We start from the raw sequence: 144,179 nt of genomic DNA on the forward strand, positions 1-144,179 counted from the left end.
GATCGGAGGGGGTGCGTTACAGGTTTGAGGAGTTAAGGTTACCGCCGGTGCTGTTTAAATGCAGACCAGGCCGAGGTCGGCACTGCTGGCGTCTGCGTCCTCGCCAGCGTCGTGCTGCGAAGCTGCCCGGGCGTAGGAGCCTCACCGCGCCGGGGGCCCCCGCCCCGGCTCCTCCCTGCCCGCCCCGGCTCCTCCCGCCCGCCCCGGCTCCTCCCTGCCCGCCCCGGCTCCTCCCTGCCCGCCCCGGCTCTCCAGGCCGGCGGGCGGCGCTGCGGGCCCGGCGGGGAGGCAGCGGGCGGCCATGGCGGAGCGGCGGAGCGGGGCGGCGGAGGGCCTGGCCCGCCTCTCCGAGTGGGCGGACGCGCACCTCAGCCTGCTGCGGGTAAGGGCGGGCGGGGCGGGCGGGGGGCCGGGGGCTGCGCGGCGCGGCGCGGCTGAGCCCCGCTCTCCTCTGCCCGCAGAGCCTGAGCACCGGGATGGCGGTGGCCGGGGTGCTGGTGCTGGCCCGCAGCGTCCGCATGGTGAGTGCGGGCGGGCGGGCCCGGGGGCCCCGCGGGCTCCCTGCGGGAGGGTGGGAGGTGGCGGGTGGGCAGTGCCCAGCGCTTTCACGCCTGGCTCCTCTCAAGCGGCGCCTCCCCGGCCCGAACCGAGGCGCCTTCCCCGCCGTTCTCCTCCTACCCGACGCCCTTGTTTTCCTCGGTTCTGCGGCTTCCCGCCGTCCTTTGCACGGATAACGTACGCCTCGTCTCTTCTGCTGTACGGGCCGAACTGTCGCGTACCGCTGGTCCAAATAAAGCTGAAATTGAGGTGGTTTCCTCGCGCCTTTTCTCTGGGCTTCCACCAACACAACTGCTTTTTGAATGTTTTTAAACGTGACCCTAAATCTTCCTTCGCTTCCCGAAATGATCGGTTCACGGCGCGCGCTACTGCTGCGCCACTGGCTCCAGCCAAAGCCGCGTCTTCGCAGGTGGGGAGCGACCCGTTCCCCCATGGTCTGCAGCTGTTTGAATATATAATATATATATAATATATATATTATATTATATATAATATTATTATATATGTAATGTATAATAATAGTTACTCTGCTGTTCCCTCTGCACAATTCCAAATGCAGTTTGCTCTGGGAGAACATCTGTATAAAGTTTTTACTGTAAAATCTTACCAGAAGGCCAACATTTGAACTACAAATGTTGCCAGAATTCCTTTTTTCTTTTTTTCTGTTGTTTGTTTGTTTGTTTGTTTGTTTGTTTGTTTGTTTTAAACCAAGGCTTTGTACACGCGTTAACCGGGCTGTTGGAGCTTCCAGTGCAAACGAGATCAGACTTGAACAACTTCTGTTTGCAAAAAACCTGCTGGCTTTCTGCCCGCAAGGTCCTGAATTTCTGTATTCCTAGCGGGAGACCTTACGGACCACAAATGGGAAGGCTTACTGAATAAATAACATACAGTAGAAAGATCTTTGAGTTTAGTCGTAGTGTTTTGGTTGTTTTATGTCCCCCGAGGGCTGGTGTGCCCCAGCAGTCGCACGTCAGCAGGTCAGTACTTTTCACAGCTGTATAGGTCAGTGTTCCACAAAAGATTTCTGACACAGAAGATTTCTGAGACCTCTAGGCGTTGCTGTCTTAAATTCTGGGTGTCTTTGCTGCTGCTAAGCTTAGTTTTCCTGTGTAATCATGTAACCGTCCCTTTGAATCCTCCCATTAATCGACGGCTCTGGTATCAAATTTAATCTTCTTGTCATCTTTTCAAAGGTGTACACCTGCTTTTGTCCCCCTCCTCTTTTACTCCCTTATCAAAGTCTGTGTTGTTTCTATCCTCCCTGCTCTGCTTTTGTTTCCAGCGTGCCTGTTCTTTGCCAGCGTCTTTAAACACGTCTGGGCTTCCTGTCACCCCTGTTTTAGGACGGTTCAGGCCGCTTCTAAAACACTCTTTTCATGGTGAATGAGATGAACTTCAATACGCGTTGCTCAAAACCTGTCTGTTTCTGTTCTTTCTCTAAACCTTGCTTTCACGCCCCCCCCTAATATTGCAAGTCCGGTAAAACAGGGAACATCACAACTGCCTGGAAGTGCTGGCACATAGCAGCTTCCGCAGCTGATTACTGTTAAAATATATATATGCTTGCCCATGCTGTCTAATAATAAAGCTGTAATTTGCCAAACTGTTTTAAGAAGATGTTGGATTTAATGTGATTGTAACTGCTCTACGTTTTTTTTAAAACTTTGTCTTGCTCCTCTTTCCGTCAATAGACAACAAAGTTTACAAGTGCTTTGGATATACCTGTGCAGTTTGTAGAAAAGAACGTGAAATTGCGGGGAAAATTACATCACGTAACTGAGAAAGGCCTGGAAGTTGAACACATTCCCATTAGCATTCCTTTCATTACAGCGATACAGAGAAAATGTAAGTAAAAAGATGTGAAGAACAAGGGTAGGAATGAAATGTTGTTGTTCTTAATGTGTCTACGCAGAGAGCAAGCTTGAGAAGAAGGGTTAAGGTACAATTCTGGCTCCGCCTTTTGGTCTTTCCATATTTTACAGGTGGGAGACTGGGGAATGAAAGACTGCAAGGAGGCCTGTAAAAGAGCTTGCCAATACAGTATTGGTATTAATTAGCATCATTATCGTGATATTTTTCTGGCAGCAAAAGCCAGCACGGAGGCCATTCATTTGCTTGCCTAGCTCATCTCCTTCTTGGCAAAAAAACTCTGCTGGGATTACGCTGTTATTTACAGGTGAAGATCTGACAGCGACATATACAAACTTACTCTTAGGGACAGTTTTCCTGTGACTTCGCAGAAGTTGTCCATCAAGTCTGAGGGTCACGCTCTTGCCTTGCGAATACCTGCAGGTGCTGATGCTCTGTTTGCAAATGCCTGCAGGCGCTAATGCTTCTTGCCTATTGTTTCTGCCCCTTCAGATAAAATAATAGTGACTGATCATGAAAGCAGTTCTTTCTATTTGTATGCAAAATAAAACAGGCTAGCTTAAACCACTTACGAAATCTTGAATTAATTTTTTTACTGAAGGAGAGGTGAGACTGAATTCTTATTTGTGAGTAAGTAGCTCTTTGGGGAACTAGAATGGGTTATTTTTCTTTTTTTTTAAGTCCATGGGAATAAATTCATTACCAGCAGCTGAGGGTCTATGCAAAGCATGAAATTTCCTTTGCTGCATTCAGTAACAAGGTTCTCTCTTTCTATAATCAGGGCAATCAAAAGGTCTTCTGCTGGTAAGACTTGCTGGAGTGGAGTTGGCTCCGAGCGGCATGGCCTGGTTACAGCAAGAGTTAAAACCCAAACAAATGATATGGTTCCAGCTTCTCGGAAGGGAGGACTTGGCACTCGAGTGCCTTGTTTTAGTAAATAAGGTAAATACCTTGGCAAAAATAGACTTTTTTATCTGCAGACTTGAGTTTGACTGTAGTTATGCAATTCAGTCATCTCAGTACGTTTAAGGAATGTTATTATTTATAATTTATCTATCTTGATACAAATTGTAAATATTGTATTTGTAAATCTGATTTCAAGACCAGTATTTTTGCAGCCTGATTCATGACACGAGTGTATTTCTCTGTCCGATAGTGCTAGGCTGTATCGTGTAGTTCTGATTACCCTGATGTTTAGTCCATCAGATGTTCTCTCGCAAATGTCTTGCATTAGTATTATGTTTTAACAGTCAGCTGGATTCCTCCTAACTTTTAACTCTTTCTGCCAGAGAGTAGGTTTAGCCAGAGGTCAAGCCTGTATCTCAGAGGGAGTTCACACACACAAAAAATAAATAAAACTGTTTTAAAGGTGAAGTGAATATTGTATTTGTTGTGCCTTTGTATAGGGTCAATTTCTCAGTGTGTGCTTAAATGAAGAGATCTTGAGGCAAGGGCTTGGCAGAACAGCCCGTATTGAAGGACTACATCATGATTCCCGCCTGTACTGGAAACTTCACAAAAGACTGCTTCGAGCAGAGTTAAAGGCCTTGAAGAAAAATAAAGGAATATGGAAAGAGGAAAGCTACTCTGAACGAATTAGAGATCGTATAAGCAACAATAAACTCGTACAGACATTGAAACAATTTGCGAGCTGGTTAAGAAGATCCGTTTAAAGGTAAAAAAGGGAGACTTGTTTGGAGGAATGCCAGTTACCTATGTTATGTGCTTTATGTAAAGAAGAAGTTTATGATAAAAAACAGTGCCATAATTTTGAGGGTCCCTGTCTTGAACAGAAAACCCATGAAGTTACCTAATGCCGTATTATAATCCATGTGGGATTGAACTTTAGTAGTGGTATGCAGGACACAAAATCTTCTGAAACCAAACTTTTCCACAATAATGTCGTAAATTAGTTGTCCGGTTTTCCACCTGCTAAATACCTACACAGCTGTGTTGACTAACTAGCAAAAGCAGTCAACAGTCCAGTTTTTAAAAGGTGCAGAGTGTTAGTTCACAATGTATGGCCTTAAATGCTTCTCTGTTACGTGTCATTACTGTGTAACCCACGTTGGTTAGAAAACTCCATTGCAGGCCTTTACAAAGCTTGTGGTGTGTTTTTACACACAAGCATTTTGTTTGAATTCCATTCTTATACTACTTTTGTGTATAACTTATGTTTTAAAAATCTTTCATCTTGAATATTGGGTTGCATTGTTACCGAGATAAAAGGTAATTTGTTATGGCTGATCTTAAAAAGCTGATAAGGTCATAAAACTAAAGTTTCTTGGGGGAAAAAAAAAAAATCACTTGGTATATCAAAGAATATAAATTAATATGACAGTAATCCAAATTTTTAGAAGACAACGTTCAATTGAAGAGGAAAAACTTATGCTGTTTTTTCTGGTGGCTCTATAAATATCTAAAATTAGATGAAAATAAAACTTTAACAGGAAATTTGAACAGGTGAACTATACTGTGCTAAGAACTTAAATTCTTGTTCTTGTTTTACTTTTGAAACGTGTTAAGTATATGAGAGTGTATTATTATTTATTTTGTAAATATTCTCAGAATAAAGATTGAATTTCTTACATTCATTGTTACTTGTTTTATATACCAAGCACTTGACCTTTCTTTAACCTCCTGCAGTCCCAATATTTATTTAAAGTGAAGTGTTCTACAGATTTTCTTTCTTTCTGTGTATTTCCTTGCCAATCAAATACTGGGGATAAGAGTATGGTACAAAAAAATCTTAATAGCTGAGCATTGCTTGTCTGACAATTGGTTGCTATGTCATCATTTTCTCTGCTGACTTCAGGGCAAAATTGTGAATTCTGAGATGCTGAAAAAAAGCAGCTTTTCCTCAAGTAAGAATAGATGTCAGTGCTGCTTTATTACTTTTTGTCCTGGATCCTCTCAGGGATGAGGCTGGTTTTTGCAAAGCACGGTGAGCAGCAAGACATGAAGTACCTGCAGCGCAGATCTGTGTTGGAAACCAATGTGGGGGAGAGGAGAAGCAGCTCTGCGGGCAGAGGCAGACCTTGACGGGAGCTGGAAACCAGGTATCTGTGCCTGTTTTAAAAAAAAAAAAAAAAAAAAAAGAGTGAGGCATGTGGTTTTATGCATTATACAGTGAAGGACTGGAACAATTACTGCTGTGGTACTTGGACATCAAAGTCGTACAGATGGTCAGGGATTCAGGATCGGTCGTCACATCCTCCAAAGCAAAACTCAGAGCTGACTTTTAACCCCAAACCACAAATTCAGTCTGAGCAATAATCCACTTCTCATGGGCGATTATAAGTGTTCCTGTTCCTACATCTGGTAAGTAAAAAGAGCGTTTCCAAACTGAGCGTAGTTGTGCAGTTATAATGGTTTGTTGGGTTTTTTTTCTGTAATAATTAAATGTAATTCTACCTGGATTTTGCACTTCTGTTTTGTAAATGAGTCATAGGAGGATTTATCACAAAAATCCACTGTAAAGCTGAGAGAAAAATCTCAGGAAACCACATGCTACATTTTTAGCAAGCAGAGGTGAGGTGTGAGTTAATATGAACCAAGTTTGTTCCCTTGCAGTCTCGCCTCTTAGCCCTTTTTACCCTTGATGGAGTTCAGAAAAGCCCTAGAGATTTTTCTAAATTACAGCAAATTGTTGTATCCTTTCCATTAGGTTGCGGCTTGTGAAGGATTTTTAAAAGGTGGCGATACAGCTGCTTTATCACTTACTTAGCCTCCTCTTAGTTTCAACCTCTTAGTTTCAACTAAATTTTTACGTTTCCTTCCCTGTATTTGTGGCCATGAGGTAGTCTAACAAATAATTTCAGAAGGAACTATGGAGAGGGATATCTAAAAATCTTTGAATTCGGGCCTCTGATCTTTTTTCATGTTTGTTGCACAGGACAAGAAGTTTTGGTGATGTGCTCTTACTACAGTTCTTGGTCAGAATACAAACCCAGGGAAGCAGCTTCGTGTATGGGATCAGTGCTGTAACAGACAACACTGGTCTGACATAGAGCAACCGAGCGGTGCGGGATTTGAGATTGCAGTGACAACTGATCTCATGAGAGTCAACTCCTCTAATTGTTTGTTAATGCTGTTTTCCTTATCGTCCAGGGCTTATCTGTTTTTAAAAAAACAACACACCCTCCCCCCTCAAAAAAGCACAACGCGGTTCAAAGCTGTGCTTTCCATCTGTGCAAGGCTTGAGAGGTTGCAGATCTTGTCTCTGTGGGAGGCCTGTCTATTGAAAAACCGGTAACAGGAGTAGAAACAAATAGCTCTGCAGAACCGAGTTGAAGAACTGACTGGGAGGTCAGGGGGGAGAAAAAGCACTTTTCTCCATTATATAAAAACACCCCACTCTGCCTCTGAGGAGCTCTATCCCATTCCTTCAACCACAGCAGCAACACATGCAAGAGTATTTCCAAGCAGAGGATGCAGTTCTTGTGTGATTAGGAATAAGGGCAAGAATTAAACTGTTTAGCTCTTGTGCCTTTGCCCCTGCAACTCTGAATACTCTGTGAGCAATACAACATCTTAAAGAGATCATAGGGAGTGAGAGGCCTCCAAATGGCCTGCTAAGAAAAATATCTTCAGCGTCGCACAGGCTTTTTATTGCTGGTGCGGCATGTAAGGCAAATGGTTGTCATAAACATTACCAGCCTTCCTCAGAGCCCACCCAAAAGCGGTGGGCAGGGTGCTGTTAGCATCCTTTCCTGACAGACTAACAAAGAAGCTCGGCCCTGCGGATGGAGCGAGGCCTCGCCGCCGCACAGCGATGGGCGTCGGGGGGGGCTTCCCCCTGCCAAGGTCCCTGGGACAGGAGGGAGAGCGGAGTCACCTTCCTCAGGTTACGTCTCTTGTTCATTGCAATATCCCCGCTCTTTTCCCAGTCTGTCAGAGCTGACAGCTGCTGGTTCCCTATAAAACGCTCCTCAGCCACCCACGGGACTATCAGATATAAAAAGTTATCATTTCAAAAGCAGAGTTTGAGACTTAACCTCCTCCAGCAGAGAGGCGCGTTCTCTCGCGCCAGGACTTTTGCTGGCCGTCGGTAAATTTGCTTTCCCATCGGGGAAATCAGAGCTGTGAAAGTACCGGTTATCGCTTCCCTGCCGTTAGGTTCCGTTAGCCAAGGCAGGTGAGCAGCCCTTCAAGTTCATCGTAGATTTTTAAAGGAAAAAAAAAAAGAAAGTCAAACCCGATGATTTCCCTCCCCCGGGGGATCGCGGCCTGCTCGGGGGAAGGTCCCTGAAGGCTCTCCCCGACTCCCGGGGGCGGCGGGTCCCGCCGAGGGGCTGTGAGAAGGGCGGTGCCGCCCCGCCCCGCGGCAGGTGCGGCGGTTGTGGCGGTTACCGCCGTTGCCGCCGTTCCGTGGCGCCCTGAGGCGGCGGGGCCGTCCCGTCCCGCGCGTCTCCATGGCACCCGCCGCCGGCGGGGCGAAGGTGAGCCCGAGGGGCCGCCCCGCTCCCTCAGTCCCCGCCGGACCGCTGCTCCCCGCCTCGGGTCGAGGAGCGCCGCGAGTCCCGCCGTGAGGAGACTCTAGCGGGACGGTTGGGGAAAGGGCCCCTCGCCCCGCGGCAGCCGTGAGGCGGGGCAGCGCTGAGGGCGGGGGCGGCCCGGGCAGCGCTGAGGGGCGGCGCGGCGCCCCGCCGGCTCGGAGCGGACACACAATGGAGCAGGTTGAATGGGAGCGGGCGCGGGGCCGCCGCAACACCGGGGCTGGATCGCCGGCCTCAGCCGCCGCCGCCGCTCCGCTGGCGGGCGGGAGCGCGCTCCGCTCCGGGCACGGCGCCGCTCCAGGTTTCCCCTGCGCTCGGCGCCGGAGGGCGGGCCGGGCCGGGCCGGGGCGGGGCGGGGCGGGGCGGGCGGCAGCGCCGTGCGTTTGAACGGGAGCGCAGGTTGCGGCGGTGGCGGGACGGGACCGAGCCGAACCCGGTGCTACCGCGGTGAGTGCGGCCGGGCCGGGCCCCGGGCGGGACGCTGCCCTGCCGGGGCGCTCCGGGCCCCCGGCCCCTGAGGCGCGGGCGGGTGGCGGCTGTGGTGCGGCCCCGGGGGGGGCTCCCTGCGGCGGGGCTGGGGGTGGAGGGCGGCGGGCGCGGACCTGTCCCCGGGCGGGCGCGGACTGCCCGCCCCTCTGGGAACCTCCGCTGCGCTTTCGTTTTGGGAGCTAATGCCGGCTTTTCCCGGTGTTTGCAGCCGAAAGTTAAGATGAGGGGTTACAAGGTGTAACTTCCCTCCCCCCTTCCCCCCCCCCCCCCCCCCCCGATAAGCTGTTGTTCTGGTCGGTGAGACACCGTGTGTCTGACGGGACGCTGTTATACTCTCTTTATAAAGAACCCGCGACCTTTCCTTCCCCTGGAGCTGCGGAGGCGCGCCCGGGCCGGGGCATCCTCGAGAGCACGGTGGGGTCCCCGAGGGAGGAGGCAGCGCCCGCAGTGCTGCGGGCACCAAGGGCTTCTCCTTGGTGCTCCGAGGTGTGCCTGGCGTCGGCCGGAGGCACAAGGGGCTGCTCCGGCGGTTACGCTGGCCGTTATTTGTTCTGTTGGTTAAATAATGAATCATGCCGGGTAAACTTCTAGTCGTCTTTTGGCCTCTTTGCCCCCTCTCTTGGAGGTAAAACCTACTTTTGCCATATGGCGTGGGAGGCTCTGCTTTAAGGTTGTATCAGAACAGTTGTAGCACCCGCCTTGGTGATCAGCTAAAACCAGAGAAAACTGCAGCCACTTGGTATGCCTTAGACTTAGGCCAGACCGTGTTAAATGAGGCTTAACGTAAAATCCTGACCCCACTGAGAGGAGTGGAGGACATCATCCGAACAGTGGTGCAGGGTGCAATGCTTATGGAGCACACTTGGTCCCGACCCTGTGCTGAAATAGGTGGGAGTTGAGAAGGGTCAAGCCTCTTGCTTGTCCTTCCTAAAAATACCTTGTTTGAGGGCTGGTAATCTACTCCATAAACCTTTTTTCAAAAAGAAGAGGAAGTACAATGAGCTGGGAATTATACTCCATGCACGTTTTGTTGTAGTTAAGCAACTATGTAATTCTGGGAAGTTCAACCCTAGCTGACCGAAAAGTGTTTTTAGAAGAAGTGTTATTAAGTTCCAGGGAGAAAGATATAAACCTTATCTGATGAACTAGTCATAGGCTCTTTGTTTAAAGTGTGCTTTAACTCCTGAGTTATAAAGCACAATGTTTGCCTGTTTTCAGTGGACTCTCCTGATTTACTTGTCCTTGGGTCTTCTGGCCCTTATGCTACAAAACTTGCAGGAAGCAAAAGAAAACTTCAGGTGTCTCTTGTTCTGAAATGTGAAAGAATACCTGGACATAACATTACTGAAAAGATAGGCAGGATTCAACCCTGCAACAAGACACCTAAGTTAAAGATAACGTCGTACATGGAAAGAAAATGTGGACTTTTGGGGAGGTGAGAGACAGCAGAGTGATGTACAGTGTTAAAAATCTTAACAGTTTCTTTAAATGTTCGTTCCCTGGAACAAGTTTGAGAGCACTGCTTTTATTTAATTTTATTTATTTATTTATTTATTTTTAACTTTGAAGGATGCTTTTTCTAGGTTTAAAAATGCCAGTAGGCTGTTACAGTAAAAAAATGTTAAGTTTTATCAGTTGAAGACGCATGATTTGTGAAAAATGATCTGACTGGTTTCAGATGCTTTCTGGTTTTGGTACCTATTGTCTATAAAAATGGGGATCAGCTGGTGGTTTTGGATCAAGTGGTGCACAACTCATTATTTCAACAATACTGGCTCAGCTTGGGAGGTTGCCTAGGGAATTGATTTAATGCTTCTGTCCTTTCACCCTTTGAGGCGGGTGTCCCATGATGACTTTGATCAAAATCACCGGTATTTGTAAAGGAGAATAAAATTTTCACTCCATAAAAGCAAAGGAGAGGCCACCCGCTATTAACAGATCCCAGTTTTGCATGAGTTGATCTGTAATTTAAAACACTGTCAAGAAATACCTGTGGCAGTAAAACAGTTTTATGAGCATCAAAACACAGAATGAAAATTAGTCCTCTGTTCAGTATTTAGCTCCCCCTTATTTCTAGGAAAAGCTTTAACACTGAAGCTGTGTATTTCTGTTGGCTCTACAAAGTAATCTTTCTATAAATAGAATGGTTTTCCTTTAATGAAATCTGAATAAGGATTTTCTTTTTTTTTTAAGGTGTCACCCAAGATCCAATTCAATTTAAATTGATAATCTAGATGGTAAAGCCAGGGCCACAGCTACACAGGGTGGTGTGCTGGTGTTTTGTTTTGTTCTTTTGTTTGCTTTGGGTTTTTTACCAAGTTTAAAGAAGTCTTAATGTTAAAAAAACATCACAAACACTCCAGATTTGGAAAGCAGAGGTCTGTTTCCAGGTCTGTTAGAGGCCTCCTGTATTATCTTCAATAGGACAGTTTTTTCTCCCTTTGTCTTCAGAGGAGGTAAGGCTGCTGTGCATAATTGCCTTATAGGGTCTTACAGAAACTTATTTTATTAGTGCTTCAAATTTACTCGAATGTGTCAAAATGAAGGTGCTTTAGAAAGACAGTTATTATGTTTTCCTCTTGGCATAGTGGGATGCAGAGCATGTTCTGAGCAATCATCGTGGCTGTTGTACTGGAAGGGTGTTAAAGCCACTAACCAGCAAAGCGTGGTTCCCCCAGGCAGTGGAGCAGGGCTGAGCAACGCGCCAGAGATTAATTGGTTTGAACCACTGGGTCTGGACTCTGCTAGGGATAAATCTGTCTTTGCTTCCAAGTCTGTAAGCAGAAGGTCCTTCCACTGTAATGCTGCTGAGGTTGGCCAACCTTAGCGCAGACTGATCTAATTGCTGGGGGGGGCATGTGTGTGTGTACTCTTCCCCCCCCCCCCCTTTCTTTTTCGTTTATTTTCGAAAACCGGAATGTTTTCTGTAACAAAGGTGATTTCCTTGTTCCAGTCTCCATGGCCACTGAGGGCATTATCATTACTTCAGAGATCTGAGCTTGCCCTCTGCTTTCCTGACTCACAAAGCCTTTTGATAGTCGTCTGGCGTTACAGAAGCGCTGTCTAGTTGTACTTGGGTAGCTGAGAGTGATGTGGAGCACGCATTTGAGAGATGGAAAGGGAGGCTGGGAGATCAAGAAGGTGAGGAAATATCTGCTACTGTGGATAGGCACTTATTAAGGCTTCCACAGGAGCAGTGGGAGTATAGAGGAGTGGAAGGGAGAGGTGGACAGAGCTGCTGACAGTAGTTTGGAAGCAGATGCCTGTTGCAGTGCTAGAAAAAGCCAGGGACATGATGCCGGGGATGCAACATGTGCCCCTCCGGAGGCTCAGGTCCACCAGTGAACAATGCAAAACTGCTTCAAGGGCATTTGGCCATGTGCATTAAAGCAGTGTATCATTCTCAGCACGAGATGTCCATGTGAGTCTCTTCAACTTGAAATAACTCAAGGTTGCTTGCAAGAAACTTCAAGCAGAGACAATCTGTTGTGTAAAGCAGTCCATGCTCCATTAAAGACTTGATTTATTGCAACTGACACAAAGTTCACGTACCCACGCATACCAAGCATGACCAAGCGTGTCACTGAGATGGAGTATGGGATGATATGTTGACTGTAACTGCATGGGCCTAAAATGGGCATTGCTGAGCCTCATATCAATGTATTCTTTGCTTGGTCTTAGTTCCAGCTGCAGGTGATTGACACATGGGTTGGCAGTGAACTTGGTAGTATCCCCACAAGAGAAAATGGAAGAATATTGGTGGCAATTACCAGCTGTGTCAACTGATGACATACACAAAGGGTCTTGTTTGTATGAAATGTTTGCTCTTTGGGGGACTACATGTCAATCAACAAGTAGCCAAATATCATACAAGATGCAGATCATCCATTCACATGGCTGGCTGTGTTGGCACAAGTCCTTTCCAGACATCTTATTTTTTTCTTCATATTTTATCACATTGTTTCAAATATTCTATGCTACAGCTGAGCAACATCCAAGATTTCATAGGTTATAGCAATATCTGTAAGTTCAGCAATAGCTGTTTCAACTATTGAAATGGTAGTGTTGTCCATTACAAGGCATAGGGTCTCGTATATTAACAGTGTGTCTGAAAATGACTTGTCCAAATTATTAAATATTTACTCCTAATGAGAGATGAATGCTCCCAGGCATGATCTGGTGTGCTGCGTACCGCCTGCTTTTTACAGGGTATGTTTCTGCTGATCTGTTGAGGAAGAAAAGGTCCTTCTTAAAGCCGTTAAATGACCTATGGGAGACTAACATTTATTTTAATTTCTAGAAACAGAATTATTATTTTCTAAAATAATGATAGGTAAGAACAACATAAGCTTACACTTCACATTCATTATCACAACTTCATGTCTTTAAAGCATCGTTTTGCTGTTGGGAAAAGGTCTTAAAGTCTGTGCCAGGTATTTTCAGAAGTTCTTAAAGATGTTATTAACAGCTGTTCCGTAAATTCTTGCTGTGTTGAATCTCTGTGAGAACATCTGCTCCCTTCACTTGCCGTATGTGTTTCACGCCCCAGGCAGAGATGCATGTGGTGAAGTGGAGCTAACCAGAGCTCCAGCTAAAGGCAGTGCTGGATACGTTCTTGGCAGACCATCAGTCTCTTTTTACTGACACTTTCAATAGTTCACCCTAGTCAACGTCAGCACCACTGGACTGAGTGGTGTGAATGGGAGTGTCTTTTCTTGGCCACATGCAGTAGTGTAATTCATTGGAGTCTGTGGAAATTTATCATCTCCAGCATGGGAGGTAAAGTTTGTTTTTTTTTTTTTTCCTTGTCCCAGTTTTTACCTGGAGAATTGAGACATGAGTTAGGAATCTCTGGGAGTTCATGAGCTGCCTCTGAGATTAATCAATTCCCCCGACTTTGGGACTGTTCATATTGGGGTGGATGGCTCTTGGGGCTGACGGTTTTGGGCTTGCTGTACATTCCTCTGCCTACTTTGAAGGAAGTGGTGGTGTTTATAGAAGAAATTGGAGAACATATAAAAGAATCTCAAGGAGTATAATAGAATCTGAAGATGTGTTGTTGATGATGCATAAAAAATAGCATTGCCAATGTGGTGAAGTGAGTTCTCTCTCTGTAGATTAAAATCTCCAGTGTAGACAGACTTTTGCATTCAGCACCTAGAGTTTGAAAACCTTTGTGCAGCAAAAGCAAAAAATGATTGGGATTAGTAACTTCGTGTACAGAGAGCTGGCAAAAGCAGCAGAAAGGTGTGCAGAGTACTGGAAAGCTGTGTGAGGAAAACGTTCATGTACACTTATTCATATTTATCAGTTCCGTGTCTGGTGGGATGACTGTTCTGCTGAACACAGGGTGTGCAAGGTAGGTGTCTTCTGAAGCGGTGCCTGCTGAGCGATAGAGGCAGCAGCATGCTGCCCTCCTGGAAATAATTCCTTAAATAGGAGAAAAACAAATTCCATTTAGGCTTCTTGAGGAATGGGGAGCAAATGCTAATTCCTTTTCAGGGTCTGTTGCCATGGGGAGTCAGTTCAAATCCTTTCTAATGCCGTCCTCAGCAGCAAGTTGTGCTGACACATGCTTTTCATGACTTCCCTGAAAGAGCAGAGAAATGACTTGAAACAAAAGCTCCATCAGAATTAACAGCCACAGGAAGGCTAAGGTTTGCTGTTTGTTAGATGTGGGTAGGACAGATAAGAAAGTTGTCCATTATATGGGCTAACACAGCTTGACTGGCCTCCTGCCCGCATTGGGTGGGCTACACGCGGGGAGGAATGGGTGTCGGGTAACTTGTCGACCAGACACCACATATGGTGCTGTGCAGTGAATTCTACCTGCTCCTCTCCTGGAAAATAAAAGGGTAGTTTATGGAGCAAATTGTGGGCGTCAGTCCTCTGGCGTAATCCAGATTAGATGCTATTGGGGTTAGGCTGGACCTCATAGATCACCAGTGCCATTAGGAGGGAGATGTGCAGCTGCTGCTGCCTGCTTTCTGTGCCTTCAGCGCTGGCCAAATGAAGCTGGGTATGGCTTCCTGAGTGTCCCTGGCAGAGCGCTGGTACTGGGACAAGGGACCAAACCAGTAGGGGACAATGAAGAGAGCTGTGGTCTGATGTGGCAGCAGCAATGTCAGTGACGATAATGCTATTTCTGGCTTGATGGTGTAGATTGTTAGTTGCTGTAAAATGAACAAATACTTAGAAGCAGCTTTCTCAAACACTTAAGCAAACTAACATCAGAGTCTGTCTTCATCTGGTGAACAATGTATGACTAAGATTAGTGTTTAATGCTCTAATGGAGGAATAGCCAAAATACCAGGTTTAAAAAAAAAAAAAAAAATCTGCATTTTCAGGAAACCTCATCTGTCTAAAGAGCATGTAAGTGAAACATCTGTATCCCAAATCCAAACTCTCTTTTCCCTTTGAATAGTCAAATCTGACTTCTAAGAGTTTCCAATTGCTCCCAGCAAAATCCACAGGAAATTTTTCTTTGCTACTGTGCTGGCTTATACACTCTGACACCTTTACTGCCCGCATTGTGCCAGCACAGCTGTTCTCATGGCACATTAGATTAGGGAACTGATCTGGTGGAAAAATATACCAAACAAAAATCTCTTATTTTATTCCTCCAGACCAATTCCTAGAGAAATAAGAAAAGGATCAGATATTGGATGTTTTTCTTTTCTATTACAAAGTATTATCAGTAATCTTTTTTTCATGCTGATGATATTTATGGATAAATACTTGCTGTTGAAAAGGGAGTGTGACTTCAGGAGTATTTTTCCAGCTTTTTATTGACACAAGAGGATACTTTAAATTCTGGAAAGTATCCATGCATTTATGAAATAGTTTACACCATAGGTAGGTGAAACTTTGTTTTTTAAGAGTGACAGCAATTTGTGGGAAAAAATGTCTTTTTGTATCAGCTGTATTGATCTTTCATTGATGCAGCTAACTTGCCTATTCTGCATGGCTCCTATACGTGTAACTTTAGCAACATTTATGCAAGTTATTTTGAGTGAATGTAGATATTTGATGCTGATTAGAGATTTGCACAGATGATGTTTGGAACCCTTAGAGCCTGGGTTTGTATGACAGTTAAATCTAAATCTGCATGAATTCAGACCAGCTTAAATGCTTAGCAATATTTGGGTGATTGTTAGTGGCTTAGTGAAATAAGAAGCCCAAGACTGCAGATGGTAGATGCCCCATGAAATATTGTCATATTAGGATTTTATAATCTCTTCAGATTCTATTTTCAGGTCTAACTATGGCTAAGCTTTTCATCTGATGGCTACTTTGTTTTGTGGATACTGTTTAAAAAAAAAAAATACATCCCATGTTGTGCAGCAGCTGGTCTCTGAAAGCTTGGAGGTTGTTCCACCAGAGGATTTGTTGATACTTTCTTTAGAAAGTAAAAACATGAACTGGAAACAGCAGCTATTTTTCTGATGTATAAAGCCTGGAAAGAAGTTCCTGTTGATGGCTGCTAACAAACTAACCTAGGAGAAATCCTGCAGCATATTTTAATATGCTCCAGGGAATGAAAGTTGGTGAGAGCATAAATTTTCTTGGTTCCATGTTGTGGTGTAAACAGAATTGCAAATGACTTCGCTCCCTCTCTTCAGTATCTGTTATTTCATAATATTAGTATAACAAAGGGCTGGGCGCTTGGACTATTGAGAGCATGTTCTAGGATAAGTGTCTCGTCTTCTCTGATTTCCACTGCAATGTGTTTGCCAAGCTGCCGAGTGCTGATGGCACCTTTAGAAATGATGTAGAGCTTGATCTGGAACATAACTTTATAGGAATAAGAGATTGTACAGAAAGACCAACGATCCTGTCTGGGCAGCCCTCATTCTCTTCCTGAGGTGTGCAAGTGAATCTTTTGCTTACTCTCAAACTTAAGGTAAATCAGTTAACCTACCTCTGTTCTAAAAATATATGTAGATCTGTTGTGAAGCAAAATTGCTTAGCTTTTGAATACTATCTCAGTATTCTCCAAGGAAAGTTCAAAGTAGTATTTGTACTGTGATTTGGTGTTTATTTTTTCTGTTTGCAATAACTGGAAGCTAACTGGATGCATGTGATGGCAGTCAGCGGAGATTCTGGGTGCCCCCACCACAATCACAGCTGCCAGATTAAAGGCCAGTGTTTCTCTCTGGATAGTATATTCCTGCTACTTAGTGCCAGCCAGATGGTCTTTCTGCCCTCCTGTACCGATGTCTCTAATGCTTGTAAGAGGGGTCTCTGGCCATATCTGGAGCTAATACAGTATTATTTCCAGTCACACACTTAGTGCGTCCTTTCCTTGACTCTGTATCGCTCTTCTAATTTCTAATCTATTTCTTTTTTTCCTTTATTATACTTTCCCTTTGTCACTTGTAGTGTTCAGTATCTCTGAACTATTTTTCACTGTAAAATTTATTGTTAACAGATATCTGAAATCGGTGCAAGCTTCCAAAACCTAGAGTCCTCTGAATATTCAGTGTTTTCTGGACTTTTCTGTTGAAGGCAGAATTGCCAGGCACATGCACTTTTTCTTTAACTTTGGTAGAACTTTTTAGAAAATATTTGTTTTTACCATACACCATTTCATGCTAAAGAAAGGAATACATTTTTTATAAATCATGCTTTCAAAATGTGTTCACTGGGTAGATACTGGAACAGCGAGCTCTGAAACTGGAGCTGTGGTTTTGTCAGAGGAAGTGCTGGTGAACTGCAGTATCTGTCCTGTTAGTAGGAACTATTCATACTATCTGATTGACTTAATAATGTTATCTGTTGAAGTGCTTCAGAAACAAGAAGGGGAGAGGGCAGTTGAGAACAGGTGAGATTAGCAATCTCTCCACCCTGTTACTGCTCACTTAACTACCAGTTAATCTGTCTGAGCGGTCTCAAACTCAGAGTTCCTGTCCAGTGCTAAATGGACATGTGCTTAATACCCTCTTCACATTCGGGACCTGCACAGTGTCCAGGTTAAATATTGCAGAGAAATATTTAGATTATGCTGCTATGTTCTAAAATAGTTTACCGCTCACCATAACAGCCAGGCTGAGCTGAGAATGTTTTTTGGCTCAAGTGCTGCTCACCCTCCAGCTGCTGGTATAATGCATTGTGATTCCCTGGAATGAGTGTCCTGCTTCTCTGCACAACCCCTAAAGCATGGGGGTTTTCAGGGCAAGAGGGGAAACCACAGAATACTGTGAGACCAGGGGGTGTCCGGTGTTACGTTCTCAGTGTTAAGCCTCTTGTAATAAGAAGCATCTATGACAACCTAGGCAGAGCATATGCATCCTCTGCGAAGTTCAGAAGTAACTTATACATTCACCTCTACAACTTTTATGATCAAATAATTTCATAAAGCATACATATAACAAAACTTTTCTTATGAGTTCACCCACTATCTTGAGAACAACAACAAAAAAATCATTTATCTCATCCATCTATATCTACACAGACATGTATATGCATGCATAAACACAGGCGTACATAAGTTTAACTTATTTTTTGTATCAAATTCCTTTAAGCAACATAATAACTCTTTTGTAAAGTACAGTTCAGTAGAACTAATAATAGCTCTCGCTCTTCTCTTTGGAAGGACATCTCTTACGGAACGCTACTCAAAGTACTAAAATAATACAGCTGGCACATGTTTAAGGGAAACTAATCAGCTAAAATAGAAGATACAGTTCCTTCAAGTTCCTGTGTTTCTGCAGACCACATAATGGACTCCCTTGCTCAACTTACATGTTAATACACTTTATCCATATATAAAGTAGATGGATTCTTTACATGCTGGAGAACTCTTTTTGCTCAGGTAGTGAAGCACTGATTGCTTTACCTCTTGGAATGAATGTGCTCAGGGCTGAACCTGCAGAAATTTTGCTTGTCATGAAAGAGTGATGCCCCTAAGTTGAGCAACCTGCAGAGCGGAAAAGTTAGGAGTGTTTTCAACTCTCTCTCTGAATTGGTTGTGTTACCAAATAACCACACAAACTAGTTTTGAACTCAGATTTATATCTGTTCAGGATTTCGGTAACTTTGTGCCAAAATAGTTTTGGTGGTGCAGTCCTTTCCTATTTAAACATAATGATATGCTTACTGGTACTTTTTACTGATACAGCTTATTCTACATGTATAAAATAAGTTACACAGGTATAGTCTGTCTAACATTCTGGTCTATGACATTAGCAGGATGTTCTTTTTCTACTATGATGTCATTGTTGTTGAAATGGCGCAAATTTGTGTACAGTTGCATTCCTAAGTGCACGTTTATTTGAAATGATGGTATTTGGCCCAAAGTGTGTGGTTGGTTCGTTTTTTATTTGCTTTTTGTGGTACAATACAGTAAGGCATGATCCTGGCTGGGCTCTCCCAGAGCTCTGTAACGGAGAAAGCAAATAACTTGAAGGGCCATCCAAGTAACTGCTGGTGTTTCTTAGGAAGGTTTTCTTACAGGATGTTTGTGTCAGCTGATGCAGCCACTTTGGGATTCTGCCTTCATCCCTGACGTGCCAGGGAGAACCTTTGTTCCAAGGGGCCACCGTGGTGGTGCAAGAGAACCCTTTGTGCAAGAACAAAGGAGTATTGTATCGGCATGAGCCATGAAGGGGAGGGGGCCGAAGGGTTTCTTTGAGACACTGCGTATGTATATATATCATAGCAACATTTTCCCCATAAATCTGCCCCTGTGACATGAGTTCTGTGTGGGAGCTGAGCAGGAGATAAGATCTCGTTTTATTTTGTGTAAATTCTTAGTGATGAATATTTGATATGGTTTTCTTAATTAAAACATGGTGCTACTTGTATTTTTTTATAGCCTAAAGCAAAAATCCTGGCAGTAGGCTGGACCGTGATGGTAGAATTATTCTTACACATTTAAAGTAACTAACAGCTTGTGCCTTACTAATTAATGCTAGAAGAGTGGCCCCAGTTATGGCAAGCTATAATGAAAGCTCATGGCTGGCAAGGGCAAAAGTCCAAGAAATGTAGAAGATGAAGTCTGGCAGAGGTAACGGGTATTACTGCTTAGTGTTCCAACTTTTAGTAAAATATGCCTTTAGTGTAAACAATACATGGGCCGTACCCAAAACACATACTGTAATGGAGACTGTGATAGTTTTAAGATAGAGCAAAACAGAAACAGGCATTTTTGGCTCACACCTGCAGTGGATCATTCAGGCCATCTCTCCTCCCCACAGAGGCAACAATGGAGAGGCAAATCCCACATCTGCAACTGAACGGCCTCCTCACAAACCTGCAACAGAGACATCGTAGATATCAGATTAGTATTTGCCTATCAGTCTCTCATACTTGCACTGATCAACAGTGCAAGTAAACATAAAAATCACTTTACACTTTTTCACCAAGCTCTTGGCTGCAGCCCCATGCTAGCTGCTTCTCCTGCAGAAGAAAACCTTGCCACCTTCCAGATGGGAGCAGCCCTGGCTGGTGTCCGTGAGAGCCCGTCTGATCCAACAGCTCGCTGGCAGGAGAGAGGGAAGCTGGCTTCCCTCTACCTTGCCTCCAGGTCACAGGATACTGCTACTCCTTCACAGTGCCAGTGTTGTTGAACCTTCTCTGAGCTCATTCGGCTTGCTAGCCCCTCAGGAACAGCCTGCTTTTTTTCCTGGGTTTGAGAGGTGAATCAGTTGAGAGGTACCTGGTGACTGACAGAAGTGGCAGGAATGATAGCGGGGGAGAGGAGGTATGCTCAGCCATTGCAGGGGACCACGATAGAGATGGGACAGGGGTTGTTTCCAGGTGGACCAGAAATGGCAGATATTTCTGGGCTTGTCATGATCAGCTGCTTCACCTTCACTACTGCAGGGGACAGCACTGATGCATGGGGAAGGGGGAAAGTTCTCCAGGTTCTTCTTTTCCCTTACAGCTGAGTACAGTTGTTGGGTCCCAGGAAACAATTGCAGCTAAGGTGGTCATTAACAATATTATGAGTCCTTTTGGCTATGATTTAAGGTTACTTATTTTCCTTTTTGTTTTGAAATCACTTGAGCAAAATAGATCTGCGTTCATCAGCAGAGCTGCAGTCTGGGCATTTACAGCATGCTGTGGTATTTCATCCTGGCGGGGTTTGTTACTAGACCCCCCCCCGGAAGCAGTTTTATGAGGAGGCTTGAACGGCGGTGTCCTTGCATCCTGCTGGTGGTTTGCTTGGATAAAGACAGTTGGTGGTGTTTGTGCCAAGTGTGGGCGAGAAAGCAGCTGGGTTGACCAGAGTGAAGGTGGGAGTGAGATAAAATGGGAGACCAAAGCAGGCTTGTAACAGGAAGGGGTATCTGGATTGCTGAAATGCCAGTCTTGAACTTGATAAAATAGCAAAAGGAGAAGGAGGATCCAGTGAAAGGATTTGGTGTCAGAATAGGAGATCAAGGAGTCCATGGGGTTTTTTGTTTTTTTTTCCGTGTTTTGGTTTTTTTTTTTGTTGGTTGGTTTGTGTGTGGTGTGTTTTTTGTTGTGGTTTTTTTGTTTTTTTTTTTTTTTTTTTTTTTCTTTTCCCCAGCAGCAAATATCAAAGAAATACGAAATGCTGGTTTGTTTGGCTATAATACCGTGCATGCTAAGTCCTGCTGGGTGGGATGGATTTTTGTAAGGTCCAACTTGCAAAACAAAAGGGCTGACATTCTTGGAATGGAAGTTCAATGAAATGACTCAAACAAATACAGCCTTGTTTTGAGTTATAACCACCAGCTTATTAATGAGTTAACTTCTACTGTTTAGGTCTCTGAAAATAATTGTTCCGATTGTTCCCATTGTCCGGGACTGCGGCAGTGGAACAGCGGAGTGGCCGTGATGGAAACGCTCCCGGGGCTGGAGGGGGGTTGTTTCTCGCCTCATTGTCAGCGATTGGCTTCAGCCACTTGTGTTCCCCTCACTTGGCTGGCCTTTGTTTTGCGCTGGCTTGCTGTGCGTTTCCATTTTAACTGGTTTATAAATATTATTGACTGGATCCAAGAAAAATTGGCGGTCGGGGGCTTGGCCTAGCAGAGCTCTGGGGCCTGTGTCCAAAAAGACTGCTCTCCACTCCCAGCACTTATTGGTGATAGCATCTGCGGCAAATTACCCGTGAATACTTTGATGGGCCTGTCTCTGACGCTGCTGGCGTTAGAGGCAAAACTCATCCTGTGACAGTGCTGGGAGCCTCAGCCCTGGCAGGCGAGCAGGGAAGGCAGGGGCCAGCATGGACCCGTGCAGGGAAGGGTTGCTGCCCTACTGCTGTGTTCTCCTGGGAAGTTCTCTGCAGTCTGCCTCCAAAAAGAGTGCAGTGGTTGAGAGATGAATCCCCATCTTCCTCCTGTGCAGCAATGTGGGCTCTTGCCTGCTGTTAGAGGTGCTTGGTTCAGGCAGCCATCAAGGCTCCCACGTGCTCTGGGGTGTCCTCAGCTGGTGGCATTTCCCAGGAAGGGTATTGCTCCCACTGGTTCTGTTTGGTCCCGTTGGTCATTAGCTGTGTAACGGGGGTGTAACGGAGGCAGGGGAAGCAGAAAAGATGGTGAAGCAGATTGGCAATTTATCCCATGCTTCAGCACAGGGTAGCATCGAGGCTCTGAGTTGAGAGCATCACTTCCCTGTGCAAAGCTGGGATCCCTTGGGGCTGGAGGACACAAATTTTGCATGGCTGATGCAACTGCACCTCCTCAAAGGTGCTGCTCAAACTGCCTGTCTCCAGGAGAGTTCATCTCGAGCTCCCACGGGTGAGTGTCTGCCAAGGGTAGGGGTGCTGAGGGGGCTCCGCATCCACATAATGCTACTCTGTGGTCTCAAAATCAGGAGGTAATTACCTTCGATTCACCTCTTTTTTTTTTTTTTTTTTTTTTTTGTAACCTTCACTGGGGAGAATTTATAGTTTTGTGGTGTTGTCTGATGCATCTGTAGTTTGTTAAATATGGGACAGCATCATTAAATGGATTCAATTGATCATTTCTCCATGGCCCCACAATAGCCTGCAGGGGCTGTGGGGGTTGACTGTAACAACAGGCGCCTGTTGCGGGTGCAGCGACTGCCGGGTAGGGTGGGCTCACTTCAGCAGCCTTAAACTTGGTAGTTGTAAGCATCGCTGACGGTCCGTCCCTAGCACGGTCCAAGTGATCCACCTGCACCCTTTGCCTGGATATCCTTGGAGACGGGCATGTTCGGAGAGCGAAGGACTGCATTTGTTGTAATGCTTTGTATGAAACTAATGAGCTATTTTGCATAAAAGGTACAAATAAATACTCCTATAGCGCTTGCAGTAGTTATGTATTTCTTGTAAATGAACTCATAATTATCCGTACTCTCTTTTGCTTTGTAGGGTCGCTGCCTTTGATGGTGAGCAGAAAGTCATCTTACAATGAGTTACTGGAGTCTGGATAAGAAAAGCTGTCTGCAGTACTGCAGGCACTTCTTGGTGGACAATGGTGTATTTCACGGTAAGTTACAGGTTATGGTCTATTTTTGGCTTCTTCTGTTTCCTACTGTCAGATGTCACTGACGTTTCCCAGCGGTGTCTGTGTGTGGCGATGGTAACGCTCCTCTCGGGGCCAATTAGCAGTCGGTCCTGCACAAGCCTCGCTTCGCCCGTGCCTTTACCGTCCGGTACGGCGGCTCAGAGCGGGTGCCGAGGCCGGGCTGGCTACGGCGTGCTGCCGCGGCGGCTCCTCGGGCGGGGTGCCCGGCGCTGCCGCCGCCCCGGTGGTGCGGTGGTGGCGGGGCGGGGGGGGGCCACGGAGACGGGCTGGCCGCCGGCGGCGCCGCGCGGGCCCGCCAGGGGGCGCTCCCGGACCGGTGCTGCCGGTGCTCGGCCCCTCCTCCGCCCACACCGGCCGCGGCTCCGGGCAGGCAGAGGGGGGAAACCTCCTCCCCGTGGTTTGGTTTGTGAATGCATGCCTTCCCTTCCCCTTCGGGCGAGGCCAGCCCCACGCAGGTGCTCCTGGCAGGGAAACAGCTCAAGCAGTCACTAAAGCATTAAAGCCTGGAGAAGGGAAGAGCAGCAGTTGGAGCATAGGCGGTGGGCAGAGTTGCTCTGGGTGTAGGTGGTGATTGTATTTTGGAGTGAAATGGATTAGTTGTGTTCCCATGGTCTGGCACTGCCTTACGCTTAAATATTTTTTACGGAGGCATTTCTAGAACTGCTCCAGTGAAACCTGCAGGTATGCATCCTTTGTGCTCCTAGCGAGGAGGAATTGAAAGTGTCAGGAAGAGCTCGATTTCCAAGTATTGGTCAGACATTTGTGCAAAATAGATGCCTAATAGTGATCCCTAATTAGTCCCCTATCAACCCCTCATCTTAGTCTCTTGCCATTACAGATTATGTGCTATGATTGTTCAGTTGTTGAAGTATCCTTCCAATAACAAAGTTGGGAAATACTCTGAAGACATTTTGATATAAAATACTTCCTTTTCAGACCTCTTTTTGTATGCTTAAAACTTGATATATCAACTTAACTAGAGAGCCTGTGCATTCCCTATGTAGGTTTCTCTCCCTTTGCTAAGTTGCTTTACCCTTGGGCACGGGGTAAGGAGCAGTGCTGAGCCCAGCCTGTGCTCCTGCAGTGGGTGAGGGACCACCAGGATTCAGGAGCTATCCCTGCTTGGAATAGACTCCTGCAGGTCTAGTCTAACAAGACAGCTGGACCCCTACCTGTTCTGCTGGGGGAGTGACTTCCTAATGCTGTTTCTGAGAGACACAAATTTTGTATTCCTTCTTCCCTTTGAGGTCAGTGATTAAAAACTGTCACTTCAGGGCAGATTTATGGCAGTATTAATAACAGCAGCATGGAATGCCTATAAATTAAAGACAGAAATACTATTCTTTTTCACAAGCAAAGGTAATTTTTTTTCCTTAAAGAACCTACATCTCTGTTTTCACTGTGTTTGTCAGGAAGCTGGGGAAGGCTGCAGCTCACAGAACGACAATGCAACCCACTGTAAACCAAACTGTATCTGCATTTCTGTCACTGTGGTTATGTCACCATTGATGAAGCTAATGGTTTAGTGGGAGAATTAATCGTTTGTCAATTTGTGCATCTTCTTAACGAAAGCCTATTCAGAGATAACACCATTTTCCTCTGTACTGCTTTTTTCTTGCCCATAGGCACTGCTAGTTCTATTTGGGACACCAGAAGAATGTTAATAACTTTTCTGTAAGTCAGTCTGACAATGGCATTGTCATATTAATTCATCTGTGTGCTACATTTGCGACAAGCGTTACAGGGAAGATGGTTCACAAATCTGTCATTGGTGAACCTGTCATCTCCAGGCAGAACTGTTCTGCTTCTCAGATGAAACTGAGGTTCATTCCTGGGATTTATCAGGCCACTGCTGCAGTCCCACTGATTTTGGTGGGATCATGTTCCTTCTGAGTTGTCTTTGACATTGTGGAAGGAGAGATTTGTCTCCCAGATGTCTTCACCCAGGTCCCCCTTCACTGAGTCTGAGCAGTCTTGCAGTGTTTTGGTAAATGCCCGTTAATCACAATTCTCTCCAGGCAACAGTCTGCTCTCTAGCATGAGTGTATAACCGGAGCAGCTACCTTTGGGATGTGTATTTGCAGTTTTGCTGTTCCAGATCAAGTGGAAGAAAAGTCTGATCCATACTCTGTGACTTGAGGTGGTGTTTTATTGTAGAACAGCACGTCTTTATCCTGCTAATGGCGCGAAGGCTGGATAATGATCCATTAGTGCGTAGTCCAGTAATCCATGAACAGTTATTGAGTGATGAGTCTGCAAAGTGATAATCGTCTAAAGTAGAAGACAAAATTAGCAGGAATCATAGACCAGAAAGATTCTATGGCTTAATTTATTTGACTTTCATTCATGACCAGACAGGATTAATTATTTTTCCCCTGACAGAATCCTTCAGGGCTTCCCATTTGTCTCTTCAACCTAAGCAAGACACTGCAGTGACAGCTACTTTCACTCTGAGTATATGGAGGGAGCTGAAGTCCCTGCTGGACAGTGAGAGAGGTGGCAGTTCCCAACAGCATGACGTAAGGAGATGTGTGCATGTCCCCAGGAATTAGCATGTTGCTCCTGATGCTTGAGAGAAGTTGCTTTCCTGTGGGACTGTGCTGATGTAGATAAAAGGGTTGATGGAGCTTTTTAAGGATTTGCTTTTTGTCAGTGAGCCTTCTGATCCTGTAGGTCCTGACAAAGGGCAGTGGGATGGGTGGGGGCGAGCGGGCTGGGTGCTCGCCCCTGTTCCTGATGGCAGCTTTGTGGTTAAGATTGACCCATCCTCCTTGCCTCCCTCAGACAGACCAAGAGCGACCAAGCAGTGAACTTTGGGCTTTGTGTGACTTAGCAAGTGCCAAGGTACTCAATTGGGACTTACCTGTGCCTGAGACCATGTTTTCTCCAGTAGACATAAATAAATTGTACTTGTTTAAAACTTTTTTTACACTACTGAGAAATTATGAAAGAAATTCTGATGTGAACTCTATGTGGGAAGGTACTATTAGCAGGGAAGGTACTGTGATCCAACCCCTTGTGATTTGCTGACATTTCAGTGTTTGGGTTGTATGTGTCCAGCTGTAGTGTCTATTAATTCTGATTTACACAGTGTTTTCATGATTTTTTTGTAGTTATTACTATTATAGTTTCATATTCTGACATTGAGAGCATGGCTCTTCAGGGAGCAAGCACACAGAGAGGTTGATTAGCTTATTTTTCTACATTTTTTGAATGCTAATATTCTGTAATTGTTAAACAGAAAGAAGCTGCGACGTGTTTAGCAAATAGCTGATTTTGTCTCAACAATTCTGAAAGTGGCTGTTCATACTTATTAGAGTCAGTTACTTATGCCAATTATCTTTTCTTCTTAAGTTCCCTCAGAAATACAAACCTTTTGTTTAAATTGTATTTCCATAATTGTAATTAATTCTCTCTCTTAGTTTCTAATTTTATCTTCTGGCCTCTCCACTTCTTTCCAGATGTGTGTCAATAGGGACTTGACCGCTATTGGTAGGATGTCACATTAATTCAGTTTTGCTCGTATTATCTAAACTGCACTCTTTTGTTCAGAGCAATGGGCTAACTCAGTTGTATCAGGCTTGTCTGGAAGGCCACATTACAGTGGCACGGTTATTATCTGTAATTGAACCTGTAATCTGGAATAACAGTTGCACCTCAGGTGCAAGCCAGCCAGATAAAAATATCCCACTGCATCAGTTGGTGTTCTTAAAAACCATAGGAACATCTTTCTCTGTAGAGACTTCAGGACTGGAAGTGTTTACAGAGACACACAATATGAACTTTGCTCAACTGTGTTCATCTCTGGTGTTTCCTTCGTACCCTTCTGGGACCTGCATTGCTTTAAGAACCTGAATAGATGGTATTCCGTTTGTTCACCTCCAGCTGAGGTGTTTAAATGCAAGACACTCTTGTGGACTGCGTAAATAAGAATGCTGAAGCTCTGTGTTTATTTGGAGTAGTTTAAAGATCGTGTTTTGTGTTCAACCAACCAACCAACCAAAACAACCCCCCAAAAAAACAGCCAAAGGGAAAAAAAAACCCAACTTAGAGCAGAAACATCCAAATGACACTGCAGCACTGCAGGTATCATGGTGCCTCTGTGTGAATGTCAAAGAACCTCACTTAGGAGACAACCAGTGAATGCTTCTGCTCCAATGTCGGAGACCATCAGCTGCAAAGGAGAAAGTGGTGGAGACAAAGCATAGGAGATATGTCAACAGGAGGACAGCACCTTGCTTGTGTGATGCGTTAGTTGAAGGCAGATGCAATTTTGAGTGATGTGGAGTAAGAGGGAGGTGCTAGTGCTGTGAGGCCCAGCCTAATGCAGTTCTGGTCAGCAGTATTCGAGCAAGGAGAGCTCGGGAACAGGCAGAGAAAAGGACTGCAGAAGTAGAGATGAGATGAATCTGGTTTGTTTAGCTTGGAAAATCAAAGATTGAGAGGGGGTATGACTGCTGACTCTAAATGCATTGCAAAGGGAAAGCTCAGGGAAGAAAAGGCTTATTTGAACTGATGGGGAAAGTTGGCACAAGAGCAAACTGAAAATTGTCCATGAATACATAAATAGATACAGGAAAAACTAACGTACTTTGAGGTGGAGATTGGTAAGTTTTGGAAAAATTGTTAAAGCATCCTATCTGTGCTCTTGCTGTGAAGTTGTAAATGTAATTAGTAGCAAGCAATATATTGACTAATGTGAATATAAGGCTGGAGAACTATTTAAGTGGTCTGAATTCAATTCCTGTGTACAGTGAAAAGCAAGTACAAACAGCAGTTCTTCCATTCCATTCTGGAAAATGCTGCTATACACAGATCACGCTGCTCTCTACCACATTATAATGATGCTTTGAGACACTTGCATGTTGTTAGGCAAGAAGAAGTATTGATAAACAACTGTGTGCCTTTCCATTCATGGGTTGTCTTTGAGTAATGACTGAACATTCATAGGTGTAATGCTGAAGTACTATATGCATCAAAATTGCCTAAGGATTTATCATAATTTTATAATTTTATTAGGAAAAGCTGCTAATAGCTGCATTTGCAGGATATTAAAATTCTTATCTGTTTATGTATGAAATTTTTGGTTACAGAAGTGGAGATTGCTGCTGTGTCTTGCGGTCTAGGCAGTCTTATCTGCCTAGAAGCAAAAATGTCAGTTTTCTTCATTAACAGCAAGATACAGCACAGTGTGTGCACACAGAGAATAACAAACTGAAGACAGATCTGGGTTTAAGCTATTTTAGCAGTTTCTGTAGAATAGAGCAGATAAGCAATTATAATGTTTGCAATAGCCTTGAGGACTTGATGGACCCACTTTCTTTTCCTTCCTGTTGCAAACTGCCAAAATACAAAGTACATCATGCCTCTAGGCTTGGAAAAAGATTTTTTTTAATTTTCTCAGGTTTTTCAAGCATATTTTGTTTGTTAGCTGGCAATAACAATGTAGGAATGGCTGTATTGTCAGACCAAACATCCATCTACTTTGCTAGCAGATGTTTGGGGCTAAAAGTATAAAGGGGAAAAATCCCCAGTGTGTATGTAATAACCCTTCCTGTGGCACATGCTCCCAGTGCCTGCTGGTCAGCAATGGAGGTACTTCCCCGGCCAGAAGATGCATCTAGATAATTGCATTTATTAACTTTACATCTGATAAGTTTTTTTTTTTCTTGAAGTTTTTTTAAAATGCCCTCACGCTTGTGACCATCTGTGGGAATTAACTCCAGAATTTATGTTGGTTGGTGTAAACCTTCTGCTTGAAGGGAAACGGTAATTTCATGCAACCTTGCCACATTCAGACTGTAATGGATGGAGCAGATTTGATTACTTCACCTTTGAAACCATTAACTAGATGTACTGAACCGAGGGCCAAGCCTGTAAAGTAGACAGGTACTTAAGTCGTGTTAGGCATTTTGGTAGCTTTGAAGGTCTGCCTTGTAACGTCTTACTGAGGAAATGGATGGAGAACATTGTGGCGATAACACTTTCTTTTGCCCCTGGGAAAGGAAAAGCGGCAAGAACGGGAACTCCATTCTAGACTTCAATATTGAGGTCCCGAGCCACTGCAGTGCAGCTTTGGTACAGTGCTACCGTGAATATCGGTACTTCCGCTTACTTCAAATGGCACTTTGAGATAGGCCACTCAAACATTTGTCTCGTGCTGACACTAAGCAAACAATATTTTTCAGTACTTATTTTGCCATCTGACAATGTGCCAATCTGACCTGTCTGTCCCAGCCACCAGTGAACTGGCAGGGGAAATTGCTGACTGCTGATCTGAATTCCTGCGTGTGCTCTTAGTCTCTTTTTTCAGGAATATCCAGCTCATCTTTCAAACGGTTCTTCCACATTGCCTGCTTGTATACATCCCAAGCTGAGGGGGGGAGAGAGATGTAGTCCAAGGCAATTGCTTATTTTGAGAGATCATCTCAAAGATTTCCCAAATGTAATGGATGCAATTGTGCACCGCCTTTATTAGGTGAACACCTACTGCTGTTACACAACTGGTTTTGGACAGCTTCACAAGAGATTGCTTATGGCAGGTGTTATTGCAGTGTTTTTCCATTCATTTCAGTCTGAGAAGCTGAGCTTTTGTGCAAGTTCTTGCAGGATTTTTTTTTTTTTGCTTCAGTGATCCTGAACTTTTGTGCCCAATGAATGGGAACATAAAATGCATTATGTTTTACTTTTTATACAGTAAAACGGTCTATTTTGGTTATTAGAGCACAAGAGTTTTGGGGGAATAATAGTAAATCTTTGTTGAATTGCATGTATATGTTAGGCTTGATGTTTGCTGATGGGCAATGCTTTATAATTAGCTCTGCTGAAGCTTCTTGCAAGCCCTGTGCTTGAGGCTAAGTGCTAAAGATGCCAGATGTAGACTGCAGAATTCAGGCTTATATCTTAATAGTTGGCTTCAATTTAAGTTTTATAATGATGTTTGGGAAAGCAGGACAAGTTAATAGTGCAGTAATTTATATATTTTGGTTTATATTCTGATTTACGTAGCAAAATATCCACAATTCATTCCTTGAGACAACCAGATGTAACTGAAAATGTATATGCAAGAAGGGCATTAAAGAACTTAGTTATTAAAGTTCACATAGGTTAAAAAAGTGCCTAAAATGCCTGAAGAAACTGTCTCTCGGTGCTTTGTTGAATGTGTAACTACCTTTAAGAACACTGTGTTGAGATGCATCCTTTGGTGAAAGGAGGAGTTTCATGTGTGGGATCTGTCTTGAGCCAGTGTATCAGGTGATGGAGTCCTAATGCCAAGTGTTTTTTCCCTTCCATCTTTGTATATTTGTCATCTTTCCAAAGAACCATATCTTCATTAATGACAAATGAGTAGAATTTATAAAAGCTTTAATCTAATAAAAATGGCAAGTTTTTCATGCAGCTAATATAAAGTTTTATTCATTGCTAGCTGACTTTCCACGAGGAGATTGTATTACAGTTTAGGTCTAAGATTAAATTTGGATGATGAATATGAAGATGATGTTATCTTCTTATTTCATTATCTATTTACTGTAAGAAGTTCCCTAATCAGCTTTTCTTGCTCTTTAGCAGAATTAGTCTTTGTACCAGTTTCCAGCTATTTTGACAGTGAAAAAGGAAAAACTGATGAGCCAGAAAATGAATATTCTTCTGATGCTGTAATTTCAAAACTATTAGTTAAATCATATGCTCATTTATTGGAAAATTAATATTTTGCAGTAGAACTTGCACTGTCATGTGTCTGTCCAGTAATCTAAGCCTTGTGAGGTACGGTTTTTAGTGCTCAAAAATTGGGCTTCCATTTTTGGCAAAGGCTGTTTTTAGTAATAAATTTTCTTTAATTGTGAATGGGGATGCGGCAGCTGCCTAGTGCCACGGGCAGTTTCAGGTGCTGCCAGGCTGTGGGGAGGGAGGGTGGTCTCCTGCGTCTCCGGGTGCGGGCAGCGCTGCACCACAGCCAGTTTTCCAGCAGATACCTTGGACCACGGCCACTCAGCCCTGCCAAGCACAGGGCTGTCGGCTCTCGAAGTGGGCCTCTGCGTGAGCTCGTGTGGGTACAGCCCTGCACGGCCTCTCCGCGTCCCGTCCAACCTATAGCAGCAAGCATGAGGCAGGATTTTTACCCTGGAATTACTGGTTCAGGTTTACGTGGCATACATGTATGTTCTGTGCTTTTCAAGGGAGTTTTTAGCTGATTTTGTAGCCCAACAGACTTGAGTTGCCTGAGGAGGAGAGGCCTGAGCATAGCGATTCCCACAGCTGTCCATCTGCCCTGTTGGTCATCCATTTTGCTATGGGAATATCTGCTGGTTATCCCGTGGGCTATTCCCTCGCATGGATGAGCTGGGAGTACCTTGGTGGCAGGTTTACTCTATCTTTTCTTCCAGGGAGCTGAAAATATTGGCATTGGTTTGGCAGCTATACCCCAAGACAAGCCAGCACCATTTTGTCCCTCTGGCATTGCTTCTAGCACAAAACAGGACACATTTCCCTCATCTCAGCCAGAAGCTGTGAGCTGAAGTACAGTGTATTTTAAATGAAAACATACCTAACTATGTACATAGAAGAGAAGAAGTACAGTTTGCAGATATTACAAGAAAGCTTTAAATCCCCTTTTTAAATGAAATGACAGGGATAGTGCTTTGACACTGTCTCCTTTGTACCTGGAGATACTTGCTGTCTTATCGCAAAATAATTCCAGTGGTTTAATGACAGAACTTGTTTTTGAACAGCAAATTAAGACGACTGGAAAATACTATTAACCTGGGGGAGATGGATTTTGAGTGAATGAACATCTTTTTAATAAATTGCAGTGCTTTTGTAGCTGAGATTGTCAAAAGCTATTGGTGAGGTGAAGCTTGGAGGATGGTTCATGTGTTTCTTGAAACCAGCTTAAAAAGCTGAAAAAACCCAGACTTTTAAGCATGCAAGGCATTGGCAAAGGTCTCCCAAGGAAGGGTTTATGGGGCAGAAAACCTAAGTAGGAAAAACAGGCATACAAGTGAGTCTGTTACCTTTCCTGCCAAACCTTATGTTGGGATTGTGCGATACGTATGAAACAGTAGGGGCTGTTGAAAATATGTGCTGTTGTCTTACGGTGATCATTGATGTTAATCAAATACAGGTAACAGAATACCAATTCTATGTTGGGAAAGCTTACTTGTCATCATCAGCTCTGAGACTTTGATAGAACTTTGTGTGCTGTGGCTCCGCAGAGCACTCCAAGCAGGAGCGCTGTGATCCCCCTGAGAACAGGGGATGTATGTGAAAGCGAAGCAAACTGCAAAGATGTGAGGGTTGCTCGGCCACCGCTTAAATAAGATGTAAGTGCAATGTCAGATGGTATAAAGTGAACTAGTTGCCTTTTGACTTTTCCCTTTGCAGACAGTCAAACTTTAATGTAGTACGTCTTCAAGGACACACCGCTTTCAGGCTTGACTCTGACAGGGCTAGGGATTGGATGCAAAACCTGGCTTGTCAGTGAAGAGTTGTTATGGTGATTTTTTTTTTTTTTTGGAAGTTGAGTAAACCTACAAGTACTTTCATACCGTTTGGCATATGTCTCCTGAATGACATAGAAGTCTTCATTTGTTTGCTGTCATGTTCTTGCTAACCCATATAGCATGCTCTAATTTCTAAAGCCATATAGCATTTAAGTACTTCTGTTTTTAAAATGAACTTTATTTTGAAGACAAAATAATACGGAATGTATTAATGATTGGGCACGGTTTCTTACAGAGAAGCTTTGGTGTTAAAGATGCTTGTGTACAGCTCCTCTCATAATTAATAGAATGATAGAAGTATGGAGTAATTTGCACTTAACACATTAACAAGTGCAATCTGATATATCAATAATTAAACTATAGAGTGGTGACAGTTTATTTTTTTGTTGCTGAATTTATTTTTTGTTGTTGAATAACACATCAATTCATTTGAATGTAAATGCATTGATAACTATCTAGAGGCTTCAGAGTGATGACTTTATCCGTTAATCTTGTGAACTGAGATGTGAACCAGTGGTGGGGTAATGATGTTGCTGTTCCATTTCCCTTGTTGTAACTGAGAATGAGTGACACTTCTCTTTGCAGAGCGTGACATCTGCCATGTCCTACCATCCTCAGCTGAAAGTTTGATTAGAAGCACAAACTTCGAGTGCAGCCAAGAATGATCCTACAGTGGGTTTGGGGGGGTTGTTTCATTTTATAGATTGCTAGATGTAGTCAACATATATCTTAGTGTTCTGCAATCTATCGTGACATGTGGTGACTGTGGGAAGTCTTACTATTGGTGTTAGCAACAGCTAAGAAATAATGATTTCTCAGTAAGTAAAATGTGTCAGCTCTACTTATATCTTGTCTCCCATCTCACTCAAGTTCTACAGGCATGTAGAACTATGGGACTTTTTTGTTGGGTTTTTTTCCTCCTTTCAGTTACACTGTCTATTGTGTAACTTTTTCCTAGCATGCACTAGACAAATTCTGTCCTCTTTTATTGCTGTCACAATCTTTGAGAATACAGCTAGGTATTCCTTTGGTGCACTGATGTAAATGTCACTGTGTAAAAGCCAGCTGAATAGTGAAACAATTAGAAAATGCAGTAAGTCGAAGATGTGAAGCGTTATATATGGAGCCTACTTTATTCTTGCCATGCATTCCAGCACTGTGTCCCCTTGGGCTCCATCATAAGTAAATGCAATTTATGCAAGTCTGAATATTTCTGCCCATTGTTCCACGCGGACTATAAACCTACTAATTTCAGTAGCATTGAGTTGGCTTAAACAAGCACAGTATTTAGCCAGTAGCATGGTAATTTTTTATAGCTACTGGGAGACTTAGTGCTCAGCATCTCATAGGAGACTACTTGTTCTTACGAAATCAAATGCTCAGTGATGCACAGACTAAACCATTTGCATGCTTTGTGCTCTAACTGGCCTGATTTTGCAGAACGGCTGTTTTGCTTCAAGTTAGTCACAGAGGCAGGAGGAGGGGGCACAAAACCTGGGGAAAAGGAGTGCAGTCCACAGAGGTTCTCTCTTTCTGCCTCGCAGAATCCTGTGGCTGCAAATGCTGGGAGTCACTTTGGAGTGAGGGTGGTTTTTCTCTTCTGCATTCAGCCTGTGTCACTCTCCCATTCTTTAACTGAAGTATGGTAATCCATTCCTGACCAGCCTTCCTAGGTACCAGCAGGATTTCCTTGTGCTTGCCTGTAGAGCTCTTCTTCCCAGGCGTTACGGACGCTTTATGCCTGGAGCATCTTAATCACTGTGCTATGCTTGCATGTCTCATACCAAAAGTAGTCGCTGCTCCTGCATTCCCACAGCAGCAGCAGCAGCACAGAGCAGATGCTTCCAGCTTCATTCTCCGGCTGTGCTTTTCGGTTTTGAAGAAAGTTGCCTAGTATTGTCTCTGGATTTGTGCTTTCCTGTCTTTGTGTTATGGATCACGAAGATTTCGTCGTTCCTCGTAAAGAGCAGTGCTGGCAATGTTCTCCTGTACTTCTAAGGATTGCTTTCCAAATGTTTTGGTTCTGGAAACATGAAGATTAAACTGAGGCTTTCCTACAGTGAGAATTTCCATTCTACTTGCCAATAATGCATGAGTTACAAATTTAATGGCAGACCTTGAAGTATATAAAAATTTAAGTCCAGAAAAAGGTAAGGATATTTGAGTTTGGAATTACTGTAGGAAGAGCTCATAATGTTTCTGGAAGTGCTTATAGAAAAATCAGGTAACTTTATCCTTGTGATTGGTAAGTTACATACAATATTTATGTGGACATTATTAGTATGAAAAATATATGTATGTATATATATATATTCCTGAATATTTAAGAGGAAAACTTGGTATTTTTGTATTGACTTGAAAGTACATTTCTCCATGAAAACATGTGGATTGTATGTGAGATACTGCTTCTAAGATATGGACAAACTGCACTTGTGTGTTATCTTAAATTATTACAAATGTATTTGCCTTTAAAAAAAAACATTCTTGACCTTTTCATCTATTGGTCATTTTGCTGTGGCATAGCCTTCTATGGAAAAGAGTTTCTGTTTGTTTTTTTTTTTTTATAGTAGCACTTATAAATAGTATAGTACATATGAAAATGATGTGTAAAATTCTGATCAAACAGCATTGGATGAGAAAGATGTGTCTTTTCAAGAATTGTAGGAGGATGATACAAAAAAGGAAGACATCTTGAATAACTTTCTTCAGTAACTTGTAGTTTATAATGTCTGATTTTGTTTGATTTAAGTCAGTGCTGGATGGAAAGTGGTAATTAGTTTAAGCCTCTAAGTGGGTAGAGAGTAAATGCTGTAGAGAGGAGAAATCATGGTAGATAAAGTTTATTTTTGTATTTTGCTCATCCTTAATGATGATGTGTTATGTGCTTTTAAAGAAAAAAACTTACAAAATACATTTAGCAAAGAGCTGGTTTGTCAAAATTGGGTAGTTCAGAAGATATTTTCTAACAAGATTATCTATAATTTAAGAACAAACTAATCTAAAATAAAGCCACCAAAAGTCATGGGTCGTACTTTGAAATATCATTTTGCCCACTATGAAGCATGTTCAGAAAATTTAAGGGCAGTGTTGGGGGTTGACATATACTGATTTTTTTTTTTCTTTGTATTTAGCATGGATGATTCTATTTGGTGAATATTTTTTTAACTAGGGAAGGTTACTGGAAATAGACACAGCTATTGTATAAGAAATTGAGACTATTTTAAGAAAAATTTGGAGTTTTTTGTATATCGTCTCAGTGAATGGCCTCCTATGTCGGAGTTGGTATACTACAGTTCCAAACGCTGTATTTTTATTTTGGAGGTTTCAGTTACACAAAACTCTATATTAAGCTTTGATGCATATAGTTAGGTAAAGGAGACCAGGTGTTACTCCATCTGCTTTCTGAGAAGCAGAAGGTAATGGATATGTGCCCATTTAATAATTTACACAAGATAGATTATTTGAAGGGGGTTTTTGGAACAGTCCTAGGAGAAAAGCATCAGGTTTAATTTTTGAAGCTCGTGTAAATGTGTGTGTATGTGTAGATAAACACATTTCATACCAAACTACTCAGTGGATGGTGAACTTCTGAGTTAATTTTGCAGTCCCTTTTCCTTAGCCAGATATAATAGCAGCTGCCAAATTTCTGTTAATCTTTTTCAGTTAGTAGCACTACCATGTCTCTGTCCGGTGGAGGCGGTTAAAGGATGCAGAAGCAACAAGTACAATGCGGTGTCCTTTGTGTTCAGGTTTGGCCGCTTTGGTGGCGTTGTAGCAGTGCGTGTGGGGGCACGGCTGGGCTCCCGAGGTGCTCCCCGCACGCAGGAGGGCTGACACAGCACTGCGCAAGCGTAGGCTCTGGATGTCGTGTTTTGTAGGCATGAATATATTCACGTGCTTGGATGGTGGAAGAAGGCTGAGTGCCTGATCTTCCCCTTATTCAGGCTGGTGATTACTTAGGCCTGCCAGCACCGATACTGATAACAGCAGGATCACACCCCTCGCACAATTTATGCACATAAGAGTGCTCGTATGATAGCGCCTGGATAAAGGGATAAGTGAACAGGCGGGTACCGTGTGTGCCGTCGCTGGCTGACCGTCTGTCTTGGCTCCGCAATGAGCGCTTGCAGGAAGCAGCAGCTCCGCGCCTGTCAGCGGTTTGGCTGTAAGTTTGTACGCGACTGCTAACCACTGTGAATGGGAAACGCGCTTGTGCTCAAAGAGGTGTTGGCAGTGGGACGTTAGCGGGCATGGCACGGGAGGAGCGTTACAGGCTTCCCTTGGTTATGGGTCTGGGTCTTAGGCTGATGGGTCATGGTACGTAGTAGTTACCTTATTGTTGCTGCCTTAGCAGAACACTGGGGTTGCAGTTGGTACAGCTAAGCAGAGAAACAGCAGTGAACTACATCGCATTTCATTCACAGGAGCTATCGCAGCAGCCATTAAGGTCATTATTAGTCCTTCTTTGGGACTCTTGTATCTTTACATCTATCCAAGCACCTGTAAAACAAGTATTGAGTATAGACGCTGGAATAGTAAGTAATGTGTATCAGGAATTAGCTCAGAACGGCATACTGTTCTGAGTGGATATTGAAGGCATCAACCTCCTCCTATGAAGAACTTGGTTTTCCACAGATTTAATTCCAATAATAGCTTTAATTTATCACAGCATTAGATGCACGCACAATAAATTAGTATATGTACATAGCAGCTTTGAAAGGTTTAAAGCCTCTGGGTTGTTTGGTATGTTCCGAGGATGTTACCCTGCGTGAAGTGAAACGCCTCACCTGCCAGCCTGAAAGGAGTGTCGCTGCGCTGGGGCACTGTGCAGTGCCGGGTCCCTTCCCTGGCACCGGTGAGGTTTCAGAAGATGCTGGAGCTGGATGCTGAATGCTGATGGCTCCGAGAGAGGTATCTAATCTGCTTCTGCAGAGCCAAGGGTGCGGTAGACCAACTAGTAACTAGGTTATATGCTTGTTAACTACTCTGTATTCTTTTGTTTTTGTGCTTATGAATTAAATATACTCTTGTTTCAATAAATATATAGAACACTGTCATCGTGTGAAACTGCAAAGGTTCTTAGAGTTTTCTGAAGAACAGTGCCTTTCTGATACAATGTGGCATAAACTTAAAACTGTTAAAGTAACTCTTTCACTGCTTTGATGAAGACTAAAGTGGCCAAATGCTATACTGGGATCAACATTAGTGGTGTCAGTGTTGTGGAATGCAGTAGCTTAGTGAACCAATGGTTGGTGAAGGGAGCTTGCTGCAAGAAAAGTTTACAGCTTTTTCCAGTACTGAACTTATCTGCAAGAAGAAATGTGTGTGCTTATTTTTCCTCTTTACCATACATTTTGAAGTAGTCACTTAAGAAGCTCATGTCTTAGAGGACAGCCTGTTAGTATGCAGGCAGCATTTTGTGCGGGTGTGTGTGCTTCTTAGATGACTGAAATTGAAGTTATGGGAAACCATAAGCTGGCTTTCTTTGTGGCATTACAGGAAACCCAGCAGTAGGTGAGGAAGTTTGTGCCTGTTCTCTGTCACATTACTGGTATCCTCAGCAGTACAACAGATAACTGATTTGGAGACATTTTCACATGTTACCAATAGAAACATTGATCAGCATGAGACTCAGATGCACAAAACATTATTATTTTCGGTAATAAAATTACTTTGGTGTTTGAGACTCAGTTCATTGTTTGTCCACAGATGACTCACTGTTGGTGACTTGCACCAAGGTAATTTGAGAATAGAATAGATAAACATGTTTCTTTAGCAAAGTGACTGTTTCTGAGGAGTGTGAATAAATTAGTTCATATCATCAGTTGCACTGTAGTCTTCATTACTTTTAAAGGTTAATTAACTCCACCTTCAGTTCTTCTCTGCTTTTTCCCTTCCTACTTACTAATCGAGCCCCAGATGTGGATTTATGTGGCAGCCTGAAGGGGAAGCAATGCTCCCTCCAGCCCAGCTGCTCTCACAGCCCAGTGTGATGAGTGTGCTCCAGGTCCTGGGGACTGGATCCCCCTTCCACCAACTTCATCCTGGAGTTACAGCTGCTCTTGTGCCCTGTGATTTATTCCCCTCACCAGGCTGTGATGCTGTACAGGTGCCAAGATTGCTGTGACATATTGCTGTTTGCTGATAAATTTGCAGACATCAGAATTCACTGTTTGTGCTGAAGCTGGGACGGTTTATCCTCTGCACATCTCCTGCGTGGGGACAGGAGCAAGCTTTATACAGGGTATTCTCGTGGGGTTTTTCTATTTTTTGTTTTGTTGGAGAAGTAAGGCAGGAGTAGGATATAAAAGAATGGCATATCTTTTTGGAGGGGTGAGGGGATCTGACCCAGCTCAATATATTGCGGTGGGAATTGTATTTCATTGAAGTCCTGGGTAGTACGTAAAGGATCGAGGAACAGGGATGACATTTAATGCCGTACAGCAGAGGCAGGGTTAGAACAACCATGCTTGGTTCTCGGGCGTATGATCCTTCTTTATGTAGTTACTGGTTTTTACAGGGCAGATGTGGGATTCTGGAAAAGAGCTTGTGGCTTACTGTTTTCCACTGTGGCCTCCGCATCCAGAGGCATAGCTCCTGGGTTGCATTTTGGGCTGTTCTTTATCGGTTGCTGTGAGGCCTCAGAGGAGGTGCTCCTGTTGGTGAGGAGTGTGCACAGGTGACTCAGCTGAGCTCTTTTGAGTGAGTTACTGCCATCCTTTCTGGTACCTGAGCAAAAGCTTGCCTAGCAAATGGGAGACGCTAGGGTTTCCTTTGGAGACATGGCCACAGATCCACAAAACGATGTCTCCTGTTCCTTGCGAATGGTTATGGCAGCGTGAGGCTGCTGCCCAAGAAGCCAAATGCCTCTCTGCCCTTTGCTTGTCGTGAAACTTGCTACTGAGGCTGTCACAACAACACGTACAGACCTGTCCACTCATCCTCCTTGTTGGCAGGTGTAGTGGAAACTATCTTCCTCTGTTTCTCCCTGTCTGCTGCTGCTTCCACTTGCTCTGTAGTGTCGTAATCAATTGCTATGCCCTCCCTGCTTGAGGGATCCTCATGCAGTAATGAGGGTTAGGATGTGCAAATGTGTTAGTTGTGTTTCCTTAATAAATCTATGTTTCTTGTTCACTCTAATGATGTGACAATGTGTTTTGGCAGTTGGCCATGCCTGTGGTTAAATGATTGTGCTTTTCAGTGTTGATAAAGAGATAATTCCATAGTCTTAATGGAAAACTTATAGTCCTCAGTCATGCTGGGTTGCAGTGGCACCAGAGCTCTCAAAACGAGCAGCTTTGCAATCTGTTTCTGAAGGAAGAAGAGGAGATCTCAGAGATGTTTATTGTATTTCAGGAACCAGTAGCAATCACGTTCCCCTGTAAGTTGTCACACAGCTGGTCTCTTGGCTCTGTGTTGGCAGGCAGTGGCCTGTCGAAGGTGGTGCTTTATGGATAAGACTTAGAGCTGGGGTCCCGAAGCCTTGTGACCGCTCAGGCCCTCAGGATGCCTCAGCAGGGTAAGTGTGCAGCAAGACTGCAGGGAAGCTGGACCTGCTGAATGATCTGTTCATCAGCTGCTTTCCAAAGTGCTGCTTGAATGAAACCTGGGCTAATTTCTTGAAGATAATAATTAGGAGTCTGAGCTAGCAGAAGGAAGGTATCCTTGAGCAGAGGTGGAAAACATGCATTATTCATTGTATCTGGGGGCTGCTCTCTCAGATTTCAGTTGCTGTACTGAAGTGTAGATCTCAAAAAGGGGATCATAGGCCCTGTAAATAAGGCAGTGTCCTAGCAAGTAATTTTCTGCATTGCACAGTACTCTGTAGAAGATAGTCTCACTGTAGGGACAAGATTTATGAATAAGGATGATTAAAACTCTTTTGGGATTATATTGTCATGCCAGGTCTTTGTTTTGATGATGCTTGTTCCTTTCTGATCCCTAAGTGCAAAAGAGGAGGGGGCCTCAGTCTGGGAAAGGACTCTGGGTGCTCCCATGGGAAGAATAATTAATTATTGTCAAGAATCCAATGTGGAGAAGGCATACAGCAAAAATTTTTCACTTGTAATATGAAAATAAGAGGAGTTAAATTGATCATCCTAAAAGCATTAAGCCAGCAATCTCAATATGGTAGGCTGAAACAGCAGTTACTATGAAATACCTATTACTCATAAATATAACTCCTGGGAATTACTGCTCCCAGGTTTTTTGGTTTTGTTTTGTTTTTGGTGGTGTGGGGTTTTTTTGTTTATTTGTTTTTGTTTTGTTTTGAAAAAAGATAACACCAGCCTGTTGCCAGACCTACAAAGAGTTAAAACTATGCTGATAGATTTTTTTTTCTCTGTGTGTGTGTGTGCGCACGCACACGCGCATGTGGTATATATTTTTTGTTCTTAAGCTTCACCCTTTTTTATTTGGTTATTATTTAGTGAATTTATAAGCATGAGTTGTTTTTCAGATTTAGTGATTTTTCATTGATTGTAGGCTATTCACAATTGTTTTGAGTAGTCACGGTTTGTGTTTTGCTGGTTACCCTACTTGTTTTGATTCTCTACCTTCTTGAGGGCTGAAATGAAATACCTGCACTGTTTTCAGCTGTCCTTGCAAGGACTAGCACCTGCCTTTGGTGTCTCTGCTGGTGTGTGTGACTTCCTCAAGGATTTCTTGAGATTTGCAGAAGTGTGAGAGATTGTCCATCTCATGTCCATGAACTTCACAGAGATTATGATTAAACCTGCTGAAGAAGCTTAATGTAAAATTCTGAGAGGGGTTGGAAGAGTTGCTGCAAAGCACATTAAAAACTGGCATAAAATATGAGATGTGGCTATTAAAAATAGTTGATTTACCCAACCTGCCTCTGTGGTCTCTGCTCTCCTGGGCTTTTTGGCTGTTACATAACAAAGCAGCAATCAACAATTTGATGACATTAGTGGTAAGCTGTGTGGTGTGCTGGATATTAGTGCCATTCTATGGGATTTAGATAAAATGTGCTCTCGGGGGGGATAGGGGTAGGGAGTAAATGGCTTTTTAATTGCATTAGCGTAAAGGCAAACTTACAGCACGCTCAGGATGTATAAATGGCTGCCAAGTAGGCTGATGAGAATAGTTCAGAAAAGTGAGAATGTTTTTTGTGATCACATCTAGAGTATCTTCACTACTTGGATTGTGATAGTTTAATTGCATACTATTGTCTAGTTCAGGGGCGTGTGTGCTTTTTTCTGTGCACATTTCTTCAGTGCCTGCTTCTGGGAATGTGCATCTACGTCACTGAAAAATGGACTCCAAGCTGGATCCAGATACATGATTCCAGTGATGGGAGCATGCTGTGACTCCTCTGTCACCCACCAACCATCTACTTTTTGTATAACAGCCTCACTCGGAGTTCGGTTTCTGGAATATTGGGGTTTTTAAATCTGAAAACTTGAAAGAATCACTACGATGGCATTTGGGAGTTTAAATAAAGTAAGATAAGCCATGCTTTCTGTAGTGAAGAGCAGTCACCCTAAGGTGAGGTGTAGGATCCTGTTCTGATTCTTGGGGTACTGCAGCACAGTGAATCACAGGAGATGTCTGCAGAAGTCCTGGCAATGCGTGTGGGTGGGAACAGCAAGTGGTGGTGGTAGTGGAGGGGTCTTTTGGTTTTTTCTTCTCTGAAGAGAGAAAAGAACAATATACCTGCAAAGTATACAGTAAAACCAAAAATACTGAATGTAGGGGAGAAGAGCTGATGTTGCAATTGAAAAAGTAACTTCTGCGTTTTATGGACTTCTTTTATCTCCTCCAGCTTAAAGTTGGCTTAATACAGCTTGCTGCATATAATTTAGAAACACAGTTTATATCCTCTTTCATAATTATACTTCTCATTGTTTGGGAATGCTCTTTATACCTTAGTTAACCTTTTGGTTTTTCAGATGGCTGTAACATTAAGTCCATAAAAGCAAGATATGAGACTAAATCTTTTTTCCTTTTGGTTGCACTTTGAAATATTAATTTCTTAACATATAGTAATGTAATGGGTAGAAATAAGAAAACTGTTTTTGTGGACAGCAGTAACAAATTTAAAAAAAATTGTTATTTTTTTTTTTTAAAGACAATCTGTCTCCCAACTTGAGTGGTGTAATCTTTATACTCAGTTGTAGGACACTCCTCCTAAAGCTATTAAATATATTCATGTCCTACTGTATTTTTAAGGGCCTACTGTATTAACTTACTAAGGGTTTGCTGTGAACACTTGAGCTGTTTGCATGTAGCAGTTGCATGCACTGCCCTTTGCCACAACAGGTTTTACTGGCTGTCCTGAAATTGAATTAATAACTCATTATTTAAAGACCTATGTACATTGTCTAATGGCTTTCTTGTACTATCTCATAGAAGCTGAAGGAAATGTGAGTGAGATTCTACTCAGGGTGAGCCGAGTGCCACTGTGGCAATAGGTTGCTGTGAGTAAACTTAGGACAAGTTTGGAAGTTATTTAGTTGAAACTTTGCATGTGCGTGCAACTTACTGCACAGGACCCACAGAGTAAAACCTATGGGGCCTTGAGCCTTTTTGTTATTGTTGTTGTTCAAATAGTTAACATCATCTCTTTTGAAGTAATGGCTCTTTGAAGGCAATGGTGGAAAAAATAATGTTTTTTTTAAAGTGAAATCCCACTGAAACTGGCTAAAAAAGTGAAATAAACCCCTGTTCACCTAAAACCTGTATTCCATCAAGGTTTTGCTGTAGGCTCTTGACAATAGAGAGTTTTGCCACTAATGGTTAGGTAATAATATTATCTTGAGTAACTAAAACGCAAAATATAGCAGCAAAAAAATCTCAAACCTTTTCCTGCTGTTGCTTGCTTTTAGGGTTACATGAAGTGTTGGGGAAGCTCATCGGGGCTGAGGGCATGGCAAGACCAAGTGTTCAGGAGTTGGGGTAATCCAGAAAACCTTGGTGCAGTGTTGGCTGTCACGTGCAGGCAACGGGGCAGCCGGTGCACACCGAGCATCCCAGCTGGCATCCTTCGGGTGCCAGTGCTGCTCCTGCACGGTGCCTGCCTGTTGGCTCCAGTTGTGAAGTGACCAGCATATTTACTTAATCTTGGATGAACAGGCTTTATGGGGAGGGGATGTTTGTTTCACTGCTGTGATGTGCCCTGTATATCAAAGCACACTTCTCTTCTATGGAAGGCGCTGCAAGGGATAATGTTTTAATTCCCTAAATATTTTCCTTCAAGTATCAACTAAAGGGTCCAACATGCATTAAAGGCTTTGTAATAAAGCACAACAGCAGGCAGGTGTGCATGTCATGACTATCGCTGTTGAGAATTAAACAAAATTAACTGCAAACTATTGAAAACCAGGACTTGTACAGGAAATGGATGTTAAACCTGTGAACAGAGCTGTAACTTTTTGTGAGGGATTCTCACAGGGTGCAGCGCTAAGCTATTCCCTTGTTATTAAAGACCCGATTGCACATGGGGATAGATTAGAGCAGAGTTGGACGGAAGGTAGCGTTGGCTGATTTGGAGCGGATTAGAGTGCTTTTTGAACGTAAGGCCGCGTATGGTTAGTGGTCAGAGTTCCAGCTTAGTGTTCTCAGGCAGCAGCTTGACTTATTAAGCAGTGAGGAGCAGTGTTGTCAGGTAGAATAAATAGCATCTGCCTAACGTGCAAGATTTCAGGTGACATCTGGACTTACCCGGGGCTCGGATGGCTCTCCTCCTGGCTTCAGAGGTCTACCATGTGCTGGGGAGTGTGGCCACTTCAGAAAAAGTCCAGCTGGCACAGATGGGTTTGTATTTGGTTTACCATTCGATAGAGAGGCAGTTCCTTTGGAAGAAGAGATATGTGTACTACTGAGAATGATTATCATTGCTTGAACTAAAAATTAAAAAATACTCTTTGAATTCAGGTCTGTTTTGCTTTAAATGGTTATTTTGGGAGGAAAAATAGGCTGGTATTTCAATATTATTAAAAGCCATTAAACTACAGGATCTCTGTTAGGATGATTTTAGACTGTCAAGGATAAATTTGCATAACTCTGGAAACAGAAGTGACTTTGTGGTTTTCAGATTTTGTTTCATTTGAAAGTAAAGCTTTAAATATACAATGCAAAAGCATAATACTTTATTTGAATTTCCAGTTTAATTAACTTTCTTTGTTCTTGTAACATGTAAACTACGTTGTATTCTAGTTTAACTTAGTCTTTTTCAGACTTTGGGCAAAAAACGCACAGCTAGTCCTTGTGGTAGAAAAATACCACATAATGGAAACTATGTCTTGCTTTCTCAAATTTTAATATATGTCTGCATTGAGGAGCTGCTTCATTTACTCAGCATTCGTGGTTTATCTAGAGGATTAAATTTCTCTGGAACTAGTTTTCCTATTCCTTAGTAAAAGCATTCTTGAATTGCTCTTCTGGAGCTTTATTCTGAACTGCCTCTGTTCAATAACTTTATTCAGATGCTAATGTGCAGTGTGTCTCTTGTGAATGTCTGGCTAGAGACTGAAATTAGCATATTAGGAATAGATTTGAAAAAAAAAAACTTTGTTTCTTTGTGTGCTTATATTTTATAAATAGCTAAAGGAGAGGATGGTGTATTTTGTAAATGGTTTGCAGAGTTGAAATCCAATAGGCCTATGAATGGTGTGGCATTTCTATTATTGTAGTCCATTCTTTAAAGTGGATTCTTTCTGTTATTAACACCTACACAGTAGGGATGATGCAATGAACTCTCTTACACATTTACTATTCTTCTTTAAATGTTTGCATTCTGATGGTATTTTCTTGGAACTGGAAAAGTGCAAGCAGAAAAGATCGTGCTTACTTGGGCACTAGACTACTGTAGGTGGCATTTGAGAAATGGAGGATGTTGAGATATTTGGCAGGAACTGAATTTCTCCCACTCTTCTCTATTTGTGAAAAAGGGGTTTTAAAATCTATTCCATATAACTTTGATTCTGAAGTCTATCTGAAAACGTGTATGCGAAATGCGTTTATAACAATTGCAAATGTGTTGTAGAAACATTTAGGCAATTGAAACAGTGAAGAAACTGGATCGCCTTTTATGACTTTTTCCCCCCCCCATGGTTTTGTTGGCTGTAATTATCTGAGTGTGGCCCCTTTTCTGCTTTTCTTACATTAAAAAAACGTAGTCCTCTTTCTTCTGCCTTTTGCTAGCAGTCCTCAACAACATCCTAGTGAAACCAGTTTGTTGGTTTTTTTTTTTTTTTTTTCCTATGGCAACTGATCTGATCATAATAGAAAGACTTATGTGAGAATTAGTTATTTTTGTAAGACTTTTGTTAATAACTGGTAGGCTTAGGTGCAAAGAAGCAGATTTTCTGTGTTGAGTAGCTTGTTGCTAAACCTTTTCCTGAGCTAAAACCCTGTTGCAATCGATCACGCTAATAGTGAAATAAAAACGTGCATGCAGTTTGTATGCCAGGCTAACGCAGCAGTTCAAACTTGCATATCCACACACACTGGTACAACCTTTTCTTATGGAGAGCCTTATTTTTGTGCTGGAGGACAATTCTTGTTTGTTTGTTAGTTATGAATCCAAGGCACACTTGATCTAAACTCAGTTCCAAAGTGAAAAGCTTAGTCTGCCAAGAGAAAGTGTGCGTGTATGTACGTAGTAAGTTTTAGAGACTTATTTTTGCTTCAGTTAATCTTTCTTCTTTAAGGTTCTGAGTTTTCCATCCCTCGTGGTGTAAAGGCTTGGCTTCCTCATACTTTGTGCATCTTCAGGTAGATGCAAGTTAAAACTGCCACAGTCAACGTGTGGATACTGTGTAACATCTTGATGGATTGATTTATGTCATTCTTCTGGCTCATCTTAAAGCACTTCCAAACCCGCCCATTCATTAAGTATGTGTGATGATTCAGAGAAGGCCACATATTTATGGACATAATAAAGGACAAATTTATTTCACTCATGCACAGCTGTGGTGCTTTCAGAAGAGTTCGGTTCAGTTCAGCTCAACCTGAGTCCTCTCATTCCTCCAAGAAAGACAACAACTCAGCAAAAACACTGCTACTGATGCAGTTATTTGATGTGGAGTTTGGCTTGCCAACAAAAAGGGTTTTGTGCGAGGGAGCCAGGGGAAGCTGGTCCAGCAACAACGGCTGTTTGCCCCATGTTTGACTGATGGTTAGGATGCTGCTCTGCCTGTGGCTGACCCAGAGGCGCTTTGTAAGGAGCAGCAGGCTTGTTCTTCACTGATGGCCTCAGGGTTGTGCGGGTCTCTGCTGGAAGGCATGCTCTGGCCACGCTTCTGCCGTGGAGGTGAGCTGAGCAGGGCCACCACAATGTGCTTTGGCATATGGGAGCACTGTGGGCTTTCAGCTGGTGCTGAGTCCACTGCTGCTTGTGCTGCTTGTGCCACTTGCTGTGGGAGCTGAGGAGCTGTTCAGGAGCTGAGAAAATAAATCCTAGCTCCCGGCCCAGAGGAGTAGTGTATTAGTCTTTGTTGTGGTATCAAGAAGAGTACTGAAGAGAGAAGTGGTAAAGAGAAGAAAGGGCGATAAGAAGAAATAAAGATAGACCCAGATAGTATTTGGGAGCCAGCCAGAGTGTAAACAAATCATCTGGGAGGTGAATTTGGAGTGATATGAAGTGAGGAAAGACTGTGAATGGATAAAAATAGGAGAAGGTAATTTAAGAGCATGGATATATACTGAGATCAAGAGGAAATGTCTTGATCCTAGTGTTTGGAAGACTGTAGGAGGGAAGATGTGAGATGAAATGGATGAGATGGGTGTGTTTTAGTCAAAACATAGAGAAACAAAGCCTTATCATCCTGGATGGGATGGGTGGGTAGAAGGAAGTCATCACAGTATGTGACTGAAATTTGGTAGCAGGATGGAGAGGGTGTAAATGTGTGTAGTAGGGAGAAGGGATTGTGTATTTATAATTCTGTTAACAGTTCTAACAGTGTCAAAAGCACAAGATATAAACTAAAGGATTACTGAGCCCAAAGGAATGTGGAGTTTGAATGATAGTCTCACCATTCAAAATTTGCAGAGTGCTGGTTTAAAATTACAGTACTGTGTATAATAATATAAAAAATATTTAAAGGAAGTAAGCATGGAACAACTGTAAAATATTTTCCTTCAATATATGGTAACGTTTTCTTTGCCTCCTTTGCCGTGAAGGTGTTTTGACAGATGATTTTCTTTTTTTTTTTTTTTCTGTGTGGAGAAGCTAGTTGCAAATCAGAAACAGTATGTCTCTTACACAGCAATGACTAGTTCCTGTCAATAAAGGTGCAAATAAAAAAATTTATATGCTTCGCAGATGTTGGAAAGGCAATAGGTCATAATAATAAAGTGGAATCAGATGGCCATTTAGTTGAATTTATTCTGTTCTGCTTTGCAGTTGAAAGATGCATGAGTGTTATGCAGTCTGGGACTCAGATGGTTAAGCTGAAGAGCGGAACCAAAGGGCTAGTTCGTCTCTTCTACCTGGATGAGCACAGGACCTGCATCCGATGGAGACCGTCCAGAAAAAGCGAAAAGGCAAAAAGTAAACGTCTAATATTTCTTTTAATTTCTTGGGCAGTTCAGTATTAGAATGTGAATCACAGAGAGAAAACTGAACAATATTTTTTCGATCAATTAAATAAATGCTTTTTGATGCTTATTTTAGATGTGATGTGATACTTACATGAAGGTTTTCAAGAGTGTGAACAGAGTTTAACCACCTACTGAAAGTTCAAGGTTATGAAAGGAAGGGGAGTGTAATTCAGTCAGACATCAACATTTTCCATGAGTTTATATGAATTATGAGCAAACTGAAGAGTGACTTGATAACAAACTATGCTGAACTCTTTTCAATGTATACATCACAAATTTAAATACAGAACCTAGAAAAGTTTAGATTGAGATTTCTTCATCTTAACTGTGAAAATTTTCTTTAGGCATTATTACATCTTGAAATTATTGTGTAGCATTATTTCTCATTGATACTGTTCCTGCCACACTGTTTTAAATTGGAAATTCAAATTAGTGGCTTATTGAATAAAATAAGGACTAGAAATTGACAGAACTGTCGCAGAGGCTTGAGATTAAAAACAAGCAGTTGGGAAGGCTACAGATAGTGACAGTTGATGTTTTTGGGCCTGTGTGCAGTGGCTAAGAGCTGCTGTGTTGAACAGCATAGCTGTTTGGAGCCGTGGCACTGGGAGCCACGTTACCTTAGCACAGCGATGGGTATCCCTGTCTTCCTGCTGTAGAAAGCGCAGCTGTGGTGGGTGCAGTCCCTTTGGAACTACAGTGTTTCACTGAGTAATGGAAGACTCTTGGCATCTGTCTCCTCATGCTCCCCCTTGAGTAGCCTACAGTCTGATGTAGCAGGGAGCACTCAAAGAGCTTTGCTGTAACCTGCCTGTACCTGCGCTGGCCTGCCATTGAGGCACCTGTACTGTGCAAATGGCATGGCCAGAGCAAGGATAAGCCTTGAAATCAAAAACCCCTTGTGGATGTGAAGGTGTAGTATTGAAAAATGTTTAATGACTTTTAGCCTGAATAATTCAGAATTGCTCGAAAGTGGAAAGAAATTGGGTAGATATCCAAGCATGTCTATTTTTGTTTTCCCTTTTTCCCCACAGTTGTCATCGATTCCATTTACAAAGTCACCGAAGGCCGGCAGTCTGAAATCTTCCACCGCCACGCAGAGGGGAACTTTGACCCAAGCTGTTGCTTTACTATTTACCATGGCAACCACATGGAGTCACTGGATCTGATTACATCCAACCCAGAGGAAGCTCGCACCTGGATCACAGGATTGAAATATTTGATGGCTGGAATAAGTGATGAGGACTCTCTCGCTAAGCGACAGAGAACACACGATCAGTATCCTTTTATGAGCCTGAGCTCCAGCTTCTGATTCAGTATTTCTGGCTTGTTTTTTGTGACTTCAGCCTAGGGTGTCCTTTCATCTCGTGTTAAGTGACTAAAAACCTTACCATTGATTGCAATGGAAAGTTGAGTTATGGGTTTGACATGGACACTTATCTGTGCAATAAAACATCAGCTGTGCTTTAGGGACTGGATTAACTCCATTGAAGTCAGGGAAGTCTTGCATTTTGTTAGTAAAATTCTTATTGAAGGGTTAAAACAGTCATTTCTAGTTATCTCAATAAATACTAACCCCAGCATGATTTCAGAATTTCTGTCATCTTCTGTGTGCCAAACTGTGCTTTTCTTCTGCTGCAAATTGCAAGGTCCATTAGAAGACACTGTTTTCAAGATATTACTAATTGAAAACTTGAATTTGTTAGCCTCTGCACAGGTGAAACCCTAATGTTTTTGTGAGTCTTTTAGTAAACTGACTAGTAACTCCTGGCCATCTCTGATATCTGGCCATCTCAGATATCTGTGTATACTTCTCAGCCTCCATTGATTGTCAGAAGAACAAATCTTTAAAGCTCCTTAAATGTTTGTTGTAGCCTAGTAACCAAAATGAACTTGTAAAGATCATGTCCATTGAATATTTTCTTGACGTGATTTCTTTCACAACAGTGCTGACTAGTATGTTAAATACAAAGAACACTCTTCCCTAAACAAAAAAAAAAACCCACACGAAACCAACAAACCCATCTTGATTAAAACTGTAACGTGTCTCTTCTGCCACACAGAAATCTACAGTGGTCACATGTAAATACTCCTTCTGGAGAATATACACACTTCAGGTATTTTTAATTTATATTTTCAGTGTTTAATTCTGATACAAGATAGGCCCAGATCCATTTGGGGGATATATTGCATGCTCTGTTGCACACATACTCAGCTTGCTATATTTATCCATGACTTTTCCGAGCTGCTCTGTGTTCTCTACTGTTGAAACATCACTTCAAGTCTTGTTTGTATTATCAAATGTGGCAGCTGGGAGACTGCAGACAAAATGACCCTGTACCAGTTCCAACTACTGTAAGAACTTAGCAAAAGCTGCAAAGGGGTATACGTACAAAGAGGGGGTAAAAGGTACTGGTTAGAAAGTGGAGAAGTTCAAGCAGAATGAAGGGAGAAGTGGAAGAAGGTATCAGAGTAAGCCCAGCAATATTTGAAAATTTAGAGTACCTCTTCAGAGGGAGAAGCTAGTAGCAGAAATGCAAGCACAACAGGGCTAGTATTGTGAACCTAGCTGTAAATAATTGTCATAAACCAGTACTGGTTTTAAGCATTTGAATGAAACTGTAGCAAGGGCAGGGGGACAAAACTTGTTCAGTGTCACCTCAAACCCATGTAAACCTGCAGAACATCCTCAAAAAGGTTATGTTAGAGGTTATGCTGTGTGAGGAATCACCTCTTGTTTTCTGAATTTGATAGCTGCTAGCTTTGTTTGATGACATTTTGTCCTTGTGAGGGGAGAAACAGCAAATGTATGAGTGCTATCCATCTTCTCTGTGCAACTTATGATTCTAAAGTTGTTCCTGCCCTGTGGAAGGTGTGGCACAAGGTGAGGGCAGAGATATCAGAGAGAAAGTAGTGGACAAAGAAGTTGTCCAGAGATGGAAGAGTTACAAATATACAGATGGAAGAACTGTGTGGCAGTCTTGGAGGAGAGAGCATGGAAAAACAAGAGTGGTTAATTTTTAATGAGGTTCTTGTGGAAACCACAGGCTGATAATAATGTACTTGGACTGATTTCACAGTGTCTTCCTTATTCTATCCTCTTGCACTAGATTAATGTCATCCCTGATACAGATGGCTATTGAGCTTGATTCCTTTGAGTCGAGTCATGAAACCGATAGCCCTCAGATATAACTCCATGGAGGTCAACAGTCTTAGTTGCACCAGGTAGGAGGTACAATAGCAAATTGTACCAGAAGGCATATAGTAGTAAAAATGCTTTGGTTTGACATAAGTGTGGGGAGGACCATGCAGATAGTACCAGATCTTTGCCATCAATGACTTTATTTCATGGTGTACCTCCATAGCTCTAATGCAGGCTGTGGGAAGTCTTAATTTAAGTGTTTAGCCCAGAGACGCTGACTTTAAAGAGACATGTTTGTGAAGGCTGGATTGAATAATGCTCAGATCTACTCCCTGGAAGATGTTAAGGTCCTCTGCTAAGGGGAATTATCCACCTGCCCAGAAGAGGTGGGTCAGGGTCTTGTTCTCTTGAGTTCGAGTCTTGTCCCTTACCTGCCTAGCCCCTCTGCCTCCCTCCTCTGTGAGGAAATCGCCCTCTTCTACCTTTCCTTGACATGTTTGCAGCTGGGTCAAACAGACCTTTGAGGAGGCTGACAAGAATGGAGATGGCCTGCTGAATATTGAAGAGATCCACCAGCTGATGCATAAACTAAATGTTAACCTGCCCCGCAGGAAGGTCCGGCAGATGTTTCAGGTTGGTGGCCTCTAACACACAGCCTTGTCGTGGTAAGATAGTGGTACTTACGGTCTATTTCTGGACAGATCCAGAATAGGATCGGCAAGTTGGGACTTAAACTCTGTCCTTTCCAAGACCTTTTCCAGGTCCTACCTTTTTGTAGACGAAGATGCATCAGAACATTGTTTTAACGACATGAACCACATAGAAGACAATTTATTAATATTACTTTTTCAGATGCATTATTGTTTTCATTTCTGTGAACTGAGTTGTTCTATGCTGGCATTGATGGACAATGAAGTTACTCTGTTTCTATTGAAATCCTTTTTCATTTCCTTTATGGAAAATTGTTTAATACAAGCTAGCTTTATGAAAGTAATTAGTTGGGGTTTTTAACAACTTCCTCTTACTTAGCCAGAATCAATTTTTTACTTCTGTTGTCTGAAAACAGCTACCATTTTCCACCCTAGTGTTTAGTGTAGGAAAGGAAAGATGAGCCAAGGACATAATGGAGAGCAAAATAAAATTTTCTTAATTCTTCAAAAACGGTACCAGCCAAAAGCTGGTTTGCTCTAAAACATGGGGAAGTTGAAGAATCTTCTATGGTCAAAAGTGCTTTGTTTGGCATAAAATCTGCGTTAGAGGTATATCTATAGAGTGTAAGTTAGTCCCCAAAGACTTGAGAAGTGTGGAAACTGGTGGGGTTGGGTTGTGGAGGTGAATTTGGGTTGTACTTGTTTCCACAAATTAGAAATGTCATTTAAGATATGTAATAGGTACAAAATGATTTAAAATCCCATTTGACACCACATATCTGGGAATTATTTTCTTCTCTGCTTACTTGCTGTGATCTGAGTTTATAGCTCAGATGACAGTAGGACTAACAAGGAGTAATGAAATGCAGCTCCCTGAGATCCTTGGGTTTTACTGATATTGTTGACTGCTGCAGGAGAGGCAGAGGCTTGTGAAGCCATGTACTGAGAGGAAGAAAATGTAGTTCCACTTGGCACTTTTAAAGTGTCTAGTAATGAAGTAGGGCACTCTAGCATCCGTCAGCCTTTGTATAATCAGGGGCAACTTTTGGTTAAAAATAAACTGGTTTACTTTTTTTTATTTTGTTGCAGTTGCTGCCAGCCTATACCCAAGTTAATATCCTAGACCTCACAGGCATGGTTAAAGTTATTAAGGTCGAATAGAAAAGGAGTGCTGAAGGTTTGTTTACTGTTAGTCATTCAGGGCTCAATCCTAAAGGCCTTGCCCCATGAGCAATGCTTTGTGCTAGCAGTCCTATGGACTTCCAGGACTTAATGCAGGATAAAGGGAATGGCAAAGTAACTCTGGGACAAATTCTTGGCCCTACATCTAGCTGCTCTGCACTGTTCTTGCACTTGATCTGCTCCAGTGGCGGTGTTTGTGTGACTTGGTGTTACGGTTTTGGACACAGCACAAACAGCCCCCAGCCTGGGGGAGCACCTGTGGCTCCACGGGCATGGCCAGGCTTATGAAGCAGTCCAGGTCCTGCATCTGGGAAGAGGTGCTACTTTAGTTGTGTGTACGTACTAGGAGTCACTGGTGTGAAGATCGGTTCCTGTTCTAAGAGATGCTTCAAAGTTAAGTGCAGATTTACATAAAGGGAAAGTAAAACTGGATCCTTGGAAAGCAAACAGGCCAGAGATGTGTTCGTTGCATCTGCTATTAGACAAGCTTCTCTTCAAGAGAAGTGAGGCTGAGCACCCACTGGAAGACCTTTCTTGAGAAGGAGGAAGTGATACTCTCCATCTAGAGAAGAACTTGTATTTGGTGTACCAGTGTAGAGACAAGCCAACAGGTTCAAAGCCAAGTTAGTGTTAAAAGGACCCTGCACACGTGGCGTTCTGACCTGAACAGAAGAAAGCACCATTTTTAACAGAACATGACTTGGGAATGGCAAGGGGGTTTATAACTACAGAGAAAAAACCACTATATACAGCTATGAATGAAGGACATTATTCCTGGGAACAAGAGCACATTTCTAAACATTTATTTCACTTTGTCTCCATTATCTGCTTACAGCCTCAAACTTAGCAAGAGTTGTAGCTTCCCTGAAGTTCGTTTTTCATGGAGACCTACATAATGTTTGACAGCAGTTCTCCAGAATATATTCTTTGTTTTGAAAATCCAAAGCAATCCTCTTAGGCAGATGTTCACAGTAAAAAGCTTGTATTAACATGCGTTAAGTACTGTTTTCTTCTCTTAACTACCTCTGAGGATAAAAAAAAAAAAAACTGCCATCAAGACTGGGGCCACTGGGCATATATTTTGGTGTGGAGTCTTACTGCTGCTGCAGCCTTGTCTCCACTACAGAGTGCTGACAGGGGGCTGAGAGTGTTGCAGTTTGAATTAACGTAAATTTAAGGCTGTGGTATTGTCCTGAATGTCTTAAAATGTCAGACTGTGGTTAGAGGAAGCCACAGGGTGAAATTGTTATGTTCCTTGCTATGTTTTAATCCAGGATAACTGCAAGGCATACAGGAGAGTAACAGAGATCAGAATAAAGCCCAGGATGAGCCTCTTTACATGGGAAACAAATTCAAAACTGGAAATGGAATTGAGACTTTCGTAGGGAACCTGTGGCTTTAGTGTAGTAACTATTTTCACCAAAAAGTCCAATAGATGGTATTATAATTTTGCAGTTATTTTAGCCTACTAGGATTTGAGTCTGAACAGAATCTTGCAGACCAGAATTTATTAAATTTATATTTGTGTACATAAATCCTGTTCTGCTTTGTTCCCTGAATTTATCCATGTTTAGCATGCTTACCTGAGTGTCTTTATCTCTTAGGAAGCAGACACAGATGAGAACCAAGGAACCCTAAATTTTGAAGAATTTTCTGTGTTTTACAAGATGATGTCCTTACGTCGTGATCTCTACTTATTGCTCTTAAGCTACAGTGACAAGAAGGATCACCTCACTGTTGAAGAACTTGCTCAGTTTCTAAAGGTGGAACAAAAGGTATGGGAATACTATGCACCCATATATATGTACATTTAAATACATTCAAGTATAGGGAAAGAATTTTATGGAAAAGTTCAGCTTGGGGCAGGGGGGAAAGAGCAGATCTAACAAAAAAGAAATCTAAATGCTTTATTGTTTTTTAAATGGTTCTAGAAAGAGTTTGAACTTTTTCAGACTGTGGTAGAGGAAAGGCAAGTGTAGGGCAATGTGGTTAATGTTTGTTAGTTTATAATGGCATTCAGGTAACATTCACACTACTTAGTTACAGCTGGTTATCTTCTGTCTTAGCATGGTTGCTTTCTCTTGCATAGCTTGTCTGGATTGTTTATTGGTGTTGGGGCAGGACGTTGATATTTCCAGGAGATGCTTTTCATGAGTAAAGATCTTGGCAGATATAGCCTAAATTAGGATGATACATGATATGTTTTAAAGCTGGAAACACATGACAAAATAAGAAGATCAAACTATGTAATACAAAGTGAGATATTGCACCAACCTAGCTTGAGGGTAAGGTGTCCTGGATTCTATTTTTTTTTTTTTTTCCCCCCTTCTGCCTTCTTTCCCAATTTTTCTTCAGGAAGGTCTGGTTTCCAGGCATCATTCCTCACAGATGTGTGGGACTTGCACAAAGAAAATTTCACATCTGAAGGCTGCACTTCTAGGCTCAGGAAACCACAAGAACAGCACACTGATAAGGAATTAAAAAAAAAAAAAAAAAAATTAAAAGAAGCATAAGTAACTTAAGAAGCAAAGTTGGGTCAAGATCGGAGATTTTCCCCTAATGTGCTTATGAACAAACTTGCTGAACAAAAAAATCTAGCCATTCCTAAATATGTGGCACCAGTGGAGATTTTCATGCCCATCTTGGAAGAGACTGAATTACTACAAAAATTATCTTTGGAACCCATGGAGAGAACTTGCACACTGGATAGTGAGGAGCACGGAAGGAACCTTGTGATCTCTAGGACTCTTGTTTGCTTCTGGCAATTGGTCCTGGGTTGTTTGCTCACCCCATGCATCCTTGCAGAATATTGTTCCAAAACAATCTCACGAAATGAAATGCTAACATCCAGACCTACTTGAGCTTCCTGGGTACAGATGCTGTGTTTTGCCTGCAATCATTGGATAATCTCCTGTGCCATTCTGGGATCCTGCCTGTGATGACTGCTTTTTCTGAGTTATACCTAGCATAAAACATCAACAGTCCGTGCTATTTTGTTGCCGAATTTCCCCCTGTTGGCCATTGGGGCAATTCCGTGGCACATACGACTCCCCAGTTCTTCCTTCCTTCCCCCTTGAAACATGGAGCACTATCATGTCACTGATCTCTCTGTGATAGCCTCAACACACAGATTCTTGCAAGCAATCTGGTCCTGGCAATTCTGCTAATTACAACTTTAAAGCACAAAATGTTTTTATCTTTTTCCCTTTATGCTAATGCCCTAAGTCTTTTGAGCTCACTGGTTTTTCCTTTGTTTCCTTTTTAATCGCTGCCTTCTACTTGAGTGCCTTTCAGTGGAGCACCCTTGAAGGCAGCAGCAAGGTTGACAATGATGAGAAAGCAAAGAAGTGCTCCAGGGAGGACATGTTCATGGAGATGCTGAAGTGCCCAGGAACAGCTGAAGAGCTGTGGTATGAGAGGGCACTCAGGGACTTGGAGCAGGAAGAAAAACATGTGAAAGAGGCAGAAGAGCTGTCTTTGTGGGTGCACAAGGACATTATGAAACTACTGATGCAGCGGAAAAAACAAGTTGACTGTCAAGTCTGGCACACTGCATCCTTTTCTCTGTCTACACAGTACTCAAAATGCTGAATGTGGACAGGGCTATCGGCTATAAATGCTCTGCTCGACATTATTCCAAAAACAATAAAAAGAGTAAAAGCATGATCTCCTGTAGATCAACCTCTCGGCAGTGTAGTTTAGAAGCACCTAGCACTTTCTTTGCCTCTTCCTACTAGTAACAGTGTTAGAGCAGGTTTACCCTTTAATGTTTTCAGAACACAGACGTGATAACAATGTCCTAGGGTAAGGCAGGATTGCCTTCAAAAGCAGAGAGTGGTTCAAATCATAATGCAGCTCTCGAGTGCCTTCAACCAAACAGCATTTCATTTTTGCTCTTGTCTGGCTGCTTGGAAATCTGTGGACAGTCTGTCCAACTCCATCTGCTACTCTTTTGGCAAGACTTTTAAATATTCTGCAGCCTGAGGACAGAACAAGAGAGGCTTGTGTTTTTTGTTAACTTGCTAAGCTGGGTTCTTTCTTCAGGAAAGCTCCCTGTTGCCTTCATCCCAGAGCTTGCGAATCAGATTACTTCCCCTTAGGTGCAGTTAAACTCAGTTCATTGCTATTGAAATTGCAATTATATGGCTTCAAATGTCAGAAGAGCAGAAATTAGGCTGGTTTCCTGGAATGACTCCTGGTCCTGCAGTCCTCTTAGCACAAGTGGCTGTGAGGGAGGAACATCCCTGGATGTCCAGTCACGTCTGCATGCCTGAGGGTTGTCCCTATGGGATTGCCCTCTCCTAATAAACCAGTATCGATGCCTGAGTTGGTCCTCCCCAGAAACTGGTCTCCTGCTAAATGACAGATTGCTTCCACAGCAAGATCTCCAGGCTCTTTTGACTGACAGAGCTTGTCTCATACTTGTCTTTGGGTAGTGGGGCATGGGTGAAATAGGCTCTACAAACATAGTCTTCCCTGTTAAGGAGCAGCTTTGTAGTTGCTGGCCACTCTGGACCTGCATCATAGAGTGAATGATTCCGCCCCTGTCTTGGGAGCCCCATAGCGATGCTGCCCTGTGTTCGGGGGTCACCCAGCCTGCAGCTGTTGTCTGATTGCTGTCTGTCCTTCTCTCCTCCTTTCTGCTGTATCCATATCACATCAAGTGCTTTTATTTCAGTCATAGCAGAGACCTCTGACACTTGTGCTGGTGGTTTTGCACAGTTACAAGGCTACTTTGCTGTTACAAACCTGAAATGTTTGGTTTTGGTTTTCTGAGGGTGAGGTTTCCTGTGTCCCTGCTTGCCACCTGCTGCCTTACCACGGATCAGTTACTTTGCAATACAGTTTTCATCTCTCCTGAGAAAAAGGACAGCCCGCTGAGATCTTGCCTCCAGCAGTGTTCTCTGCATGCTCCACAGAAGTGCTGCTGCATATTGTATGATGTGCCCTGTCATACTCCCAAGTGACAGGAACCAGATGGAAATGTTAATACCATGCCATTGTATTGGTACCAAACCAGTATCTTCTAAAACGGCTGCTGCTGTACGCAGCCCAAATGAAACTGCTTGCAAAAATTAATGCCCCCCCGTTCATTTCAATTGAACTAAAGAGAAAGTAATTTTGTAACAGTTACACCCTCAGAACATGCACATATAATTATGTAAAGCTTTTCCTTAATTATTCAATATGGGCTAGTGCATTTTGAGTTAAGCCTGCTTGAGAGAGTAAGTTTGCTCTTACTACTTGTCTACACTAGTTATGCAGTATCACAGAAATAGCTAGTGATGTGGTGAATAGTGAAAATATGACAAAAAGTGGTAAGAAGTGGGGATTAAGTACACTTTTAGAAAATGAATGTTTTGAAACAACTGTATCTGCTCTTTTGGAAGAAGTTTTAAAGGGATATAATGAGACGGTATATGCCAGGGCATGTCAGTATGTGTTAGGCTGTGATCTGAAACAGTGTGTACTGAAGGGTATCGGGAACCAGTATCCCAAAAGGAATAGGAAATGATAAGAATATCAGTGTTGGTACATGGACTTGGAAGAGAGGAGAGACTGTGGAGCTTGTTAGTATCAGACAAGGAGGACAATACCAGATCATCATGCCTGATCAATCCTTGCTACTTTCCACAAAAAGCCCTTATTGCGGCAACACAAACTCTCAACTGGAAAGCAAGCTGATGCCTTTCTCATGCTTACACAAAAGGATAATCAGTATAACTGCTTTATGTGGTGACTCGATATGTCATGACATATTACATCGATATCTTGCACTGAAACTGGAAGAATGTCTTTGCTTTGATTATTTATATTTTGATTTTTCTTATAGAATGATTAACTATGAACAACTAAAGCCTAGACTGTTAGAGCATCCTGTCTAGAAACACCTGTCATTAGCACTGCACTTCTCTTCTAACTTCTCCTTCCTTTTTTTTTTTTTTCTAACTTCTCGTCTACTTTACATTCCTTTCTCTTACTTCCTTTCCCATGAGAATGGGAAATGAGAACAATTCCCATTCTTAGTTTGTGGGCCTTTGACAGAAGAGGGCTCTCCCGTTACCTGGCACTGCAGTGTGCTGCAGCTTCAGATGGCATTAGATTTTTGGCAATAGGTTTGTCTGACCTGCTTCCAGTGAGATCGGTTGAAATGAAAAGTGATTCCCCTCTTCTTTCTCATACTTCTGCACTGAAGATTAGGGATAATGTTGCTTTTTTTTGTAGTTTTGTAGGATCTTATTTTAGGAAAATTTAACTGGTATTTCATTTACTTAAAAACCAAGGTCTGTTGGTTATTCAATAGCTGATACTCTTAAGGAACATATCTGCATTAAAATTGAAGCTTTTAATCAGGAATATAAAAAGCAGCCATGTATCCAAGAGATTTTGGAAGTTCCACTATTGACCATCTTCAGTAATCCATGTATCTAAATACTCAGTCATCAATAATGATCATTACTATTTGATATTATTCTTAGTGGAATACTTTAAAACTTAATGAAAACAAATTTAAATGAGTAGCATAAGTTGTCATCTCTCAAGCTACAGTTCAAAAGCACAAATCGGTGGACTTCACCCTAGCAGGTGCAGCTTTGGACTAGATTAGACATTTTCATTCCTAGAGCATACAATCACCCTGCCACTCAGCCATCAAGGAGCCATGTGGGATAATGAAAAAGTTAATTCTCGCCAGCTTGTGCTGAAGAAGGGCCTGCTATGAATAGTGTTTGCAATCAAACAGCAACATCTACTTGAGCTAGGATAATCAGTTATTTTCTCTACTGAATTGTTCTCATTCCTATTATCCTGTGTAATTCCTGCAGGCGTCTCATATTGTTGGCTTAGCTAGGAGATATAAATAAAATGTTTGGCGAAGGAAATGGGCTGAGCCATGCTCTCCCTGTGCAAGGGAGAGAAACAGAGGGAAGGATGACTGAGAAAAAGGCTGGAAAATATCTCCCAAGTTTTTCAGCTCGAGTCACCATATGAGTTGAACTGCTCACTTGCTTGCCTTCTGTTACTATACTTCTGTTGTTGACATGGCTAGTTTTTCCCCTCCTCTGGTAATTTTTCATACTTAGGCTGTAGCCTTTTAGGTGTTACAAGATACGGTCAGTCATGGCACCCACGTTTCTTAGGAGGACCTCAGCACTTGGCAGGATCAGGTCCTTAGAGAAGACCAGATCAAGAGAGTCAACCTACTTTCAGAAGATTTCATGAATGCCGATGCTGGGAATACTGAGCTACGGGAAATAAGGGAAAGTGCAAATTCATCAAAGGCTAAAGACAAAGCAGAGTAAATGGAATTGGTTTTGCCATCTGAAAGAGAATTCCATTAGTAAGAGAATAGTTCACAGAGGGACCATTTTTGCATTTAAACAATAAATACTGTGTAATCTGCAGGATGACTAACCTCACTCCTGCCTTTGCCTGAAGCAGTCATGTTAACAGAGATGACACGCTATTTAAGAGAGGGGACTGCATGTTCCTTTACTTCCAGACTGCTCCACATGTCAGGGTGTTTGAGCTGACTTTGGCAAAGGATGCAGAGAACAAACAGTAAACAGGATAATGGTACAAATAAGCTGCCAAAGGTTTTAGTGTCGTCATTGCCATCCTGTGATATTACTGGAGGAAATGAAATACACCCAATCTTAGTTTTCACTTTGTTTCTCTACAACTTAAGGGGAGCGGGGGTGAGAAAGGATGAGATGAGTGAATGGAAGCTACATCTTTCCTTTAATTTTAGAGGAGATACAAGTGCGTGGTGATACTCTCACCCCAGTAGTCAGTTAGGACTTCAACTGTGGGCTATTTGAAGCTGATGACAAAATTCTTACTTGTTTCAGAGCAACTGCTGTTTTTCATTTCAGAATCTAATTATTTATCTCAAAGCCTGTATATTATAGTGAACTCTCTTGGAAGTAATGAAATCACAGAAGTGGAAAATGCATGAAAATGAAATCAAACCCTGCCAAATCTTTTTGCATGTCTAAGTAGATTATATTAAAGAATATAACTTCATAGTTCTCATTTCAGCACTATTGCCCAGTGCAACTATTATTAACCATGCTTAACAGCTACTTTTCATCTTTAAACTAAAATGACACAGCTTTTAAGTGACCACTACCTCTCACTCCGTTTTTTTTTTTCTCCTCAAAGGTAAGAGCTGTGAGGCTTGTGCAGCACTTTGTGACAAAAATCAAATCAAAATCTTAAAGTCCATTTACAGTGGTGTTACTGACTGTCCTATTCATATTTGACTGAATTCAATGTTTGATCATAAGGTTTTTCAACTGGACCCAGAAGCCTAAAATAGATTTTGACATGCTGGTGACATGGTATTAATAAGTGTACCAACACTGTTGTTTTTGTGCAGATGAATAATGTGACGCCAGAATATTGTCTTGACATCATACAGAAGTTTGAAGTATCAGAAGAAAACAAGAAGCAAAATGTTCTTGGGATTGAAGGTGAAGTTTTTTATTTTGAAATTAATTTTGTCTTCATATACTGTAGTGGAATAGAAATGCTTTAACAGCATTTTGGTGTAGTTTATAATATTTGACTGCAATAGAAAGTTACGTAGAACATCAGCAGTCAGTAGCGTAGGTACATTTTTGTGAGACATGGGAGAGACGAGAGTAGGTGGGGTGAATTAGCAGCTAGTGTTATACAGCAATACGTTGTAGCCATCATACACTAATGTGCATGCCTTAGGCTTGCATGAATTTATTGCTAAGTGTGTATTTGTAAAACACAACCATAAAACATTCTATACTATATACTTTATACTAGAGCTTGTTCTAACTGAAGTAATAAAAGCAAAGTTTTCATTCTGCTCTGTCTCTGTAGGTCTGGAATTGCTCCTGTACAATCCATTGATTTATGCTTATGTGAAATAAAATATGGATAGTTGCATTTTCCTTCGGTTTTAATACCTTATTCACCTTGTTTGCTAAAGCAATTGTAAATGGTGTATTTATTCAGAATCAAATTTAGTGTCGAATCAAAATCTGAGTTGGAACAAAATAGATTAAATGCTGTAGTGTGTTAATTTGCCCAGAAGATAGCTTTCATGAAGCAGCATAATTTACATAGTGATTTTTGGGGTGGTGGGGGAAGAAGAAATCTTCCTTTGGATGGTACTTGAATCCTGAGTATGGTCTCCCAGATCTTAACCGAGCTTGCAGTCTGACCTAGAGCACTGCAGTTAAACTGAAATAATGAAAGCCAAATGAACAAGCTGTGACATTTAAAAAATATTTCTGAAAGTGTTTCTGTTCCTTTTAATCTTACTGCTGCTTCTTTTATGTTTGAGTTGCTTTCAGGATTGGTATTGTTTGCACTATCCTTTGGAAATATTTTACATTTCTCATTCTCAAAGGAGGTATTTTTAAAACTTTCTCTGATGCTGGTCTGATTTACAGGGTTATAAACCAAGTACCATCTTCTCACATAAACTTGCAGCATAGAGAAAACTGTAACCTAGAGTGAAATTGGCTGGATTAGTGAGTTGGCTAGCACGAGCCCCCCTGCTCTTTGTGCTGCAGTGCAGCCCTTTGGGTGGCTGCTACCTTGTCTGCATGGTATCTTCAGTGGGAGTAGCGCTTATTTATCACAGAAGAGTGGCACTGGGACAGAACCTGAGTGTCAGCAATAAACTTGAAAAAAGCATGTGCTTCCACATCAGAATGTCAGTTTGGCTCCTGTTTCTGTCCTGTGATCTGTATAAATTGTCAGATGTTTCTTTAACTTTGGTAGGAGTGTAAATTGTCAGATGTTTCTTTAACTTTGGTAGGAGTGTGTTCTTTTGTTTTGTTATTGATGCTGTTGCTACCTTCTGAAGATTGCTTCTCAACTCGGGACCCATGGGGCATCAACAGTAGCATGAAATCCTGGCAGATCTGCAGAATACTAAACCTATACTCTTGCAGGTGTCGCATCCTACATCTCTTCTGCTGCCCAGTATTTGAGGGATTTCCTATGCTTCCTCTTATTTACAAGACATCACAGTTGTGATGGAGCAGAACAGGATAGCTCTTACCTGTTACCATCACAAGGGTCCATTGAAGGGAAACATAGTGCGCACCTTAAATCTTTTGCATCTTGCTGAACGTGAGGCTGAGGTTCCCTCCCTTCCACCTAGCCAGCTATATTCCTCTAAGCGGGTCACTCGCCCTCCAAGGCACAATTCAGTATCCCAGGAAATGCGGACTGATGCTGCCTAAGTATTTTACCCAGGTTCTCTGTTACACTGATGCTTTAACAAGAACCAAGAGGGCGTACGGGATACCAGTTTAAGAAGGAGAAGAAGGAGGAAAAGGCAGTTTTTCTAACAGTAATGACTTGTGGTTTAGCTGCATACTGTCTGTTTGCAGTAGCATCTAGATGAAGAGATCATTTTTATCTCACTGAATAATTGTGAGGGAGGATACTTTCTTCCACCGATTCTGACAAAACCAATACACCTTCTTCTGTTCCGCTTATTAGTGGTGTGGTTTTGTCTGAACTGCAGAAGGCAGTTGGAACACACTTGTCTTAGTCTGTGCATTGATTTTGGTGTAGGGAGCTTTTTTGGGGTTTCAGAGAATTTTTACATGTGCATTTTTGTCATCTGCCCCTTTTGAGGGTCTGAATGAAACATTAGATCTGAAAATAGGTTGGGCAGTGGCTGTATTGATCTGTGGGGTTTTTCAGTCATCTCATATAGCTACTATTTGTTACTTCTATGCTTCTCTTAGAATCCTACTTTCTTTTTTTGCTATTGTTTGTTAATTTCTGAAGAGGCTGAGCTCAATGTCATATTTCGCAAATGCTTGTTGATTTTTTTTTTATTTTTGGAAGTCATAAATGTGTCTTTCTAGATTATATTTCCTTTTCTAGTTCAAAGCTGTTTGAAAATTGTCTGGAAACAAGGGTTGGATCTTGGGAATGTATTCTTCTCAAAGGTGCTAGAACTTCCATAGGCTTCAAAAAGAAATACCTGTGTGTGTGTGTGTCAGTGGTGGACTGAGTCTGTGCAGCCTCTTCAGTTTGCAGAGAACCAGGCAAGCCACAGACAGCAGTTAATATGCTGAAAACATACGGTACAGGAGGATTAATCCCTGCTGTGTGATTCAGTGGGTTTGGAGACATAAGTTAGCCCTGACAAGCATAAACAGAGGAAAATGTTAGAGTGCAAATCACTGGTAAGATATACTGCATCCATGGCAAAACTGTTTCTCTTTGTTCAAAGGTTTCACCAACTTCATGCGCAGTCCTGCTTGTGATGTATTTAATCCACTGCATTGCGAAGTACATCAGGATATGGATCAACCCCTTTGTAACTACTTTATTGCTTCATCTCACAATACATACCTGACAGGAGACCAACTGTTGTCCCAGTCCAGAGTGGAGATGTATGCACGGGTGCTGCAAGATGGTTGTCGATGTATTGAAGGTATATTTTTAGTGTAACTTGCTGGTTGTGAGAAGTATGATGGATATTTCTTTTAAGCGCAAAGTAGTGGCAAACTCAAAGCATTAATGCTTCACTGTCTGATTAACTTCAGTGGTAAACTCCTGTTTTCTAGCAGTCTAAACGGGAGTTTTTCTATTGGGAATGACCTTCTCAGATAAACTTCTTAGACACCGCTATTTTCTCCTGCCTGCTGCTGTGTTGTTATGCCATTCTCAGTCAGTGCAAGTCTTCCATTGTCCCATGTTTGTGAAGCAATTTTTGTTGCACAAGCCCCAGTAAAGCAATGGACAGGCATCTGTTTGGGGCCCTGCAGTTCCAGCAGAGCAGCCCCGGTTGTTTTGCTCTGTGGTTTCCCCGTGCTGGAGGTTACTGCTTCACGGGAGTGTTTCCTAATCCACATTGTTCAGAATGAGCTGAGCCAGCAAAGACCTTTTTCTTTCATAAGCTGAATGGGAAAGTGGGTGTTTGCATATGCAGTTCTTCCTGCAGATGTAAAGGGAAGATGAAAAGTGCCTGTAGGAGGAGGACAGGTGAGCTAATAGTGCCTTCTATCAGCACAGCTGCCTATCTATTTCCGTCACCATCTTAGAGCTGAGAAACTTGGTTTTGGTCTGCCACAATAGAGAGGTAGGATGCTGTTTCATTGGCTGGATGCTGGTGGAAGAAAACAAGATGCTGTTTGTCTGATAGCCTGCAGATCATGTTGGATTCTTGTTGAAGTTCCGCATGATTTAAATAATAACAAAACATTAGTATTTTTCTTTTCAAGACTCTGGGTGGAATAGTCTTTTGACAACTTTAAGCTCAATATTAATTTTTTATGACTAGTATTACAAAACTCATCTCTGGAAGAACAATTTGTTAATCTGACTTTAAAAGTTAATTAGAGAAAGTGAACCTGAGAAAATTGGGTGGTCTATTGCTATAATTTCCCTTTTGTAGGAAAGTTCACTGAAACGCACAGTAGTGTGTTATTTTGCTTGACCTCAAAACTATTGTAGACACTGTACAGCCTAGGTAATAGCTCTGCAGCTTTCTCTTTGCGAAGTTTTTAACTTCATGTAGAGGTAACAGTAGTGACAAGTTTGGTGTAAATCCAGGGTATAGTAATTCATTAGGAAAAGTATTACTGTCCTAGTCCATTCCACATGTGATGGATTTGATGCTACTCTTACTATAGTCAGTTATAAAACTGCAAGTGTAATTAGGAGTGGAAAAAAGACTAAATTGGTTTTGAATAGTTTGTCTTCAAAAGCAGAAGATGCTTTCCCAAGAAATAGCTGTAAACATTATTAGACCTATTACACCTTTGTAATTTTATATATGAGGAAAAAACCTCAGTTTAATCTAAGGGGGAAAAACAGGTCTGGGCTGCAGATTTCTCATTTGATATAAGAAAAGACTGTCTTGTCAGTCTTAAAAAAATTGGTAGGTCATAATAGATTGAATGAAACTTGTTGACACCTGCATGGTTGAGTAGTGTACATGAGTTCTGCTGGCAAGCAAGATCAGCAGAAATGTATAAGATCATGGGCATCTCTTAATGCATAGCTTTTTTTGTCTTAATAGTGGATTGCTGGGATGGTCCAGATGGAGAGCCAGTAGTGCACCATGGCTATACTCTTACTTCAAAAATACTCTTCCGTGATGTGGCAGAAACTATCAATAAATATGCCTTCATCAAAAATGAGTAAGTGTAGAGCCAGCTTTGAAGCTACACCTGTCTGTTTTGTGTAGTTAATCCCATGTCAAAAATCAACAATCAACATCAGGAAGTACATATATTCCTTTAAACACATTGAGAAATTATAAAGTTGATTCTGTTCCCCTGTTTATTGCCTGTGTCATATTTATTGTTCAATTGCGTGAGCTCTTTCCATCAATCAAGTTAGAAAGTTCAACCCAAGTTATAAAGACCTTTCATAAATTGTAAACTCAGTAATATTTTGAACAGTCTGAGACTGTTGAATAACTACAAATTATTTCGGTCCTTTGTTTGAAGAGAACTTCCCACTCATATCCATGGGGAAGTTCTCCTTAAAAATCAATACTGTAATATTCTCTACCTAAGGAAAATACTTTATTTCAGTAGGAAAATTGAAAAGCTGTCTTGTACATAGTATGAGGAAATACTGACATGTGGGGCAATGTTCAGATTCTATTTTGTTTGCCATGGTACTTTACAACAGTTTATTATAAAAATCATGGAGTTTAACCATATATATACAACAGTCTCAAATCATGAGTGGTTGTATAGAATTTTCAGTAGTTAGAGAGAATAAAGGGAAAATGCTTACTACTCTTTATTTAAAAAAAATTAAAAAGTGACTCAACAATGGGCGTGGAGGTGGGGGTGGGGGAAAGACCACAAAAAACCTGAGCCCAAAAGTTGGGTGTTATTGATTAGAAATAGGAGCTGGTGAATTCAAAACTAAAATACCTGGTTCTTCATTTGGTACGTAGTTGGGCTCTGGGATTCCTTGCCATAGGATTCTGGGGCTGCCAAGCGTTTAGAAAACAACTGGGCAAATTTGTTGAAGAAATAGGTTGTTATATACAGAAACAATCTCTTTAGCTCAAGAAACTTGAGCTGCAAATTCGTGGAGCCTGGGAGAGTATTCTGGAAAGTATTGCCAAATAGGTCACCTTCTCCAGAGCCTAGGCATCTTCAAAGATTTGATCTGACTCGCTGTAGCTGCACTTATTAAGACAAAGGCAAATCGTTTATGTAGCTGTCAGTCTTTGGAAGATGAACAGAGAGGTGTTAGCAATTCCTTTGAATCTGTTGATTTCAAAACGCTTTTCTCCAGGAGCTGCTTGCTGATCACTTACAGCTTATGAAGACTTTGTATATGGCTTGCAAAGGAATAGTGTAACTTCTGCTGAGCTACATAGAACAAAAAGGCTTTGTGTTGCTGATGAGCTTTGTTGCAAGTTTCTCCGTGCCTCATGCTCAGTGATCATCGGTTTCTGTCACCCTGTGCGCTAGTGGGCAGGCTTGGAGGGAGAGGGCAGAATCATCTGCAGGGACTATCTGAGAGATTCTGACAGAGCAGGGATTTGGGAGTTCATGTGTGAAGTCCTTCCTGCCAAAGTGAGTTTGTTTCCAGACTACTGACAATGCAAAAGCAAACTGCTTGAATCAGTTTATGTGGTAAGCTGTGCAGGTCTTCTCTCTTAAAACACAATTATGAAAATGTCTGGGGGTTTTGTTTCTAGGTTTCCAGTGATACTGTCTATTGAAAACCATTGCAGTATTCAACAGCAAAAGAAGATCGCTCAGTACTTGAAGGAGATACTTGGTGACAAACTCGACTTGTCATCTGTAATCACTGGAGATTCCAGACAGCTTCCTAGCCCTCAAAATTTGAAAGGGAAAATCCTAGTGAAGGTAACTTGCTATTGGTGGCGTGTTCAAAATGCAACAAAAGTCAGCATGTGATATTTATCATAGATTTTCTTTGGCTTTGGAGAACCAGTTCAGCAGTACCTTGTGCAATAGTACAGATGCACTAAGTGAGTTAAAATTCTGAGCTTTTCGGAGACATTGAAACAGACTTTACCTTTGAACTTGGTGAGTGTCCCAGAGTACTTCTGTAAGTGTTTCGACAGGGAGGTGGTATCAACAGCAGTGGAAAGAAAATTCTTTCTATTTCTCAAGCATCTTATCTGAGAGTCTTAAAGTCAGAGGTGCTTATTTTTAAATCTCAGCACTGAGTCTGGAGAGCAGAAAAATGCTATGGAATGCATTGTTATGAATAGAAGGAACTGTGACACAGTTACCTGAACCTGATATTTTCTCTTTTTTTGAAATTTGTCTAATTTTTTATTAGTGGATATTTTTCTGTATGGCTCATATCCCTATAGTATCTAAACATTATCCTACAGTCCCTCCTTGGACAAAGTATTTTGGAGTAATATAAAAGCATCTGAAAATTTCTTGCATTTCCCCCTCACCCTGCTACGAGCAGTAGTTCATTACATGAAACTATTTTCACAGTTCATCAGCTGTGTTTATGAAAGAAGAGCACTTCAGAAGGTATCTATAAGGAGCAGCAAGAAAGGAGGCCCTTGAGCACTGTAGTTAGTGTTGTATGCATGATTAATTGTTTGAGCCTCAGTTAAACGGATTTGCTCTGAAAGGAATTTCAAAGACCAAGATGGATATAATAAGAAAGAAATGCAAGGGAGACCTTTGACAGGATGATTAATAGAGTTGTGGCTTATTAGGTTGTCTAATTTACTTTGACACATGGGGGCAATTACTTCGCTGTGAGCTCTTGAGATACTGGTTTCTGTGCCCCCCCCCCCCCCCCCCCCCCCCCCCCAGCTGGCTATAAGGATTCACAGTTTTGGTTTGATGTTAGGTTGAACATATTTCAATGTATAGTACAGAGCTGACTCTGAATTAGAAAACCTTTGAGTGCTCAACTGTGATTTTGAATTTCACTGAATCAGTTTTCTTGTGTAACTGCTAGTTAATGAACTATGCAAGCATGTAGTGTTGGTATTTTAGGGAGTCAAGCAAAATAGTATATAATATCAGTCATGTGACAAACCCAGCAAACCTGGCTTGAAATACTATGTCGATGCACAAAACGCAAGAGGGGTTTGGTACCGCGCTGTTCTTACATGAACTTTTGAGCTGGTCTTCCTAGCACATTTGAGTTTGTAACTTTAGTTTGATTCTTCAGCGAACAGTGCTGAAACTCCATGAGTAGTTACAGAATGGTGTGGAGCTGAGCTAATATTTTCAGAATGAGGAGTACTATTTTAAGCATCACAGTATCTTTTCACAAAGCCCTGTTCCCCATCTCCTGTTCAATGTAAGCAGCCCTGTTGGAAAAGGTAAAATCATATTTGGAAATTGGCATCTTGTTAAGAAGTAAGCCAGTTTCTCATCTTTTTGCAATTACTTTGCTCTGTTTTATACATTTTCCTTTGAAACACAGTATTGATTCATTAGCCAAACAATTTCAAGTAATGGTGTAATTTTCATCTTACTAGTGTATATAAAGAGTAATTCTAATAATACTCATGGATTTAAGCCAGTATAAAGGTGCCAGCATGAAGTGAACTTGACCCACTCATTAGCAGGGCAGCATTATTAGTTTCAAAATGCAGTCTCTAAATCAATCCTCTTCATTTCTGCAGAAATCTGAGTGCAGTTCTTATCTACCTCTGTCACAGATGAAACAGGTAGACCGCTGACATTTCTACAATCAGTGAGGAAGACACAGAAGTAATAACACGAAAGTTTAATAGGTGATTTATTAAGTAGCAGATGGTAAAGCAAGAGGCAATGGCCATAAGTTACAGCTTGGGAGGTGCAGATTGGATGGCAGGAAAAGCTTTTTCAGCTGTGGGTAGTGCTGCATGGGAAGAGGCTGCCCAGGGGGCTGGGGGAGTCTCCACCCTTGAAAGCTGGCAAGACTCATCAAAGCAAAGCTCATCTAGAGCTGGTGGCAATCCTCCTTGAGTGGCAGATTGGACCAGAGACCTTCAGAGGTCCCACAGTCAACATTTCTAAGTTGCTGTGACTGAGCTTCACTATAAGCCATCACACGGGAGAATTCAAGATGAATGTTCTAAATAGGATAATTGATCCGTTGGAGCCTATTTTTTTTTTTACCAGAAGTAGCCAATAACTGTTGTTTGATGCTCGCCCCTCTAATTAGATGTTGGAAACCAGACATGGAATTAAAGTAGTTCCTTTATAATGTAGGTATATGACATTCACAGTACTGGATTAGCAACTAATTTTGGATTGCTGACTACACTCTTGCATGAGCATGCAATATTAAAAGAGGGCTTTGCTGCTTTCTTCATGTTGATGGCTGCTTGCAGTGACTTCGTGTCTGCATTTTCCATTCTGATGAATAGCCTAATACAAAAACTCAGCTTCTGATTTTTTGAGTTTTATTTTAAGTATATAACAGTCTGCTTACTAGGGGCAAGCCTGAAATATCTGGGAGTCAACTCAAAAAAAATCTTTTGGACACTTGCTGGCTTGCTCCAGAGATGGGAAATGCTATTTTTTTTAAGAGCTTGCAAAGATCTTTCTGTAACAAACTCTTCCAGAAATACTTAAATTATCACCTGTAATAATCTGGAGCCAGTTTGCTTGAGACTCTGAAAATGAATTCTAAACTCTGGTCACAATTTACATACGAAATAGTTGAAGAATGGGCTATTTTGGTCTTTGCACTAAATAACACTGACCATGTGTGAATTCATTGTGAATATTTTTCCTCATTTTAGGGTAAAAAGTTGCCATACAGTCTTGGAGCAGATGCTGAAGAAGGAGAAGTTTCAGATGAGGATAGTGCTGATGAAATTGAAGATGACTGCAAATTAAAGTCCTGCTATGTATGTGCATATACACAGTTCCCAGAACCGTTACATTTCTACATTTCTTACATGCATACTCTGTAATCCTACTTAACAGTTGTTAACAGATTAAACTTTTTAACTTTGATTTCTAAGTCAGGTCCTTAAAATACAGAAGTTATGTAATGCCACATTTAGATATGGAATGATATTGTTCAGAAATGCACACTTTATCATTTAGATCATATAAATAACAGATTTAAGTGCTTCTGGTACACTAGACTGAAAACGTTGATGCCAGCACTATAAGCATGCTAGGCTTTTTTCAGATACAAATGTGTAGTACTCAAAGCAATGGCATGATGGAATTGCTACACAATTTCTAGATGAAAATTATGAAAGGAGACATACAAATGAAAAGAATTTGAGGTGTGAAACATTATTTTCAATCCTTCTGGTTTTTATTTTTTTGACACTGAAGATTGCTTTCTGTTCCCTTTATTTCTTAACTCCTCGTTTATTTTTCTGCTGTTAATTTTATTAACACATTTTTTGCTAAAAACTGAAACTGGTGTGCAGTGCTAATACATGTTACTCAGCAGATGCTTTTTTCTAGTCAGGAGGCAGCCTTGGCTTACCAGTTCAAACTTTTGAACAAAATAAGTACTATCTAGGGAGATGCAGAAAGAATAGATTGAATTCAAATTCATGTTTAGCAAGTATAATGTTTATCTCCACTTTTGAATGTAGCCCAGTGAGTTGGCCTTGTTGCCACATGAAAACACCTCTCTGTAGTTCTCATTAACTGGTTCTGGTATACATATTGAGCTTTTATTTTGTCTGTATCATTTATGCCTGCTATTAGCAATTGAAGGTTTTTCAGAATAGCTTGGGAATTGCTTTACAGGTAACTGAAGTCCGCATCTGAACTGGTTCAGAGGCAGCATATGTTTATGCTGGTTCTTCCCCTACCCCGATGCTGCTAAAATGCTTGTGTCAGCAACATCTTTTTGGAGATTCAAGTACACCACACAGAAGGGCTGATTTGAATCCCCCCCGCCCTTAGATAAACAAACCCTCTTTACGCTACTAGACAAAATAATGATTAATTCATGTCTTAATTATTTAGAGGTTTGATTGCACTTCAATTTCTTTCAACCCCAGTGTTCCACAAGGCAGTCTCATACAGAAGTACAGCCTTGCAGTAAACGCTTAAAGTATAGGATAAAATCAGCTTGCTCAATGACTCAGAATGTTATGTTTCTGTTAGTATTTACTACAGAATTGGAAATATTTGGCATTAACAAATTTATGAGGAAGCTTGAAGGGTCCCAATCCCATAAATCTTTAGGAACAGGAACGATTGTTTTAAGTACAGTTACAAACTTCCACAGGTGTAAATTCAGTGGAAAAAGTGTATATTGAATGAACATAACTGTAATTATGGGTATAGTAAGATGAGATAAGATTGCTCAACCAGTTTTGAACCAACAAAATGCCTGATTCGTTGTTATGTGTTGTTCAATAGGAGCGGTCTGTGTAATCCACATATGCTTTACTAATATGGCTTGAGCGCTTCTGATGAGATAGTGCTTTCAACAGGAAGACCTAAGACAAAATTTGTCAGTCCTTAAAGCCAGTGCAAAACACAGTATGTCTTTGGGGCTAGAAAGGGAACATGCTAGGACGGAACAGTTGCTTTCCTCTCCTGTCTCAGGAGAGGTCTCACGCCCCATGGACAGAGGAATGCTAGGTGCATACGTGTTCTATAAGATCCACTTTTATTTTAAGCACCTTATGTAAGAGACCAGTGTGTGTCTGTATAGTCCATCTGACTGTTGTTAAGAGTAATTGCTTCCTCTGTCTTGCCATTTGGAGCAGGAATCTAATGATGCTTAGGTTGTCTGATATTTTGGAGGAAGTGTGTAAGTGCATTAGCTGAGAATTCGTGCCATCTCCTGAAGAGAAGGTCAGACTTGTGACTGTTTTGAAACAAAGAGCTAACATCAGGGCCAGGTTCTGGGGTGATCTACGTGGTGGACTGTGCTTTGGTGAGGCAGGGTAAATTCTTTGTCAGGCGGACTAAAGAGAAAAAAGAAAAATGGAAATGGCAGTAAAAGCCACCAATAGAAAAGGCAAAATCAGGCAGGATTATGCAATAAGCTTTTTCTTGCACAAAGGAAATGTTGGGAGTGTTGTGTGGCCTGGAGCGTGTGTAATGCTCCCTCAGGCTGTCCCAGAAGTGATGGATGTAATAATCTACTTTAACTGAATTTCTTAATGTCTTTCAGAGTAATGGTGCAACTGAGCACCAGGTGGAATCTTTTATAAGAACAAAACTGGAATCTCTGATAAAAGAATCTCAAATCAGGGACAAAGAAGATCCTGACAGCTTCACTGTGAGAGCACTGCTAAAGGCAACTCATGAGGGTTTAAATGTTAACCTGAAACAGGTATGCGGGTTTTTCCCCTTAGCATGCTCTGTTGAATATTAGGCAATGCAATGTGTATTGCACGTTTGTCCGATGAGAAAGCTGATTACTTAAGAACAACTTCTGAGAGTTTGTTTCATCCAAAATGAAAACTTGGAACTATTTCAGGAAAATATCTAATGAGAGAATTTGAATGGTCTAATGTGAAGAGTATGTTCTTTCAGTATGTTCTAATCTAGTTTATTCCTTGGAAGCAACTAATTCAGTAAGTACTAATATTGCAAGCATGTGTCAAGCAATTTAGTTTGTGTCTAGGTTATTGGTGAAAGATCCTTTTTCTATTGCCTTAGTCCTGTCAAGACTGGCTGTGATAACTGAAGGCATTGTCTGCCTGTAATGCTGATGGCTGTTCTGTACAGCACTAAAACACAGGATTGTGTTTTTACTGCCCTAAGCAAGGTTCTGTTCTTTCGTGCCCAGACTGTTTTATATCAAGAATGGTATGTTTCTTTTCCTTTTTGACATCAAACTATTTTTGTAAAACAGTAAAACATATTGGAATTTTGAGTACGTCAATGGACAGTTAGTACCTTGAATCCACGGTTACCATACTTACACCTCAGCTGGATGCAAACCCCAGTTATGTTAAATTACAGAGTGAATTGTCCTGTGGGGGATGTGCCTACTCTGTAACCGGTTTAGTCTTAAAGGTCAAGTACATGTAGCTCTGCTTTCTGCACATCTTCCCACTCTGTAGGTTTTATGTAGTTCTTATCAATCCCTTTCTCCAAGGCTGGACCTATGAGCATTTTCCCTGAAGCCAGGCTTGACTGCAGAAAACATACTCGGCTTGTGCTGATGCTTGAGACATCTGGTCAAAGCTGTGTTGCGGTGGGAAGAGGCTATAAGAATGCAGAGGACGGAGCCATCTGACCTTACAGAGAAGGGTTATTTTCAGACTGTGGCTTTGCAGTGTAAGAACAGAGTCAGCTTGCCTGTTCCCTTTGGCCTTCATGAGGTTGGAAAAGTGGGATTTCAGAGAACAAACTCCCCGTGTTAGTAAATATGATCAGATATGAGCCATTTCAATATTATTTTGAGTTAGAATAATTACATTCGGTATGTTCTCTGGTATCTGGAAAAATGTTTGACCCCTAGCTAGCATTTGAGGGGGCAGGGAGTTTTGTTTAAAGAACGCGTATTTCCACAAGGTGTTTGTGTTGGATATGAAGGCTGAGGTTACCCATTACATATCATTGACATGACCATAATACTGAAAATACTTCGGTAATGCAACTGTGTTATTTGAACATCTGTCAGTTAATAATATAAAGTGACAGAATTTTCTAATTGACTTATGTTATTAAGGGACATTTAGAGATCTCTTCCCTTGTTGCAACAGTCCTGTGTGAGGACCGATTGTATGTCACTGTTGTTTTCAAGGGTCTTAAAGTAATACAGAGCTGAACGATTAGTAATAAGTTAAAACAACTGGAAGATTAATTTTTATCAACTGTTGACCTAGATGGGAGAAAACTAAATGGTTAAACATTGTGATGTTTTGGTAGTTCTGTAGCTCGTCAGCTAGCCTTGTTTGGTGGTGTTGTAAAGCTGTTCTCTAGTAGTTACTGTGTAATTGATGTACCAGAAAGGGATCTGTTGGGAAATTTTTCTACTTTTTTGCTGATCGAATCTCATTTTCCTTTACTTTGTCACTGATTTGCCTTTAATTTTCCCAAAGAGTTGCTATTATTTATTTAAAAAAAAAAACCAACAACAAAAACCAAAACAAAACAAAAAAACAAACAAACCCCAGCATTCACAATGCAAGCTGATGTACTAATGTCCAGTCATTATCAAGTGGGGTTTTTTGTGGGGAGAGAGGAAGGCAATGTGTACCGTACTGTCAGTCAAGCCTGATACTAGTTTGGATTTGCTGTTGAAACTGTCAACTCTCACTCTTATCTGAGGGAGACAAGTACTTTATCTGCTAAGGTTTCCTTCTGCATTTTACAGACACTTTCAGCCTGAGCTAGGAACAAATCTTTGAACGTAGATACAGAGGTTATTGACTTTCTTGGACCTGAAGAAACTATCTAGTGCCCTTATTGTTGTGATAGCCAGAAGCGAATTCCAACTCAGCGCTGAACAGGGAATAACTTGAGTTCATAGGACTTGCTGAAACACTGGGGGAATATTCCTCAGCACCTTTAGGTCTTTGTTTTGCTCTTTCAAAGATGAAGGGATGTGTTTTTCTGACAGAAAAAGCTAGATGCTGCCAGGAATTATCAAACTGATGTCTAGGGGCATGGTTATAAATGTGAAACTCTGATTTCAGGCTGCCTATGAAAAGTCCAAATTTATCCGTTAGGGGAGATTCCCCCCCCCCTTTTCCTTTGTGGCTATTTTCAAGTACACTTTCAAATGTTGTTAGTTTTGTTGTTGCTTGCCTGTTTTTGCTAGACAGTTATTTTCTACATGGTTGGCTGTTGTCTTGAGTGTTAGTGTTAATATTTTTCCTTACTGTTAGAGGATTTCTGAGCTATCAAGTATATAAAGAAATTAGAAAAGTCCTGTAATGAGACTTTGGATTTCAATTTGTGTTCACAGATCAGTATATTGTGTTTAGACTTTAACTCACTTTCATTCTCTTGTGCAATCACTATACTCTTGTAATAGTGAATCAGGGTGACATACTTATAATTTGAAACTTATATAACTAACTTTATATTAGGTTGAAACTATGTCTTTAGAGACTGTAGCAGACTCCTTAAAGATACTTCTGAAGGTATCTAGTCACATTGTTTATTGCACTCTCTCTGCACAGAACCTGGACACAAAAGAAGGTGGAAAAAAGTCTCATAGTCGATCGTTAATGAGCAACTTCGGTAAACACAAAGTAAGTAAAATGAGAGACTCTGTTCTAGATCTGACAGCATTCTAGAGACACTGGGTATGTTTTATTGCTTGAGACAAGCATGGTGTGTATAGGGGCAGTGAGGAAGGACTACATGATTACACTTGGTATGTTTACTGCTGTTCAGAAGAATATAGCTGGTAGCAGTATGGAGAACCCTTTAAAGATGATCACGCAAACTCAAAAGAAATCTTGCCTGACCAAAAAGATCATCTTTACTAGTGATGTGGAATTGCTGATTTTCTGATCAAGCTTGCAGCAGCAGAAGAGCGATGTAGACAAATGCCTTGGTGTATTCTTGTTTTCCAGACCTCTGTCCACACAGCTGACAATGTTTGTTTCATTCACAGTCCAGTTTTATCCTGTTTCATGCCCTGAGCAGCGCCAGGCAGACTGTGCTTTTACTGCCTTTCCACTTGCTTTAAGGGACTGCTGTGACTGAGTACTGGTTCTGGGCTCCTGCTTTGTAAAAATGTGTTCTTTTCTGATCTCTTCGTGGTTTTGCATATAGTATTTATATGTTTGTGTAGCTGCTAGGTCAAATTGTCTGCTTCGCTGGGTCTGCACTGGGGCGGCTTTATTGAACCAAGCAAAAGCTAATGAGTGTGAGGTTTCATTTTACAGCTGGACAGATAGCAGCCACCAAAAGTGCGCCCATGTTTCCTCCCGTTCGCATATTCTGACAAATGTGTTCCTGTCATCTGCCTCCCCTATTCCCACACTCCCACAGTGCCTTGAGGCTTGGTTTTATTGAACGTGTAGCCTCAGCATGAGCTGATTCACCTGAAAGCTTCCTTCCTCCCTGAGTCAATTAGCAAATACCAAGTAAGTAAATCAGCAGATAAGCTTGTCGAGAGAGAGGCATGCAGCAGGTCTGCAGCCAAGTCACTGTGCCACCAGCAGCTTCCCCTGCCCCCAGCCTGCTAGACGCCTGTATATTCCTCTTCAGTGCTATCCGTGGTGAAAGCTGCAGCCGAGCAGGGAGCACACTCTGTAATTGATAATCTGGGCAGCAGTTTAGGAAAAACAGCAATTATGAAATACTTCATAGAACTTAATCAGCCACCAGCTCATCTGCCCTGAAGCCAGCTAGGAGCTGTCAAAAATCCTCTAGGCAGACAATACCAGGACTCATATTTACACTTCGATTTTAAGCTTACAACAGTTTAAAGCGGTCATATTTCTTTCAGCAGCTTTAGCTAAGTGCACGTTATTCACTCCATATGTGTTGAGATCTGCAAGTACCTGTTGTGCATGATAGTTGACACTTCACATTGTAACCTGTGCCTGCAGATGGGAAAACAAATGCTGTGGAATGAGATGTCACAGACAAAAGGCAGCCACTAAAAACTGCTAGTTACACAGAGGGCTGGAAAGTATGTCAATAATTTAATTACATCAACAGATGGAAAGCCCGTTCATTTAACCTCTCCTGAAAAAAATGAGAGAGTATATATAGATTTTTTTTTTTTTTTTTTCTTTAAATAATGATTGTATTGTAGACTGAGGCAACAGGGATGTTCAGTAACTTCCCCCTTATGCCTTTCCAGCTAGAGGGATGCCTGGGAAGGATTGATATTTTGCAGGTACAGAATTATCCACCCAGGGATATTGAATTGTGATGTTTTCAGCCAGCTCTTGTGCCAAATATATCTGTGTATAAACTCTTCAAAAACTGCCAGTGGAGGGACAAAGGTGCTAAGGCTGGCAATTCCTGCAAGTTAACTGCAGGAAACATCCACAGTGCAGACCTTTGGATTCCAAAAGTGGACAATGCAAATGATTTCCACTATAGTCAACTTTATTTCAGCACTAAACAGAGCAAACTAAATTATGTACAGTATTGGTGTATCACAGCAGGAGAAAAGAAATCTGCTCTCAATTGGCATCTAGCCATATGAGCAAAAGGATAAGGAGCATTCAGATATATTGTTAATTACCTCTTGATGAGAAGGGAATTAAAGAAGCTCTCACTTGAAGCTATAGTTACTGTTACAAAAAGTATAATGTTGTTGAAATTGGAAACTGTATTAACTAATAGGTGCTTATGAAAAAATGGTGCTTTTGAGATTTTAATCTTATCATTGCTATTTTCTTTACTGTATACTGTAATAAATAAGGAAAATTTGGACGCTTGTATGTGTGGCTCAAAAGGCAGCAGAAAGGATGTTTGAAAATTTTGCCCAGACTTTGTTCTCAACTCCATGAATGAATTTGTTAAATTTTCTAAATTGGGGGTGGGCGTGTGGAAGGTAGGTGGAAGCAATGCACTGTACATTTAGATTCTACTGTGTGTTGCTGTTTGTTAAATAGGATAAGATCCATTAGAATATGAGCAGGACCAGTGCCAGTGTACTGGAGACAGTGAAGCAATGTTGTCCTCTCATGTCAGGAGGGAACAGGGGAGGGCAGCTGCAGAATACGCAGTGGCCTGCAATGGACTGGCCAGTTTGCAGAAATAAATTATCTTCAGGCTTGTATTTGTCTGCTAGCCAGCAGATAAACCTGCTCCATGGCTGCTGGCTTGGATCCTTGGAGTCAGATGGAGTGAGATCAGGGCACAGATGCTTTGTGTTGGCTTTTCTTCTCCACATGTATGGAAACACTTGACATACCAGCCAGGGTTTTCTGCTGTCAAACCCCCAAAGGTCATTCTGCATCCTTGTAGGACACTGGTCCTGTGCTGTAAACCTGCTGCAGCTCACCCACCCACCTGATGTTAATTACAGTAATGTGAATTTATAGAACCACCCCATAAACTGACACAGCTGTGCTTGATTCCTTCCCAACAGAAAGCTGTGAAGGCAGCATCCAAATACCATAGTGCATCAGATGATGAAGAAAGCCAGCAAAACTCTTCTGGGAAGGAAACAGGGCAGCTCCACAGGTGAGCTATGAATCACCATGGTTTTACAGCTCAGTTAAAGCTAGAAGCATGTTACTGCTACCAATATTTATATGACACTGCCTCAGGGAAGTCTGTTCTTAAGAGCAGGTAATTTATGACACTACTGTTGGGGTGCATTTTGCTGTAACTGCTATAGCCCGGTATTTTGATTGCATAGGTTTCATAGGTTGCAAACAGCAATTACCCTTAAACTGAAAAGAAGTGTGATAGTAATACTCGTCTAATGGAAAAATGCCAATCTACATTTTGAATGCTGTAAATAGTGCTCAAAGAAAACTGTTTAAGCTAAATAAGGGTACATCACAGCCCAGCCAACTTTATTACATCTGAGAATGTAAAGAAAAAGTAATCAAAAAAGTGCCATTGAGAATGCATTTGTTGTCACTGAAATGCTCTGTTTTCAGATACAGCTCAAAGTTGTCTGCCTTGTTTTGGTAGAGAAGAGCCATAGTGCATCTATTTCATTATGTTTTAAATGAAAAATTTTGTTTGTGTAGTGTGACTAGAGAGGTACAAGGGGAACAGTCATCTCAGAGCCCTCTCTAAGGAGGTTTGCTGCATGTGGTTCCCTGGTCACAGTTGTTTATTTCCTTACTGATGAAAAGAACAGAAAAGGGGATTGAAATATGCTTCAAATATTGAAAAAATCCTGATTTGTTTTATATGTTAAATATAACTCAGCAGACTGGCTCGTCGAAGGAAAACGGTGAAGCTGTGCCGAGCTCTGTCTGACCTAGTGGTGTACACGAACTCTGTGGCAGCCCAGGATATAGTAGATGATGGTAAGGCTGCTGGCATGAGACTTACACATGCTTTTTTTGCTTTTCTGTTCGGATAAGAAACATGTCTGTGTTCTCAAGGTTTCCCTTGTTTTTCAAAGATATTTTAAAAGCAGAGAAGTTAGTTACCTGTCCCATTTACTTAAATATGGAGGAAGAGTAAAGCACCACCTTTTCCTTCCCTAAGAAATATCCTTTCCCTTGGTTTGTTATGACATTCATGTTTTAGCAGCAATTTTAAAAATGAAGCTTTTTCAGGAGAACCCTTTCCTGGTTTCACAGTTTTATTGAATTTGTCATCATCTTTTAACATTATCGATTTTAAGTAGCATTGAGTAACATGATAGATTTGTATCATGATAAATAGATGTGTTACCTGTTCAGAAAGTGTGCAGTTGTTTCACTAAACATGTTAGAGGCAAAATGGAAATCAAAAAAGTTGCAGAGGGATTTGTGGGAAAGGCCACCAAATGTATGTGAACAAACTGTGTGTGAAATTCTGTAATTACTATAAAGTTAATTCCTAATTTAATAGAATTTAATGGTAGAAATTAAGGAGGGTGAAAGCAGTGTGGAGAAACAGAGTCCAAGAAATCCTACAAGAACATAGTCTTGTAGAGTTTCAGTCTCGTTTTTCCAAGCTGAGAGACAGCTCAGCTTTTTCCGCAGGTCCATGTGCAGTTAGGTGGTACTGCTGAACCCGTCTGGTGGCTCGTGGCCCTCTGGAAAGGAAGGCCTGCTCATCAGAGCACAGTATTGCAGCTGCTTTTCAACTAGATATTGTGCTTTCCTGATCCTAACTGAAGAGATGGGCATGCAGAAATGGTACAGTTGAGTTGGTCTAACTGCTCCCTCGAGGACGGGCACTCTTGCCTAGGAAACTCTTCTGGTCAGTCTTTTTCCCAGAGGGCAGAGATGATCAAAGAGGGTCTGCCTAAGGGGATAAAATGCTCAGAGGGGAAGACTTATGAAGTGGAAAAGATTAATTGGATTATTTAGAGAAAGGATGAGTTTGCAGAAACTCTCTGTGAGAGAGAAATGGGTTGAGTGCAGCTATTAATGTGTTATAAGGACAAGAGCAAAATCAGAGCCCTTCTGGGCTCATCTTTCCCCCAGCTGTAAGCTCTTCAGGAAGATAGTTTTGATCATGCTGCCATTAGTAGATTTCTCTATAGATTATTCATAGCAATCATGTCTGGGGTTCTGCAGGAGAATAGACCCTAGCAATTAGCATAAGCTCTTGCTCAACTTTCCTTGTAAGTCTGGAAACTTGATGGTAGAACAAAAGACCCTCCTGGAAGGGGAAACTGGTGCCCTTTGGTTACGCAATGTACGTGATTTGCATGTGACAGGACAATCCGTCATTGTAACTTTGGACTAAATCTAATGTTCCCCTTGATTAATACCAGTGCAACTAAGGTCTGAGTTCAGTCCCTTGTCTCCTGGGATTGCTTTGTAACTTGTTTGTTGATTTAACAATACACACAGGGTCAACAGGGAACGTGCTGTCATTCAGTGAAACAAGAGCCCACCAAGCAGTGCAGCAGAAGGCTGAACAGTTTATGCTTTACAACCAGAAACAGCTTACAAGGGTCTATCCGTCAGCCTATCGGATTGACTCCAGCAACTTCAATCCTTTACCTTACTGGAATGTTGGTTGCCAGTTAGGTAGGTGTTGCATGAATAACTTAACTTTCCACTTCTTGTGTATGTGCTAAGTAAATATCTTACACCTGAGTCTTCTCTTTCAACAGTGGCACTAAACTACCAATCTGAGGGACGTGTGATGCAATTAAATGATGCAAAATTTAGGGTAAACGGCAACTGTGGTTATGTCCTCAAACCTCAGCAGATGTGCAAAGGTAATGTCCCACTATACATTTATTACTGTAAGTGTTAAGCCTTTCAGAAAATGTCTTCACAGTGAAGTTGCCAAGACACAAGAAAGAAAAATAAGAACATATGTAGAATCTTTCATATTTCCATCAATTCATAAGCTTATTTTACTTCAGAATTCATATTTTTTTTTCTCCTCAAAAAATGAGGTCTAACTCTCAGACTGTGTAAGTACCAGCCTACAATCTCTTGCTGTTATTATAGATATATTTTGAGGGCTCCATCTTAATATGTGTTTAAAAAAAGAAAAGGGCATCCTAGGATAGCCAACTGCAAGCAAGAAAAACAGTGTATGTAGTGGCCCAGGACCAAGTACCCAGGACTTGGTCCAGCTCCCAAGCAAGTCAATGGAATTTTGTTCTCTTTAAAAGGAATTGGTTCAGTCCACAAAACGCTGTTAGAACAGGAGCCAGTGGTTTTCAGTGTCATGCAATGACAATCCTTCTATATTTTGAGGACTTGGGATCTGATTGTGCCCCTATATCTCTAAGTAATTTTCTTAATGTGGCCATAAGAAGTAGTGGCATTGATGGAAAGGTTCTTGAGAAATGGTAGAGGGAGTTTGGGTACTTGAAGCAGGCACTGCTGCTGCAGGAAGCAGCTTACTCAACCCTGGTTGCTTGTTCTCATTAACATCTGGGCAGCTGTGCAAGAAACATGATCAGAGTGTTGATCTGGGTTATAACTATTGGTTTTTTTGAAGCTACTACTTTACAGAAGAAAGTTGTGTTGGGTTTTTTTTTTTTTACCAAAGGAGTCTTAATCTTGCAAAACCCTACTGTTAGAGAGGTCCCTTCTGTCTTGTAATCATGTAAACAAGGGGTGCTCAGCTCAGTAAAGGCTGTAAGAAAGTGGAATGGAATTTTAAAATTCTTTAACAGCTGCTCCATACTCTGTAAGTTACTTGCTTATGACTGAATTTTTTGCTATATGTATGCATCTTGGGGGGGTGATATTTATTCTGTGTATCTTTTTCCTTATGCTTTTCATTCCTTGCCATCTTTTAGGCACATTCAACCCCTACTCTGCTGATCCACTTCCTGCCAGTCCTAAAAAGCAGCTTATTCTGAAAATCATCAGTGGACAGCAGCTACCTAAGCCTCCTGACTCAATGTTAGGAGACAGAGGAGAGGTAAGATATTCTAATACCAACAAATGATTCCTCCTTGTTTAAACACACCAATAAATTTCAGATATTGTCAAGCTTTTGGTCACTAAATACTACATTTTCCCACAGAGTCTGTATCCTGCACATGATGTTTAAGAACTAATTTGTTTCGTATTTTGAGGGTGACTTCACTTTTTTGAAAATTAGTCGTAGCTGGCCATAGCTCTTGAGACAACAAACCATACAACAACTTACACTTCATGAAGCTGTTTCCCATGGTTGTGCTGCTGGAAAATTCATGTGAATCAAAGGTTTTTAAATTCTCATATGAATTTAAATTAACTCTCTGCATGAATTTCTTTAAAAGTTGACCTTCACTTGTATCATTGGCTTGCTTTTAAAATACTTTGTTTTTTAAAAATAGATAATAGATCCCTTTGTTGAGGTGGAAATTATTGGGTTACCTGTTGACTGCTGTAAAGATCAAACCAGGGTGGTTGACGACAATGGTAAGATAACTTAGCTGATTTCCTCTTCTTAGAGTAAAATATTAAGTAATTATAAATGATTCAGTGTCTGTTATTACTTTCTAAATTGCAAAGCTTCTTACCTGATGAAATCAAATGATTGTATTTTAACAAATTAATTCTGCTTTCTAGACGGAATTTCTGGTGTAGGGAGACAGACGAGCAAGAGGTGAAGGACAAGAACTGTTGAACACAATATCTTTCTTCTGCATTGTTCTTAAATCTCCTTTATGCAGAAGTTCCAAATATTTATTTATTTGAGTGAAATACATGTATACCTTCAAATGAAATGAAAACAAATCATGCCCTAGGCAGTTTCACTGCCACCTCAGCCTTCACAGGAAGGAGATGAATAACAGAGTGGGATAGTCTGTTGCAGCAGGAGAGGTGGCCATCAGTTCTCATAGGAAGTTGCAAAACCATGGGGGAAAAAGGAATTGGTTCCTGTTTGTTTTGGTCTGTCTTTAGCCTACCATAGTTTTGCAAAACAAGATCTTGCCTTGGTATCCCTGCCAGCTCCCCAACCAGAACCATTTTTTTTGTAAAAACGGTCCAACAGACAGATCTCTCACTTTTAATTACTTACATAATGGAGGTTGAGAGCATCTAGATCTAGATGAGCAGTAAGTAATGAGTATTCATTTGTGTATGTGTTCTGCTTGTTTCTTATGCCTCTTGCTATGCATCATGAAAATTGAGGCTAGTGCCTGTTATGGACTTGTTTCCCAAAATTTCTGTTTGTTTTACAGGGTTTAATCCTGTTTGGGAGGAAACACTCACTTTTACCATCCACATGCCTGAAATAGCTTTGGTGAGATTTCTTGTTTGGGACCATGACCCTATTGGACGAGACTTTGTTGGACAAAGAACTCTGGCCTTTAGCAGTCTTGTGCCTGGTTAGTCCCACTTGTTTTCCTTTCCTTGAGATCTAACTGAAGAACAAACACCTTTGAACTTAAAGTTGAAGATGAGGTTATCAACATAGGATATATGCTTATATTTCTGAGACTTCATGTATGAGCTTGGACAATTCTCCTGGTATCTTAGGGTGGTATATTCGCCATTACTTGAAGGAGTTTGGGTGTCTGGAAATTGCTACTGGTGTCTTATTTATAACTTGGAGGCAGTTTGTGCTGTGGGGCTTGGAAAACCAGTGCGAATATAAGATAAGTTTTACTAAAGGCATAAGGTGGATTACTGTATATGTTTCACTTTTATAGACAGTCATTGCCAATTGTGCATAAAATGAAAACTGTTGATTATTTGTGGTACAATATTTTTGCTTCACTAGGTTATCGTCATGTGTATTTAGAAGGACTGACAGAAGCATCCATATTTGTTCATATAACCATTAATGAGATCTATGGAAAGGTAGGTATAGCTGGAAATTTACATCTCTTATGACTTTTTGTTTTAATTCTTCTGATAAAAATGCATTTAAATGTACCACAGAACCTCACAGGACTTGTGTGGTTTCTAAATGATTCTGATAGCTTAGGTTCATGGCATTTTGTACACTGGATTAGCAGTACCTAGCTCTCTGGCAGTGATCAGTAATAAAGTTTAAACAAATTACATGGCAATGAAAAAGCACAATGTCTGATTCTCCTTTGCCCTCAACTTGATGTCTTCATTTATACTTGTATCTGTACAGGTTCTACATACACTGCTAAGCATCGGCATGCTCAAGGAAGCAAACAGCAATTCCTTGTTCATAGTGTTTTCTCTGAGGAGCACTGAGCCAGGGCACCCGTTCACAGCACACCCATGTCCAGTAAAACACTTGGCTCTCTCCAGCTGCGATACCCCAGTAACAGCGCAGACACGCTTCTGTCGGAGTGCTCAGGAAGCAGAAGGGTGTAGCTCCTAGCATGTGTGGGGGTTCCTTGCAGGTGATTAGCAAGGAAAGCATAACATACTGTTATTCTAGTCTTAGCATGCATGTACTTATGAATGTTCTTACTGTTAGCACCTAATAATTATCATGTCTAGATACAGTAAGTACATTTCTTCAGTGTGTTAAACTAAATTTATTTTAGACATAAATGTTGAGAACTGAAACTGCACCAGAACGTGGTATTTGACAAGCTATTTTTAGAAGCTAATTTAAGCTTTAAATCTTTTAGGTTTCAGTGCATACATCTTTCTTTTCTGCATGATTACTAATTTTAAAATGTTTTTAAAATGGAAGTAAAAGCACAGTGCTTTTTCTCTGCATTTCTGCTTCAACTGCTTTCATGAGCAGTTTACAAGAGGTTATTGGAGATAACTAGCACAAAGAAAATAAGGCCATATTCAACAGGATGCTAAAATAAAATAGCCCTTTGTAGTGATTTAAGAAAAAAGAAAAACAAACACACCAAAACCCACAAACGAAAAACCCCCACCTTTATGAAGGGGGTTGAAAAGAACAGTTAGTCCTCAATCTTTCTCCCTTATGGGAGTGGATGCAGAGAATGTCATGTCAAATATGTAAAACCACAGTTCTGCGAGCACCCAAGGAAAGCTCAGTGGAACAGGGGTGGAAAATAACAGACAAAGCCTAGGGGCTGTGATTTGGTATAGTCCAGATCCTCACTTAACGCTACTACCTTTATCCTCACTGATCCTATTAGATCACTGAATGATCTAATGATGGCTCTGTAAACCACTTAAATATCTGTCTCACTCTTGGCATCCTTGTCTCAGTGCAGGGACCAATGTTCCAATGTGCTCGTCTGCTCTTGCCTCCGCAAGTGTTCCTCCCGCCAGGGAGGACAGCGGCCAGGCAGCGGAGGGAACGGCACTGACCATAGCAGACCTGTCCATGTTCTGTGTGCAGAGAGAAGCTTTTAGTATTCAAGGTCGACTTTGTTATTCCTAAATCAGTGTAAAAAGAAAAGCAGTACTAAACAGCTTGGAATGCATCTCCAATATATACCCAGATCTGTACACATCTGGGCACATGTGTGAAATCACATACAGTTTTGGTGATAGTCTGTAGGGGAGCCTGTTTGGCTGTTGCTCTTGGCTCATGTGCTCTTCAAAGAAGAACTATACTCAAGAAAAATAGTAAAGAGTAGCTTCATAGGGAAGACAAAAGCTGAGAGGGAGGACCCATTGAGATTTGATCTCTGTATCATTTAGTCTATTCATCTAATGCTTGCCTTAATGATGGGCTGTATGATTGTTTCTAATGCAGAAACAAAGGCTGAATGCACATTTGCATCCTTGTAAATGAGGATATCTTGTCAACTTTCTGAGAGAGACTGACACTGGATGAATAAATAGTTTTAAATTATTTGTTGTAGAGGGGTTATATTTACAGCTGATGTATTATTACTTTATTTGCTTGTATCACAGTCTTGAAAACATTAGCCAAATGTATTTGCATTTTTTTGCCTTTCAGTGGAGCCCTTTAATCCTCAATCCCAGTTACACAATATTGCACTTTCTAGGAGCCACAAAGGTAGACTTCATTAGCATGCACTTTGCACTTGCTGGGCACAGACTTTTCGAATGGTTCCTAATCGCATGATCTGCAGCTACCAAACTTGCATCATTCTTCATTCAGACTCTGAAACATTTGAATATTGCTTTGATGAAGCCCATGCATAAAACTCCAAGTTAATGTGTAGCCTGTCACTGCAGTACACTTCTTACAGTCTTGTCATCTCTGATTAGGAGACTTTGAGCAAACTTCTCTTGTAATTGTGGCAGGCTGCCATCCTAATGAGGAGAAATACAGACATGCATGAATTCATGGAGACCTATGCTGATAGTTCCTTGGTCAGAATAGATGTGGATTGCTTGGTGTGAATTTTTGCTTTGCTGCGTTTTTAACTCTGTCTTCATCATTCATAAATACTCTGAAAGCAGGCCTTTTCATTGTACTCGTTATATAATAGTATGAACTCACTTGAAACTGTGGTTATTCTTGTCCTTTCAGAATAAGCAGCTGATAGGACTCAGAGGGTTGTTTAACAAGAACCCTAAGCACAATTCTGCTGAAACCAGCGGGCACTATGTACGGAAGCGATCTATTGGTGATCGAATTCTCCGGCGCACAGCCAGTGCACCAGCAAAAGGTAGAAAGAAAAGTAAGATGGGTTTTCTGGAAGCTACTGAAATTAAAGACAGTGCATCTGAACCAATAGACTTGAAAGACAAAGAAGGAGTTGTAAGGCGTACAAGCCGGAGTTTGCAAGCACGTCCTGCTTCTATGCCCGTGGACAAATATCTTCTTGTAGGACTGCCATGCCCAGAAGATGAAACTGCTCAAGATGCCAAAGGAAAAGAAAACACATCTGGTAAGATGCTTCCAAAATTACTTTTGAATGTAGTAAGCTGAAATAGTCTATTAAAAGGCTTAGTTCTGCAGTCCCTATGCAAATAGTTTTGTTCATCTCAAATAAGAACTACTGGGCAAAATTACATATGTTTAAGTTTGTAGTATTTCAACAGCTCCTTCAACTCTTTGATAAGTGACACCCTGGAAAGCTGTCTACACTCCAAACTAGGCAAATGAATTACAATAATTTCTGGAAGTGCTCTTAAAAGGACATTTGCCAAATTTCTTTCTGGAATTTAAGAACTAACCTTCAATTACGCTTCATCAATTTCTGGTTTGCTACTGTCCTTACTTATGAAAAGTAATGAACTTATGAAAAGAGAGCTGCTGGCATGGTGGGTTTTCTCTCCCCATTTTCAAGGAGGAAGAACAGCATGCAGCATATGTTTTTGGAAATAGTGTGTGTAAAGACTAACGCAGACTTTCAGATAGATGTAAAAGGCATAAAAGTAGGTCAAATTTTGTATCCAGCAGTCTTGATATTCTCCTCTTAGCCTAGGTTACTTAATTTGATTGATTTATATGGAAAGCATGTGTTAGGATAAAACCTTCGTCTTGTATTATTGATACACAATACAATTTAATTCTTAAAATAGCTTTTTTCTAAGTGTATTCAGCAATAATATTCCTGGTTTTGAAATCCAGTTATTCCCATGACTACAGCAAGGTTAGTGCTTGACCTGCCTAATATTTGATGTACTGGAATATTTAAATAAGTCTAGGAAGCTTTGAATACAATGGCTGTAATTCATTAGACTTGCTCTTTCCACTCTGAGCTTGTCGCTAGTCTAGGGTGTCTATACTGCTTTTTGGGGCTGTTTTTTGTTTGATTGGGAAGAGCGTGTGCACTCGTACGGGCTGTCCCCACGAGGCTGCAGGGCTAGCCGGATCCTCAGCTTCTGGTCAGTTCTGACAGCGCAGCGTTTCTGCAGTTAGTCCCACAGGGCTCTTCCTCAGCTGGCGCAGGACAGCCAGCAGCACCGTCTGTCTTCCTTGGTAAGATGCAGAGAGCACACCGAGAGCCCCTCTTGGCTGGGGGGGTGACAGAAATGATGCTCTGCTCTGGATATTCTCAGCTGCGGAGCAGCAGCTTCCACCAACCACAGGAGCCACCCTAAAATAGGAGAACTACCAGGCACAGGTGAGAACGTGTTATTAAGCCGCCTTTGTTCTACCTGCCCATATTAGTGGCTTTGAAGGAACAGATAATCTGGACATCGTCTTGTAAAAGAAGTTGCTTAAGAGAAACAGCAAGCAAAATCAAACCAATTCTTTTTCTACAACCCTGAGAAGAAACTGTAGACAGGAAGAAGGACGTTCCTAGTAAAGGAAGTTAACTCTGAAATGCTGTATTTTAAATTGAAAGATCCTCTAGATAAACCTGTGAAGATGATACAGCTCAGCCATTCTTTGCAACAAAGTTAATTTCTTAGATATTTCTTCTTAAAGATGCTACAGACAAAGACACAAAATTCTTTGAGAAGAAACTGCCACACTTTTTGGAGGTCACAGATACTCACGTAACCACCTTTGCAGAAAATACAGGCCCTGGTGAGATGACCTAAAAAGCTGTCACAGGGAATGAATCTTGCCCCTTCTAACTATGAGGGGACTAGATCCTGTCCATTGGAGTTTCTGTAGGCCTTGCTCTGTAACCTGTGTGGAGGAGGACTGGCTACCTTAGACATAAAGAAATGAGACATGAAGAAGATGAAATTCCAGATGGAGTCCTCTCCTGTCCTCGAGGGACCTTCTCCCTTCCCTGTGCTGTAGGGCCATCCATGGCTTAGTGGTGGACATAAAGAAAAGCAACTCTGGCCCCTTTTTTTTGTGGAAGCACTTACCTTGAATCATAGTAAGAAAAGGTACAATGCAGCCTTGTGCACATGCAGGAATAGGCTTGGATATTCTCAGAAAGTAAGTTCAGTCCAAATATTTCAGATTGGGAAGTGGCTTCACCCTCAGGGAGGTACTAGTCAGATGAAGTGTTTGTTTTTGCAGGATGCTGTGAATAATGGAAAGGGCTAGCTGTCCAACAGAGATTTTTCTTGCTAAAATACTACAGCTGAACATAACCTCTACTGTCTCAATTGGAATTATGCCAACTGGACAGCGTGCTGTGCGTTTTCTCCTCTGTTCTTTATAGAAAAAAAAAAATCTACAAATCAAAGAAATGCACATCTCTTCCATCCTTACGTAGGAACACTGGAAAGCTTGGGGAACTTTTGAGATTTTTTGAAGATCAGCCTTTAATGCCATGTTCGTTAAAAATAGCTCTTACTGTATCACAGGTGGGTTCAGTCACTGTTAATGAATGATCAGGGCTTCTCTTGTTTCTTCCTAGGGTACCTGATTTCTAGTGAATGTTAGAAACAGTATATATTATGCTAAGCTTACTTCTGTAGTCCTTGCTTAATTAAAAACTCCAAAGGAGTGAGTCATGGAGCTCTGATTTGGCATATAAAAACAAGTAAGAAGATTTGGTGGAGGAAATATCTAATGCGTATTTTTCATGGAATTCAAAATCTTGCTGTCTTATGAATACAATATGCTAATAGAAGATCAAAAATCCTTAAATTGTAACGTTACAATAACTACGTGTAAAAAACCCACTGTCTGGAGTCCATCTACTTGATGCTTTTAACTCAGGTCTTTTAAGCATGCATCTTGTTTCACAGTATTATGTTTTTTTTAACAGAGCTGTTTTGTTCTGTCTTTATTGCCATGCTTCTTTATAGTACAAATCTGAATAGGAACACAGCTGAAGGTAATACCATGTGCAAGCTATGATATGGTACCTCATTAACATTATTTGCAACAAATATTACATCACGTGCTTGATGTAATAGACATTCAAAGGAAGTTTCAATGAAGTGCCTGCAGTTGTATTTTTCCATTTATTCATATCACACAGATAATTTGTACTAAACCTGCACAACCCCATAATTAAGTTCTGTCACAACTGTACCTAATTTTGCATTCTCCATTTGTCTGTCTAAGGACAAAATAGTTGTTAATAAACAGAACACAATATTGTATACAACTAATATGTTTCTTATTTAATTTAGCCAACAGTGATGACAATACAAATGAAAAGGAAACAAACTTGAAAGAATCTGTTTTTACACGTTCTGAGAAAACAGCAAATACTTTACATTTGGCATCTCAATTTAAGAAGGAGAATGACCAGAAGGAGACCACAGTTGACTCTTCAGTACCACCTCTACAGGAGCAACCTGAAAATTTAGTTTTTACAAGTGGCGTAGCTGAAAGAAATCACCTCATAGACTATCAGGAAAACAATCTTTCTGATGAAACTGTCCCTCTAATGCAGGGCTCTGATTTTGAAATTTCCACAGAAAAATCAAATGACAAAAACTGTGCAGACAATAAAAAGGAAGATGACACAAAAGGGTCTAAGGAGGGGGAAATAACTCTTGTGGGGACTTCCTTTTCTCAAAAAGTAGGGATGGAAAATCACAAATATGACATCATCAAGAAAAGCACTGCAGCACCTCTTTCTTTGACAGATATTTCTTCTACCATTTGCTCTGATATTCCTGATTTGCACTCCACTTTAACCATGCAAGACAGTGACATTTCTCGCCTTATAGATGAAGTTTCTTTAGCGAATGAGAGTGAGATGGATAGTGCTGTCTCAGCTCTGATTGGACAGTTTGATGTCACAGATGACCAAACTAATCTTACTGCGGTCTCCAGCCTCCATGGCACTAGCAGCCAGACCTTCAGTGTGATGGCTACGCATGCACACATGCTTACTGCGGATCTTAGCAGTCCCTGTAAGCACAACTTTACTACCGCAAAATCCACCAAATCCCCTTTATTCTCAACTCCAGATACTACCGTGTTCTCCAGTCCTGAGACTGCAGAGTATTCTGTGTACACAATTATCCATGACGCAACTCTTACACCAACCTCTGAATGTAAGATCCACAGTGAATTAGCTTGCAAGAAAAAGTTAAACAGTATAGAAAATAACTCGCCTAGCTGTCCTTGTCCTTCACTTCTCTCTTTGCGAAATGCAAATCCCAAAAGAAAATGTGAAACAAGCTGGGAAGCCCCCGAATCTGCCAGTTCTTTTGCTTCCAACAGCCTCATCTTTGCGGAGACGCTTGTTGACCCTCCCACCAGTGAAAATTCAGAAAGCAGTAGTCTTGTAGAAGTAGATGGGGATTCTCAAGATCTCTTGGTAACTGCATGCGAGTACAGAAGGGAAGACATGAGCCAGTTGGCTTCCCCTTTGAAACTGAGGCAAAAGCAGGACACTGAGCATGGTGGTGAGGGGACCTGTGCTGCTGCCCTGGACTGCTCGGATAACTTCAGAACTGCAGGGAGTCAGTTCCCTTTTCCAATGTGTGAAAATGTTGGCTTTTTGTATCATCATTGTTCAGATAAGCAGAAAAATGTAATGTGTACCTCCGAGACATCCCAGCTCAACATACACTCACCAGTGCTCAAAAACGCTTTGGCTTTCCCACCTCCTTCAGCGATCAAGCAGACTAGCCCTTGCAAATCCAAGAGTCTTGGTGACTTGACATCAGAAGATATTTCCTGCAATTTTGAAAGTAAGTATCAATACATAAGTAGAAGCTTTATCTCATCGGGCATGAGAGACAAGAAGCTTGCTGCTATGAAGAATATGAGACCACATTCTACGGATGCTCTGACGGAACAGCTGAGGAAGCTGGTGTCCCTGGACCAGGAGGACAGCCATCAAACACTGTACTCCAGGCAGATTGATGAAGACTGCCCAAAAGCACTGGTCAGAAAACTCTCATCTAGAAGCCAGAGCAGAGTGCGGAATATAGCTAGCCGTGCCAAGGAGAGGCAGGAGGCTGCCAGCAAGCAAAAATCTTCTAACACAAGTAGCATAGCAGGTGTTGTCCTTCGGAACAAGCCCTCAGCATCTCCTCATGTTATCAACAGGCATTCGACAGGCTCGTACATAGCTAGGTACCTGAATGGCTTCCCCGGGGAGGACGTGGAGGGCCGAGGAATACCGGAGGGTGCGTGCACCGCTTTGCACTATGGCTGTAGTGACCAGTTGTGTACACGTGATGCTGTTCTGCAGCTGGAACCAAATAGTGATGATAAGCCTGAAATTTATTTCCTGCTGAGACTGTAGATTGTATAAATGTACATCTTCAATGTTTACAAACTATTTCATTGAAATGAAGGATTTTTAGCAAGAAATACTGTTTTGAGGGTTTAAATTAATTATTTAGAAATGCAATTTCATGCTAGTGATTCAGTCATGATTTAATGTGCCCTTCCCTGTCAGAGCTTATGTAAATAGAAACCATGTTCCATCCTTACGTATGTATTACTTTGATTTAGAAATTATAAAGTGAAGTAATCTGGGGACTGTTTGCATGCAGTAAGCATTTGTAGCATTTTGTATTTGTAACGCATGTCATTTTTAAGTCGAGCACATCTGTGCTCAAAAGCCTAACATCGCAATGAATACAATGGTATTCTGTTTTCCTGATGTCCTATCCTGCTGTTTGGAAAAACATTTTTAGTGATCACTTTTGGCCTTTCATGTGAATTCTGCTAAGCATAGTGCTTTCTGTTATTGGTAACGTCCATGGGGTTAGACTGCTGAACTATGACTCATTCTGCCCAACAAGCAGCAGTCTCAGAATGAGACCCTTCATTAGCATCACTGTTTTCACTCTGACTTTACTTAATTGTTAATATTAATTTTACATGAACTATGATTCTACAGCAAACAATTTGTAGAACTAGGGTTAGTCCAAATTTGTGAGTAATGTGTAGATTTGTCTTCTGCCCGCTCTATGAAGTATAATAACAGTTGTCTTCCTTCTTGGTCACAGGAGAGAGGAATGTGGGAATAATTCTGCATTTATGAGTGGAAAACAATTTCTGCATATTTTGTTATGTATTTTTGCTATTGGTTGTGTGTGTAGTAGCTTCAGTACAGTAGCAGATCTGTTTTCTGTATATTTGTAATTTTATTGCTAAATTGTTGACAGTCAGTGGAATATTTAAAGCTGACATGGTAGAGTAACTATTTTGACTGTCCATCTTCTTTTTTTTTTTTTTTTTTTTTTTTTCTCTCTATGAATGCTGAAAGTGAATCGAGTGAGTAATCTCAAACACTGGAAGCTTCCCTGTAGGGAACAACATAGCTTTATCTTGGTTTTAAGATATTTTTTGCCTTTGCTGTAAGTTTTTTCTTATATGTAAAAGATGTACCTTTTACCTCTTTCTTTTGTAATGCAGAGCATTATTATTCTTGAAAACATCATTAAAATAGATTTTTAAGCACTTGGTTACATGTTTACTGACACTGTAGCAAATACAATTATGCTTAAACTAACAGTAGTTAGTGATTGCAGACATCTGTCTTGTCATGAGCTTGCTATAACGTATTAGGGAAAAAATTCTGTTATTTCACATGATGGTAATGGTTCTTAGCTAGAAATCTGCAGCTGAGCTCTTTCTCTTCTGGGTAGGAAGCCATGTTTATTGAATATGTCTAACTCCCTGCATATTCCCATTTTGTTCCATTAAGAGTCTAACAGATGCAACTGGCTGTTGTTTCGATCCCTTGGGAGAGAGCCCTGTATTTGCTAAATAAAAAGCGTTTTTCTGTGGAGGAACAGAACCAGATACTGGATTAATCCTTTAAGCTTTGGACCTGAATTTCTATGTCAGTACTTGTGATACAATTTGGAAGGTGCGATTGAAGCCATCTCTAACTTCGGGAAATTCAGAAGCTCTGTGCCTTGCAGTGTTGGAGCATGGGCCAGTACTTCTTGAGAGAGAGATGGTTTCAACTTTTGACTTGCCTGTAGCTTGTCTGCTGTGGTAGTTTAGAGACTGTTTCCAAGTGAAAGAGTCGATGTGTGCAGGCTGTGATCTGCTCTGCTGAATGCTGCATGCCACAGATGCTCACGCACTGTATTCGGATACATTTATTTGTATTAGTAGAACCTATACATTATTTAGAGATAACTGCTATTAAAAGTGCCTTGTAATTAAGCAAATGATACAATCTCCATCACAGGAGACGAAGGATCTTGGCCTGAAGGTTGTTTCTAGCTTTAATTGGAATTAATTTAGAAAAATTGTATGGTGTGTGCAGGAGGTCAGAATAGATTATTACAGTGGTCTCTCATCTCTTAATCTCTTATGGCTTTCTCTTAATTTTAGAAGTTAATTCAGACAGGGACAGTTCTTTGTGTGAAAGTGAAATTTGAATAGTGAAACAGGGCAGGATTTCTATAGTGTAGACTCAAGCCAAAGGAAGATCTGGCTCAGTAGTTTTTCCTGTCTCACTGGGCTTAGTGTTGTTTTTTCTGCCTCACTGAGATTCAAATTATATTTTGTTTACACAAGTTTCTTTTTGGTGGTGTATCGTTGGGGTGCGTTAAAACCTTCTAACTTCTCAGTGTTGGGATACTCTGAGCCTTGAAGAACTTGAGTCAGAGTATTCAAGATGTTCAAAGGTTGTCTTGTGATCTGGCACAGGTGAGAAGGCAAAGACTACATATATCAACTGCCATTAATTTCTGTTCTTGAGTAATCTATAGGGCAGTTTGTGGGCCTGGACATCGAAAACTAATAAGAAAGACTATTTTAACGTCTGTTTGCAAAGGTGATATAAGAGAGAAGTTTTCAGTCTGCGGAACTTTAATTTTGATAGGTTGTATTCAGAAATGGATTTGGTCGTTAAATGTATGTCTTCAGTGTGTGAAGAATGCATGAAATCACAAGTGGTGAATATAAGAGCATGAAGATACCTGTGTTACCAGCTACATCTGTATAGAGAAGCTTGATGATGTGATGAAGTATTTTGAATGTTGGAAGCAAGCATTCTGTATGAAATGTTTGAATTGGAGAGGGGTCTAAGCCAAAGTCAGAGACATTATCTCTTGCTTTTATGTTCACAACTCTAAAAGAAAAAAGGATTAGTAGTAAACATGAAGTACTAGAAAGTCAATGGTATTATTTTGCCCATGTAATACATTTGGATTAAATTTAGTATTTTGTATTAAAGCAAGTGCACCAGGTGTCTTTACAAGATAACCATTTGACCATCTCTCTCTTAATTTACTAGAAATGGAGAGCATTTAGACTCTGGAAGGAAGAACTTGAGATCCAGAGGAGCAGAGTCCATACTACCCTTGCAGAATAGGCAGGTGAAGAATCCTCCCCAGGACTGACCTGCCTTCTGTTTTCCTGCCAGCTGGCGTAGGGTCCGGTCCAAGCGCAGTCCCGTTTCTCTTTGTATACCAGGTCAGAAAGTATGTCTAATGCCCAAAGCCTTTGGGACTATTCCTATGCTCACTGTTAAGTGTCTGGTTAAGGTCTTCACAGAATTAGGAACCGTTCTATCAGCACATGTCAAAGATGCTTGAAACCTCAAGTTAAATTTCTGTTTCTTTTCCAGATGAGAGTTTGTATAAACAACAATTTATCCTTTGCTTAAAACTATCCATATTGCTTCTGAATATGGAACTTACAAATAGTAGAAACGTAAGGCAAGGACAAAAGATGGAACAGAAAGTTAAAGACATTGTTTATCTGATAAACTATAAGCTAGTATTTTTTTTGTGTGCTAAGTGGGAGATTAAGATGAATTGGAGATGGGCTGACGTCATTCTCCAGTGAAGTCACTTGGTGTAAACCCATTATTTTAAAGGAGATCTGCATTCTGTACCAGGTTATATTCTCACTTCCAATGGATTTTATATCTATTCAAGATTTCTATTATATCTTCAGTTTTTAGTTTAACTGAGTGAGCTTCATTTTCTTTCATGGAATGGAAGGGGTATAAACAAAATTACATTTCTATGGTGATGAGAACTGTAATTAATGTATAATACCCATCTGTTGCAGGCAGTGTCTCATTTCTAAGTACTGGGCCAAACACATCTCTGGTATAACTAAAAGGTCTGATCAGGGGAGCTATACTAGGGATAAATTTGCCTGATTAGATATAAACTGTTTGGCATGTTAAAGCAGCGTGTTTTGGTTAAATACCACCCACTTTTTCTGCGAAATTCTGATCCTTGGCATAAACTTGAAAATACGGCATACTCGGTCCATGCATGCCTCTGGGAATGGCTGCTGCTGCTGTGTGCGCACCAGAAAGCAGCTGTGTGAGAGTGGACGGGCTAACTGATGCTGAGGCCGGGCTCGCTGGCTGCCGCACAAGAGTCCGGGGATCAGTCTAATTCTGTAGCTGCCAATTTCCAGAAGGAAACGGGCAACCTCTTTGGGATGCTTTTATAAGCCTGGAAGCATGCTGCCAATCCAGCCGCTCCAGCGGTGATGTTCCCATCATGAAGATGGCCTGGCACATCTGAAAGCTGCTGATCCTCCTATATCTGGAGGATGATGTGGTATCACTGGTGGGTATTAGTAGTACGAGTCCAGAACTGGTGTGATATGATATAGTCATGGTCTAATGTGGTGATACTCTCAGAATTATAGAAAGCAGTTTGTCTCATTGTGAATTTGTGCTGCAGAAATGATTGCAGTGTCAGAGAAAAGGTAACCCGGAGGTAAGATGTTTTATACAGCAGTGCTAAAATGTGATGCTGAATAACACTTGGAATGGGGCAGTTTTGGAAAACTAAGAATGCTTGCTTCAGTGGCCTTGTGTATTGGATAATAAAATGAAGGGACACTGTATCAAGAAATCTAAGCACTTTCTGACCTCATCTCGGTCTTTAAACCTCTGTGAGCATCTGGTACATAGATTACAAGAAGCACTGTATAGAGCCAGGATTTTTAGATGTATGCATAGAACAGCAATCTGCAATTCAGACATTCACAAGGCCATTCATTTTTTAGTCCTTCCCCAAAATTAATTAAACCATGTACAGACAAGGCTGCAGCTTTTTGAAAATCCATCTGGTGAAGGTTTTTTTCGTGCAGAATCTGTTGCAAACTTCAACTTATTCCAATGCTGATTACTCTCAGTGCTTAAAAACAAATATTTCTGGTTGATGTTTGTCTAGCTTTACTTTCCAGCATGGAATTATGTTCTATCTGACTGCTCAGTTGAAAGGGCTCTTACCACACAAGTTCCTCTCTCATAAACATGAACTCACGGCCTTCTCTTTGACATCCTACATGGATCCAGCCCCTGAAGTCTCTCTTTTTAAAATATTCTATTCATTCCTGGAGGTCTCCTGTAAAGGTTATAAAGTTTCCAGCACCATTCAAGAACTTTAGGCACCAGAATCAGTTGCAGCATGTCAGGGCCAGTTATGTCAATGGAAGGCATGGAGATAACGTGGTTTGTACTAGATTGTGTTAATGTTTATAATGTGAGGGCATTTAATTTTTCTGGCTGCAATATTGCAGTTGCAGCATCTGTTTAGTGGGTATGTATCATGTCTCCCAACTATTTTTTAATTCTTTAGAGGGTGGAGGTCTATTTTTGTAAATATAATTTGCATTTTTCTCCTTCTGAGATTCATCGAGATGTGTATTCTTCCTTGCAACTGTCTTACCTCGGTGTCCATCTCAGAAATATGCTGCTTATTATTTCGCATTCCTCAAATTTGTGTGTCTTCTGCAAACCTTAACCATTACCAATTTAACACACTTTTTTTTTTTCAAGTTACTGATACATCACAGGGCCAATGTCTATCTTACAGGACTCCAATACAAATGCTCTTGCTTACCACTGATTCACTGTCTGTAGCTCCATTTGGAGTCTGGCTGCTAACCAGCTTTGTGCTCTTCTAGCAAGTGTCGTAATGATCATGTATCATTCAAGTCTCTTGATGAAAATATCATGAAGCATCTGATTCAATGCTTTATGGAAGACTAAAAACACATCATCGTCGTCGTCATCATCACTTTTACCTGTATGGACTGAACGGTTATAATTCATAAAAAACAATATGTGCAGTGAATCTTGTTGCTTTAATCCCACTTTGGTATTAATTACGTTACCCTCCTTTAACTCTTTCTAAATAAAAATTTCCTTATTTTTTTTTAAATTACTTCCATTACTTTGCTCAATTTTTATATCAGTGTCTTAGGCAAGAGTTATCTCTCTTGTTGCATTTGCTCTTTTAAATATTGGTACATATTAGTTTTATTTCAGCCCTGTGCAACTTTCTGAACAGTTGAAAATTCAGAAATTAACTATTGAGCTATCTCCCTCAGCCAATTATTTTTAAACTCTTGGATGCAAGTGCCTGTTGATTGGAATGTGTTTTCATTTGCTATTTTTTCTGTCATTTTCCCTAATTCTGAACAGAATAATTGATTGCTGGGAACTCTTACAAATAATGACAAGTTTTGTGTATGTCTATTCCTAAACAATCAATCAAATGGCCAGGGCCAGATTTCTTTTGTGCAGCGAAGGAGGGAGCTATAAATAAATTGCATGGATGGCTAAGTGCTGTTGGAAACTTTGGCTGTGTTAAGATTATGCATTTGCTGAAAGGGGTGTTATTTATCTCTTTTGCAAAAGAGTGAATGATATTTATGAAAATTAAAAGCCAGTGCGCCAAGAACGATGCAAATGATAACTCTTTTGATTACATCATACTCTTATTTCAGAAGCTCGGTTGTGGAGTAACAGAACACAAAAGCAAACAATGGTATTATTCACTTCAAATTCTTTCTCTTGAAAGAAAAAGAAAGGCTTTTTAACAGATTCCTAACTTCTGTAGTATTTTGTTTCCCATACCTTCAGTAGCAATTGAAAATGGATTATTTTCCTCTATTTTCCTTCTTTTCAAGCTGTCTTTCATCCTAACTGCATGTGAGTATAAATTAGCTGGAGGAAACATTTTGTTTTCTTCACTAAGGATCTGTACTATTCTAGTATGTCTTGCCAAGTATTTTTAAAAGCAAGAATGTTATGAATGCTGAAGGTGTTTTTACCCTTTCTCATCTAATGCATATATTTATTGCGTAGCAGGAAAAATCAGAAGAGGGGAATAAGCAATTATTTTCGCCTAGTAAAGGCAGGTGGTTCACATCCTGGGTTAGCAGGCCTAAATTACTTTTCTAGTTTATGAAAGAATGCATAAATTAATCAGTTAATAGCAGCAAAAATGAGATTGGAATATTACTTTTAATAAACTTTTTTTTTTTATTCAAAAGCAAAAAGGGCTATAGTTACCTTTATGTGATTGTTCACTGGGATATCTACTGCCCCTGCTCTTAAGAGCAGTACAAAATACTCCTAGTGTTGGGGATCCAATTTCACGTTCTTCACTCTTGGCAGAGGAGCCTGTGTTCTGATGGAAATGCACTGCAAAGAGGTGAAAAAATCTGCTAGGAAGTTCTTCTGTTTCTTCTGTTCATCCTAGGAGACTGAGGAGGTGTTTATTGCCCAGTCAGATTCACCACTGATGTACTGAACAAGAAGTGAAGCAGTAGCCAGAGGAGCAATTTATGTGTGGTCAATGGGACGGGGAAGGCATTCACTTCAGGCATTAGAACACATGAGAAACAGAAGTAAATATGTTGAACAATATTTTGAAAGCATTTGTTTTGTTTTGGCCAGTCATGCTGCATTTCAGCAGTGCTGAGGTGGTGTGACGTGACTGATACGGTTGATCAGATGAGGTGATAAATCACGCTCGTCATTCAGGAGTAACATTTTAGTTCTGTATTTGCAAGATCAGGTTTTATAAAGTCTGCCTGTACAGCTCTGAGAGGATGGCAAAGCTGCCCAGTGCTCAAGGTGGGGTTGTTGCTGTCCAGAGAAGCCTCAGCTTTTCCAAGATAGTTTAAAAGAAAAAAAAAGAAAAAAACACCAAAAAAACCAAAAAACATACAAAAAAAAATCCCACCAAACCATAACCCAACAGACCCTCAGTTTTTGTTCACTGCAGTTCTTGTATCAGCTGCTGCAGTTTCCTGCTGTGAGGGGCAAGCATGAGGTGACGTGTGGATGCCGTTTGGACGTGAACGAGCCCAAGGCTGGTTTTGTTGCTCTCCCCTCGCAGAAGGGTGACCGGTCGTTGGTGTGCCTCTTTCTGCCTATGTCCATCATTCTGATTACCGAGAGCTGGCGCTGCAGGGCACTGAGGCTTGCTGCAGCAGCCCCATGGCTCTGGGGCACGGTGTGGGCTGTGGGGGGCAAGGCAGGGCATGTGGGGGGCACACCAGCAGCTGAGGAGGTATCCTTACATCCCAGGCTCTACTGTGTGCCAGAGCCCACCTTGAGGCAGACCAGGGGCTCAAATGGCAGGTCAGATCTCGGGACTTAGGTACCTACTTCATCCTTGAGTCTCTTTCCGATCTCACTCTGAACAGGCATCTATGCAAATTTTACTGCGTACAGGACCATAAGTCTTTCTAGTAAGAAACATATTTTGTATCCTAAAATGTTTTGGTTAGAGAGCTTTCTTCATTAGTTTCCCATTCTCATCTTAAATAAGATTAAGTTGTAAAAGAATAAAACATTTCGTTTTTAAAAAAGCCATAGAAAGAACAGCCAGAATTTCCCCCAGAACCATGTTGGGTCAGTTTTATTCTTGGACCGATGCTCATTCGGATTTGTTTTGATAAGATTTTAATGCTGTTCCTATTTGCAACAGGGAAAACAATGTTCAGGACCCTCAATCCACACGTATGAGACAGTGTGGCAAAGTGATTACACTGATTACAGATCTGCTTAGACATGCAGAAGGAGAAATAAATTGAACTTCTATCAGAGATTATCTTTTAAAGTCCTGTGTTGATTGAGACAGAAACAAATGAAAATGGGCAGTGCCTGCTCTGGCCTAGTTCAGCATTGATTTTTTTTTTTTTTTTTTTTAAATTGTAAAAAGCCATGGAAATTGAAATTTGTTCTTTAGTATGTGAATTTAGTATCTGGTATAGCTGTGGACCAAATGGGAGAATTTGCAGTCCAGGTACAGCTTACAGCTGAATTGCCTTACCTTCTCTTGCTGTCTGTTCACAAATACTTTCATGCCAGACGTACAAGCATGTATTTGTATGTATAAGAATGGGTCATAGAAGGGAGGGGAAGGAGGACACCTGTAGCTATGGCTGTGGCTTTATTAGTCCTTTGCTTAAGGAACAGTTGTTTTTTTAATATGTAAACCCTTTGCAGCAGAGACTTGTCTTTATCTTGACTCAATCACTGCTGTAGCCCTAATAGTATTGCTAGCACTCAGATCCAGCCTGAGGAGTATGGTCAGCCTCTTCTGCAACTGGAGTTACATTGATTGAATGCCTGCCTTTGCTGCTTTTGTTTAGGTGTATGCGTGTACAGCGAAGACAGGGGTACGGAATGGTGAAAATGATTTAAGGGAGTTTGAGATCCTGAATTGACTAAATTTGTACAAGTTGCTTTGCTGAGCACTTGCAAATAGAGATAAATCCTCTTTTTCCTGGTAGGTGCACTTAAAAGCAATGTGAACTTCCATTTCAGACTTTATAATGACATGGGAATAGTTCCTTCATATTCAAAACAGTAAGATCTAATCCTGGCATGCAGGGAACATGGCCGTGTACAAAATGACACCATGAGTGCGAACTCTGGTGTCTAACAGCCCAAAACTTTGGGTCTAGGTCAATGCAGGGGTCTGGAACATCCCTGTACTCCATGAGCAGTGTGACATGGTTCCCGGAGGATGCGCCACTGATGGTCCAGGGCACCTCGCTGGTTCCCGTTTGCACTGTGCGGTGGTACAAGAGAGCAGAAGGTTTCAGGAGGAAAGCCCCCCAACACGGACAAAATATGCATGCAGCGTTGCACGGGACTTTGTTTCCCTGTTATGACCAGTGCTAGAGATAAAGCACTGAATTAGATCTGCTTCATCGCCTTTGTGTGACCGTTATTTCCCTGAAGCTCTGTTGTTCTTGATTCATGCAATGCTCTGTAATGGCATTAGTTGGATGGTTAATTTAAGTACATCTGGATATCGACTTAAATTTGTCAGTAAAGTCAGACAGTATTTATGCGATCCCGTTTTAAGGAATAATAGTCTTAAGGAAGCACATTTTTTAAGGGAAACAGATGTCTTGAAGCAGATGATTAATTCATGCTTAGTTTTCAAGCGCTCATTTGACTTACAGGCTTTTTAAAGTGGATTCATTCTTTTAATTTAGTGCTTCACATCTTAAACATTTATAGTCAAAATCTTATTTCAGTTAAAGATGTATTAGTCTAAAGTGACACTTTTAAGTTCAGTGGAGAAGTTCTGCTGAAAATTAACACTGCTGAGAAAACAGAATATAGAGAGTTGCAGAGTGTCTGCAGGTCATGTTAATTTGAGTTTATTTTCAGCACTACTAATATTTTTTTCAGTAAAATGAAAGTTTAGTTGCATCCGAGTGGATCCTCTTGCAGGGGAGAGCTCAGCGGAATGAGAGAATACAATCAAGTGCTAAATTTGGGTTCTTTAAGTCAGTGCAGAGCCGGGGTGTAACTACTGAACTTGATGGAGTTTCCCCAGATGTATGCTAGGATGGGAGTCTGTTCCTTGACTACTGAACCAGAGTCAGTCCAATTAAAGCCATTCAGAAGGCTTACGCTAGAGATGGAAGCTTGATTTAAAACATGTTTCAGGTTTCTTGTACTTTTCCATATCTGATCTTCAAATAGAGGTGATGCTGAGTAAGGCGATGGTAATTAATACCCTTATATTTATTTTGTCTTGGGACTAAGATTGGATTGACCCTGGCTGGACGCCAGGTGCCCACCAAAGCTGCTCTGTCACTCCCCTCCTCCACTGGGCAGGGGAGAGAAAATATGATGAAAGGCTCGTGGGTCGACATAAGGACAGGGAGCGATCATTCACCAATTACTGTCATGGGCAAAACAGACTCGACTTGGGGAAATTAGTTTAATTTATTACCAATCAAATCGGAGTGAGGTAATGAGAAAATAAAAACTAAATCTTAAAAGTCCTCAAGGGGAGGACTCCTCACACTCTTCCCCTGCTCCAGTGTGGGGTCTTTCCCACGGGAGACAGCCCTTCATGAACTTCTCCATCATGGGTCCTTCCCATGGGCTGTAGTTCTTCATGAACTGCTCCAGCCTGGGCTCCTCTCTCCACAGGACCACAGGTCCTGCCAGGAGCCTGTTCCAGCGCGGGCTTCCCACGGGGTCACAGCCTCCTTTGGGCATCCCCCTGCTCCGGTGTGGGGTCCTTCCCACGGGTCCTCCATCCCCCCAAAACCTTGCCATGCAAACCCAATACAACCTGCACTCTCACTTTCTTCCTGTACCTTGAGAGGGAACCTACTTATGCGTAGCATTTGCATAAAATGAGGCTTTTGCATTAATCAGCTGCATTCCTAATCCTGGAAGGTAATCGTTACGATTTTCTGTTTTGATCTGTGTAGTCAGTGGGTAAAGGTTCGGCCCACTTGGATGTGTATTGCCCTCTGGAGGTGACTCTTCAGTCTCTGGCTGTATACGCAGGCTGCACAAGGAGACTGTTATTAATTGGGTACTCATTGGCTTTCTAAAGCTCGAGTGCGGAGCCGGTAGTTGCAGTACTGACTTAGTCCTGCACGCACACACAAAGTACACAGTGAGGGTATTTATGAAGCATGAGCAGAAAGGACCTGTTGTCATGTTATCTCACCAGATGAAGGCATGTAATGCCACCAGAAAGTGTCTGCTGTTCTCCAGAGATCTTGTCCTCAAATAGAAAGGTTGAAGCGAACACAGGGAATCTGCTGATGGAATAAAAAAACAAATCTGAGAGCAGTCTAGGATAAGGCTGCCAGCATCCTTCAAGGGGTGAAGGGGATAAAGACAAAAATGTCTCAGGGCCATATAAGTAAAGCCAGACTGCTGTATTGATTTACCCCATGTTCAAGTTGTGGGAACACTGGAGCCACGAGACCTTTGTTGCAGTGTGATCCTTCCCCATCCACAACTGTGCAAGAGAAGGTTGCAGAGGAATTAATCTTTCTGGATTTCCGTGAAACCAATATGCATTTTCATGAGATAAAACAAGATTTACTCATTAATATAGTTTTTAATTTGAAAGATAAATCCTCAATGGTCTCCTTTGCCTCTGGTCTCCATGCTCTGTCTCTCTGTGCCAAGCACAGTACTGAGCCAGCTTTGCAGCAGGAATACTGCTAGACTTAACAGCAGGAGTGAAGGGAAAAGGCCTGATGCACACATGTCCAGTAAATTGTCCCTTTTATTTCCTTGCTGAAAAGCACTTCTTTTTTTACTCAAAAGATGTGAAAGTGTGTGTTTCTTTTGCCAGTAATTCAAGTTCATACATTATCAGGCCAGTAGGATGCAAGCCCTTCTCTGCTGTAGGTCTTTGCTAGGAATCGTGCAGAGGGATTCAGTCCAGTGCCAAATGAAATGGTTTCTATCTCTTCGACGGTTTTGGCAGCACCTTCTGTTGCACTTAATAGAGATGCTAAATACTTAGCAGGATGAATAAATGCAAGCAACGGCTGACTTCTGCTTCTGAATGTGAAGCTTTAAACAAGGAATAACTTTATGTATTCTTTTTGAGCTATATAACATTATAAATCAGACCAAAATTCTTAGTCGTTGGTCATACACATCAAATATATCTTCATTTGTTTTAAAGCGAAAGAATTGTGGAGAAAGTGCTGGTACGACTTGTAGAGAACAATGCTGTAAGCATGGCAATTCTGGGTTTCTGATCTAGTAAAGCCTTGCCAGGCTCAACATTCAGTCCAGAGACTGCAGTTGCTGAATGGATATACGTTCTAGAAAGATTTATAGTTTCTGCCAAACAAAACTTTGCTGTGTAATTCCAAGTAATACAGTATCTAAGGAGCTGCATGTGTGGAAAATCCTTTGTCAAGGGGGTCAGTTTCATACTGGACTGGCAGCCCCAGGCTCCATCAGCTTCTAAGGTTCCTCCTCATATTCAGGATAGGTGTTGGTAAGGTCTCTAACAATCTTGTCCTCCCTTATGACTGTAGAAGGGGGCAGCAGGAGGTGTGTGTTCTTGTCAGATGAATAAAATGAAACTAGCCTTTCATTTACTAAAAGGAACGCATCTGACAAGCAGCAGGAATAAGACGAGGCAAATCCTATTTTTTGCCTTCCAGAGCCAAGGCACCAAATCAAGTGCAGTGGTATGTGGTCAGGATGTTGGTAATACAAACTAGTATCATATAATTCTGAACAGTAAGAATTTCTGCTCCAGGTATTGCTAGAGGAGGAGAGGGAGGATGATGCGTGCTTGCTGCTAACCTCCAGTGAGTTTAAGGCTAGTTCTTATCAAATCAGGCCATGCTGGAAGATGACGCCTGAAGAAGGGATTTCCAAAAAGTTTGTAAGTGATTATCACTATAAAGTAAAGGAGAAGGATGCGATGAGTGGCAAGAAAAATTACTGAGATTACCTCTCTAATGACTTGTAATTAAGCAGCATCTTCGGAAAAGTCTCTGCTTGCTGAGTGATCTCTAGCCACCTTAGATCTAGGCACCCAGAAGGTCCTCACTCCCCTGTGTGTGCGCCAAAATGCTTTGCAGGCAGAGTCAGACTAGTCAAGTAGGAATGACACAAGTACTAGAGAGCCAGGTTAGCCTCTGTGGGCGAAGGAGAAGGAACAAGGAATTTGAGGGAGGCGGAAAAAGATTTCTTTGTTTCTGATAAGCAGGAAAAGCAAGTTTATTAGAAGACATGAATGTCTTCTTCCAGGAGCTGGACCCCAGCGAGGGGGAGGCAGATCCTTCCAGCTCTGCCCTCTAATGCCAACTTGGCCCTGACTCGCCCACATTCACTGTGACGTTCCTGAAACACAGGCCCTATGTTTTGGAATTTTATCATTTCCAGAGATGGAGCAGTGTGGAAAGGCTTGGGGGAGCTCATCTGTATTTTTCTATACTCTCAGGATGTTGACAGAAGGAAATCTGCTTCTTGCCTATACTTTTCAAGATGCACATTGGTTTAGAGCAGCAGGTTTTTATCATTATGAGAGTACAAGAAACTGGTACTTGGATGTAAAAAAACAAAAAACAAACAAAAAAACCAAAACAACAACAACAACAAACTAACAGAAAGCACACTTGATATTTTTATCACATTACACTGAACTAAGCAGGATTACTCAGTGTGTAAGTCCATTAAATCCTTTTTGGCTTCCTCTGAATGCGACCTGAACTTTTAAAGCTGGAATTGAAACTCTTAAGGGCAGGAGTTACCTGCTGCAGCACTTGTGCACAGAGTGCCAAAGAACAGGTTACATCCTCATCTTCGTTTTTTTGTGACAATATATTGTCTCAATATTCTTCTAATACTCCAATATCTCATTAAATTACAAAGAAAATTTCCTGTTTTGGAGCCACAGCTCTACTGCATTCAGATAAGTGACTGTTCTTATACCTGCATTGTGTCTGTATGATGATGATGATGGCTTGAGTGGTGGGTCTAGAGGAAGAGAGAGGCTGGAATATTCTTACACAGGTAATAACGGAGAACGGATAGTAAGGTTCAGCCTAGACCCAGAACCACTAAAGAATCCAAAAGGATTTGTGTTCATTTATGGCATTCCAGTAAAAAACCAGGGAGAATATTCCAAAATGCTTTAAAACTCCTTTTGGACTACCCTGAACACAATTCCTCTGAAAAACAGAGAAAGCACAAGTCAGGAAGAACACCTTCACAGTGGTGTTTATCAGATTCCAGGCCCTCTAAATCCCTCTATTTTTGGACTTGGCATTGTGACTCTTTTTTAAATAGAAGTCTGGTCTCCCGTTGGAAACAAATGCATACTAAAACGGTTGATGCTTTTCTTCCTAAGAAAAACAAGTTAAGCTGGTTTTTCACTTCTAAGACACTGTTTGGTTTTGTGGTTTCGCTCTGAATTGCTTCTCTGTATATATTTGATTCCAAATAGTGATCAATGAAACATTAAAAAAAAAAAAAAAAAAAGCCAGACTACCTCTAGAAAGTCCTGTTGTTTCTTTTTTCTTCTTTATTTCTTTAAGCCAAAGGAAAAAAAGCTGCCAATACATTCAGTGACTGGCAAGTGAAGCACTGTCAGTAAGTCTGACTTGCTGTGAAATATTAGTAAACAAGCAGTTACATTAACGGTAGCCAAGTTTAACAAGATCTCCACTTATTATCCTGTCATTTTTGTGGAAGAATATGCCATTGCTGTCAGATCCATCTGTTCAGTTGCACAGCCTGTGCATACAAATCACCTAGTCTCACACATGGGGAAAGATTTTGGAGAAATCTGAAACTGAGAATGAAAGATGAATAGAAGATCTGTTAATAAATAGTTAGAACTCAGTTGAGATAATTGACTGTCTGGCTGAGAGCAGGCACGTTTTGTTATGTTGTGTGTAGTGAAAAATCTGGCTATCTGGCCCAATGCAAACACGATTTCTTGTAGTCTGCATAGATCAAAAGTTACCTGCGGCTTGGTTCATCACAAAATGATATGGAGAGGAGGCAGAAGAGAGAACATTGCTGGGAAAAGCCATGAAAGAAAAGCATGTAAGAAGGTATCAATTTAAACTCCCCCCCCCCAATAGACAAATTAACCTGATCACTTGCCATAAAAATCACTGCTGGTGTAATGCGAATACCTTTCTTGGAACCACTGGTATGGAAAAATTAACAAATGCTAGAGAAAATTCAAGGGATAAATATATATCCTTAATAATATTCTATGATTGTTTATCCTATTCCGTCAAAGTGGTTGAAGAAAAATTGCTGGGCAAGAGAATAGTTGATTGAATAGTCTCTTCAACAAAACCAAAAGGTCGCCATCAGATTCTGCTGGGGTGGGGGAAAATTGAGAGCTGGTAAGAGGTTCTGTTCCTCTTGCGGAGGAGAGACCTTCTCTGGGAAAAATAATTGGGAAATCCAAACTGGTTATCATGATATTTCAGTCATCATCAATAAATAAATAAATAATGGTTTGACTAATTCTAAAACCAATTCAGTAAAAAATGAATTCTGTTGCTGCTCTCTTCCATAGTGGTGAAGCCATCTCCCATCACTGTCAAACCTGTCTGCTTGCTTCTTGGGTACAAATGAGCTTGACAGGTATTCAGAGGCTGTGCTGAAAGGACCAGCAGTGGAATGGGCTGAAGCGACAGCAGAACCGTGGTAGGATGTTGACAGAAACTCTTTGGGGTTCTAACCTGGCTCCCTGAGCAACGCTGACACCTTTATGGAACCGGGCAGAATAAATAGCTGCCAAACATACGTTCATTAAGGTTTAATAAGTTGCTCGCTCGGACATTAAGAATAGATCCAGCGTTATGACTTTTGCACAGCAAATTTACATCAACTGTCAAACGTCTTTGCTGCAGACACTGGCAGGGACTATCACCTATTTGCAGAACTGACTTCTGTCAGCAACTGTGTTGTCGTTCTGGTGCCTTTTGCAGTTTGGGATTTTGACTTGCCTGTCAGTGCAAGCCTGAATAATACTCTTAGCTACTCTAAACTGAAATGGATCCTTTCATTTCCATGGGACTGGTTCAAACCTCAATGTATTTAATAGATCTATTTGGAGATACTTAGGAATGTCAGGTTTGGAAGACTTAGTGAAGTCATATGTTCTCTGGTGTCAAAATTTGTTTAGAATTTCTCCTCTGTCATCTATGTCATGGTTCCTCTCCTTTTTGCTATTCCACACTATAGAGGAAAAGTTGTAGAAAGTGTTTTGTAATACTTTTGTTGTGGAACAGGCTACTGAGCTAAAAAACAAACAAACAAACCAAAACCAACAGTTACTTAACAACTTCTATTTGATTTTAGAAAAATAATACAGCAAGCTGTTTTCCAGTCAAATTTCCCCTTCAGCCAGCAAACATCCTGCTGGAAAATACCACATCTGAGGACTCTTTTTTTTTTTTTTTTTTTTTTGACACTGGCCTATCCATATGGCCTCTCCATGTGGCAGCCCTGGCGTATGCGACTTTGCACTGATGAATTTATTATGTTGTCAAGACTTAATACACCTGTTCATCAGCAACTAGCGTTGCTAGTGGGAAAACAAAAATGATCTGCCAAAGCATTCAGTTAGCATCTTTAAGAGGCAGAGACCAAATGTCTTCTACTTGATGGTACATGTGAAGCTACTGGTTTCTGGCAGGAGACTTCTGGTGGTAATTCCCCCTCCACCCTGGGTGAAGCACGTCTCTCTTGCTTGTCTTCACACCCCAGGGTGCAGACAGAAAGAGCCAAAGAGGGGTTGAACACATGATAGTACAGATGAGCCTTGCGTCAAACCGGGTGTGCGTGTGTCCTTGGGAGTTACGGTCTGTCCTTCCCGCAGTGGGAGTCTCTTCCCATCCGTGCTTCATCACAGCTCCCGCTGCTCCAGGACAGCTGAGAGAGTGAGCAGTCGTGGGGCACAACGGGTGTGTCTCTGAAATGTTTTGGAGTTTTGCTTTTTTTGTGGTTTGGTTTGGTTTTTTTGTGGGTTTGTGGTTTGGTTTTAGGTTGGTTTTAGGGTTTTTGTTTGTTTGTTTGTTTTTGTTTTTTTTTAGTCTGAGTCAGAGACTTTGTTCTTTGCCCTCTTATAAATAAAAACAAAATTTCATCTCTGTCGGAGAAAGCTGCAGGGTGGCTTTAGCTTTCCATGGCATGTATTTTACCTACTGTTTGATCAGCCTAATTAACAGATCACAGTCTCCAGTTCTGGTTTTGACAGAGGGTTTTATTAGAGCTTTGAAACTGGTCCCTTAGCCTATGTCACTTTTTGCCCCTCAGAGACATGTGAATTGTCTGGGCTTTTTACTCCACCCAAGCACAGACCAAGTGTGCGGGCTGTCCCAGGTTTGCGGGTGCCTGGGGCGGTGTTGGTGGCTGGCCGCAGGGAGGACCCAGCTGCCAGGCGGCCAGGTTGTTGATTTAAGCAAGGACAGCAGGGAGCGCAGAGATGGCAGCAGGGCCCGGGCAGGATTCCTGCAGGCCTGTTGCTAGCTAACGGTGTTAGGGTAGGTGTGAAGTCGAAGCTGCCAGCTGTGTGGTTTGAGGCAGCCAAAGGAAGCAAATGATGTCTATTAAAACCTAATAATCCATGGGAGTGTAATCCGCATCCTGGGCTGCAACAGAGATGTGTCAAATCCTAGCTCTGCCCAGAGCAAGGTGGGGAGCGTCCGGCATCACCTAATCCGGAGAGGGATGGAGTCAGCCCACAGGAGTGGAAAGAAGTGGAGTTACACTCCAGCAGGCTGTTGCACTGGGAGTTTCTGAGCATTTTTATTTTTTCATTCTGGATGGGAGCATTTAAGGTAACACTTGATCATTATTTTTCAACTTTTTTGTAACTATGGAGACCAGGAGCTTCATAAAGCAAAGCAGAAGCTCTCCAGGTGCAGTTGGAACTAGCTCAGACATTTCTCTCTCTTTTGGCCCCTTGTCAAATCTTTTAACTTTCTGGAAACTGGAAAAAAGAATCAGAGTGGCATATGCAAAATATTATACTTTAGATTAAAATTCAGTGGAATAAACATGAATGAATCTGCATTTGAAAACAAAGGCTGACTCTCAAAAGCTCCTCTCCCACAGCCACTGCTCTGAATATGACAGGTATGTGCCAATAAAATCAGCAGGTATTGCAGCTCTTTTGTCAGACAGGCACCCACTTCTTTTTAAAACAAAGGCAGGAGGGACCTGTACCTGGAAATGACAGTAACTGAGGAGGTGGAAAAAGATGGTGGAAAACGCCTTGTTTGTCATATATATATTTGAATCCATGAACTGTTGGATAGGGATAGAAAAGTCTACATCATCTAACTTCCCATGATTATTTACTACTGTTGTGATAGGATTGCAGTGTGCCGAGCCCCATTTGAAGGCAAGAGCTTTGATGGATAAATGCAGTGAAGCCTGACTTTGTTAAGGATTCATGCGTCTCAACTTAGGAATTTTGCCAAACATACTATGTATGGTCCTGCTTTAGTTTTGTTAGATGATCAGCAACTTTGTTATAATCCTTGATTCTCTACATACACGTTCAAGTATTACTGAATCAGAGAGGATAATTTATTTCCTCAGCATTTTCTTTAGGGGGTTCTGATGTGTTTAATCTTGGGATATGGCAGCAGAGAAAAATGTTTTGTGTTTTGTTTTGGTTTGTTTTGTTTTTAATTCAAACTAAAAGCTCAGTTCCAATCATATGTTTGTGAAACAGGCAAGGCAGTCACTGATGAGTCCTCTCAAGAGCTGGGGATCTGTGCAGTCAGTAATTTTAGTCTCCAGGGTAAGTCCTTGAGGGAGGGAGCTGAGCTGCTCTGACTGGAGGCCCTAGCAGGAACGCTCATCTCCGGCGCTCCTGGGTTTCCCTTTCTGGAGGAGAGCTGCGGCAGGAGCCAGGAGGGTTGCTGAGGTGGCTGCGAGGAAAGCAGACTGAAGAAAAAAATGTTTCCTGGATGTGGAGCAAATAGTCTCTGTGAAACAGCAGTTGAATCTGTCCCATAAGGAGAGCCCTGCTCTAGGGGTTCCTGCTCCTAGTCCTTAGCTTAATTTGTCCGGCAACTGGCTCACTCCTCAGACTGCGCTTCGTTGGAAATGCAGCAGCACCTTTCCCCTGTGCCAGCCGGGAAATGAGTGATTATGTAGCAAAGCACGTTTGGCTGAATTTGTATAGTAAATGTATTTTTCCTTGAGAAGGTGATTTGATGGTGCATAAAAAAACTGAGAATATGCAAGTCTGACTTGTGTGTAGAAAGAGCGTTTACAATGCCTTGTTTGTGGTAACAATCCTTGACTAACTGGGAGGGATAAGGGATCAATTCATTGCTGTAGCGATGTGTGCAAAGATGCTCCAGAGATGCGCTGGGGGAAATGCATTTGTGGCAATGAAAATCCATTAATTTGTGATGCAATGAGTTTTCACATATCAGGAGACACAAATAATGAATGTGATCAATATGGATGAATTTGAATAGGATTTTTAAAGTTATTTGGAAATGATCATCAGTACTGCTGCAGTGCTACAGTTCTGTAAGATTTCGGCCTACGCAATAATCATCTGGTTCTGAAAATTGTTATACATAAAGTTTTAGTAGCTATGGGAAAATTGTTTTTTTTCCTCTGTATTATAGAGAATGCTGCATTTTATGATAGCATAATACATGTCAGGAATAAATAAATGACTAATTCATTGTAGCGGTAGTGCTAATGCCATAAAACATAAGTTAATAAATGACAACTGTTTAGACAGACTTGAGCCACACTTACTCTACAACCATTTTAATTGCTTTTTTTATAAAGCCAAGGACCCACTGGCAGTAGACTTGAAAATAAGGCAGGATACCAGGCACTGGCTCACCAAGCAAAGTCGCCTGATTGTACAGTTTCAAGTATGGTTCATTACAACTGAGTAAAGACGTGAGGCGCTACCACCCCGTCTCTTCTCTGTGGGGAGCTATCTGCTTCACTTCAGCAGTGTTTTCCCAAGTCAACTCTACTGTTTAAGATAATGTTGATAGAGCTACTAAAACGTTTCTTTTGCTACCTTGAGGTATTTTGTACTTTTCCTTGCCTGACATAACCTCAGTGTGGGAGTTGAGCGTCCCATCGTTGCTGAGAAGACACAAACTGCGTGGAAAAACTCTTTTCACCCTGTCCTGAGACGTGGCCAGGCATGGGTTGGTGCTGCCTCACTCCTGCTTGGGACGGTCATATCTCCTTTCTGAGCTCGGTAGCTAGCCAAAACTTGCAGAAGTAGGTCTAGCAATTTATTCCCTTAAAAAATAAAAATCAGTGATGGTATTGGGTATATTGGTGCATCTTTGGTGCAATGCCATTTCTCTCTTAACCAGAATACACAAAGTAAGTGGCAAACAGTTCTGACTCATCACTCTTTCATCCAGCCCTTCTCCTGTGGAGTCCTCCCCTGCAGGGCCAAGTCTGGCTCCTCCTCCGGCTGCTTCTTGTCTCTGCATCTGCTGCTGTCCCCTGCTGAGCTTTGTCTTCCTTCCTTCCCACGGAACTCCTTCCCAAAACAGTATGTACCCAACCCCTCTTTGATTCTGAACAGCCTTGTCTTCCCTTCTGTTTTGGACAGAAATGTGCTTTCAGGTGGTTTCTGTAGCAGAGCAGCTCAATCTCTGCATTCCCCTAAAATGTGACACAGCAGTAACTCCCCTTACCTGCCCCTAATACCAGGGCCCTGGGCTCACCCACTGGAGCTTTTGAGAAAAGACATGAAAATTAGCTGCAGTGATGCTGTCAGCTTGTATAGAACAGGGTATATGGTGTTTGGCATCTTCTTACCTCATTAGATAATATGAGATAAAGTGGTACTTTCTGTAATATATTCTACTGCCTACTGGAACCAGGAGCGACAGCATTCCAAGTTTTATATGCTTTTATTATTTTTTGAGATTAGATGATCAACCTTGCAGTTGATTGGGAAAAAAAAAAAAAAAGTCCTGTTTTTGTCCTTGAAAAAGCAATGCTGCAAATGTTGTAGGGGAGCAGTCACAAGTGCAGGATGTATCAAAATCAAAAGGTGTAGAGGGATCATTCAAAAATAGGTTATTAAGAATAATTCAGAAGAGAAGTTGGGAGAGAGATTTAGTAAGAAAGGAGATTATCTGGCTTTGTTTTGTTTTCCTGGAGCAGCTACTCTTTATGAAATCAATAGACATAATGCTATGTAACAACATAAAGATAAAATGGTATAGTAAGGGATAGTTCAGAAACAGTAGTTGCTTATATTCTGTGTGACTCCTTATACTGTTACATACTCTTATTTGTATTTGAGATACTCTCTGTGTGAGGGAGTATGAACCAGACATATACAAGACTTTCATTTTGTAAGTGGTCCAGCTGGATTTCTCTTTCCTTTGTAGTTTGATCTGTGAACATGACCTTTCTGATTTTATCTGTGCGCAATGAGACACTGTATTTTGTCCAAGGAGCCTGGCGTACAAAAGCTGGCTTGTGCGTATTATCTCCCATAGCATAATGCAGTGGAGTACGAAGAACCACCCCAGGGAACTGATCCTACATCTAGCTGTTTACAGCATTAATAGTTTTTAGGTGGCTCCTAAAGCAGTGAAACTAATGGATATGCATATGAGAACATAAATGTCAGCTACCATATATAGTTTGGGGATATATTGTTTGGTGAAAGACCATCTCATAATTTAAGATCTGTATTTAGTTTAAGATCCATGTTGTTACGATGACATTTTTCCCAAAAGAGAAAAAATCAGAGAGGCGCCAATATGCTGATTGATTTCAATGACTAACGTGACTTATTAGAGATTCCTTGATATATGTTAAAATTGGCAGTGGAGAGTCAAAGAGACTCTTTGTAGTTTTGGTATCTCCTTCAGTGAACTTGGAATCAATTGTTAACAGCAAATTATTTAACAGCACTAATTATGCTAGAAAAAAATAATATAGAGAGGATTGATGTAGGCCAGGAAGCAGCTGAGCAGTGTAATAGCAGAAGACAAACTAAATCTGTCCAAACAAGCAGCCCACTAATACAGTTCACAGGCGTCACTGACATCATGCATTAAGAGAAGGATAAGACTGGAAACTGATGGATTTAGTGGGTTTCTTGAGGACTGGCCTTGAGTTGGCAGGGGAAATTAGCCATCTGACTTTCTGTGTGCTTTTTAGTTCAAAGGAGGTGTTGATAGAGAGTGAAAAGGCAGCTATGTTCCTCAGATTGCTGGAAGGAAGCCTATTTTGCTCCAGAGATCTTTTCTCCTTTTTTTTTTAATGAACTTTGAGAACTGTACATCCACCTGACAGTCAAACTTCAATGTCCTGCAGGCCTTCAAGCCCATTGCGTGTAAGATCTTGCTCTGCATCCCTTCTTTTGTCTTTCTGCTCGTTCTTCACCTGAAACTATCTTTTCATTGTGTGATCTGAGCTGAAGCTTGGGGGGCAGAGCAGGAGCTGCCAGGCTGCTGGTGCCCTCCTCCTTTTGTATCTGTGCAGTCCCAGCCCTGGTTTGTCCCACGATTTGTCATAACAAACTGCACGTACGGATGTTGAAAAGTAGCAAAAGAACTGACAAATTATGCACCCAATATAAATTCATGAGCAAGGTAATGCAACGGGATCATTCCAACACAAGGGTTATTTTCTGCTTGCCTTTTTAATTTGTAATATTTAGAACAGTTTGAGAGTTTTGACGTGTAATAAAATCCTGACCTGTTTTCCACCCAATTGCAATTGTACAGCCTTGGCTTAATAATATATTGCCATCTGGAATCGGGTCAAAGCAAATCCACATACATTATATAACTCGAATTGGTTTATACAAGGAGAAGGGGATATAATATCTTAAGCCTTTTAAATAAGGGATAAGTGCAATACTGGGAATTTGTTAATATTATCTCATGCTAAATTTTAAAATGCATTTCCAGGTGCAGTATTTAAAGATGAGGCTGTTTATTTGATAGGATCATTTGCTTTCATGTGTCTGGGAGTTGTAATTGGTAGGGATGCCAACAGACTGTTATCCTGTGGTTGGATATTACTGTGGTCAGATGCTGTTGTGATGAGCTTGGTGGCTATACCTGGAGGAACAGGGGGAGAGCTCTTCCTCCCAGCCAGAAAGGGAAGCAAATAATGATTTCCCAGAGTGAACAGAAGTAGTTGTGGTTTAAAGCCTAGACTCTCCTATACTGTTCATGAAAGTTAGTCAAGAACTCCAAAAATAGCTCCTTCTATCAATATTATTTACTAGCCTGGAGAGAATTGTCCAAGTTTTTTTATTTTAATAGGAGAAAGTTCATTTATTGACCTTTTAAAGCATATTGACTACTTTGGGGAGGCTAGAGGGAACTACATAGGTTGCCAGTGCAGTTCCAGGGCTCAGTTTCTTGAGTATCTCCAGAAAGCTGCCATTCAGCTCAGAGGTGATTTCACACTTTATTCTGCAATCTCAATGCAATGTAAGCCTCGGTTGCTGCCTCCTTAAGTTTTTTTTCACCCTCTATGGAATGAGGCTGGGCTGTCTTACAAGTGTACAGGTACATAAATCATATCTTATACCGACATTTCAACAGCACTTCAAGAGGAACTGGGCATTGCTGGAGCCCTGCGGAGCCGGTCACATGCAGCAGTGTCATGCAGTGCTGTCACGGGATGGATGGGAACACATATGTGCCATGCCGTGCTGTCACAGCTCGCATCGCAACCACTCCAGCTACCGAGCCCTGGGTGCCAGCACAGCCGGCGCGACATTTTCTAGGGTAATATTTTTAGGTGTCTCAGTTGTGAGGGTTTTCTTATGTCATCACTCCAATTTCGGAGTCCAGAGCATAGCATAAAGAGACCAAAACTCTGATCTTAATGACTTGTATATTCAAATATATATTATATATACATAACTTCATGCTTTTGGAGTAGTATCCCTGAAGTGAGTGGGGTGCAAGGTGGCAGTACTGCAGTGTGGAATTAAGTTCAGGGATTTTGCAGCAATAAGTGCAATACAGAAGTTAAATTAAAAATAGATCAACTAAAAATATACTGTACATCAACAAGTCTTGTGTACGAGCCTGAAACTTGACACATTGTCAGTCATTAGCCCCCGAAATCAATCAAGAGGCCTCGTGCCGCAGTGGCCCTGACAATGAGTAAAAGGAGCAGTGCTGCTCACCTGTTGCTGCCGTAAACGCAGTCCAGCCAAGCAGTGACTGGAAATTGTTTCCACATGATGACATGTGGCTGGTTTGAGATGAGCGGGTGTCACAAAAGCCCCCTCTCTCTATAGTTGGCATGTAGACAGTTGTCAGGCACAGGATAAAGGCCAAAGAATAGACTTTTAAGACTATTTTACTCTATTTTAAGAGGGTTTTTTTATGCTGTCATTGCCATATGCATTGCCACGCTTGAGGTCACGACGTGATTTGGCTAAAATCTGAATGTTATGGTTCATGCTGCCCTTGTTCTTTCCCTCAGGAGACAATTGCATCTGCAGCATATGGGCTTTTTGGACAGAATGGTTCTTTCCCAGGTACTGCTGCTGCGGAGTTGTGTTGGCAAGGACAAGAGAGTGGCATGGATTGTGACAGTTCTTAGCTCCTGGAGGGAGCCGCAGAAGTGATCATCCAAAGATTAATTTAAGCTGTGTGTGAAGGACCCTATTTTAGTGGGAAGTCTCTGGGATCATATCTAATTCACCTGAGCTTATTTTAAAAGTATATAGAGCCATATTACCAAATCATGCACTGACATGCAAACTCTTCCTACCCTGCTTGTTGCTGTACAATGCAACGTTATGGGATTTGGCCACCGGTCTTCATTAGATGCAGGAGGACCTGGCGCCGTGAGGTTCACGATCAGTAGCTCAGGGGCAAAGGAGCTGCAGGAAGAGTCATCAAGGAAATGATCAGTACATTATAGATCATTAATGTAATAACATTACACAATTAAGAAATATATATTAATATATCAATAGAGAAAGAAAAAGTATAACACATGACACTGAATATTAATTGTCTCAGTTTGAATCTCGCATAATACATACAGAATTTAAACTCAATGTAATTACCTATGCTACTAATTTAATTAGCATTCATTTAGAAGAAAACATCCTTTGACATTTGACAGCATTTAAACTTTGAGTTGCTTGTTCAGAAATAGCTACCAGGAAAAAAAAAAATCAAGTCCACTTTAGTTTAATTTTAAGATATTTTTGAATTTTTCAGACATTTCCTATTTCCTCCTCATGCATATGCTCATATAAAAATAAGCATTGGGACTTTACCATTATCATTTTGCACAAATAACTTACTTGCAGGACAGATGATAATATTAGTATTCACAGAACATACTTGAATCAATTATCAGCAGCATCAGTTTCTTTGGAAAGGAAAAATAAGTGAATTTGTGCTTCTTTGGGGGTTTTAGTCTGTTCTAAACTATTGCTGGCAGTTGGTGATGCTTCTAATTGTTCATGTAACACATGGAATATTTTGACCTTAACATGTTTGGTGATTTTGTAACCTAGAAAAATTTATGACTGGTTCAGAGCATCTGCTGAACTAGCAAAGGCATTGGTGCTCAGATAAAAATACACTCACAAGCGTACTCACTAAACATGAACTTCTTGTTATATGCCAATCATATAATCTAGTATAGATTATTATACTCCCAGAAGGGTTGTTTTCTTACACACATTGAATACAGCCCGTATGCAATCTCTCCATGGATTTTGCTTTAAATTTAAACTTCAAGATAACTTATTAAAAGCCTATTTTTACAGATTATTCCCCTATAAAAATCTTCAAAAATATCTTCTTTTCCTTTTTGTCCTAGCCTTTGGAATTATCCGTGTGCCCTTTTCCTTGCAGCATAATTTTAAAGCGCTTAAGCCATTAAAAAAGATCATGTGCTCTTTATGAGGTTTAAAGATAGCTTATTTCAGTTTAGTATAAATGAAACAAGAATAAACTGAATCTGAGGAAAGCCTTTTACTGAACTAAGAATTTCTGTATTTTGCAGCAATTAACTTAAACTAGAGTAATTCAAGTGGTGAGTTTCTGCATGTAAGTAAGGCCTTGCAAACATGACCATTGGCCTTTTATATGTTGGATGAGGATTTTATAAACCCATCTGCCTTCGCTGGCAAGGTAAAGCCAAATTACTCTGCTTCTCTAGTCTGTACTACTGCTACCACTTTCATTAGTATCATGAATATTTAGTTGATTGTATACGAATGTATAGAACAAAGTAGAATAACCTATTAAAAATTTTTTTTTTTTTTGGTAGGAGAAGCATATTCAAATCTAGTTCCCTCACCAAATGTGTAGTCTTCTGCAGGATCTTGCTGCCCCTTGGGCTGAGATGTAGAACTGGAAAACAGAGAAGGGTGCTGCAGCAAAGGCTGCGGAAGGGCTGCCAGAGCAGCCTGGCGAGGGAGAGGAACCGCAGGTTGTTGCAGGCTAGGCTGGAGCTCAGAAAGCAGAACACGTGCGGTCCTCGCTCAGCGCAGTGAGTGTCTTAAGCCTCCGTTGTCTGAAGCGACTACTAATCGGTTATCTTAATAAAACTTAAGTTATCTCTGTGTTAAATTGATCGTTAAAAGGTTGGCATTGCAATGAAAGCATGCAACATGCTATCATTGTGTGTGTCCCATATGTACAACCATGTGCAACATTTACTTTGAATGTCCTAGAGAAAAGCATATGTAAATATCTTAAAAATAGCAAAAAATAACACCAATTTTGGCAAAATTTTATTTGTGATATCCTTTGTTATTTGGGGTGTGTTACAAAACATGCTGATTCTTTGAGGAAAGACAGGTGAATTCTATCATTTATTCTTTGCTCCATAAAAACAGGGGAGGGGTTAAGAGAAGCGGTGTAACAGAAATGTAGATCATGGAAACATTTTCCAGGGCAGGGCAGTTGCAGGAAGAGCTGTCTTCCAAATTTTTATTAAATTGGGATCTTTTCTCATGTAGTAATTATTTTAAATCATTTTCTGATGTCTATGACTATGATATATCATTGAGAGAATGGAAGAGGAACCATTCCTCAAGTGTTTAAGAACCAAAACCTTGTTAAGAGTGTATATCTGCATGTATAGGTGGGTGAGAGAGGAAGGGAAAACTGGCTCTTTATTTTCCTTCTGTAGGCTCTGTATCCTAAGAGGAGAGGTTTGTGTCCAAAAATCCAGGACAAAATAATATTTCTCCTATGTAAATAATATGTAATATAATTAATTATAGAAATACTTAGTTTGTATTTTTTATCATTCAGATCTATTTTTTCCGAACACTGTACAGCTGAGAGACACGGCTGGCCTGGCTGCCCGGGACTGCAGGAAGGGGTTGCCATCTGCTGGCAACCACCCACCCCAGCCTGGAGCCGGAGCCCGCAGGCTGACTCAGGCAGGAGAGATTTCGTGTAGTGGGACCTGACTCCTGAAGTCCTGGAGAAGCTGGATGACTTACTGTGATCCCAACAGTTCAGTCTAACCTGAGCAGTAACAAATATCACGATTTTTGTGTACCATGGACAAAGTGAGGTGAGATGATGTAGGTGGGTGTGTAGCTCCTGCTTAGGAAACAGCCTGAACCTGTTGCAGTGGCCAGATTTAACTAGTACATATGATCTGTGGCTGCTCTGGAAAAGAGGAGACTAATTAGACAGCGTTGACCCCTGGTTTTGTGATTCAGTAACAGAACTGGCTTCTGAAAGCAAAAACCAGCAAATTCTGGGAGTTCAGTCTGAGGCAAAATACATTCTCAGTAAAGAACCTACAGAAATGAGAAAGGTGGGGAGGATTAAAGTCAAACAAACACCAAAATCTGTGTTTCTACCTGTAGATACTGTTCCCAATTACTCAAGTGATCTGAACAGTAACCAAAATGCCAATGCTCAGTCATTTTTGAGCATCCTTGGCTTGTGCACACAGGTACCCCAGGCTGAGGACAGTAGTGAGGTTCAGGTGCCTTGCTTCCTTTCCTGTAACTGTAGTAGGATTCATTTGAACAGGGGCAAAGACACCCCAGAGTGAGGAAACACTCAGCTTTTTCAAAGCCCAAAAACACTAAATACATCTTTCCTGAGAAAAGTTTTAAGTACAGCATATTTAGTGTCTTTAAAAACCAAACCAACCCACACCTTTTTCTGTGCATATAGCTCCAGTGTCTCAGTTGACTGATGCAGCAGAGGATCCTCTGAGTTCCCTGTAAATCTGACGTTGCCCCGTCTGTCGCAAGAGGGTACTGCAGCACAAGTGTAGGAGCTGCTGTTCTTCACACTACCTTTTCCTTAAGGACTTGGTGTTTACAGTGCATATCTAGCTAGTAAAGCTGGCTATGTTCTTACAAATAAGATGCAGTTTTTTAATCTGTGCATGGAAGTGTCAATTTTTCAATGTTTTTGAGAACTTTATTTCTGGTTGGATAGAACTTGGTAACATTTTAATGGCTTTTCAAGGCTTGCAAACTTCTTTGAATTAAGTGATTTGTTTTGGTAATTTTTAAAAAGCATATTTTCCCCAGCACAGAGGATTCATTTAAAAAGGAAAATATAAGCTATAGAAAAGGAAAGGAACAAAGATCTGTTTCATGTTCTCCCACAAGCAGATGGACTGCAAAAGGAGGGGTCATCTCCACAGAAGTATAGAATGCAGGCAAACTTATGTCAGAGTCACCTGGAAAAGGAGGGAGAAAATGACTTGACTAGTTGTCCACAGAACACAGTGCGATGCTGAACCAGTCCCTCCAGCAGGACAGTGTCAAACCTTGCGTCGAGATCAGGCGGATTCAGCTCGCATTCAGAAGTGGTAAGTTTGCAGTGTGCAGAGCTCTCTACTGCTCATATAAATGCTGTTTCCTCACAGCTGAGTCTCAGCTGGTACAGTCTGGTATATCCTTGCTGACTTTAGTATGTTCTTGCTTTATCAGAAGTTGTTTTCTTCTGGACTTGAATTTTGTCACCTTTCACTAACTGCCAACCTTGTTCAGGCTTGCTTTTTCCAGTTTTTAAGAAAAGGGAGTCCTCGTATATACAGATAAGAGCAAGATATCTGTGGGTATTTCTGCTGGGGAAGGTGCAGTTTAGGGTGGGTGACTTTAGGGCACAAATTCCAGGGCTGGCTTATACTCAGTTGTGTTGTAGTTTTCTAATACATGGGAAAATGTTCAATAAAAGCTTCTGAAGGAATCCTTCACTTTGTTCTAAAGAGGACATTGAAATCATCTTGCTCCATTTTATCCAGTGTTTATGGTTAACTGATCAGATCAAGAAATAAATTATTTAAATCTTAGATAAACACAGCGTTTTAGAAAGTCTTTCACAATTTACAGTAATGAATATATCCTTTTTTCTTTAGCCAGTTTGTGTTTTGCCATTGTATTCCTTGCTGGCATGATCTAGTGTTCTTTCAGAGGACACAGTAAGATCAAATAAAAATGTTTTCAGCCTGTGTATGACTTTGCTCAGCACATGAGCTGAAATCACACAAGCAGCATTTGTTTTTGAATGCAGCATCTTCAGTCTAGGAAGTTGTTTTCAACCAGGAAATTCAGGGCTGAACCAGGAACTGGAACACTCATCACAGCTGAGCAGTTCAGTTATTTGTTTTTCAGGAGTTAGAACAAGGGAACAACCAAAAGTGTAATTTAATATCCAGCTGTTTCCATCTCTTTGTCTGGGTACAGCCAGGGCATCATGGTAAAACCCAAGCGCTTGAGAATAACAATCCTCTTAGGTACCCTTTGTTGGAGTGTCCCATGTTGCTCCTGGCCTCCCGCGCTGCTGCCTCCCCACCTCATCTGTCCTCTGAAGGAAGCTTTTCCTGCCTATTTGAGTCTGAAATGGTAAAAATGTATCCTGGGCACTAAACTTTAAACAACTTCTTCGTGAAACGGATCTTCTTAGAAGCTCTGTTAAGGCACATACTGGACAGGGAGGTGATTCAAGACAGCCAGCATGGCTTCACCAAGGGCAAGCCCTGCCTGACCAACCTAATGGCCTACTGTGATGGAGTGACTACATCAGTGGACAAGGGAGGGCTGGAGCCCCTCTCCTAGGAAGACAGGCTGAGAGAGTTGGGGTTCTTCAGCCTGGAGAAGAGAAGGCTCCGGGGAGACCTTATTGCGGCCTTTCAGTACTTAAAGGGAACAAAGATGGGGACAAACATTTTAGCAGGTCCTGTTGCAATAGGACAGGGGGTAATGGTTTTAAACTAAAAGAGGGTAGATTTAGACTAGATGTAAGGAGGAAATTTTTTACTCTAAGGGTGGTGAAACACTGGAACAGGTTGCCCAGAGAGGTGGTGGCTGCCCCATCCCTGGAAACATTCAAGGCCAGGTTGGATGGGGCTCTGAGCAACCTGATCCAGTTGAAGATGTCCCTGCTCATTGCAGGGGGGATGGCCTATATGACCTTTAATGGTCCCTTCCAACTCAAACCATTTTATGATTCTAATAACAGCCCCTTTACAAGACAGGGAAAGATGGGAGCTGGGCAAAAGGAGAAGAAATCAGTTGGGAAGCAGCTCAGGCAGTTGTTCATCCCATTCACTTTCCTCCACCCCTGCCCTTGTGCTGCAGGCAATGCTGCGGGAAGGGGGCAGCTCTTGTACATGCCCCGTTTGGCTGGCCCGAGCGGGGAAAGCATTGTGCGTTCAGGTTTCTCCAAGCAGGTCAGACATGGAGTTCCTCATTTCTGCTCTGTCCTTGCAACCATCAATTAATTGCTAGTCTTTAGGATGAGATTGGAAAGAATTTTCCAAAAATAGTGCAAATGGCATTCTGTGCCTTGTTTTCTTTTTGCCTGGTACCCTGCCTCCAGCAGATCTGGAGCCAGAGGAAGCTTTTCAGGCCAGTGTCAGTGGAAGGCTGGAAGTTGTAGGGTCTTGAAAACAGTTGGCTGCTTGAAGATAGGTCATAGCCACATGTACTGCAAAACCAGTACAAGGTCTGTCCTTGTGTTGGGGGTGGCTTGGGGCTCCTCTCAGCGTTTTGCCAGCAGAATGGAGCAGTGGCAGAGGTTACAACTGGCACCTGGCCACTGCCAAACACATCTCCTCGCGCCTGCACTGAGGCCTGTTCCCTAAGCTGTTTGCTGCATACAGGGTGTACTACAGGTTAACTTGTCTTATCCAAAGAAACAGAATGGAATAATTATTAACTTCATTTTTTTGTGATAGCAGAAAAATCACATGGAAAATGCAGCGCGGTAAGGCTGGAATTTAACTTGCACTTAGCAGCTCGGTCAAGAAGTTAAGATTCAGTGCAAATCCGAGCGACACACTGAATGCCTTTAAATTGTGAGGAAAATGCCAATTTTTCTTCAGCTGTCACCGTAAAAGCCACACCAACAGGTTACACTAATGTATAAATCATAAAATGCATCCTCTAGAAAACTGACATTTCCCAAGTCATAAATCCCATGGTGATTTATGGTGTATGATGGGTTGGGTTTCCTTCCTGAGTAATAATCCCTGGAGAGGAGGAAATTCAATGAAGTTTTTATATGAAATATCTGAAACTTGTCCTGTCTCTGACCCTAAGCTTGGGCAGCTTTGGTCGCTGAGCTATTCCTGGGAGGTGTTTAGTTTCCCAAGTGCCCTTCAGTTCAGCAGCAGGCGAAGGTGCACAGCACTTGGTCGCACAGGGCTCCAGAGCTGCTTTCTGTCTGCAAATATCTGTGGTTAAGTATGCCCGGCTCTTTGTTCACATGCTGCCATCCCCACCACGTGCCGCAGGGCAGGCAGTTGTCTGTGGTCTCGGCAGGCTGCGCGGAACAGGCTGGAAACCCTGGTCAGGCTACGGTGCACATCGAGACCTTGGCCACTAAAGTGGCAGCTTTGAAATCTGGCATTGCCTTGCATGCCATGGTTTTGTAGTGCAGCTCACCTTCCAGTCATCTAAAGCCCAGTACTAAGAAATCCAGCTGAGACAGTTTAATCATAAATTATGTGTCAGGCAGATTTATTCACAGCAATTATCCCTGTGCCAGCTACAAAGGTATTTACCAATCACTCAGCAGCTATTGAAATGAAACTATACAAAGACAAAACCCACATTGTTATCGACATTATTTTTAGACACCAGTGGGGAACTAATCCAGAAATGACATTGCACATATAGGTGTCTACACTGATAGTGCCATTTCTCCATTATATTTACAGCTTTTTTTATCAGATATCTCAGCATTCAGCTGAAGTGCTCCGCCAAGATAAATGATGCGTATACTCCGAGCCCTAGGAAATAGTGGGTGAAATTAAATATTTAGTAGCTTAATAAAGGGAGTTTTTCAAGTCTACTGCTATCAAATAAATCAACAATCAGTCTTTATTTTCATGATGTAAATAAGAGTGGAAGTAATCTCTAGCAATTTTTAAGGGAGCTTTCAAATGCTAAGATTGGTGTGACTAATAAAATGCATCTCATTACACAAATTTTCCACACATATACCTATTTTGTGAATGCAGTAATCTGATTCTTTCTCACATGTTAGTCTGTGGGTCACAAGAGAGTATGGCAAGGTAATAAAACAATTCAAGGCATATAAACATGGCTTTTGATTTGCTAGTAAAACAGGGCTTTTTTAAAGGAAAAAGCTCAATTGAAAGAAAGAAATGAGATTTTTTAAAAATTAGTACCAATATTACAAAGGTAATAAAATCTTTATACTTGGAGCATTCCTTTTGTGAAGAAGAGTTGATATGTCCCTCTACTGTAATATAAAGCAGTGTAGCCTACAGTTATTTATACAAATCATATAGGATTTGTAAAACTGAAAGTGTTTCTTTGCCAGTCTACTGAATGCTGCATGTAGGCTTTCAGATGTTAAAAGTATGGCTAACAAAACTATAAATTTGACATAATATTTGATATCTAGGTACTGGTGAAATTACGAAGATTAGAATGTACTCCAAACATATTAGCTAGTTAAAGAATAAATATTGCCAGTTTTCTTTGCAAAAATGGGTGGTAGTTTAATGAGGTGTTCTGACAGTTGCTTCCCAAACATCAGACACTAAATCACTCAGATTCAGCAGAAATAGCGTAGCAAACGCATCTGTGGTGTTGTTACCAAGCAGTTGGTATTTGCTTTCTCTACTCTATTCCCAGCATTCCTCAGAGGGGACCATGCTATGAAGAAATCCTGTCTCTGGTACAAAAGGGGAAGACTTTGCCTCTTACTGAGGTGATACATGATTATTTGTAGCTAAATGTTTCCCTAACATATTGTCTAAGAAAGCAGCACCAGGTCAGGGAGAGGAAACCCAAAGCTGAGCTGTTTGTCTGCAGCTCTGTGATCTCCGAACAAACACAGCCTGTATTTCTGCTTACCGTAATGCCCCGTGTGTACAAACACAGGAGGGCGGGTGGGTTAAGAGATGCGGAGATGCTATAGTTTCTGGTGTTAGATCTGTGCCTGTTGTTGTTACAGGAAAACAAGTTACCAACAACAAGTTGTGGGAATGTATCTGTTGGCCTTGTGGCCCCGGTGTTAGTTAGCCAGCTGGAAAGCTCCACTATAACCAGTCTACCTATTAAAGAGCTGTACAGGTACATTTCTACTAGTGTTGGCTTGATTTTTCTTGCTTTCTTTTGGATTGGACTCTGGCTTTAATTGCTCCCTTGCCTGTTAGCTTTCCATGAGCGCGCAGCTGTCGGTCCCCTCCATGCTCGAGGGCAGATGCTGCAGGTCCTGTGTTTCGTGTGGCAAAGGCGCCCGCTGATGCAGCAGCACTGACAGCTCCCCGGGTCTTCCCTGGCAGTTTTGGTGCAGAAGCAGTTAAATGGCTTGGACGAGGATGGCCGTCAGGTCCACGCAGGCTCATACAACTCCTTTGTATGACTGACGGAATAGCCAAAAGAGAGCAATTGGTGGAATAATGCACTTTGTATTTGTCATGAGGGGGGATACCTTTGAACACAGCCAGGGACGTTGTTCCGTCCAACCCTTCACCAAAGCCTTGGCACAAAAACAGTCAGGCAGCCTGCAGAGGGTTCTCACCACTCCCCACGGCCAGCGGCATGTGCGGCCACGCTGGGCAACAGCAGGAGTTTGTGAACGATGGCGTTCATAACTTCCAGCCAGCCAATGAATCCAACAGCAGCCTCTGCTTTTTTTTTTTTTTTTCTTTCCCCTCTTTTGGCAAAGTCCACGTGGATCTGAAGAAGAGAGAATTTAATATTTTCTAAAACATCAGTACTTTTTTTTCCCCTGAAAATTGCTTTCTCTTCCGGAAAGACTTACAACCCTGCTGGCTTACTCAGTTCCTCCTCCTAATTTTGGCCCTAATTCACTTAAAGCACTGAAGGCATTTAAAGCATTTAAAGTGCATTCCTAGCTTTGAGCAGTTAATGGGGCTGAAGTCAAGGAGGCTGCTCAAAAGACTGCTTTAAGTGAGACAAATCTCTTTGAGTACCTCAGTGAACTGAGGGCTAAAAGAGATCTCATTTCTGGCCACAACTAACCATCAAGTCTAACTCTGAAGATGGAGTATTTCATCATCGCAGTACAAACACAGAGGAAAAATTATTATACACAAATTATAATGTAATCTGAAACACAAATACAAATGAGGGAATTTTCTTGTGTATTGTTCTTCAGCAGGCAATAAGTAGGTGCTTTTATGCCACAAATCATTCTCTCTATTTTTTTCTTAAGCATTATGTACTCTCCTTGTTTTTATATTTTGAAACTGTCCCCCTGCTTTTTTTTTGGCTGGTGGACTGAGATCTGTTGTAGAATTTATGTCTGCAGTTCATTCCTCTGTTCCAAACAGAAGATGTGTTGTTTAAATTAATGTCTATGTTGTTACTCTATTCTTTGCTGCAGTTACAACTTTTATATCCTTAACCTCGTGCTTTACACTTGCAGAACAATACTCACTATGCTTGCAGCTACATCAGGGTAGTAGTTAGCAAAATGTTGTGAACAGCAATGACGCTCTGTCCTTGCTTAAGGCAACTAGGCCTGGAAAGATCCCAAGCTGTGAAGGTCAGATTGTCTTGTTAGGCATACATGGTTCCTGGTAGAAATTATTTCCATTAGATCAGATGTATGTATATAATTAGCAGAACCAAACCAGATAGGATTCTTACAGGAACAGCTATGCAGCCAATGAAGTTATTGTATCAGAGAGGTGTATTTTTCAATAAATCTATTACACAAAGAACAGAATCATATTTCTTTTTACAACAAATTGGATCTTATCCCAAAAAGTCTGCTCAATAGCAAAGCTAGACAAAGAATGTAAAGCTCGCATTTTATGCTTGTGTCTCAAAATGATGTGATACACTCAATCGTGCATGGCATAATAAAATGTTATATAGCCTGGAGTTTTATTTTAAGAGCATACTCATTTTGGATAAGCAGTAGTGAAATCACTTTCCTTATCTGGTGCTTGGGGAAAGGCAAGCATTTTTTAAGGAGAACTGTCTTGCTCAAGAATGCAGAGGACTGGCAAAAGCCATCAGGGGAGACATACTAGGCATATCCAGTACCAGAAAACTTCAGTACTCAGAGAACTTGCCGTTTCAGTTACTATATTAGCATACCCATTTGATCAAACTGATCTCTAGAAACCAGTGGAAGTCCTTTGACTGGTTTCCCTGGGCAGATGAACGTGATCCTTTGAGGGGACTCACTGAGCCCTTATTGTGAAGTACGAGCAGGTCTGGAGGTGCTGCAAGTGCTGTCACAACTGCTGGGAAACTGCCAGTGGGAAATTCTAGAAAGCAGCACGTCCTACAAATTCTGCTGGTTTTAAGATGATGTTAAAATTTATGAAAAAGATGTTATTACGTGATTGCTCTTAATGGGTAAACAGGATTTTCAGGTCTCAAAAAGAAAAATCCTTTAAGTCCTGTACCCCTACTAGAGGGAGTCTGATCCTTCAGCCAGCAGAGCCCCTGCTGTCAGCAGAGACTTATTGGTATGGACCTGGTGTTAGTGGGCAGACAATAAAGCTCGATGCTTCTGTTGCATCTGCAGAAATGGAAATAATGCCTCAAAGTACCTGCTTTGAAGTATCTCATCGTACAAACAGAAATACAAGAACCTAAGAGACAGTGAGCACAAGCTGACTGAGGAACAGGTTGGTCAAGATATTGATTGCAGAAATTGATGAAAACTTCCTTAGGTGACATGACTTGGCTTCAGTTATTTTTCTGTAATCATCGTCTTAGAATTCAGGCCGAACTCAAAAGACCAAAAAATGGGGACTGTTTATAGTATGCAATGAAACCAACCTATACAAAGCTAAATTCATCACTGATGTAAAACAACTGTCTTCAGTAAAGTTTTGCCAGAGTTGAATGCTGCTCAATTACATTGTGTATGTTAGCATGGTTTCTAAGATACTTATCACAGCAATACAAATAATTGTATTTAAAATATTCCACTGCCATTCTTTTTCTTTTTGTTGTTCATTCCAGATGAAAGTACTCTGCAGATGGACACAAGTCATGTGTAAACTGGGGCCCACAGTTTCCTTTCTTGCATGTAGGACAAAAAATGTTATTCCTGTAAAAATAACCAGACATGTAATTGCATTTCGTATGGGTATTCTGAAGGCTGTCTCTCCCAGCTGTTTTGTAGATGTAGCGGTGGACATGTATCTGCGCCCTTCTGCTCTGCCTCTGCAGTCACGGAGTGGGCAGGGAACTGAGGTGGGATCCTTGTGTTCAGGAACAGACCCTTCCTTGCTAGGGACTGGGATTGCATTTCCATTATAACCAGTTCCAGTTCTTTCAAAATTAAATAATTGAGTTATGAACCTGCTTTAGAACAAGTTAGATCGTGCTAGCATGAAAAGCAAGTATTTTTTCCACCTGGTGCTCTAGAATCTAACTTTGGCTTAATTCCTTTTCTGCAGGCTGTCTGATATAACAGCTCCAAGGAAGATGTGATCTCCGCAGCCTTAGTAAGACAGGAAGCCATTCTGCAGCAAGGTGATAACTGAAATTTAATTTTTTATGTAAAGTATTTAATCCTTAATCAACAACCACATAAGAAAGGGATAATCTCTTTTAGAAGATCTGCATGATGTGTTTCTGGGCACTGTCTTGTACTCTGGGAGACCACAACCAATTCCTCTGAACTACACAAACATCCAGATTAGATCTCTTCAAAACATCCTGTGCACCTGTGTCGTGGTTTAACCCCAGCCAGCAACTAAGCACCACACAGCCGCTCGCTCACTCCCCCCCGGTGGGATGGGGGAGAGAATCGGAAGAGTAAAAGTGAGAAAACTCATGGGTTGAGATAAAGACAGTTTAATAGGTAAAGCAAAAGCCACACGCACAAGCAAAGCAAAGCAAGGAATTCATTCACTACTTCCCAGCGGCAGGCAGGTGTTCAGCCATCTCCAGGAAAGCAGGGCTCCATCACGCGTAACGGTTACTTGGGAAGACAAACGCCATCACACCCAATGTCCCCCCCTTCCTTCTTCTTCCCCCAGCTTATATACTGAGCATGATGTCATATGGTATGGAATAGCCCTTTGGCCAGTCTGGGTCAGCTGTCCTAGCTATGCTCCCTCCCAGCTTCTTATGCACCTGGCAGAGCACAAGAAGCTAAAAAGTCCTTGACTAGTGTAAACTCTACTCAGCAAGAACCAAAACATCAGTGTCTTATCAACATTATTCTCATCCTAAATCCAAAACACAGCACTCTACCAGCTACTAAGAAGAAAATTAACTCTATCCCAGCTGAAACCAGGACAACCTGCTATATGGAAGGGCTTTTGAACAGTGATTTGTGTCCTTTTCCACTTCAGAAACACACAGGAAGAATCGCGGTTTCATTTAGTATCTAGGCACAGCTCTGAAATGGGATTATGCATAAGCTTGCCGAACGTTAGATAAAATGTCCTTCCGTGCCTGAAAAAAAGCATTCAGTTAGGGGCTTTTTGCTAACATGTGATGCACATGTGTGTTCCTCTGAACGTTCTGTACAGGGCTTCATTTCTCTAATAGACTTTGCATGGGTTTTCTGTACTTATTGGTCAAAAACTGTGGCCAGGATCGCTCCAAGGGATCCTTATACGGAGCTCTCCTTTTCTGAGATACAAGCTAGTGTGCAGTTTGTCCTTTGGGCTCAGATCTGGCACTCATCTCCATGTTTTTTCTCTTCTCAATTAGAGACAGTTTGCAATGATTTATCCTATTTACGACAAAATAATTCTCAGATTATTTTAGGAATGTTCCTCCCTTGAATTCTGTCACCCACTACCCACAAGAATAATGAAAACCTGTGACTGTATGCTGTAACCTTTCAGAGGGAAGATGCTAAACGTACTTTGTGCTTTGTGGACTACAAGATACGTGGTGATGCTTAGCAAGGAACTAATAACTATAGAAATGCATATACAAGTATTACTCAATAGGACTTGGCTTGTTTTTTTAATAGGAGAGGGACAAGAGAAGACGCAGGAGACTAAGAACAAACTGGATCCCTGTCATGCTCTAAATATGTGGATGCACATAAATATTATGTGAACTTATCACGTGGTGTTTCATGGCTGTAAAGAGACCGTAAAGCAGTTTTCACCCTTGCTTCTCTACCTCTTGAAAAAATGACCCCTCTTTATTCAGCTTTCTCCGAAACAGATGTGCAGTTGCAGGAATAGGAAGAGGTAACCTTGAATCCCTTGAACTCCTGCCTTTTTAGACAATTGAATGCATATAGCCAAAAACTGGCATCAGTGAGCAAGGCAGCTGCAGCACATTCCAAATATTGCTCTATTTAAAGCATCCCAAGGCTCACGAGAACAACTGCAGAGGCAAACCTTAAAACTTGCCAATAAAACCAGCAGAGGGGGGAATGGCAGAACCAGGTAAGATGCACAGCTAAATGTGAATGTAACAATGTCTTCTTAAAATTCATAAATCTGAGCAATGTAATGTGAAAATACTCAGCTATTTGTATTCTCGTATGATACATTATGTAGTTTACTTCTCAGTAAGAAAGTGAAATCCGTTTAAAAGCTAATTCTATTAACAGCAATGAGTTTAAAGTAGCTTGGGTTCCTCCCATATTTCTGAATCCTACCAGTTTTGTTTTCTTTAGGTTTTTTGTGGTTGTGATTTTAAGTTGACTAACATAATTAAACGGAACTGTGTAAAATGAGTTATGTTTGACAGTGTTTTAAATATACTGTCTGTGTAGCTGAAACCTGAGTGTAATGTTAGGTGAACATATAATAATTTAGATTTTAACTCCACAAAGCCCAAGTGGCAGAGCAAAATGAAATTTTAATAACAACCTTTTCAGTATAAGCACATTTCCACTTTCTCCAAGGAGAAAAGGCATTTTATAAAAATGCATTTTATATTCATTGTCATTTTCTGTTTACTTCACTGTAGGAGGTTTGGATGGTGAAACAACTGTAAGTTTAAATATGGTGTTAGCTGTGTACACAGTTATTCAGGTAGTACTTTTCCTTGTAAAAGTAACTTTTTTATACATCTTCATAACTATATTAAAAGTTTTTAAAGACTAGAGACTTTTATCTCCCTTTTTTTTGCACCATTACCACTGGTATCTAAGAAGGATAGTGGAATTCTACTAAACTCAGATACAACAGGATACTGAATCCTGTTTCTTAGTTTTTACTGATATCCACAGAAATTATACCAATATTGGTATTCCACCAGGAATTAGTACTTAACCATATTTTGCATTGATAGGACGTGTATTGTTATTTGTGTTTAAATTTTTTCTTTCTTTCTTTCCCCCAAAAAGCAATGTGGCCATAATCACTCAGACTGACCAGGCTGGCGCCAGCACCAGCCCTGGGGTGGCAGCGGGGCTTGACTGCCTCCCGCCCGCACATGCCTCCAGCCCGGCCCCCGCACGCCCTGCGCAGGGGGACGAACGCCTCCCTGGAAACGTCAGGGAGCAGATGAGAAATGGGTGGACAACCTTGCTGAAATGAATAACTGCAGGGTTCGTGTGATTTTTAAATGTGAAGCTGGCAAATGCCATCAACACAAAAGCCTGTCCACATCAGTTCTGTGGTTAAATTAGACTTTGAAGCACCACAGCGTCTATTGGCAGCACATAAGGAACATGGAAAAACTTGTCTGTTGGGGCTGGCAGCCAGGAGTCATGCAGGAGGCATGGTCCTCTGGGCGTGCCCACACATTCCCTCCTAGTCTGCTGATCAGCGCGGTGTTCAAACTGCCATCCCAGTGACGGGGTAGTGGTTTGGTTGTCTGTGTGCATGTGCAGCCTCTATGAGATAAAATACAAAGAAAACGAACGTGAAATTCTGAGGCATCTTGGAGTAGGGAACATAAGACTGCAAATTTGAGCTTGACATGCTCGGGCAGGGAAACATTCCCTTCTTTACCTGCCAATCCTCTGCCTGTTTAAAGTAAGTGGGAGTTTTTCCACCTGGTATCTTGGGGTGCCCTTGTCAGTGCAGTCAGGCCCAGACATTTCAGGGGTGAGGGCAGCTCAGTGAGACCACAGGCATCTTTTTTCTCATGGTAGCTGGTAGGAGTTTTGACCAAATACAGATGGCAAAACCAAGCCAACTTATGGTTCTGGATAAAAGGTAAACCCCAGAAATAAAGACGATAGCGATCAGATGAAGTTTATCAGTGTATTTAGGCTGTATTTAGCTTGGAAGCTTGTGCTGCTGTATCCTGTAGTTGAGGGATCCTTGGCTTCACTGTGGTACTTGGGCATCCCGTGGCTGACAATTCCCAGGGCTTCCGAACTGCAGAAGCACAAACCTCGGGCCTCTGTTTATCACATGCAGAGAAACCCTGCTGTAGCACAGCAAAAATGCTGTGTGTTTGCCACTCTGACCAGCCTTTCTCTGTTTATTTTGAGATAAATTCATGTTTGAAGTAGAGAAAAATTACTATAATGGGGGAAAAAAGAAAGTAATTTGTAGCTAGAACGCCAGCTTACGTACACAGGTCACAGTAAGATTCCTTTATTCTTGCTGCCATCCAGAATTGGCCTTTTGATTTCAGCAAGCTCTGGCTCAAACCCCAGAAGCCAGGGTTTGTTTCCTTGGTCTGTTTGAAAGCAATACTTGTGACTGCAATAATCCACATTTCTCTCAGTATTCCGCCTTCATGTGCATTCATTTAAATAGTGATTATAATGAAACCTCATGTTTTAGGGTTTTAGCTGGTTACCTGCAGGTGTCAGTAAAGATTTCTTTCTTCCCAAAACACAGTTGCTCAGAAGTATTCTGTTCCTCTGCTGCTAGTCCCTCCCCAGCCCATCTCCACCTCAGGCTGGAAAGCGGACAATGCAGATGCTCTCTTTCTGGCTGTTGGTGCACAAAGCCTTGCTCCGTGGCGAGGATAATACCAATTCCCAGATTTAGACTCAGGATAGTTTTCCCTTGGACCAAATATTGGGACCTTGGAGTTTGTCACCTTCTTCCGAGGCCTTGCGAATCAGTTACCTGCTCGGACGTCTCACCTGGCCAAGCCCGAGCCTTGTGCATATCTCGCACTTCAGTCTCTCCTGCTCGTGGCATAAAATATAGTTTTCCAAGCAGTTGCTTTACTCTAACTCAAGTCTTGGAGTATCTGTCCTGTGACATACAGGAGATCAGAGCAAATGATCTCATGGTCATTTCTGTTCTCAAACTATGAAACACAAGTACTCCTAATGGCTCCCATGAAACTCTATCCCTCGGAGCCAGCTGCTTGCTGCCTCATGACAAATGCTGGGCACCGCATTCCTGCTGACCCATCAGGGCTTGCCTGCCTCTCTTATCTTACTGCATTTAAACTGGATCTCATATAATGAAACACCACATTCAGTAGACACAACGGCAACTCAGCAGAGCTCTGTCAAAACTCTTCCGTGTACCCCAGCAGGATCCAGCCCTTTATTTGTAATAGGACCTTTAGAAAAAAAGGCAAGTAAAGGGAAATTGTTCCCAACAGAGGTAGCTTTACTTTACAAAGTGTCAAAGAAATAACAGTCTTTAAATTAAACAGGTAAGGGACTCCCCTGTGGCAAAAGGACACTCGGTTTCAGAGCAGGATTTCATCTTTTTGCGTGTGGTTGCTTATCTGTTTCATATTTTTATGGCAGCACATGCAGATTTTCTACCTATATGTTCTCTCTTTCCCTCTTGGTAGATATACCACGCAATATCGTGGTGAGACACACTTGTGTTGTGCATAGCTTTGAAAGAACAATGTGGAAAACCTTAAATTATTGAGCCTCCCTCCAAAGTCCGTCTGCTTGATCTAAGCTGTGCAAAGTGTTGTGAATAGTTTTACGTTCTTTATTAATCCCGTTAAAAAAGTGGAAATCTTTTAACTGCAGAAAGATGTGCTTTAAAATGTAATATATTGGTAAGTAATACGATCTCAAAGGTTGATGCGCTGCTTTCTGGCAAGCTTCTGCCATTTGCAGGAAACTGATAGAAGGGTCTTTGAAATTCTGGTGCTGTACAGAAACATTTATATCAAGCGCCAGTCCTGCCTTCTGCATGCTTCTTGTAGAACCATCGCCTGCATTGGACTCCACATCTCCGTGTAATTTTTTAGCTTGTTCTAGCACTAGTGGGCCATACAGGCAAGACATCACATGTTTGTGCCTGGCCCAGCTAAGCCAGGCAGGTGGTACATTCACATTGGAACCTTTTATGTTATTTTCCTTCTTGAAAGTGGGGAACACCCTTGCCATGGATAATCACATCAGCCCTAACTACCCCGTATCGCTGTAGTGACAGGATAGGAGAGGGCTAAGTCAGGCACCGTGCACAGAAAGCACAGAGGTGAGCTATGAGTCCCTGACGCAGAGCCGCTGGCAAACATCCCTTCGGGGTGTGGGAAGTCTCCCAGCATCCCCTCAGAGCAGCCCCAGGCACGTTGATCTTAAATGGGTGCAATGTGAAATAATCACTGTATTTTTGATTTACTGTGGCCAACCTAATGAGACTTCTAGAAGGTGCTGTACGTGTCAGGGATTGAATCCTGAATCTGCCAGGACAGCTGCTGTCAATAAAGTCCAGTACAGATGTTCTCCTGATGACCTATGGAGACCAAGGACAGAACCGTGCTTCTGTCTCCTCCCTGTACCCTGCTTCTTTTGGAAGTGCTAAGCCTTGTACCTATCTGATTGCAGGGACCATGGCATGGAAATCTCTTTGGGCTTTTGCTATGTATTCTCATTAGAATGCCTGCCAAGATATGGTGACTCCATGCTAAAAATAGCAATCATAGATAATGTGGCCCAAGCTCACAGGTATCTTCTCGCTCTGTGATAATCATGGTTTTGATGTGTTTAATTCAGTGAATTCCACGTCAATCTAATGTGGCCTTTCTGAAAAAGATCATCTTTTCTCTTTCAGCCCAACTCCCGCTTTCACGTCTCGTCGTGCCTATACTCCTTGCAGTCGGCTGGATAGTGGGTTGTGCGCTAATGGTTTACATTGTCTTCTCTTGATGGAAGTAAGTGACTTGTACAGCGTCGTATACCATCCACGCTTTCTTTGGTTTGCACTGCCACCTTTTAAAATGTAATTTTCTTTGTTTTACAGGACAGAAGAATTTACAGTTATGTTGATTAGAAGAACCTGGAAGTTAAATTGAAATTTCTAATGACTACAATATGTATAAAATGAGTTCTTTTTAATATCAACACTGTAAGCATGGTGTACACATTTTATCTACAACAAAGGTTTGAAATGCTAATTAGAGCATTAGGAAGAATCATCAAACCAATTTCCTAGCTTTCAAATGGTTTGTAGTTAAGCGAGTAGTTTTTGGAGTCCAGTGGTAGGTCAGAACCTGCCTGTTCTGCAGCCTGCTTTGTTGTTGCCACCTTGAATTTAAGCAGTTTTGGAAACAGTATTCCTGGAGTTAGTGAGGCAGTGGTGGACAAAAAAGTGAGTTAAGCTCATTTGTGAGATGTGCCCAGCTGGGGAAGAAGTATCTCAATGTGCTTGGGAAAGTTTTAAGTGAGTTAAGACAATTTTTTAAGTTTTGTAGTAAAAAATAAATTATTAAATTTAAAATATTGTGGTGGTACACTCTCCCTGTCCCAAGATCTGAAGTGTTAGTGTCTAAATAAATTACCTGAAACTACATTATCTTCCTTTTTTAAAAAAAGCAAACAAACAGTCATACAAGCGTACTAATACATAAATTAAAAAAAAAGTCCTTCAGAAAATGAAAAGCAGACAGGGAAAGTTACCTGGAAGCAATGCATCCTAAAATGTATGACCTGGACTTTCTAAATCGTAAAACATCTGGGTTTTATTTAATAGTATGCAGATAAATACCAAATTAACTACTGGTCTCTTCTGTTTACATGATGTTCAGGGCCCAATTTTGTATTTTTCCGTTGGCAACCAATCCAGTTCTTGTCAAATTAAATGCCGCTGGACTCAGTGGGCACTGAACTGGATCGAGACCATGTGGAATTCCAGCCCTGTTTTCTGGCGTGCCAGCAGCCCCCCTCTGCTGGCACCAGGCAAAGTGCAACCAGGGAGACTGGAGAACAAAGCTAGAATTTAAAATGAAACTAAATAACTAGTCTGGAAAAAATGCAACGCAATAGGTGAAAATTCCATTTCTACACCTCGCAGGAACTGTTAAAAAGCACAAATACAGGACAGGGAACTGCTGGCTGGATAGCAATTTTCAGAAATGAGCCTGGGAGTTGCTGTGTATCACAACCTGAATTCAGGTCAGCAATGTCGTAACGTTGGTGTGAAAAGAGAAACATCTCGGGACGAATACCAGAAAAATGGCCTGAGAGATGCATGAGATCACCCCCCTGCTCCACCAGTAATGCTAAGGCCTCGCCAGCCTCCTGCAGCTGGCTTGGGCACCACAGGACCCAGCTGTGGGCTGGTGGGAAGGAACTCAGGGGAGAGAACAAGAGGGAACTGAGGTTTGTAATGTTTAACCAGGGAGAAAATGAGCACACTGGAGTGGTTCAGCCTAGGAAAGAGCAGACTGAAGAAAATGTAAGTCTTAAATATATCAGACTTTTTGAAAGAGGAAAGGAATAATCTCCTCTTGGTGATACACAGGGCAAGAAGCAATGAAGAACTAGCAAGTGAGATTCAGGCTGTCCTTACGGTAAAGGCACAGAAGTACTGGAAGAAATTTTTAGGCAAAATAATCAATATTATTGTTGATTACTGGAGGCCTTTGAGAACAGATGGACAAACATTCCTTGGGCATGCTGCAGGAGTACAGGTGATGCTGCCTTGGTGCCTGAGGGCAACTATTTGACATCTCCTCATGCACAAGTCTCCATGACTGTAAGTACTCCCATGAAATTCTGTGGGGCTGTTTGCAGAGAATCATAGAATCATTTAGGTTGGAAAAGACCTTTAAGATCATCAAGTCCATCCATTAACCCAGCACTGCCAAATCCACCACTAAACCATGTCCCTAAGTGCCACATCTACCCGTCTTTTAAGTACCTCCAGGGATGGGGACTCAACCACTTCCCTGGGCAGCCTGGTCCAGTGCCTGACTGCCCTTTCAGTGAAGAAATTTTTCCTAATATCCAATCTAAACCTCCCCTGGCGCAGCTTGAGGCCGTTTCCTCTCGTCCTATTACTTGTAACTTGGGAAAAGAGACAGAACTGACTGATGAAAAGAGACAGAACTGCCTGATGGTAACAACAGGCAAGTACTACTTCCAAGATTAAGCTTTTTTGCATACAAGGAAAAACATTTTAATGCTGCTTGCAGCATTAGGAAAAGTCTGTATAACATAGAACAGGAGATGAGCTGCAGGTCATGCACGCGGTGCATAGGTAAAGCCGAGCAAAGAAAGGCAGCAGTGCTATTAGAGCAATGAGACTGACCAGGGAGGCTAATGTTCACATGAATGCATTGCACGTTGGTCGGGTTGTCTCCATCTAACTGTGGACTACATAGCAGAAAGGGCTGAGCCTTCCGTCACGTATTTAATGCTTTAACTTCATATGTCCTTAAAACCTCCTAGATGTTTCCTGAGTCATTAAGAGGAGGAAGAGGCATGAGAGAACCATTTCTTTAGCTTGATCCAAGGGGGCGGGTGGGCCAGTTCTCTGAATTTCCCAGTTTTCGTGCTCTACTGTCAGTGTGCTCACGTGCAGCTACTGAGGCAGTTCAGACTCACCTACCAAACAAGGGCAGAAGCTGAGAGGATCACAGGCCTTTCGGTGAGATAGGCTGTACCACACAAGCGCTGGTAGCTGTTGCATGACGTATCAAAACTTAGGGTACTGAACTGTTTGCCTTGCAGTCATCTGAAGATACTGTAGTGTTGCCTGAATCAGCCTTGGTATGGTACTCCTATGCTTTTCTTTAGAAACTCGGTCTTACATGACATATCGCTGAATATCAAACTTTTAAAATAGCTGCTACCAGCTAAGGAACTTCAAACTTTTTAGAAGCAGGCAAGAGTTAATTTCTCATGAGGCCTGGGCAAGTATTTTTAGCCTTATTATGGGGAAAATTTCTTGAAATCTATTGTTATGAAACAGAAACATGTATGTCCTTCAGAAAGAAAACATCAGACTTATTTAAGGTTGGGACGTCTGTTGTACAGCATAGCGTGTCTAGAATTGTGGCTCAGACTCACTGTGGCCTCCTGATTATCTTGTACTAGGGGTTTTGCCTTTTTTAATTGTAATTGGAGATAATTATATTCACCCGCTAGATAATGTGCCTTGAGACCTTCCAGTGATCTGGTCATTTACATGAGAAATGATCATCAGATAATCTGAGCCACTGCATTTTCATAGACAGCTTTGAGCTTTTGAGCTCGAAGATTTTTATGCTAAAAAGTTTCAGTTTTCAGAAGAGTAAATCGTTAGTAATTCAATCCCCAGTTAAAGTAGAGAACTGAATATGGGAGGCATGTCTTGAAGATCCTAGCAAGATGTATGTTTAAGGGAATGTGAAAAAAATCTTAATGACCCTTGATGGGGTAGATAGAGAAAGAAACTATTTTTTTGACTCCTGCTCACGCAATTTGTATAATTTTGAGACTGGCACATCAGTCAGACATCCTGTCTCCATCTGTGGCCAGCGTCTGTTATCCTTTAGGAAGGGAAAAAATGCAGAAATATATTTGGCCATAGTGCAACCATGAAAGTTCCTTTGCAACTCCAGCAGCTATTAGCAGAAGCACTGAAGTGTGACATTCAGTTTTGGGAATCGTCTTCACACCAAGTTACTTCGCCTGTGAATAAACCGAGGGCAAAGGGGCAATCCTGTTTCATCAAAGGTCCTCAAAGAGGGGATAAACCATGCAGTCTCTTGGAGACCTGGAGATTCCCAATCTCTGTGGCAGCTGCTGCTTCCATGTGAGGACCTCCAGCATCACCAACTGTCTTCTAGTCACTTCCAGATGAGAACATCCATTCTAACTCCCTCGTACACGCAGACTAGGCAAGCTAAGAGGCTAGTTTAAGCCCATTCTTAAGCAGATACCTTATCTCATTTTAAGTACCAATGCCTCATTTTCTAAGACTGAGACCATCCAGACTGATACTAGCTCTGACTGTCCAAACTCTAGACAATAGGGAGGCTCTTGAAGACAGAGGTAGGTGCATGTGCAGTTCAATCCTCTGGTATTTTTTAAAATCTCCCAGGAAACCTTGTGCTGAGAAATTGTTTGCCATTATACAAAGTTCCAGTCTACGCCTTGTCCTACGAGCTCATTCTTCCTTTTACGAGCAGACAAAGCAAACAGGGAGTTTCTTACCCTGCACAACTTGTCAGCCGTATCTGGTTTGCATTACGCCAGCAGCGCGCTACAGAGCCAGCAGCACTCTCCCGCAGCTGCCTCGCAGCGTTGATCTGGGCTCTGACCCCTGCAGCTGCAGCGCACCCCGCGGACGGCACCGCACGGGTGGGCGTGCGAGCTGCCTGCGAGCTGCCTGGCCACGGCCGCCGCCGGGACAAGGAGACATAGAGTGACTTCATAGTGACCACGTACGTGTTTTTACATTTCAGTTTATTTACCAGGCACTGATGACAACAGTTCTGAAAGATCCAGTTGACCCAAGCAGCGTTTCCAAGTGTCTAACAACATTTGGCATCAAATGTTTCAAATTAAAATGTTACAGAGCTAAAATATAAACATTACAATATGTTTTAGCTTTACCTGCTTTTTGAGAGCAGAAAGATCTGATTTGGCAGAGCAAAACGACATAACTTTTTATGTTGGCTTCAATAACATCAAGCTGACTTGCTATATACAAAGGAAAAGAAGTTCCTGCCAGTTTTGTAGACTAATAAAAAGAGGTTTATTCCAAGAAAATATGCATCCTATACGCTGTTTAAAGTCCACTGACCACTCTGCAAAGTGGCCTTTTGCAACCACCTTCAGGACAACCCACTCGGGTGTCTTTTCATAACAAAATGATACAATGCACTGCTGAAGCTTCCCACACATGCAGGGGCGTATTCAGTAACAAAAGGTTTGGGTTTTTTTCTTCTTGAAAAATAAAATGAGTGTTGGGGTGCTACGTTTTTTCTCTTAAATGGAGAGATGCTAGTGATTTAGGAGAAGAAGAAGAAAACATACACATTCACATTTATTCCAAACTTCAGGTGCATTGCTATTGCAGCGCGGCGATGGCTTGTTTTTCTGTCACCGTGCCAGTACATAGAACATTTGTGTTGTTATGACGCTGGAGAGGACTCTGGCTTCGTTACAGTATAATGCCACTGAGGTCTAAAGAGCTGTATCGCATCACCTGAGATCCAGTTCTCGATGAGCAAAGGTGGCCTGCACGTGTTCAGGGTGGGCACTTTTTCAAGCCCCCTTTTCCTTTCTATTATTTCCTTCCAGTTAAGATCATGTTTTCTGTGATCTACGATCATTTTTACTGATTAATTTATTATTCATCTTTTTATTTACAAAAGCTAAGTGGGAACATTTGGGTTCCTATTGCTCCAGAGAATGGTTGCCAAGTTTGCACCATGCCCTTCACTTGGCTTTCCCTGTTACCCACGGAACAGCTATCTGAATAAGTTGATTAGGGATGAGTCTCTGTCCATCTGTCCCAGGATGCTGCCTGTGGCTTCCTGGTAACTGTTCCAGTGTCTTGTTTATATTCTTTTAATGCTTGTAATCCAATTTAAGGATATTAGTATACATAAGAGCATAACTGTGTTCCTCTCCACTGCATACGCAGTGAGAGCCGCTGTGAGAAAGCCTGCCTGTAGCCCCGAGTTGTAAGGACACCTTCCTGCTCCAGACCTAAACCAAAGACAGTGGCTCCAGGGCACGTTGCCCACCTCCTGTGTCCCTTCTGCCCCGAAGGCTAACACCAGCACAGCACCCTGCTCCCTGCCAGCTCCTTGCTCTTACCCCTGCTGGCTCCGGGCCCAGCTCAGCTGAGCCTCTCAACCTGGGCTTAACTGTATCAGTAACTGTGGGCCCTGGCCTAACCCCGTTAGTAAAGAGAGACCCCTTTCCCCAGCAGCGTTAATGGAGGATGCTTCCTTGCTCTTCATCTTCTCTTGGTTAAAGTGGAAAGTGAAGAACACAGAGTCAGTCCTGCCCGCTCCTCTCTGATACGGCAGCCCCGAGTCCAGGATCTCCCAGGAGGCTCCCCGGCTCTGCCCAGCCGCGATCCCTCTGTGCTCACACTGACCAGCGTCCCTCTGTCCCCTGCTGCTGGACAGGAGGACGGGCACCTGCTCATCCCAGCACGGCAGCCACGCTGCCGGGGCCGGGCGGGGCCAGGAGACCCTCCCTGCCCCACAGGGAGACAGCCTGGAGGGGCCCCTCTCCCAGGCAGCGAGGCAGGCTGTGCCGCCACTGCTGCCTCAAGCTGCGCTGTGGCTCCCGGGAACCTTCTGGAAGGGGCGGAGCTACAGGGGAGCTGAGGGGCGGGGCCAGGGGAACCTTCTGGAAGGGGGCGGAGCTACAGGGGAGCTGAGGGGCGGGGCCAGGGGAACCTTCTGGAAGGGGGCGGAGCTATGGTGAGGCACTGAGGGGCGGGGCCGGGCGGGGTGTGCGCTGCCCCGGGTGCCAGCAGGCCTGGCTGGGGCGGGTGGCATGGCGGGGCTGAGGCGGGGGTCGCCACCCGCCTGCCCTCTCTCCCTCCACGGGCACTGCGGGAGCAGCCCAGGATGCAGCTGTAGCTGCAGCACCTTGCCCCGGGGCGGGAGCCCCCCCAGCCTGCCTTGGAGCCGCCTCTGGGATGCATTTCCGCAAGGGCTGGCCCAGGCGTCAGCCCTGACCTCACCCCAGGGCCAGGAGGCGCTGGCTCGGGCCGCCCGAAGCCTCGCTTTACCTTCAGCCTGCGGCAGAGATGGGGCCGCCGCAGGTAGGAGCAGCACAGGTTTTCTGTTAATGCTGGGTGTAGCTGGCTGAGTCTTTAACCCTGTCACGCAACAGGAGTGCATCAGACTTGTGGGGCATGAAACTCAGATGCTTCCAAGTACAACCGTAATGGGCTTTTCTTACTGTGTGTAGAAATCCAGGCCTAACTCGGATCCTGAGTTCGCAGACCCATTCCTGGCTCCCATCTGAGAGTGGAGCAGAGGCTTCGTGGCCCTGTTCCTTTACTAGGGTTAGTAGCACATGATTAATTACGTTTGCTTTTAAAAATACTTCTTTTGTACAAAGCTGCAGAGAACAATGCTTCCTGTGTGAAAACAGAGGACTTGACAGTTTTTCCCGTTCGTGAGAGGCTTGTTTCTGTTCAAAGCAAATACTCCAAGTTATGTAGCAAGATTGCATTTTGTTTGTTGCGGTTTTTGTTTACTGACATTTAAGAAACTGACCCTGGGGAGTCAGCGGTCTGTTTAGGTCAAGTGATTTGCAGGGCGTTATTGTGCTTCACTGGCTGTAGGAGCTGGAGATGAATCCATCCTCACACCGATCCCGGTCACAGGGGCTGACCTCTGTGTGCAGCTGGGTGGGCATATCCCAAACTGGGTGCTTCATATTGCCAGTAGCCGTCAGCGGGCCAGACTTAACAGCGGTCTCTTGTTCTTAACATTCATGTGGGATCTGGGTGTGGTGAGTGAGCAGCAGGCACTGGAGAGGAGGATGAAGGATCCCTCTGAGGGCTGGAGCCCATCCTTCGTCTCCAGCCATCTCTCCAAAGTGCTTCGCCTGTTCCCTTTGTCTAGAAAGAGGGTTGTGGCTCCTCGGTCGTTTGCAGAGAGGTCAGCTTGTACCTGTTTGCAGTCACAGCATGTTGATTAAAATGCAGCAGGGTTTAACATTTTTAGAGCA

General features: G+C 41.8%; 2 protein-coding genes across 6 annotated transcripts; both read left to right on the forward strand.

The window, feature by feature from the left end:
- The first annotated feature begins 283 nt into the window (after positions 1-283).
- On the forward strand, positions 284-5,717 carry LOC309594311 (protein C3orf33). 5 transcript variants are annotated; one of them, XM_082319895.1, is made up of 6 exons: positions 284-382; positions 462-521; positions 2,253-2,406; positions 3,212-3,372; positions 3,837-4,105; positions 5,348-5,717. In XM_082319895.1, exons 1-5 carry the CDS (start codon positions 302-304, stop codon positions 4,101-4,103), a joined length of 723 nt encoding a protein of 240 aa, XP_082176021.1. In that variant the 5' UTR covers positions 284-301; the 3' UTR covers positions 4,104-4,105; positions 5,348-5,717. The 5 variants fall into 5 exon arrangements, with proteins under 5 accessions (XP_082176021.1, XP_082176022.1, XP_082176020.1 ...); XM_082319896.1 differs by lacking the exon at positions 5,348-5,717 and adding an exon at positions 5,246-5,327; XM_082319894.1 differs by lacking the exon at positions 5,348-5,717 and having other exon boundaries at positions 3,837-4,948.
- On the forward strand, positions 5,438-93,552 carry PLCH1 (phospholipase C eta 1). The gene is made up of 24 exons (XM_082319893.1): positions 5,438-5,489; positions 22,723-22,840; positions 47,747-47,893; positions 48,978-49,221; positions 51,589-51,718; positions 54,522-54,692; positions 61,298-61,391; positions 64,157-64,360; positions 65,951-66,071; positions 67,601-67,772; positions 70,643-70,750; positions 73,003-73,164; positions 75,971-76,042; positions 78,853-78,947; positions 79,653-79,750; positions 81,236-81,415; positions 81,502-81,609; positions 82,651-82,775; positions 83,176-83,260; positions 84,028-84,174; positions 84,570-84,649; positions 86,667-86,726; positions 87,207-87,567; positions 90,677-93,552. The coding sequence occupies exons 2-24, from the start codon at positions 22,762-22,764 to the stop codon at positions 92,752-92,754; spliced, it is 5,121 nt and encodes a 1,706-aa protein (XP_082176019.1). The 5' UTR covers positions 5,438-5,489; positions 22,723-22,761; the 3' UTR covers positions 92,755-93,552.
- Positions 93,553-144,179: the final 50,627 nt, after the last annotated feature.

Source organism: Platalea leucorodia (assembly GCF_965183815.1).
Source record: "Platalea leucorodia genome assembly, chromosome: 8".
Taxonomy (NCBI): Eukaryota; Metazoa; Chordata; class Aves; order Pelecaniformes; family Threskiornithidae; genus Platalea; species Platalea leucorodia.

Bases quoted from the DNA above. Each gene is read 5' to 3' on its own strand.
- LOC309594311 (XM_082319895.1), top strand. From the start codon at position 302: ATGGCGGAGCGGCGGAGCGGGGCGGCGGAGGGCCTGGCCCGCCTCTCC. The intron at 522-2,252 runs GTGAGTGCGGGC...TTCCGTCAATAG, and splicing joins TGGCCCGCAGCGTCCGCATG to ACAACAAAGTTTACAAGTGC. The intron at 3,373-3,836 runs GTAAATACCTTG...GCCTTTGTATAG, and splicing joins GCCTTGTTTTAGTAAATAAG to GGTCAATTTCTCAGTGTGTG.
- PLCH1 (XM_082319893.1), top strand. From the start codon at position 22,762: ATGAGTTACTGGAGTCTGGATAAGAAAAGCTGTCTGCAGTACTGCAGG. The intron at 76,043-78,852 runs GTAAGTAAAATG...CCTTCCCAACAG, and splicing joins GCAACTTCGGTAAACACAAA to AAAGCTGTGAAGGCAGCATC. The intron at 84,650-86,666 runs GTAGGTATAGCT...TTTGCCTTTCAG, and splicing joins TTAATGAGATCTATGGAAAG to TGGAGCCCTTTAATCCTCAA.